This window comes from Trachypithecus francoisi, unplaced genomic scaffold (genome assembly GCF_009764315.1).
Source record: "Trachypithecus francoisi isolate TF-2019V2 unplaced genomic scaffold, Tfra_2.0 Lachesis_group2, whole genome shotgun sequence".
NCBI classification, from domain to species: Eukaryota; Metazoa; Chordata; class Mammalia; order Primates; family Cercopithecidae; genus Trachypithecus; species Trachypithecus francoisi.
The window spans coordinates 50,018,959-50,163,137 of NW_022681465.1; the positions used below are offsets into that span (position 1 = coordinate 50,018,959).

Here is a 144,179-nt window from a genome sequence, read left to right on the forward strand (position 1 = left end):
ATTCGACAATATGAATTTTACCTCACAGAAGGTAATGTGGCTATTACTACTGTAAGTTGCCTACTTTTAATATCAATGACCAGTCTTGAGCATTCTTATATAGCAGTATATATCGAGGTGAGCATGAAAATAGTGTATACATTGTTTGTTCTTTTCTTCATGGAGGCAGGGATGTTTTATTTTTACCCAAAGTTTAGGTTTCAACTTGCTTCTCTTGACTTCTACCCAAATAATAGAGCACTGTTAAAAGGTACATCATGCATGTATCTGTGCAGCATATAAAACAAGTTTTTGTTTCTGGTATAAGGAAGCCAGTTTTTAAGGAAAATAAAATAAACAATGAAGAAAAACAAAAGAAATTAACGAGGAATTTACCATGTATTATCACAATCTGTATCACTCCAGATCACCAAGCTGTTAATAATATAGAAGATGAGAACAGCTTTTTAAAAATAATGTAATCAATTAGATATTCTGATATTATCTCTAACATAAAATACCCAGAATTACTGAATTAAATAAAACAAAATCCTTTTACAGGCATAGCCAAACTCACAAGAAAAACTGAGGCATATCCCCAACAGCCACCCACCCTCCACCCAATCAATAAAAATGTAAGAAGTAAACCTAAGTGATAAACTGAAGCTAGTGTACAGCAAGCCTGGGTATATTTGACAATGTTCTTTACCAAGACACTAGTGTTTTCGTTGTTGTTTGTCTGGTTGGTTTTTTTTTTTTTTTTTTTGAGACAGAGTCTCGCTCTGTTGCCCAGCCTGGAGTGCAGTGGCCTAATCTCAGCTCCCTGCAAGCTCCGCCTCCCGGGTTCATGCCATTCTCTTGCCTCAGCCTCCTGAGTAGCTGGGACTACAGGTGCCTGTCACCACGCCTGGCTAATTTTTTGTATTTTTAGTAGAGACGGGGTTTTGGTTTCACCATGTTGGCCAGGATGGTCTTGATTTTTTGACCTCGTGATCTGCCCACTTTGGCCTCCCAAAGGCCTGGGATCACAGGCGTGAGCCACTGCACCCAGCAGACACTAGTGTTTTAATGGTTATTGTAGCACCAACAGACAAACCCTTGCCCTGAAACATATAAAGTAAGGATTTAAAATTGAGAGACCACCTCAGGCATAGATCCTTGAAAGGCTAACATTTTAATAAAATGTATACAGAAAAAAAAAAAAAAACTTACCTCTTTTAGCAACAGATCATAAATAATCCAACACATGAACAGTTTCGAATGCCTAACTTCCCCCAAATTACCCGCCATACTTAGAAAGGTGCAAATCGCTTTGAGACAAGAAGACCTCATTCAAAATTGAAGCTGCCACAGGGGAAAGGAGAGGTGGGGGCACGGTGAAATGTGTGATTCCACCTCAGTAAGCAAGGTTCTTGTGGTTCAGCCAAGCAAACTTCACTATTTAAAGTTTGCCCACTACTCTATATTGAGTGGCAAGAACATCTACTTCAGCCTTGAGTGGCCTTTAACGTGGCAGCCACAACCGTAATGCGTTTGACAGAGATGTAGACATGTGACATCTGGTTGACTCAGGCTTCACTCATAGGGGAGAAATTGTTTAAAGAAGTCAATTTCAACCTGAGACACTGGATGCCACATCGTTATGATAACACCTTTTCAGTTTTCACCCAGCTTTAATGTGAGATCTACAATTTTCCAAGGCAATGGAGCTCACCACAATAATTTATCAGGCATTCATCATATTACTTTCTCATTCTTTAACAAATTACGGCCTCTAGGTTGGCCATCTGTTTCTGTAAATAAAGTTTTATCAAAACACAGCCACGATCATCTGTGTATTGTCTGTGGCAGTTTTTGTATGACAGAGGCACTGTTAAATAGTTGTAATGGAAGCTATATATTCTAAAAGCCCAAAATATTTACTTTATTGCCCTTTCAAAAATATTTGCTGACCCTTGATCTAGCAGGTCACCTTCATTGTGTATTCATTGGCATTGTAAACTCAATCTAGACAATAAGAACTTGAAAACTAGTCAGTGCCTCTATCTGTGGTTTTCCACAGGAATTTTTCTATTTAAGGAAAATCTTTTCAGGAGAGCCCTCCTCATGGCAGTCAAAATCCATTGCAAAAATCTCAAAATGAACCTAATATTAGCATGATAGCCTGCAGAAGGAGTTGGGTTGTAAAATGGCCCAGATGTTTCCATTATTTTAACAAATGATACATTGTTTGTGCTCTCATCTCCCATGGACACCAGCTGAAGTTCTAATGATTCACCATGTTGCTAGCTGGAGCAGTCACAACTTTTATTCCTTTCATGCTCACTGTAGGTTCATGTCTTTGTAACGGTTGTCTGAAAGATGGCAGAAATTTTTGCCTGCCCAGATTGACAAGGACATTTGCACTGACATTGTCAATGCAACATTTGAGCAGCTGTCTTTCAACCTATTTCCAGGTATTGACCTGTACCTCTCTCCCAGATTCTGCTCATTATCATGTAATAAAGTAGAGGAACTTTTATTATCAAACTGACTATAAAATGTAGTGAAAATACCCTTTACCAATTTCCATGAACTTTCTTCAAATCGTGTTAATCAATCAGCCTATGAGATCATCATACTCTTTTTCTGAAAGCCACATTTCTTCAACCTCCCAGTCTTATTGCCAGAACTATCAAGAACTGAAAGTCCTGAGATTTTATACTACTTTCAAACCAAGAAGTTAGCCTGCCAGTTTCATGGATGCTGACAGAAGATACAGACTCCAAGATCAGAAGCAAAGGATTATACTATTCATAGCACAGCAAGCAGCAGCCTTCACCATGAAGACACGTTGAATATGACCCGCTCCTCTACAAAGAGGAAGGAGGAATGAGAGAATGTGCCTCATTCTTTTTTGTTTGTTTGTTTTTTGCTTTATCTCCCTTCACTTTTTTTTTTTTTATTTCACTTTCATGTTTACATCTGTGATGGTTAATACTGAATGTCAACTTGATTGGATTGAAGGATACAAAGTATTGATCCTGGGTTTGTCTGTGAGGGTGTTGCCAAAGGAGATTAGCATTTGAGTCAGTGGGCTGGCAAAGGCAGATCCACCCTTAATCTGGAGGCCACAATCTAATCAGCTGCCAGCGAATATAAAGCAGGCAGAAAAATGTGAAAAATAGAGACTGGCCTAGTCTCCCAGCTTATGTCTTTCTCTCATGCTGGATGCATCCTGCCCTCCAACATCGGACTCCAAGTTCTTCAGTTTTGGGATTCAGACTGGCTCTCCTTGCTCCTCAGCTTGCAGACAACCTACTGTGGGACCTTGTGATCATGTAAATTAATACTTAATAAACTCCCCTATACATATATATATATATATATATATATATACACACACACACACGCACACACACACACATTTCTCCTATTAATTCTATCTCTCTAGAGAACGCCAATATAAAATCTTTACCAAATTTCACCTTGGGTTATTGCATAGTGGTATTGACTGCACAGTCCATGCTTTATATAAGTTGGGGCACAGGAGGTGTCTAAAGTTATTGATGATCATGCAAAAACCTGGAGATGCCCTATATAAGGAAACTGAGGCAGAGAAATGTTAAGTAACTCTCACAACAGGTCATAAACGTCTGATGTGCTAGTATGCAGTCTCTTACCAGCTATGCTATATTGTTTCTCAAGACTAGTGGGACATTCTGTAAACCAGAGGGCTGCTCTTAGAAGGGGCACTGACTGGATCCTGACAGTCAAGCACATCTGAGCTGATCAACAGTATACCTTCTACTTGAGATAGAGTTTCTCTGGGTATGGGTGATCAAAAGATATAGACAGACATATTTTAAAATTGAGAGTATTGGAATCTGAGATGATTCAGACTGATGTGCTCTCCCTCCAGTTGATTTCTTCCCCCTGTGCTGTTAAGGGAGGAAGAGACACAAGTGCATGGCTAAAAATTTTCTTTTTTTGTTTTGTATCTTTTATTTTAAGTTCAGGCATAGTGTGCAGGTTTGTTACATAGTTTAAATGTGTGTCATGGGACTTGCTGTACAGATTATTTCATCATTCAGGTATTAAGCCTAGTGTTCATTAACTATTTTTCCTGATCTTCTCTCTCCTCCCCCATGCCTCCAATAGGCCACAGTGTGTGTATTGTTCCCCATCATATGTTCATGTGTCCTCATCATTTAGCTCCCGGTTAAAAGTGAAGACATGCAGTATTTGGTTTTCTGTTCCTGTGTTGATTTGCTAAGGATAATGGCCTCCTGCTCTATTCATGTTTTTGCAAAGAACATGATCTTGTTCTTTTTAATGGCTGCATAGTATTCCATGGTGTATATGTGCCACACTTTCTTTTTTTTTTTTTTTTTTGTTTTGTTTTGTTTTGTTTTGTTTTGTTTTTTTTTTAATTATACTTTAAGTTCTAGGGTACATGTGCATGACGTTTATATCATGTATAACTCCCCAATGCAATCCCTCCCTCCTCCCCCCTCCCCATGATAGGCCCCAGTGTGTGATGTTCCCCTTCCCGAGTCCAAGTGATCTCATTGTTCAGTTCCCACCTATGAGTGAGAACATGCGGTGTTTGGTTTTCTCTTCTTGTGATAGTTTGCTAAGAATGATGGATTCCAGCTGCATCCATGTCCCTACAAAGGACGCAAACTCATCCTTTTTTATGGCTGCATAGTATTCCATGGTGTATATGTGCCACATTTTCTTAATCCAGTCTGTCACAGATGGACATTTGGGTTGATTCCAAGTCTTTGCTATTGTGAATAGTGCCGCAATAAACATACGTGTGCATGTGTCTTTGTAGTAGAGTAATTTATAATCCTTTGGGTATATACCCAGTAGTGGGATGGCTGGGTCATATGGTACATCTAGTTCTAGATCCTTGAGGAATCGCCATACTGTTTTCCATAATGGTTGAACTAGTTTACAATCCCACCAACAGTGTAAAAGTGTTCCTATTTCTCCACATCCTCTCCAACACCTGTTGTTTCCTGACTTCTTAATGATTGCCATTCTAACTGGTGTGAGATGGTATCTCATTGTGGTTTTGATTTGCATTTCTCTGATGGCGAGTGATGATGAGCATTTTTTCATGTGTCTGTTGGCTGTATGGATGTCTTCTTTTGAGAAATGTCTGTATCAAAAAGTGGGCAAAGGATATGAACACACTTTCTTTATCCAACCTGTCATTGATGGGCATTCAGGCTGATTCCATGTCTTTTCTATTGTAAATAGTGCTGCCGTGAACATACGTGTGCATGTGTCTTTATAATAGATGACTCATATTCCTTTGGGTGTATACCCAGGGTGGGGATTGCTGGGTAGAATGATGTTTTTGTCTTTAGGTATTTAAGGAATCACCACACTGTCTTCCACAATGGTTGAGCTAACTTATACTTTCCCCAACTGTGTATAAGTATTTCTTTTTCTCTACAACCTCACCAGCATCGGTTATTTTTTTACTTTTTAAGAATAAGCAGAGAATGTGCCTCATTCTTAGGCTTCCCGGACTTTCTCTCTCAGCTTCCTATAGTCTGATCTCTCTTTTAGTCACATCTGTGTCATTTATAATATGCGAAGTGGTTAGGGATGTTTGTATAAAAAAAAAAAAGAAAAAAAAGTTTTATTTTTATAATCACCTCATTGCTTCTCGACTGTATTGCAAAAATTATTGTAGTGAGTCTGACACTGGAAAAATATTTATTTTAAATACAGAAAGTAAAAAATTTACCTTTTATTCAAGATGATGGACAAGTAAGTAAAATAATGCCTTTGTGATAAATTGAGACTATCTTTCTATAAGAAAAGCTAGAAAAGTAGAAGCATGTATCAAAGGGAAGATCTCATGTATTTTGGCAAAATATGCTAAAAAATTGGGGATTGATAATAAACACTAGAAAATTTGAACACAAATTATAGGCTCTATAATTTGAGACAAAACCCAGGTCTCACTAGGATGGTTACAAGGTGACGAAAGTTGCTAAAAATATGCCTTATTTTAATGTTTTCCTGGATCTTATTCCAATTTGGTATGTTTTAAAACAAAATTTTCAGACTGAGTTGCTTGTAAGCTCTGTTTTTATAAAAACATTAACTCAAATACACTTGAAACTTGAATGTAATCTGTATCTCTATATAGCCTACAATAGCAGACAAAGGCTGAAATTTGCACAAATTTTCTAATTTTCTTCAGTGTAAATCAAGAACAACAATCCTATCTATAACACGGACCAGGTAAGGATTGAGTATGAAGCAGAGTAAGACTGAATAGATGACAAATTTCATTATGAAAACAAAATTTGTGATTTTGAATATAAATGAATTGGAATATCACCAGAATTAATTGATTTTAGGGAAAATGTTTCCGAATTTACTGAAAGTATATCTATCAATTCTCCGCTTTTTTTGTACCAGAGATCTCTTATGCACCATTTCAGATTTTTATAGCCTTTTATAGCCCTACTGCTGCATCAGCCAGCCCTGCCTGAGCTCCAGCCAGATATAAGTAGGTTCCATGTATCAACAGCCTCTCCCAGGTACTACTTTATGACTCTTCTCTCAGACCAAGGAACTTCCTACTTGACAGAAACAAGAATGTGACTGGAACCCAGCATGTGTAACCTGAAAGTACGGGGAAGTGGATGTGGTGTGGCTAAAATGTTCGATCGGTGGGATGGGAGCCAGTGTATAAATGTTTTCCCTTTCTCCCTCAAGTGCTTGGACCTGTGTTATCTCAGAAAATCCTGTGGCCAACTCAATAACACATCCCTGCTTTACTCTCTTCTCTCTTATTCCTGACCCCTGAACTGCTCTAGGACTCCAGTAAAATATTCTTTACATGAGCCTTTGTCTCAAGTTTATTTTCTGACAAAGGAAGGAAGGCTGAGAAATTATCTTCAGTTTAGTACTAAGGAAATGAGTGAAAGTTAAATAATTTATATGTTGTGATTGTAATACCATTGATTTTCAGGTTTAAAGTAGTTTAGAGCACCTGTAGTCCCAGTTACTCGGAAGGCTGAGGCAGGAGAATGGCGTAAACCCGGGAGGCGGAGCTTGCAGTGAGCTGAGATCCGGCCACTGCACTCCAGCCTGGGCGACAGAGCGAGACTCCGTCTCAAAAAAAAAAAAAAAAAAAAAGTAATTTAGCAAGTCCGTGAATACAAAACAAACAAACAAATAAAAAAACCAGAGATGCCTAATAGTGCCAAGTCTGCTCTGGGCAACAGAGCAGTGTATCTGTTGGGCAGAAGAAAACGTATAGTCTACCGGATAACATATTAGAGCAGAAAGTGAGAGAAGTACTAGGTAACCCATAAGTAAAGATTAAAATAACTGGAACATAAATCAGATGTAAATATAGTGTAAGTAAGACAAAAAAGAAAAATTGACAACATAAAACTAATATTAGTGAGAAATACAAGGATCTGAAAATTTCACTTTATAAGAAGCAATATATGTTTCTGAAGAGGAACATAGAGTTCCAACTCAGTGGTTTAGTTGAGGAGAATCTTCTCTGGAAAAAAGAAAACTTAAATGCATAAAGGATCAGTTGTTAGGAGAAAAAGTGTCAATCTACGTAGTATGAAATAAATTAAAAAAAAAACCTTTATAATGTATTATTTGTACAACTAACATTAATGCCTAAATGTGTACAAAATAATAAAGGTGACGTGGGTGATACACAGTGACAGAAAATATTTTAGAAATCAGAATTTTTGAAATAGATCAGTTGTTACAGCCTATGCTTTCAGTACAACAAAAATAAAATTTTAGAAGTGTCAGAAAAAGATAAACTCTACAGGCTTTGGAGAGAGACATATCCTAATTTAAATTCCAGTTTTACCAATTACCCGCCATGTTCATGTGTAACGTGAATAAGCATTAAGATTTCTGTGCTTCAGTTTCATTCAACTGCAAAAGATTGATATGAAAAAACGATAAAATAAGCATGTAAAGAGCTTACTATACACCAAGTTGCCCATGGTAATAACCCCCCCCATAAAAGGTTGTTTTAATAGCATGTTTTCTGTTGCTAAGAGGCTTCATGAGACAGAAAAAAGAGCCAGTCTCTAACCTCAGACTTGGTTTCAAATGCTATTCTGACTTTTGTTAGCCGTAATGACTACATTAACTTCTGTGGAAAACATGCAATAACATTGGACTCAGATAACTGTGTGGCCAGGAACAAATCTAATTATCTTCTGACCTTCAATTTGAGATAAAGATTAAATGTGATAATTTATATGAATGTATGTTCACACATCATTTTTGAGTAATAACCGGTTTATTTCTTTCACATATTAACGTTTTTATAGGTTTATTTTTCATTTTAGTAGAGGCTTTAAAAAGGATTTCTGGGGTGGGGGTAAAAATCAGAATAATGAGCCTTACGATTCTACTAATATTACTTTAGATGTCAAAACTTGAATTTTCTATTTATTTTTATGAATGAGGAAAAGGTGTGAAAGTCTCTACTGAAAATCACAGAGATGGAAGAAAACTCAACTCATTTATTTTAAACTAATTAATTGTAATTAACAAATATAAATAAGAGCTAAGAATTATCACCTGGTTGTCAATGTGTGAAGTTGGAGCACACTGCGAAAACTGAAATTTATCATTTGGGATCGTATTTTTGAAGGAAAAGTTATATGTACAAGCAAAATTGTGCAAAATTGTATCTTATGCTTAACAATCTTACTATACAAATAAATAATTGAAATAAGATGGGTGGATCACAAGGTCAGGAGTTCAAGACCAGCCTGGCCAACATAGTGAAACTATATCTCTACTAAAAATACAAAAAATTGGCCATGCGTGGTGGCACATGACTGTAATCCCAGCTGCTTGGAAGGCTGAGGCAGGAGAATCACTTGAACCTGGAAGGCGGAGGTTGTGGTGAGCCGAGATCCCGCCATTGCACTCCAGCCTGGGAGACAGTGTGAGAATCTGTTTCAAAATAAATTAATAAATAAAAATTACTGTATTGAATTTCATTTGTATGAATTTTTAGAGATTTTTGTCAGATTCTTTACTTATATATCATTTATTTATATTTTGAAACCAGAAGACTCACTGTGTTGCGCACAGTGGCTGTTTAGAAGCTTTTTAATTTCCCTTAGGCCACATATCAAACTACTGACCTCTTAATTCTCAGCAAAAAATAAACACATTTTTGTTTTTAAAAAGCTGGCAGTATTTAAAGATGATTTCTATCAATTTTACAATTTTTCAACTCAATATATCTAAATCGATGTATTCTCTGTTGCTTGTATTTTTTAAAAGAGATAACTTTATTGTCATTTTTCTGACCAGAGAAGGAAGGAAACAAAATCATCAAAGGTTGCATTATTTTATCACTGTGAGTAAATGGGACTTCATGCCATTACAGGATTCTGGGAGAAACCTGTTAGCCCATGCTGTAGGAGTTAGCCCATGCTGTAGAAGGGAGGGCTAGGGTCCTTACCCATTAACTTCAGCCTGTCATTGGTAGAGCACAGTTCCCGGGTGGCATTAACTCCCTAGCAGTTCCCAGCCTCCTGGGAACATGTGAAGAGTGGTCCCCAGTGGCCCCTGAACACTTTTAGGCAAACAGATGCAGAACTGAGAGTTGCATATCAGGCTAGACATGCACAAAAAGTGGCTAAAGTTAAGAAGAAAGAAGCAGGAAACTGATATATGACATATATATCACACATATATTAATATATGTGTGTATGTGTATGTATGTGTAATATACATATGCACACACACATATATATTTCTCGTTAAAAAACGTTTAAAATATAAAGAAGGAAAGTAAAAATCAACACCATTTTACCGACTTCAGTTTGGTAAAATGAATTTTAAGGCACTTTAGGGTTTATAAAATTGTAAATATTGTGAACAAAAATGTTATATAACAAATTTTAAGCATTGCTTTCCAACCTGCTTTTGTTGCTACGTGTGTGTGGTGTTTTATAATTTTGATTTAGGTAAAGTTGGTCAATAGTGTTGCTCAAGTGTCCTATATACTTACCTATTTTTCTGTTCATTCTATTAATTATTAATAAAAAAATTTAAAATGTTTACAGATTTCTGGTAGATTTGTCCATTTCTGCAGTTAATCAGGTTTTAGTATGTATTTTGAAGCTCTGTGATTTGATGTATGAACATTTAGGATTGGTATTGCCTCTTGGTGGTTTAACCTCTATCATTTTAAAGTGACTCTCCTCTGTCTATACTCTTTGTTTCCAAGTCAACTTTGTCTAATATTAATCCAGACATTTCTGTTTTCTTTTGACCAATGTTAGAATGATGTTTTTTCCCATCTTTTCCCTTTTAATCTATCTGTGTGTTTGCATTTAAAGTGAACCTTTTATCCAGAGCATATAATTGGTTCTTATTTGTATCGAATCTGACAAGCTTGGAGTATTAATTGAGGTGTGTACACTCTTCACATTTAATAGGAGTGGTGATATAGCTGTGTTTGAATCTGCCAGTTTGCTATTTGTTTTCTCTTTTGACTCTTGATTCTTTGTTCTCTCTTTTTTTCATTTTCTCTCTTCTTTTAGGTTGCTTAATTATTTTTTATTATGACATCTCTTATGCTAGTTTATTATGTTTCTCTTTTTTCTGGATTTATTGTGATTTACTAGTTTTTACTCTTTATTCTGAATTTCAGTTTCCTACTAAATATCCTTATTATAGTCTAGCTTCAAGCAACATTGTTTGACTTCAGTTGTAGCAGTATACTTCCAATTAACTCTTGGGTTTGTGATATTTTCGTCATACATTTTATTTCTATATATTTTTATAGCATTGCATAATATTATCAATATATATTGTAATTTAGTCATAAATGATCAATTACCAATTTTAAGAGCTTTAATAATCAGAAAAGTCTTTCATATGTACTCAAGTATTTACCATTTTCCATAAATAAATCTTCATTTTTTTGTATTGGTTTTTTGTATTGATTTTTTGTATTGATATGGATTTCCCTCTGTTACCATTTTCCTTCTGCTAGGAAGATTTACTTTATTATTTTTTATAACAGCTCTTTCAGTAATGAATTCTTTAAGTTTTTTTGTTTGAATATATTTTCATTTTGTCTGTTTTTGAAGTTTTTTTCCCAGTTTCAGAAATCTAGATTAAAGCTTATTACTTTTTCAAATTATTTAAAGATATTTCTTCATTGTCTTTGGGCCTCAATTATTTCTGATAAGAATTATGCTGTTATTCTTTGTTCCTCCATCTTTTTCCTCTTCAGCTGCTTTTAGGATTATTTCTTTATCACTGGTTAAGCAATTTGACCAAGGTGTGTCTTGGTGTATAGTTCTGCTTAAACTTCTTATGCTTGGGGTTAATTTAGCTTCTTGGATCTATCAGTTTATTTATTTATTTTTAATGTTTCCTGCAATCCTCTCTCCGTGTTTGAAATTCTCCAACTGCGCCGAATTTAGGGCGTTGGAAGTTGTTTCACCATTCACTGTGGCTATCTTTATTTTTTAAATGTCTTTTCTCTCTAGGTTTTTTTCTTTAAATAGCTTTCTTGCTATGTATTCAGGTTTACCAATTATTTCTTCTGCGTGGTGTAATTTGCTATTAAAATAGAGTACATGTTTTACTGCAAATATTATGTTTGAAAATATCTAAAAGTTTGATTATTCCATATCTCCAGTTAACTTCCTAAGTCTTTCCATAACCTGTTTAGCCAGAAAAAAGTAGCTATAATAATGTCTTTATGTCCTTGTCTGAGATAAATAAGTACACATTTTTCTCACCTCTGTTGCCAAATTATAAAATCATTTCGACTTACTACTCCATTGTATCTTTTACCAAATTTTGGAAGTTTTGGTCAGTATTTTTTCAAGTATTTTTCTGAACCAATCTTTTAAATTTATTCTTCTAGGATTCTAATGGCACAAGTATTAGAACTTTTGATAATTCACCATCATAGATTTTGCAGTACAGTAGAGAAACAATGGGGTGATTATAAAAATAAAACCTTCCTTTGCAAACATCCCTACACCCATCATATTATAAAAGATTAAGAGGTGAATGAGAGAAAGATGAGATCAGAGAGAGCTGGGAAAGAATGTTCAGGAGTCATAACAATGAGACACACTGTCCTTTCTACATCCTTCTGGTTGGTGAATGGACCATATTCAATGTCTTTCCAGGGTGTGGTTATCTGTGTTTTGCTTTTGTTTTCCTCTCATGGGCTTGGAGGAAGCCTGAGAAGAAGCTTCTCTTGTCCCTGAAGAACATGAATATCTCATCGGCATGTGGGCCAAAAGCTCTGTAAGGGTGGGGTGTTGGTGTATATGTTCTTTCATTTTTTTTTTTAAAAAAGGCATGATTGCATGATTTGGAACTAGGCTCTGACTTCCTGCATCCTAGCAGGGTGCAAGAAGTCAGAACCTAGTTCCATCTGTGCTCAGAAATCAAACCAGGGATGTGCTGAAGCTGGCCCCTTACAGGCTTGGGATAGCTGATGGTTGAAAACAGGAGGTTTCAAGCATTGTTAGCTTGAAACTGAGGATATGCATGCCACAAAAAATTGGTAAGTGCTACAAAGAGTTTCTTTTTTTCTTTCTCTTTTTCTTTTTGTGAAAAGATTTACCAGTTCCAACTTGAACATGTGGACATTTGTATTGCAGAATGGAATTTCATTCAGACCAAAGCATGGGCATGTGCCCTCCCCTCCCCACCTCACACCCTCACACTTCTTTTTTTTTTTTTTTTTGAGATGAAGTCTTGCTCTGTCACCAGGCTGGATTGCAGTGGCGCAAACTCGACTCACTGCAACTTCCGCCTCCCGGGTTCAAGCGATGCTCCTACCTCAGCCTCCTGAGTAGCTGGGACTACAGGCACGTGCCACCACTCCCGGCTAATTTTTCTATTTTTGGTAGAGATGAGGTTTCACCATGTTGGCCAGGATGGTCTGAATCTCTTGACCTCATGATCTGCCCACCTAGCCCTCCCAAAGTGCTGGGATTACAGGCATGAGTCACCATGCCTGGCCTACCTCACACTTCTGAGAAGGAAAGTTGAACTGAAATGATCACACAAATTAAAATTTGATTGATTAACTGGATAATATTATATTATTATTTTATTTATGTATTTGGTTACTTATGGCTGACTGGAATGGGAGGCTCCAGAGCTAAGCCAAAATAGTCTAGTCTGAAAACATACTTTTTTGTCATCTCTGGATTTTGTGGAAAATTTTTGTAAGTGGAACATATCACACTGGTTACACTGTTTTCTATTAATTAGGAGAAGGTGACTGTTTACTTTTCATTGTCATTTCTGCTTTAACTACTTCAGTCTCTACTAATGACTCAACAGAAAACCAAAAACAACAAAAGAACAAAGTAACTCACCGACCTGGATGAAGACTCTGTGACGGTCTTTTTCTACTAACTGAAAGTAATTCCACTTTAATAACTTTCTCTAATTTTTCCATGTGTCTGATTATATCATCTTGTAACTACCAAATTTAGTCCCTATTAGCTGTCTTAAAACCTCCTGCTATTTTCACAGCTCAATTTGTGGTAAGTACTACTTTCTTAAAAAGACTCTGATTTTCAAAAGGCACTAGAAAGGAAGAAAACTACATTTAAAAAACAGATGAAGATATAATATTTCAATGAGAGACGGAAAATATCCTGTATCAGATAGTTGTTATATGGTAAGATTTATGTGAGAGAAACATGATATCCATTCACAACTTTATTGAGAAATTTGTGGAAATATATTACATTGATCTTCTCTAAATATCTCTTTTCAATTTGAGCATCTTTCGTCCTCTTTATTAATTTGTTTTTTGTTACCATTGGTAAAAAATAGTCATCATCCAGCTCATTTTTTAAAAGTCACAGAGACCTGAAAACATTTTTTTTCTAAATTAAGGTGTCAAAAGAAATGAAATATGGCCGGGCTGGGTGGCTTAAGCCTGTAATCCCAGCACTTTGGGAGGCCGAGGCGGGCGGATCACGAGGTCAGGAGATGGAGACCATCCTGGCTAACACGGTCAAACCCCGTCTTTACTAAAAAAATACAAAAAACTAGCTGGGCGAGGTGGTGGGCGCCTGTAGTCCCAGCTACTTGGGAGGCTGAGGCAGGAGAATGGCGTAAACCCGAGAGGCGGAGCTTGCAGTGAGCTGAGATCCGGCCACTGCACTCCAGCCTGGGCCACAGAGCGAGACTCCGTCTCAAAAAAAAAAAAAAAAAAAAAAGAAATGAAATATGACATAACAATATAGTCATCTATGAATATACAGAATATAAAATCCTGTAAAGTAATAATTATTTTTATCATGATTAATTGTGTTAAATAACACATGCTATCTCTATGACTCTAAAATAAGCTAAAGTAAATAATTGATAATGTGAAAATATTTTTATTTTAATCATAATAATACCGAGGGGGGAAGCAATCAAAATCTATAGGAAGCAGTTAGCCATCATTTACTTTTAGGTTATAATATTTAAAAAGGAATTATTCAGAGTGTAAAAATCTTAGCTTACATGAAATATAATGGCAACTTCTTTTTAATTATTAAACAAAAAATTTATTGAAAAATATGGAAGTATATGAGATATGTTTTAATTTAGAATATGTCAAATAAAAATGTCAGTCAAAATTTATGTGTTGTATAGATGCCATAATTGCCTTAAAAGTGATTCCCATTGACAACCATGAATAACATACCCGGCTCCGTATCATCTTTATTTGAACTATATTTTACATCAGTTAAATATCAATGGGATCTAGTTTTGCAATTGCAAGTACTGTATTAATGCACTCTTTCAAATAACTGCTATATAATTCTAAGATTGGAAATAGAGTTCAAGATTGACAAATTTTAAACAGTAGTATATTATCCACTTCATAAATGTAGGCACTGAAAGAACAACTATAATTCAACAAAAATAATACACATCTGGGTGAACTAGATTCTAGTGGTATTTCAATCTTACCAACTTTAAGACCTTTGAGTGTAAATGGATTTTAGTGTTCTCATTCGTAAGTCATCTAGCCATCCTTCAGCTGTTAAGAGTTTTTTAATTTATGCATACACATATTATTTAAGTAACTGTAGTGAGAAGCTAAATAATATGTCCTTAGTTATACAGGGATCACCAGCACAAATATATATATATATATAAATATTGGAGTAATGTAAATAAGTGGCCTTGATAATTTCCAAGCTTGTCTGTTATGTTGTATTGACGTAACTAGGCATGGCATGTGGTTTTACATATCACTTGAATTTCTGAGTTTCTGTTTTCTCATCTGGAAAATCTCACTTTGACTGTTAGTTTATCTCTAAAGTTCCTTCTAGTACACATGATTCCATTATTAATTCAGACAAAGAGAAAAATTATACATCTTTGCTGTAGTCTTATACTTTCGTCATAATTCCTTATTTCTGAGGAATATAACACAATGCCTCACACTTTTTAACATCATGGTATGCATAGAAAATAATTAAAAAAAATGGGAATATTATTAGGAACTTAGAATTTAAAATATTTTATTTTTGATTATATAATTATAGTAATGAAAATAAACTATAGTGAATTTAAGTCTAAATATTAATTTTATAAAATGTTTTACCTATATAAATTATATAAAACTTTCTTTTGAAAAGTTTTAGTTATCTTTTTTTTGTATTTTAAGGTGTAGGTCTGAAATACCTACACATAACTTCTTTTGTTTTTTTGTTTTTGTTTTTTGTTTTCTTTTATTTTTTAATTTTTTTTTTTTATTTTGGATAAAGAGAATGTGGCACATATACACAATGGAATATTATTCAGCCAGGAAAAAAGAATAGAATCCTGTTGTTTGCATTCCTCTGGATGAGAATCACAAGCACCAGGACCAGTTTATCATGACTTGCAGAGTTAGAGAGGAGCTCAAAGACTATGAAAGGCAAGTGGTGGATGTCGGACATCCAGTCATCCTCTTCGCCTATTTTATTTTATTTACTTATTGATTTTGAGAAAGGGTCTCGCTCTGTTGCCTGGGCTGGGATACAGTGGCATGATCTTGGCTTACTACAACCTCTGCCTCCCGGTCTCAAGGGGTCCTCTCACCTCAGCCTCGCAAGTAGCTGGGATTACAGGCATGCACCACCATGCCCAGCTAATTTTTCTGATTTCTGGTAGAGACAGGGTTTCACCATGTTGCCCAGGTCAGTCTGGAACTCCTGGGCTCAAGTGATCTACCCACCTTGGCTTCCCAAAGTGCTGGGATTGCAGGCGTGAGCCGCTGCACCCAGCCTAAAATTTTTTTTTCCTTTTTCTTTTATTTTTTCTTTTTTTTCTTTTTTTATTATACTTTAAGTTCTAGGGTACATGTGCATAACGTGCAGGTTTGTTACATATGTATACTTGTGCCATGTTGGTGTGCTGCACCCATCAACTCGTCAGCACCCCTCAATTCATCATTTATATCATGTATAACTCCCAATGCAATCCCTCCCCCCTCCCCCCTCCCCCCTCCCCATGATAGGCCCCGGTGTGTGATGTGGACTTCCCCTTCCCGAGTCCAAGTGATCTCATTGTTCAGTTCCCACCTATGAGTGAGAACATGCGGTGTTTGGTTTTCTGTTCTTGTGATAGTTTGCTAAGAATGATGGTTTCCAGCTGCATCCATGTCCCTACAAAGGACACAAAGTCATCCTTTTTTATGGCTGCATAGTATTCCATGGTGTATATGTGCCACATTTTCTTAATCCAGTCTGTCACTGATGGACATTGGGTTGATTCCAAGTCTTTGCTGTTGTGAATAGTGCCGCAATAAACATACGTGTGCATGTGTCTTTATAGCAGCATGATTTATAATCCTTTGGGTATATACCCAGTAGTGGGATGGCTGGGTCATATGGTACATCTAGTTCTAGATCCTTGAGGAATCCCAATACTGTTTTCCATAACAGTTGAACTAGTTTACAATCCCACCAACAGTGTAAAAGTGTTCCTATTTCTCCACATCCTCTCCAGCACCTGTTGTTGCCTGACTTTTTAATGATTGCCATTCTAACTGGTGTGAGATGGTATCTCATTGTGGTTTTGATTTGCATTTCTCTGATGGCCAGTGATGATGAGCATTTTTGCATGTGTCTGTTGGCTGTATGAATGTCTTCTTTTGAGAAATGTCTGTTCATATCCTTTGCCCACTTTTTGATGGGGTTGTTTGTTTTTTTCTTGTATATTTGTTTGAGTTCTTTGTAGGTTCTGGATATTAGCCCTTTGTCAGATGCATAGATTGCAAAAATTTTCTCCCGTTCTGTAGGTTGTCTGTTCACTCTGATGGTAGTTTCTTTTGCTGTGCAGAAGCTCTTTAGTTTAATCATATCCCATTTGTCAATTTTGGCTTTTGCTGCCGTTGCTTTTGGTGTTTTAGACATGAAGTCCTTGCCCATGCCTATGTCCTGAATGGTACTACCTAGGTTTTCTTCTAGGGTTTTTATGGTATTAGGTCTAACATTTAAGTCTCTAATCCATCTTGAATTAATTTTCGTTTAAGGAGTAAGGAAAGGATCCAGTTTCAGCTTTCTACTTATGGCTAGCCAATTTTCCCAGCACCATTTATTAAATAGGGAGTCCTTTCCCCATTTCTTGTTTCTCTCAGGTTTGTCAAAGATCAGATGGCTGCAGATGTGTGGTATTATTTCTGAGGACTCTGTTCTGTTCCATTGGTCTATATCTCTGTTGTGGTACCAGTACCATGCTGTTTTGGTTACTGTGGCCTTGTAGTATAGTTTGAAATCAGGTAGCGTGATGCCTCCAGCTTTGTTCTTTTGACTTAGAATTGTCTTGGCAATGCGGGCTCTTTTCTCGTTCCATATGAAGTTTAAAGCCGTTTCTTCCAGTTCTGTGAAGAAAGTCATTGGTAGCTTGATGGGGATGGCATTGAATCTATAAATCACCTTGGGCAGTATGGCCATTTTCACGATATTGATTCTTCCTATCCATGAGCATGGTATGTTCTTCCATTTGTTTGTGTCCTCTTTGATTTCACTGAGCAGTGGTTTGTAGTTCTCCTTGAAGAGGTCCTTTACATCCCTTGTAAGCTGGATTCCCAGGTATTTTATTCTCTTTGAAGCAATTGTGAATGGAAGTTCATTCCTGATTTGGCTCTCTGTTTATCTGTTACTGGTGTATAAGAATGCTTGTGATTTTTGCACATTAATTTTGTATCCTGAGACTTTGCTGAAGTTTCTTATCATCTTAAGGAGATTTTGGGCTGAGACAATGGGGTTTTCTAAATATACAATCATGTCATCTGCAAACAGGGACAATTTGACTTCTTCTTTTCCTAACTGGATACCATTGATTTCTTTCTCTTGCCTGATTGCCCTAGCCAGAACTTCCAACCCTATGTTGAATAGGAGTAGTGAGAGAGGGCATCTCTGTCTTGTGCCAGTTTTCAAAGGGAAATTTTCCCGTTTTTGCCCGTTCAGTATGATATTGGCTGTGGGTTTGTCATAAATAGCTCTTATTATTTTGAGATACATTCCATCAATACCGAATTTATTGAGCGTTTTTAGCATGAAGGGCTGTTGAATTTTGTCAAAAGCCTTTTCTGCATCTATTGAGATAATCATGTGGTTCTTGTCTTTGGTTCTGTTTCTATGCTGGATTACGTTTATTGATTTGCGAATATTGAACCAGCCTTGCATCCCAGGGATGAAGCCCACTTGATCATGGTGGATAAGCTTTTTGATGTGCTGCTGAATCCGGTTTGCCAGTATTTTATTGAGGATTTTTGCATCGATGTTCATCAGGGATATTGGTCTAAAATTTTCTTTTTTTGTTGTGTCTCTGCCAGGCTTTGGTATCAGGATGATGTTGGCCTCATAACCTACACACAACTTCTTATCAAGACTCAAGAGTCTTTTATTTTATATATACAGACAGGGATATATTTTATTATATATCTATATAAATATATATATATATAGAGAGAGAGAGTATCACTTTGTCATTCATGCTTGATTGCAATGGCATTGTTAAGTCAAGTTTAGTCTAAAGCTGCCTCCTTACATATTTTAAGTTTGGCCTAAAAGTTTCTCTGTACATCATGAACTATAGTCTAAATGGAAATATAAACAGATTGTAATCTACTCTTGTGTCAATCACTGAGTTTTGGCTTATCGGATGTGGCCAACTGTTACAACTGTGTTCAAATAAGGCAAACACGGAGCTATAACCAATCTGGCTGTTTCTGTACCTCACTTCCAGTTTCAGTATGTCACTCTCCTTTTTCTATTCACAAATCTTTCACCACATGGCTGTGCTTGAGTCCCTGAGCCTACTCTGGCTTGGGAAGTTGTACAATTCACAAATTGTTCTTTGCTCAATTAAACTCTTTTAAATTTAACTCAGTTGAAGTTTTTATTTTTATAGTGTGATTACAGCTCACTGCAGTCTTGAACTCCAAGGCTCAAGCAATCTTCCTGTCCCAGCCTCCTGAATGGTTGGGACTACAGGCATGCACCACCATGCCCAGTTAATTTAAAAAAAAAAAAAAGAGAGAGAGAGAGAAGAAGAAGAAAAAGAAAAAGTCTGTAGAAACGGGATCTTGCTGTGTTGCCCAGGTTGGTCTCAATCACTTGAACTCAAGCAATCATCTCACCTCAGCCTCCCAAAGTGTTGGGATTATAGGCATGAATCAAGAGGCCTGGCTAATAATTTCATTACTGTCTTGAGAGATAAGAACTTTATTCACATTCAGTAGTGACAAAATTGATTTTCCAACCACTCCAAATGTATACATTCATATTTTAAAATGAATTAGCTCTTCCTTTTATTTTATTGAGAAATATAGTGTTTAAATAGATGTGGTTTCTAGTAATACAAATGAAGTTCTACTGTTTTCAAACAAATTATTTCCAAATAATATACTTTATTTTATAATACAGACATATATTTTTTTCTTACAGCTACCTGAGTTCTCGAACACCAATAAATGAATACATAAATTGCAATGGACAAAATATTTGACATGTGGGAAAAGAGAAATGTGTGGCTATTGTCTGGAAATCTGTTTTTTTTTTTTTAATTTTGTTTTATTTTATTATTATTTTTTGAGATGGAGTCTCGCTCTGTTGCCCAGGCTGGAGTGCACTGGTGCAATCTCAACTCACTGCAACCTCTGCCTCCCGGGTTCATGCCATTCTCTGGCCTCGGCCTCCCAAGTAGCAGGGACTTCAGGCGCCCGCCACTACGCTCCACTAATTTTTTTATTTTTTTAGTAGAGACGGGGTTTCACCGTTTTAGACAGGATGGTCTCGATCTCCTGACCTCGTGATCCACCTGCCTCGGCCTCCCAAAGTGCTGGGATTATAGGCACGAGCCACAGTGCCCAGGCTGGAAATCTGTTTTCTAGACCTTCCTTAAACACACACACACACACACACACACACACACACACACACAGACACATTTAGCTATGTGTCATTCTCCTTAGGCATCAGAAGGACCCAGTCCTCTGGCAGCTTCTTGAGCTCTGTGAAAGCTAGCCTTTCAGATAGTCCTCCAGTGATCCTCCTGTAGTCACACCTTTATTTAATCCCACCCATTGAGGGTGGGGTGGACTTAGTGATTGGATTTTAATGAGTTGAATAAAGCAGAAAGAGTGCTATGTGACTTAGTGACTAGGTTAGACAAGGCAGCGTGGCATCACTCTCTGTCATGTGCACCCTCCCTCAAAACATTTGTTCAGAAGATGGCACTATCTATATAAGGAGAAACTGACAACCTCTTGCCTGCAGCTAGGTGATTTTTCCAGCCCTGGCTATCACCTTGACTGCAGACTTCCTGGGATACCTTAAACCAGAACATCTCAACTACGTTATTCTTGTATTCTTGACACTCAGAGCCTATGTTAGATAATAAATGTTTGCTACACTAAGCCACTACATTTTGAGGAACTTTAATATGCAGCAGTAGATAACCAATATAGGCTCCTTCTTCACAATAGACAGCAGCATATGCATTAACTCAACACCACCTAGGTATTAAAAAAATCTCTTTACACTCATCATACTAGGCCAGAGTAGGGGTGATTGGATGCATTACTTCATGCTCATCAGCTATGGCAGGACTAAGGAGCATGCTAATCCAAGCATCTTTGCACAGGCTGTACTCTAAGAAGCCTCAGACATGGCCAGTTGTGGCCAGAAACAACCAGACTTGAGCCTCAAGTCACCTTATGCACCATCTGGACGTTCTGAAGACTCAAGAGTCAATAGCATATAATTTGGAAAGCAATAAACAAAGATACACTGTTTACTGAGAATATATTTCTGTGTATACAAACTCCAGAATGTATTATAGAAAGGCCAGACTGTCCCTAAAGCAATGGTCCTTCAGCTTAGTTTTACAACCACATTAGAGAGCCTATAAAATACTAGATTTATTCTAAGGAAAAATTCACATGGGGACATATATATAACACATATTATTTGAAGGAGCTTGAACAACTACTAGAATCTACCCACAGATATATATATATACTATAGGTTAAAATTGTAGGCCATACATTAATTTGGAAAGAAATATGTATTATATTGCTATACACAACTGAAGTTTCCCTATGGACATCGATTCTTGTTGGCATGTTACTCAAAGTTAAGGACTCCTTTTTTTAAAATTTATAATAAACAGGAATTTATTGGCTCACAGTTCTGGAGGCTGGAAAGTCTGGGACTGTGGCAAAAGCACCTGGTGAGGGTCTTTTTGCTACATCCTCACAGAGTGGAAGGCAGATGGGTGTGAGCCATCATGACGTAAACACCTCCCATTAGGCTCCACATTTCAAAACTGTCACATTGGGAATTAAGTATAAAGTCTGCAGTTAAGGACTATTTTCATTTTACTTTCAAGTGGGAAGCAAAAGAAATTATTCAAACTGAGTTTTTGATTGAAATAAATGCATAAGATTTACAAGATGAACTGTTTTATGGGATCATGCAAAAATAAAAGTCATATACATACATTGAAAGATAATTACAGTCATAATATATTTCAGGTTACTAAGAATTCATATTGACATCTGATTTAACAGTATTCTTTTAATAAACAATCCTCTTGAGCTATTTATGTTTTTAATCAATATCTATGAGTACATGAATTTTAAAATGATGTTATTAGAAAAGCATATTTTATTTTTCAATGTTTGAATTTATTCTCTAAAATAATAATGCTTTTGTTGAAAGAATATGGCATACATACATATTAATTAAAATGAGGTATATCTGCATATCGGTATTTAATTTTCTGTTTGTGTCTAGAAATCATGAGTTTTGTTTGCTTTTTGCTTGTTTGGTTTTGCATTAGTAAATTATATTTGACCTATTAGTATTGTAAGTTTTGATTACATAAACATTATAAATACAAGATTATTATTATTTATCAAACATGTGTTTGATAATAAAACTATGTGTTTGATAAAAATATATGAACCAATTAAATTTACTTGATAATCTGGCATTATCATGTTGTGGCTCAAAGGTAAGTCAGAGTCTTATCTCAGCATCAGAGAGGATGTAGGGAAGAATTTGATATTCAACAAAATACAGCAGAAGTTGATGCAAGCAGTAAATACTCTAGTTGAGGCATAGTGTTATCATGGCCAGGCTAATCCAGTCACAGGTCAGTCTTCATTGTGTAGCACTATTCAGAATTAAAGCAGATAGTTATAGTATAGAGACAGTGTTTTCAAACTATAAAATATGCAATGGCAATCTGTGAGTGAATGATTACCATTAGTGTGACTGTTAAAATACATTTTTCATTTTCTGTTAGTACTTACATAGTATGCCTTTGGGAACTGAAAGTATCATGTCCCTAATCCTCACTCTATAAAATTTTCAACTAAGAAAAAGGATGGAATTAAGCTGAATAAGAATCTCATTTCAACCTTAAGTTGCTTAAGTATTAAGAAAGCATTTAGGACAAAGAACAACAGTAGAAAAAAAAATCCCTTGAATAACAAGATATACAAATAAAACTTGACAAGAGTGAGGTTGCAAATATTGGGTAACAGTATCTTAGACTAATTGTCAAACATAGTTCCCCTTGGGTAACAGTGAGTTTGGGCATGACCTTATGTGATTAAGAAGGTGCTGATATTTACCTAAACCATAAAATAATAAGGCCATGTTGAAAATCTTGAAGACAATACAGAAGACTTATAACAAAGGGTGGTATCTGAGCTGAGTTAAGGGTGATTAGGAAGTCATTATGGCCTTTGATGTAAAATAAGCTCTATGACAGAAATGGCATGACCTTGTCAACCAGCATATCTCAGCCCATAGTGTAAAGGGTGTGACACCTAGTAGGCCTCAACAAATATTGGCCTCATGAATATATAAATGTTATTTTTCCCTATGCTTATTTTTATATTTATTATTTTAAAAGTTTTGAATCTATCGATTCTCAATTTCTGTTTTGTTACTGAACAGATAGATTTTCTCATTGATTTTATAAGCTTTCAGGAAAGGGGCCCATGGAGAACATCAGGATTTCACCTCATTGCTTTCTGTTTTTATTACTGAGTACAGCCATCTGGGGCACTGGCATTTTTGGCTCTGCTGCTCCAATAGATGCATGTAAGGAATACAGTTCTGGGAAGTAGTACATAGGCAACACTGACTGGATCCTGAATTGGGATTTCCTTGTGGGGTAGCTGTAGGAATGGCAGCACTTCAAGGATTGATGTAGTAAACATGGCATTGTCCATTTATCTGACATTTCTGCTACCAGGCTATGTGTCTGGAGGGTGTCTGGAGGGTAGATACTTGCTGTCACAATACGGGTTGACTCCAAAACAGTTGAAAGGTTTTACTAGTTTAATCAAAGGCTCAGAAAATTTGTGAAATATGTAAAGTGAAGGGATCCTTCATATCATTACCTTAAGCAGGACTTAAAGAATAAGCTTCATCTATCATTAACCGTTTACTAATGTTAAGAGTTCTCCATTATTGAAACTTTGCCATTAGAATTTAGAGGTTCAGGCGCAAAATTATGGTAAAAGAACAAAAAGTAGTTTGAACGTTCTATAAAAATATTTGTGTCCCTTTCTACATTTTAATGTGCACATTTTTATTGTCATGTTATTGTCAATGCATTTGTATTCATTGTAATAGCACTAACCATAATAAATTCATTGGAAATTAATGTGGTCATCACACATACTTTCATAAGCATTCTATTGTAATTCACTGTTAATTTAATGTTTTATTCAAATGAAGCAAAACTGTTTAAAGTCATATAATAATGTCATTGTGTGGATTGTGGATAGGTAAAGTTTATAACAGTATGGATTTTCTCTAGAAAAAGTGTGATAACCTCAGGAAAAAAAGCATTTTTTTAGCTTCTCTAAAAACAGACTAATGACTATGACCCTAGGCGACTAACAGTTCTCTCAATGATATGCAGGGCTCACCACAGGGATTTGGCTCATTTATCCAGCAGAAGAATAGCATCAGGTTAAAATACAGCCTCATGGTGAAATATCTGTTAGTTACATATGGCCTTCTGATCTTATTTAATAGGTGTGCATTATATGAATTCACTGGTTATTCGCATTTACCACAATCCAAGTGATCGAAGTTCTTAAAACTTTATTTAAGCAAAAGAAAAGAACAAATATAGAAACCATTACTGTTTTGAAGTGAAGTTAATAATTTTTATCTAATGAAATATATATATCAATATCTATATATATATTGAGAGGACAGAAATAATTAGAAGAGCAAACTATTCAGAGGAAAGGAAGATAGTAAGTGTGATAAGTAAAAATAAAATGGCTTAAGTTAATAAATTTAGGAAATAGTATAGATGTATAAGTTGAGAGAAAGACAGAGATAGATTAGAAAAGAATCCAACTTACATGCAGAATATTTTGCATTCTGTCAGCTATGTGAGTGGGATACCTAGAAAGAAGGTAGAGTTTGGAGAGATCAAGTTAATTTTCCCGTAAAAACTGAATAACACATGAATCACTTCCAATTATTCAGGTGACAGAGCACTCACGTTATGATAATGCTAGCATGGTGACAAAAACATCACATGCAAATGAAAAAAAAAGTGTTTAGAAGCAGTGTTTCCTCTCTATGTCTATCAAGTAGAAGAACCCCTGATGGGAATGAGTGAAGCTTTGTGCAACCAAGAATGAAATGCAAGACAAGGCACTCCAAAGGTTTGGGAGGTACAGCACATCCCTACTGTTTTTCCCAATGTTTTATTCACATCCGGTGCCAATAAATCAGTAATTTGCATATCCATATGGTCTCACATATTCTACCCAGTAACAATGTAATAAAAGAATTTTAATTTGACTGTGGCAAAATGTTGAGAAAGTAAGCTTATGAGAATGTGTTGTAGCAGTGTAAAAGTTAAAAGTTGGTATAAAATAAGTCTACAAAATTCCCAAAGTTTAACATGAAACTAAATTGATGATCATATTAAATTCCATAAATAAATTTAAGGCTAACTAATAATCCAATAAACTCCCTGCTACGACTTTTTAATGAAGAGCCTCTAATGGTAGAAAGTGGGATATTTGAAGGCACACAGCCAAAAATATTTGTTAAAATGCATGGAATTTAATTAAAGGATCTAAAATTCATGCAAATCTTATCTCCATTGTACACATCCATATTAATTTTAAATTAGATTCTGGGGTAAAATTTTCTAGTCGCTGTTGATTAAAATTCTGATAAATGCACTTTGTTACTGAAAATTCAACCCACATAGTCGGGGTAATATGGTAAATCTTAAGAGCTTTAGTTCCTTTTACTATCCTGAAATGGTCAGCAAATCTATTTTTTAATGAAGAATGTGATCACATAGTCATAATATTACTAAAGTATATCACTGCAAATTTTAACCAAAGTAACTGTAATCATATTTTAAATGAAAGATATTATTCATTTCTCAAACTCTTATTTGACTTAATATATGTAAGTACCATTAAAACAATAATAATCTTGTCTTGAAGTTGTGACAGGTGAGTGACTAAAAATACCTGCTAAATGAACTAAATTATAAACTACAGTAATTTTTATATTATTAAAGAAAACTGTGGATTAACCTCCATTGCCATGCTTGGAACCTTTAATATGGTATTTTTCATTTCTCCATGAAGATGTTAAAGCTCAAACTTCAGCTTGAAAATCTTAGCCAAAACACTATCCCCATGCCCAGCAAAAAAAAGGCTGTGATTGGGGAGAGATGGAAACTTTCTAAGTTACATTCCATTGCACATAAAATTTGTATTTAAAATATGAGTATTAAAATATCAAAATCTGCATTTCTTTTCTAATTTACTATGTTTGTCTCATAGTCAATACATGGTAAAGAGTAACAACACAAGCATACCATTTGGAATGACGCCGAGCCATCAGTGGCTTCTGTGATTATTGCTTACATGCAAGCTACCTACTGCTTTGCCTAACATGGATTGACCCATGTCAAAGATAAACAAAACTGGGCAATAGATAAATCAGTAAAAACACATTTTATTTAGGAATACAGTAGGAATTTTATTCCTATTGTATTTTATTTATTTTACTCAGGAGCACAATAGGTAAGAGAATTCTGAACCAAACACAACTTCCCTGAAACAAGAGGTAGGGGTGTGCTAAGAGAAAGGTGCTGAGGGATGTTAAGTGGGGTTAGCCCATGTGACTAGGTCACTTGGATTTGTTTATTGACAGGTATCTAAGCGAAAAACAAACTTCTCCTATCTTTACAAAAGGAGTAGTGGTGCAGGTTGAAGTAAGGCCCTTATCGTCCCATAGCAACAGGGTACCTTGGATACTCCTTCAGGAAAAGGCAAAGCCAAATGATAACCAGGACAATTACACATGTCTAGCATGCTGTACTTTGCACTGGTCTATACAAAGATGACCTAGAAAGAAGAATGAAATCCACCCTCCAAACAATGAGCTCAGGCACTCTAGTATTAGCCTGAAGGAAGCAGCTCATTATCTAATCGTCTTCTCAGAGTGCTCACATTTTCTTATTTGGCACAAAGGTCCATTCTGTGCTATCCCTGTGTCCTAGTGATGACCAATACAATGGATTCAACAAATGCCCAGCAGGTACTGACAACATGTCATTAGCCCGGCATGCACTCAGAGTGTAAAAGTAGTACAGGATCTGAAGCCATCAGGTAACTCATACTCTAATTTAAATATTGATATATGTGAAGACAACTATGTTATAAGTGTACAGAGGAAAAAAAGGAGAAAATCTGATATTTTGGGCCCTTTAAGTTTTTATAGAAAGTGAATATATTTTTTCATAACTGGCATGTCCTGTTTACATAATTATTCTTTATTTTTCTTTTCAATGTACTTTTCTTATTATTTTTGCTACAATCATATTTATTTTATGTTTGGTTTTATGGAACTAAAAATGATATTATAATGGCTATAAAGGCTGATGATTATGAAAATAGTAATTGAACATTTAGATTATTATTAACGTTTACAGTACAGAAAGAATTTCATATTCATTATTTCAGCCAAGGCTTACAAGCACTCTGCAATAATGAGTGTAATTATTATTGGCAAATTCATTTATATATGAATAATTACTCTTGTTAAAATTGACTGATGTAAATAAGGAGTTTGAGAACCTCAGTTCTTTAATATGCAACACTTAGAGCTGATGAACTTTTAAATAATAAGTTAAATAGAATCTATGTAGTGTTTTCTCATACCAGTATAAGCCATGAAGTAACCATGGATGACTAAACTAGAAACATAATGTGTGAAATTTTTTTCTTTTAGAAAAAACCTTTAGAGAAAAGAAAAATGAGCATAATTTGATTGCTATATTTCCTTATTCTGTTCTCAGTTATACAACATTTTTCTACAGAGTTTAAATGGCATAATTTGTAATTTTAATGAGAAGATTGAAATAAAGCTCTAGGATAATGGTGATGCATTAAAAAAATCAGCATTATATCCTTTAACTCTCTAAGCTGACATCTAGTCACAGGCTGATTTATGTTTATGTACAATACAATAATCTGTGTATAGCCCCTGATAAAACTCATTTTGGTAATTTTTTCCCACTTTCTGATTCCCAAGGAATGAATTACTCGTACTTAAAAAATAAAAACCATTTGTAGATAGCCTATATAACAGTTACAGTGGAAATTTCATTCAGAAGGGCTGTCAGGAGAACAGCTGACAAGCTTATTTCTCAACATCTCCACTTTGAAAATAGCTTTCTATACCCTTGTTCACATTTTAAATGGAATTTTTTCTCAGACTCATCTCTGAAAGAGACAAGCACTTACTGAACTATTAGTGTATACTGCACTTAGTCAAAGGCCAAAAGCACTGTGTTCAGTATTTTTGCCTCCACACAAATCATTATTAAATACAAACTTCACTGATCAGTCTTGTCACATATTTCAAATGCATAATTCTGATCTTAACTTGTTCAATTAAACCAGATACAATTATAAAATTATAACACTATTATTTAGAGGTTAAACAATTCAAGAAAACAATGAATCACAAGGTGTTTGTTCATTTATTTATATATATTTATACATAAATATGTATTTTTATTTATATATTGTATATTTATTATTTATATTATATATAAGATATATAATATAGATATAGTTATATATATACACACATATTTGTGTGCATTTCTATATATACACTACATATACACATATACGTGGTGTGTTTACATATATAATATTTCCAAAACCAACAGTTGAATTCTCTTTGCAAAACAGGTATGCCCATATCTCAAGTTATTGTTTCACACAAAGACATCTGGTAAAATTTCTTTCAGAAAAAACATTCGCTTCATTCTGATTTAAGCATTGACAACTAACAGTATTGTCATAGACATTTTTTATCCTCACATAACCCAAATAAATAGTTAAACTAATGCTTCTTTGATGTGTACTCTGACACTTAAATGACATTTGAGCATCTGACTATCCTAGTGGAAACTCAAACAGCGACAGTGTTTGCTAACTGACTGTTACCTTCTGCCTTCCAACAATAAACACATTGTTATGCCATTGACCCATAGTAAACAAAAATATAAGTAATAGTAGAAGAAAATAAAATGTAACACCTTCCTGTCACTATGCTATCATAATCACGTCAAAGGCAAACGCATACACTTTTCAAATGTGTCCTATAAGATGTTAATGCACATGTCCACCACTATGCTTGCTAGTACCGGTGCCACCTCAAAAGGCATTCGTCATATTACCAATTCTTTTAGGAGACATTTCCTAAATAACAGAAAGGTTGTTATCCTGCATTATTATTTTTGCTGGTTAGGTTAGCAATAATCTCTGAAAATGGAATGAAGAAGATGATGTATTAGTTCATTCCCACACTACTATAAAAAACTCCTTGAAACTGGGTAATTTGGGAAGAAAAGAGGTTTAATTGACTCACAGTTCACAATTTATACAGGAAGCATGGTTGGGAGGCCTTAGGAAACTTACAATCATTGTGGAAGGCGAAGGGGAAGAAAGTACATCTTACCATGGAAGAGCAGGGGAGAGAGTGAAGGGGGAAGAGCTACAGACTTTTAAACAAGCAGGTACCTTGAGAACTCACTCACTATCATAAGAACAGCAAGGGAGAAATTTTCAGCCCCATGATCCAGTCACTTCCCACCAGGTCTCTCCCGCAACATTGGAAATTACAATTTGAAATGAGGTTTGGATGGAGACACAGAACCAAACCACATCAGATGTTTTCTTCCAAGTATAAAATTTTAACTGAGTTGAACGCACACAAGATAAATAAGCACTCCTTCTATTTTTCTCTCAAAATGTTGACCACTTATTATATTTGGTCAAAAATTTAAGTGTTTATCCCAACAAATATACACATTAGGTAATTACCAAATACACAGCTTGCTGGGCTCCAAATGTACCTATGAATGTATAGCTGAGCCTCAAAAAGATAGAAAGGACTATTCTCTCCAACTCCATGAAAGATACTACCTAGACAGGTAAGGGTAAAGCTTGATCAGTCTTTAGCAGTCCCGCATTTTCAAATCCTGTGTCAAAGACTTTATAAAGTTGGAGATGATCAATGTGCAAAGAGTAATTGCTGTCTAAAAGCTTGCAAATCTGCATAGATGATGGGAAAAGCAACTAATGTCCATTTAAAACCTATACTTCACTAGATTCTTCCCTAGCATTATCTTTTTTAATTTGCACAAGTTAAAAGTAAGGAAACTGGGATTCCCACAGGAAATGCAGGTAGTAGATGCTGGATATGAACTCAAAGTTATGTTTCCTAACTTTAAAATCATAAATTCTTGGAGCAGTACTAACAAAATGAAAAGTTGTCCAAGTGGCTAATATAACACGAAGATTTTAATATGTAATGGTATGATTCATTCTACTCCATTAGAGTAAATGGTTTGAGAGCAAAGCAGTGGGTGATAGGACATTGGATGTTTGGGGTAACTTGTCTATCTGTTGGCCTTTAAATATGTTTTCTTTCTTCATAGATATATATGAAAAATACTTAATTTAATTTTATATTTAACTTAATTCAATTAAAAATATTTATTAAATATACAATTATTAACCCTGGTTGAGATTACCTAAATTATAATCTCTGGAATCAAGGCCTTAATTTACATTAAAGGGAAATTTATATTACAGAAAAATAAAAAACAAAACAAAAAATATTAGTGATTGAGTAGGAAGAATTATACTATATGTCATTTAAAATGTGACATAACCAAGTGATTAGAATGATAATGGAGTAAGTGGTGAAAATAATCAGGTCCTAATTACCCAAAATGCCTTGAAGTTGAATTATAAACTCTGTGTAATCTATCCATGAGGTCATGTGTGTTTGACTCTAATTTGACTGTAAGAATGGAAAATATATTTTGAGAGTTTCTACTCTCATACACATCGCACTTGCTCTCAGATCCCCAAAGGTGATAGTGATAGGGAAGATGCAATCAAACATGAAGAATTTATTCCAAGACTTGATATCCTTTCCGAAGCAATTTTGGTGAACCATTGTAAACTGCAGAAGAGATCTATTTTTTTTTTTCTTTTCTTCTGTGAGCAATTATACCACAATAACCAGCCTTTTCTATTTCCTCACATCTGAAATACTTTCCTTCTTTTTCTTTAGTGTTTAGCACAGTCCTATTCATTCATTGTCTTTAGTAAACATCCAGCCTGTGTCAGACACTGTGGGTAGAAAAGCAAAGAAAATGGAATCTTAGCTTCAGGAAGTATACAGATTAGTACATAAAAATGCTATTTTAAAATCAACAGTGTTGTTAATGCTATGACAGAAATCAAGATAAAGTAAAGTGAAAAGTTTAAGGAGGAAGCCCTTAATTCTGTAAGTGCGGCCTCAAAAAGCATCAATCTTTGCAATAGCAAAGACTTGGAATCAACCCAAATGTCCATCTGTGACAGACTGGATTAAGAAAATGTGGCACATATACACCATGGAATACTATGCAGCCATAAAAAAGGATGAGTTTGCGTCCTTTGTAGGGACATGGATGCAGCTGGAATCCATCATTCTTAGCAAACTATCACAAGAAGAGAAAACCAAACACCGCATGTTCTCACTCATAGGTGGGAACTGAACAATGAGATCACTTGGACTCGGGAAGGGGAACATCACACACTGGGGCCTATCATGGGGAGGGGGGAGGAGGGTGGGATTGCATTGGGGAGTTATACATGATATAAACGTCATGCACATGTACCCTAGAACTTAAAGTATATTAAAAAAAAATAATAATAAAAATAAAAAAATAAAAAAAATAAAAAAATAAAAAAAAGAAACTAGGGAAGAAGTATGAGAGGGAGACTTTCTTCTATGTATTTTTTAAATACATGTTAAAATTTCTGAACCACGTGATTGTATTATCTAGTTTAAAAATTAAAGTTATAGCACTGTAAAATGCAAATTTTAAAAATCTACCATTAATGTTTCAACTTTAAACATAAGTTATTAATAAAAAGAACTATCCCTAGTTCAAAAAAAAAAAAAAAAAAGCATCAATCACAGAAGACATATGCTGTTGCTCAACATTGAAATTTGAGAGGTGCTTTATGTAAAAATAGGAATGTTGGGATATTCTTGCCTAATAGAATAGTGTGAAAAATCACAAGGCTATACAACAAAATGATTCAAAAATTGAGAAGACATGTTTTAAGACTAGGGTGTGACTTGCATTGGGCATTGAGGGTGGTAGAGGTAGAGATAAAATGTGTAGCAAGCGTAAACAAAAGGAAAAGGAATCTGGAGAAAAGAGACCTTATATCAGTAAACAGTCTGAGAACCCAGGAGATCTAGCCTTGGGTGTAAAATGAAGGCGCCTTCCAAAGAACAAAGGGAGAGTTCAGGTTCTATGGCAAATGTTACTGGCCAGGTTCTCAATCAGGTCTGTTATGCAAATGAAGGATTCAAACTTGCTTATTTCCAAGTAGTTGATACATTGAAGCCCAAGTTGATGAAAGCAGGTGAAGTCTGATTGATTGGTTTGGGTGAGCTCTAATTGGCTAGTTCAGGTGATCTCTGAAATCCTCAAAGTTGAACAGAGGTGTTTTCAGGGAACTTAGAGCTTATGTGACCTCTATTCAGAAAATGGCTGCTTAGCTCTATTTTAAATTTAGATCTATTTGACCACTTGGGATCCATCTTGAAAGATTGACTGGTTTAAGCTCACATTTGTTCACACAAGATATGTACTGAAAGGGATAAGTATACATATGAGTTGCTGAATTATATAGTGTACTAAAGAATTGGTACTTAATCTTAAAGAAATGGGGAGCAAAGATAGAATTTATGAGTAGATTTTGGTGTTAAGGCAGTGAGGACACTTACAATATTCCAAATGATGACAAACATGCACTGCCAGTAGCAGTAATGATATTGAGAAGCAGTATCTCCAAAATCTTTCTTTGCTGAAGTGATTATTCAGTTTACAATGATATTTGCCTTAGGTTTTAAGAAGCCACTCTAATTTTTTGTTATTTATCTCTTATGAATCTCTTCTCAATTGAATTTTTACGGAATAAAACTTGACCAATTTATTTATTGCCCAATGTATTTTTTAAATTTTTCATCATATGTTACTTTTTTATTCAGCATATAAAGAAATATCAATATTAATTTTTGCTAGCCCAGTCTTTTAAAATTAATTATCATCCTTCACAAGGACATATTTTGTGGTATCTTATCTTGAAAAAAATGAAAATCAAATACAATGTAAGTTTAAATCAAAATGTCAGTTGTTTTACTTCACCCTGAGTCAACAATTAAACAAGATCAACAGTGAACAGCAATGAGTTGTTGAGGTGGTAGCTTGACTACCCGCAATGGTTGACATTATCAAAATCATAACCCTTCTAACCTGTTAGAACTCAGACAGAGGGCCAAGGTCAATGAAACATGTCTCCACTAGGCTTCTCTTACATTTACTTAATACATGTTGTTAAGGAATCTTTGAAATTCCTTAAAGGATTTGGGTAGACATCTTTATTCTGATGAGAAGTAAACAAATACATCTAATAATTATTTTTACCTTCAAGGTAAACATTAAATATTTGTTGAATGAATTTTAGCAAGTTAGTTGCTAAACAAATAGTTTAAAAATTATGCATAGAATAGAAAATAAAAAAAGAATGTTGATATTCCAGAGAAGTAATATTCCCTTGGATGTTATAATTTATTTTCTGTGGAGTTTAATAGTGATCACTAACTTTCTAACTGTTGATGAGAGTATTGCTTTTACATTTATTTTTGAACACTTGGTTCATTTTATAGCTAATTTTGCATAATTGCATTAAAAGCTATAGTTTTGAAACTGAGTCAATTTATAACTAATTGTTAAAACTCTCAATTCTCCCTTAGGATAATAAAAGGAATTTTACTGTGACATAAAGTTATTTAATAAGCTAATAAACGTGAGAAAGAGAGCAAGATATAAGAACCATATTACTTGAAAATTCTTTGTTACATATATTTATCCTGTATAATTACCACTTGGGGTAGTTAATATTGTTTTGTGTTCATTTGTGTTTTCAATAGAAAGAGGCTATTATTCTCTTACTAGAATGTGTTTTCTGCCTATGGCAGTCAATCAAAGAAAGATTTAAGGAAAAGTACTTATAGAAACAATACTTTGTGATTATTTGCATTTATATGCAGTTTAAAATAATTTTTAAGTATTTTTGCATTACTCTCATATATTGACAGTAGCAGAGCAAATATATTAGATATATTTTGAAGAGAAAACTTTGGCTTACGGATTGCATGCCATTCAGAACATATCAAATACTGAATCTCTCTAAAATCTTCATTTTGAAGATATGAATATAGAATATATTTTCAGAGACTAAACCATATTATACTCTGATTAATATGAAACATTTAAGAAGTATCTGGAAAAGTGAAGTAACTTTCTGTTAAATTGTGGGAAGATTATTTTCTTTTACCATCCTGCACATCTTTGCTCTGCACTTTCTTGTACAATAGCCTCTGGACTGAGATTTATTCTACTGTTTCAGTAAAACAAACAACATAACAGAGCATTCAGATAATAAAAGATCATCAATTCTTTTTGGAACATACCTTTTTATTTTTATTTAGTATTTCAGGTAATACCACCAACATTTGAAAATTGTATGATTCTTTTATCATGTATGTATTAAACCACCTAAGAAAATGTACAGATGTTCGTGTGTCACCCTTTGCTTTCACACTGATTGAATTTTTCGTATTCCTATATACAGGTGTACTGTTCAGCTTGTTAGTTTGGAGATTACCCCAATAATTTTGTAAACTGTGCTTCATCTCAGATTCAGGTAGACAGTAATTTAGTTAAATAAGTCTATTAAAACATTACTGTATCAAATTGTTTAAGGTTATTTTATGATACAGCACTTGGTAATTTTATTTTATGGAAATACTTCATAAAACTTCCAAAAAATCAAGTATACAATTTCTCTAGCTATTGCCTTTGTTGCATGTGTTTGCTGTCTGTCTGTTTTGATTGAGATGTGTAATGAATAATTGTGCACATAATCCCCACAATTATTTTCAATCTCACCCAAAGATATACTCAGTTCCCATAAAAAAGCCATACCTTCACCTAGTACTTAATGTTCCATCTTACATATAGATCACTAATTAATTTGTTGAAATAATACAAATCTCAGACCATTTTGTTTTACCATTACTATGCACTTCGTTGTTTTTACTATATACTCAGTACTTTCTTTAGTACTATTCCATCAAAAGAAGCTGTAAAGACATTGGATTTGAGTTTGAATAGTTATGCATTACTAAATTACCGTTTTGAGACTTGATTTAATGAAATTTATATGTTGTTTCAGGAAAGATATTGAGTGTGTAAATAAAATATAGGAAATTATTTCTTTGACTCTTTTCTGAGTCATGTTAGAAGTCTATGGAAAGATTAAATTATAGATATTTTAATTTTCCTCCATTGCTTTCTGTATATTTCAGCACTTTCAGGATGATATACATGTGAAATGAATAATTCAATTCCCATTTCATCCTTTTCCATCAACTTGGAATATAGTTTTGGCCAATTAATAAACATTAAAAGATCAAAAAAAAAAAAACCACACACTCACACACAGCTGTATTCTTATCCTTAATACATGTTTCTTCTCACTGGAAAAAGAAACAAATAAGCTAAATTGCAGTGTTGGGTCATGAATAAATTCATGCTCTTCAATTAGATCAGAAAACATTATGAGGTTGGGTGAGTTGTTACCTCTCGCCTGTAATCTCAGCACTTTGGGAGGCTCAAAAGGGAGAGTCATTTGAGGTCAGAAGTTGAAGACCATTTGGGGCAACATAATGAGACCCTCTCTTTACACACACCCACAAATATTTGGGCATGGTGTTGTGCGCTTATAGTCCCAGTTACTCGGGAGACTGAGGTGGGAGGATCACTTGAGCTCATGAGTTTGAGGTTACAGTGAGCTATGATCACACCACCGCACTCCAGCTTGGAATAAAGAGTGAGAACTCGTCTCTGAAAAAATAAAATGAAATAAAAAGAAAGTGGGATGATTAAGATAGGGTGCATTCTCATTTTAGGAATGTGCTAAAGCAAGTAAAATTAGAGCATTTTAAATATATGCTTGAACAATGTTTTCTTTTTTTCCTCAGACTTGGGGACAATTAAATTGAAATGCTTCTAAATAGACACATAATACATTCTATGATTCAAGACAAAAAGTTTCAACTCCATCTTTTCTGTTTGGAAATAGCTGTCCTCCTAACTAATGCTCAGAATAGACGTGTCATGTTTTTCCAAGCACTTCCTTATGTTGGCCAATTTCTTTGCTGCTGAAGAAGTACACATATGACAGAAATGGGAACATATAAGGGCATTTGGAGTTCAGAAAATATCAAAGAACTCAAAAATGTGCTTGTTCTTTTTATTTAATTTTGATAGCTGTCCTCATTTCAAAGTAAGTTGTATCTATATATCTCTGTTTCTGTGCTCTTGCTATCACAAATGTTATTTGGCAAGGGTTTTCTTATCCATACAAGTTTTCTGAATATGGTTATGTGGCTCTCGAATGTTTTATATGAATCAGAGAATTGTTGTTTCCATGGACTGATAAACTAAAAGTAAAAAACTATCATGTAAGATAAATTTGCATCCCACAAGTTTGCTTCTAGTGAGACAAGTTTATCCAATGAAACAAAAATCAGTGCTGACCATAGCTAACTTTCAGTTCAGGAAGTCACCTTTGGATTCAAACATGTTTATAATATTTATGCAAACATAAGGATATTTAAAAGGTTTAGACTAAGAGACTAATTTCCCAAATGTTGGTTTGTTCATTTTATTCCTGCCCTTTCATAAGTGGGTCTATCTTTCAATTTGGAAATAATATCCAGTATTGATGGTCATTTTATTTTTGAATTTTCAGCATAAGCTAATCTATATTTTACAGTGATTTAAAATAGATTAGGAACATTTTAGTGAATATTCACATATTATTTTAAATAATATTTTAAATTATTTGTAAATAATGTTCATTAATAAATAATGTCTTCTTTAAAAAAAAATACTGTTACCTGTATTTAAGCAATTTGTGTGTGTGTGTGTGTGTGTGTGTGTGTGTGTGTGTGTGTGTATGAGAAGGGGACTTAAGACACTGCCGAGGATGCCCTAAGATGTTTTCCCCACCACCCCTCCCAGAGAGAGAAGCTCTCATTCTGTTGCCGAGGCTTAATGTGGGATCATGGCTCACTGCAATCTTGAACTCCTGGGTTTAAGCCATCCTCCTACTTCATGCTCCCCAGTAGCTGGGACTATATGCTCCTATCATAACACCTGACTCCAAGATGCTCTTAATACTACCCTCAGTTGGACTAAACTTTAGAGGGGCTTCTTTCTAACTCTTGACACTGACCTTACTTTTCTTTGAACATTTACTTTAAAAACAACAACAACAACAAAAGTATAAATTCTTTCTCAGCCATTTCAGATGCATGTAAACCTATTCAAAAACCTCTTCTCCATTTTACAATACAGGAATGTTTTTCTCAAAGACCTTGGAGTCATCCTTTTAAAAAGTAATTACAAAAAGATAACAGTTTTATCTCCTAGTTTTCTAGATGGGTGAAAGCCTAACATCCGTGGACACTGTGCTCCAAAATTATAAAGCCACCTCCTATCAAAAAGATACAAGAGGCTGGGTGTGGTGGCTTACACCTGTAATCCCAGCATTTTGGGAGACTGAGGCGGGCAGATCATCTGAGGTCAACAGTTCAAGACCAGCCTGGCCAACGTGGTGAAATGCCGTTTCTACTGAAAAACAAACAAACAAACAAAAAATTAGCTGCGTGTAGTGTCAGGCACCTATAATTCCATCTAGTGAGGGGGCTGAGGCAGCAAAAGCATTTGAACCAGGGAGGCAGAGGTTGCAATGAGCCGAGACCACTCCATTGCACTCCAGCTTGGGCAAAAAGAGTAAAACTCCATCACCCCCACCCAAAAAGAAAAACAAAGATACAAGAAAGTTTACTATTTTTTTTGAAAGGATACTCTTAATAGGTTGTTAAAATAACAATGATGAAATTGAATTAATAATTAATAATCCTCCAAAATGGGAAGCACCAGGCCCAGCTGTGTTCACTGATGAATTCTACTAAACACTGAAGGAATAAATTACACCAGCTATTTGAAATCTCTTTCAGAAGACAGAAGCAGAGGAAATACTTTCTAGCTCATTCTACGAAGCTAGCTTTTCCTTAATATCAAAGTCAGACAAGGATATTAAAACAAACAAAAGATACATATCACATATGTCTTATAAACATAGATGCAACAAAATCAATAAAATATTAGCAAATAATATCAATGATGTATAAAAATAATTATAAATTTAAATTATGACCAGTGGGATTAATTCCAGGTGTGCAAGGCTAATTCACCATTTAAAAATCCATGAATATAATTCATCACATCAATAGTCTAAAGAGAAAAATAATATAATCATATCAATGGATGCAGAAAAAGCATTTGAAAAAATCCAACATTCATTACTGAAAACTTAGTAAACTAAGAATGATCCTCACTATGATAAAGAATGTCTATAGAAAACCTACAGTTTTAATGATTAAAAACTGATGCTTTCTCATTAAGATAATAAACAAGGAAATGATATCTCCTCTCACCACTTCTCAACATTGTGCTGGAAATTCTAGCCAATGCTGCAAGACTAAAAAATAAAAATACAAGCTAAAACATGCAAATATTAAGAAGGAAAAAAATAAAATTGTCATTGTTCATAAATCACATGATTGTCCAAATAGAAAATCTAAGAAGAATCAATAAAAATCTCCTAGAACTAATAAATGATTACAACAAAAAGGCCAGATAGAAGGTTAATATGCTACAGCCAATTTATTCCTGTATACTGTCAATGAACAAGTAAACTTTAAAATAAAAAAAACCCACAATACTATTTACATTAGCACACTCAGAAATGAAATAATTAGGCATAAATCTGATAAAAAGTATATGATATACATAAGGAAAATTACAAAATACTGTCAAAAAAAACCAAAGAATACTTAAATAAATAAGAGATATTCCATGTTCATGAATAGGGAACTTCAATATAGTCAAGATATCAGTTCTTTCTAATTTGATCTAAAGACTCCACAGAATCCCAATAAAAATGCCAGTAAGTTATTTTGTAGATATTGACAAGCTGATTCTAAATGTTATACGGAAAGGCAAAAGACCCAGAATATACAGCACGATGTTGAAGGGGCAAAACAAAGTTGGAGGACTTATACTAAGCAATTTCAAGATGTACTATAGAGCTACAGTAATTAAAACATTGGTATTGGTGAAAGAACAGACAAACCAGGAGAACAGAGAACCCAGAAATAAACTTACATAAGTACAATCAATTGATCTTTTACATAAGAGCAAAAGCAATACACTAGAAAAAGATAATCTTTTCAACAAATGGTGATGAAACAACTGGAAATTCAAATGCAAAAAAAAAAAAAAGAAGTTTAGACACAGATCTCACAATCTTTATCAGTTTAACTCAAAATGGATCATAGACTTAAATGTTAAATGCAAAATTATCAAATTTTTTGATGATGCCATAGTAGAAAATCTAGATGACTTTAAGTTTGGCTATGGTTTGATACAACATCAACAGTACAATATAATTGATAAGCTGAAATTCATCAAAATGAAAAGTTCTTGCTCTGCAAAAGACACTGTTCAAGAAAATGGAAAGACAAGCCACAAACTGGGAAAAATATTTGCAAAAGACATATCTGATAAATGATGACCAACCAGAATATACAAATAACTCTTAAATCTCAACAACTAGAAAATTAACAATCTGTTTTTAAAAGGGGCCAAAAACTTTAACAGACACCTTATCCAAGAGGTAACTAAGCATGAGAAAGCATACAACACCTTAAATGTCATCAGAGAAATGCAAATGATAACAAGATACCACTACACTCCTATAAGAATGGTCAAAATCCAGAACACTGATGACCAAATGCTGATGAGAATATGGAGCAACAGGAACTCTCATTTATTTCTGGTGGGAATGCAGTGTGTTACAGTCACTATGGAATACAGTCTGAGAGCTTCTCACAAAACTAAACTTACTCTTACAAGAGTCACATTCCTTGGTATTTACCCAAATGAACTTAAAATCCATATAAAAATCTGTACATGAATGTTCCAAGTAGCTTGATTTATCATTGCCAAAACTTGAAAGCAACTAACATATCCTTCAGTAAGTGAATGAATGAACTCTTGCACATCCAGACAATTGAATATTTTTCAGTGCTGAAGAGAAATGAGCTATCAAGCCATGAGAAGACATGGAGGAATCTTAAGTGAATATTACTAAGTGAACAAGGTCAATGTGAAAAGGATATATACTATATGATTCCAACTATATTAAGTTGTGGAAAAGGCAAAAGTATAGAGATAGTAAGAAGAGCTCTGATTTCCAAGGGTTTAGGGGATTAAGGGATGAATAGGTGAAAAAAGGGGGACTTTTATTCTAGCAGGGAAAGTATTCTCTATGATACCATAAAGCAGATATATGTAATTATACATTTATCAAAATTCATACAAAACCAAAAGTTAAGCTTAATATAATCTATAACCTCTGGGTGATTAAAAAAATGTAACTAACAAAGCTACAATTTTAAGCATTCTATATCTTCATTGTAGAAAATGTGCAAAATATTCGATTTTTAAAAATATATATAGTTATTGCATTTTGTAGTCATTTTTAGGTTTAAATTACTCCTATAAGAAACTGTAGATCAGGAAATATGGTGGATGTTTAATAGTATCATTAGATAATTAGAAGTATGGATGTGGTTAGTCTTTATGTATTAAGAGTTGTATGCTGTAGTGGGCTGAATGTTGGTCTCAAAATAGATATGCCCATGTTCCAATCTCCAGAACCAGTGAATGGTAAAATAGTAAATGTTAACTTATATAGCAAAACTTATGTGGTAAATAAATTAAGGACTCTGAGAGGAAGAGTTTATCTTGAATTATCTATAGGGACACTAATCCAATGACAAGTAAGAATGAGGCCAAGGGAGGTTTGACAGATTTAATAGGAGACCATGTGACCATGGAGGCAGAGATTGGAGTGATGTGTCCACAAGTCAAGGAATGCTGACAGTCACCATCAAAGGGAGTAAGGTTCTGCTGACATCTTGGTTTTAAACTTCTGGCCTCCAGAATTATAGGGGAAAAAATTATGTTGTTTTAAGTCTTTACATTTGTGGTAATATGTTACAGTGGCCACAAGAAACCAAACCAATGTAATGATCTTTTTCTAGAGTAACATATAACACAGTAAATGTCCATGTTATTCCTCTGTGAATCTTTTTAAGTCTAAATGGAGAAAAATAATAATTGTTGAGTTCATTAGTCTGCTAGGGCTGCCATAACCAAGTACCCAAAACTGGGTGGCGTAAAACAACTGAAGCTTATTTTATCAGAGTTCTGAAGACTAGAAGTCTGGAATCAAGGTGTCAATAGGACCATGCACTCCCTTAGGGCTCTAGTTTCTGTATTTGGCAAACTTTAGAGTTCCTTGGCTTGTAGTTACATCACTCCAGCATCTTCCTCTGTGTTCTCTCTCTTCATATGAGTTTTTGTGTCCAAATTTCCCTTCTAATAAGGACACCAGTTATACTGAATTCAGGACCATTCTAATGGCCTTATCTTAACTTGATTATATCTGTGAAGTCCCTATTTCCAAATAAGGTCACATTCACAGTTACTAGGAGTTAAGATGTCAACATATTATTTGGAGAGTGTATTAGTCCATTTTCACATTGCTGATAAAGACATATCTGAGACTGGACAATTTACAAAAAACAGAGGTTAATTGGACCATGTGTCTGGGGAGACCTCACAGTCATGGCAGAAAGTGAAAGGCAAGGAGGAGCAAGTTACATCTTACAGGGATGGCGGCAGGAAAAGAGAGAGCCTACATAGGGAAACTCCACTTTTAAAACCATCAGATCTCATGAGACCCCCCTCACCACCATGAGAAGAGCACGGGAAAGATCCACCCACATATTCAATCATCACTGGGTCTCTTCCACAACACGCAGAAATCATGAGAGCCACAGGATGAAATTTGGGTGGGGTTACAGAACCAAACCACATTATCCTGCCCTGGCCCCTTCCAAATCTCATGTCTTCATATTCAAAGCCAATCATGCCTTCCCAACATTCCCCCAATATCTCGTTTCAGCATTAACCAAAAAGTCCACAGTCCAAAGTCTCATCTGAGACAAGGCAAGTACCTTCCACCTATGAGCCTCCAAAATCAAAAGCAAGTAAGTTACTTCCTAGATACAATGGGGGTACAAGCATTGGGTAAATACAGCCATTTCAAATGGGAGAAATTGGCCAAAACAAAGGGGCTGCAGGCTCCACGCAAGTCCACAATCCAATGGGGCAGTCAAATCTTAAAGCTCCAAAATGATCTGCTTTGACTCCATGTCTCACATCCAGGTCAGACTTATGCAAGAGGTGGGTCCCCATGGCCTTAGACAGCTCCAACCATGTGGCTTTGCAAGGTATAACCCCCATCCTGGCTACTTTCTCAGGCTGGCATTGAGAGTCTGAAGCTTTTCCAGGTGCATGGTGCAAGCTGTGGGTGGATCTACCATTCTGCGGTCTAGTGGATGGTGGCCCTCTACTCACAGCTGCACTAGGCAGTGCTCCACTAGCCCCAGTGGGGACTCTGTGTGGAGCTCTGACCCCACATTTCCTTCTGCACTACCCTAGCAGAAGTTCTCCAGGAAGACCCTGCCCCTGCAGGAAACTTCTGCCTGGGAATATATATCTTCTGAAATCTAGGTGGAGGTTCCAATACCCCAATTCTTGACTTCTGTGCACTCTCAGACTCAATACCACGTGGAAGCTGCCAAGGCTTGGGGCTTGTACCCTCTGATGCCATTACCCAGGCTCTACATTGGCCCCTTTCAGCCACAGCTGAAGCAGCTAACATGCAGGGCACCAAGTCCCTAGGTTGCACACAGCATGGGGACCCTGGGCCTGGCTACTTTTTATTCCTATGCCTCCAGGCCTGTAATAGAATGAGGTGCTGTGAAGATCTCTGACATGCCCTGGAGACATTTTCCCCACTGCCTTGGGGATTAACATTAGGCTCCTCCTTACTTAAGCTAATTTCTGCGGCAGGCTTGAATTTCTCCTCAGAAAATGGATTTTTCTTTTCTATTGCATTGTCAGGCTGCAAATTTTCTAAACTTTTATGCTCTGCTTCCCTTATAAAAATGAATGCTTTTAACAGCACCCAAGTCACTTCTTAAATGCTTTGCCGCTTAGAAATGTCTTCTGCCAGATACCCTAAACCTGAATTATCTCTCTGAAGTCCAAAGTTCCACAGTTTTCTAGGGCAGGGGCAAAATGCTGCCAGTCTTTTTGCTAAAACATGAGAAGAGTCACCTTTTCTCCAGTTCCCAAAAAGTTCCTCATCTCCATCTGAGATCACCTCAGCCTGGATTTCATTATTCATATCATTATCAGTATTCTGGTCAAAGCCATTCAACAAGTCTCTAGGAAGTTCCAAACTTTCCCACCTTTTCCTGTCTTCTTCTGAGCCCTCCAAACTGTTCCAACCTCTGCCTGTTACCCAGTTCCAAAGTAGCTTCCATATTTTGGGGAATCTTTTCAGCAGCACTCCACTCTACTGTTACCAATTTACTGAATCAGCCCATTTTCATGCTGCGCTAAATATTTACCTGAGACTGGGCAATTTATAAAAGAAAGCGGTTTATTGGACTTCAGTTCCACGTGGCCGAGGAGGCCTTACAATCATGACGGAAGGTGAAAGGCAAGGAGGAGCAAGTCTCATCTTACATGGATGGCAGCAGGCAAAGAGAGAGCCTGCACAGGGAAACTCCCATTTTTAAAACCATGAGATATCCTGAGACCCACTCACCATCACAAGAACAGCACGGGAAAGACCCACCCCATGATTCAATAATCTCCCACCAGGTCCCTCCCATAACATGTGGGAATCATGGGAGCCACAAGATGAAATTTGGGTGGGGACGGGGAGCCAAACCACACCAGGGAGAAAAGAATTCAACTTATAACAGTGCATACCTGCATTTTGCTACAGGTTTAAAACAGGAGCATGACTTCCCTTCTCAAAAATTTTCTTTTCATGAGAATTGAATATGTATAATTTCATACAAATGAAATGCCAGATGTACGCATAAAGAGAAAAGACATCAAATTAGTTTTTGGAGAATGATTTTTTCATAAAAAAAGATTTGAGGAGATCATTTAGTTGTATATATTTATATTATAAATTATTATAACAATGTCCCAGAGAGGTTATGTGGCATGCCTTGAAAGTGACTCCACAGACAAATAGTACACACTGAATACTGCAGTAACTAGAGTATTTATATACCTTATGAGACTTTGTTATACACTAGCAACAATTGTAGTTATTGCTCAATTGTGCAGAGGTGTTTTGAATTACTTTATTCTTTCAAATACAGTGTCCAGTTTTTAACATTTAAAAGTGAATTTCAATCATAAAAAGATTGAGAAATACTATAGAAAGTTCTTCAATAATAAAGTGATATTTATCTCTGCATTTTATCAAATTTTGTGTACCAGCTGTGGAACCATAATTTATATTTCGAATTGTATTTGTTAATTTGAATATTTTTAAAGCATATATATAGAAAGAGAATAGTGAATATGGAAACACCCAATATATAGATTAAATATTTGCCTAATACTTTATCAATAATTTAAAATGCCAAGAAAAAATAATAAAATATAATTCTGGCATAAAAAATCAAAATAATTTATGATAAGTTATAATGTTAATCTTATACTTTTCTCTCTAAAATCAGATGAAGGAATGTTTGGCACTTTGGCAGATTACAAATCAACAGGCATAGGACCTTGGTCTTTGTGTTAATTTCACTTATGATAGGCCAGTAAAGAATGGTTTAAGTGGGATTGCTAGTAAGTTCCAGGTTTTCTGAGTTAAAATAGTTCCTGAACAGTTTTTGCAAATATCTCAAATTATAAAAGTGGTTACTATTTCTCATGAATACTGTATATGTGAAAGCAACCAGCATTAAAACCTACTAGAAATAAGCCTTAAACGTTTGTTTCCTGATTGCAAAACCTAAGTGTTAACAGAACCCTAAATCCTGAAACCATACTACAGAAATTAAGGATAAATTTTTAAAATACATTGAAAAATGCAAAAATATAATTCAAGATAGATCTTAGTAAGGATAAAAAATGCTTAGATGAATTTACACATCTCATTTTTATATCAAATAATTATAGGTGCATTATGTATTTTGAAGTATTTTGATAAGATGTTCACTGAGGGTTTGGAGCTTTTGGAAACACTGCATGAAGTAGCTGAGATATGAATAATGAAAGAAAGAACAACTGTCCAGATTTTAAAGAGCTAGTCATGTCTTCAAAGAAGGAAATTAAGGCAAGATATACCATTTCTAAAATAAGCGAACACTGGGGCTCTAAAAAATTATTATTAATCAACTTTAATGAGATTTAGTTTACATGAAATGAAATGCACCCATTTAAGTCTTTATTTTTATCAGTATATAAATATATATAATATATGTAAAATATGTATTGTGTGCGTGTGTGTGTATATGTGTGTGTGTGTGTGTGTGTATATATATAGAGAGAGAGCACCAGAAAGTAAACAGGTACTTAAATATAAGGCTCAAAATTTTTTTTTTTTTTTTTTTCTTCTTTTTTTTTTTTTTTGAGGCGGAGTCTCGCTGTGTCGCCCAGGCTGGAGTGCAGTGGCCGGATCTCAGCTCAGTGCAAGCTCTGCCTCCCGGGTTTACGCCATTCTCCTGTAAGGCTCAAAATTTTTAAGGACATGCTTTAGAAATAAAAGAATGAAGATTTATAAAGTCAAAATTATGGGTTATGTCAAATGGAGACCGGAGCCAACCAGAAAGAGCTCTTTATGGATAAATCTAGAACAATTTGAACAACAAAATAAATAACGTATTATATTATATTCCAACACTTAAGTATCCCTACATTTATACTTATATACAAATGATTGAATAAATGTATGAAGAGAGGAAGAGAAACATACTTCTCCAGAAAAATTGCATTTAATAAATGTATATAATGTATATTACTTACATAAATGTAAATAAATAAATATATATAATAAATATATATATTTGTGTAACCATGACCAAATTAGAATGTGAAATATCTCCATCACTGATAAAAGACCTTTAGTGATCTTTCCCAGTCAATTTCTCCCTCCCCAGTCCCAGAAAACCACTGCTTTACTTCTCTCAATATAGATTAGATTTGTCATTTCTAGGGTTTCCTATAAATGAAATCATACTGTTTGTAGCCTTCCTTTCTGGCTTCATTTGCTTAATATAACGTTTTTGAGATTCATCCACATTGCTGCATTGATTAGCATATCCTCAGTCAGCCCACTCTGAAAGGCAAGGAGCTAACTAAGATCTGCCAGGAGGTGGGAAGTGCCTACATATATTAAATGCAATTTTTCTGGAAAAGTATGTTTTTTTTTTTCCTCTATTCCTATATTTACTCAATCATTTGTATATAAGTATAAACTTAGGGATACTTACGTGTTGGAATGTAATACTACATTATTTATTTTGTTGCTCAAATTGTTCTAGATTTTTCCATAAGGAGTTCTTTCAGGTTGGCTCCCATCTCCATTTGACATACCTCATATTTTTGATTTTGTAAATCTTCATTCTTTTATTTCTAAAGGCATTTCCTTAACAATTTTGAGCCTTATATTTAAGTAATTAGTTTCTGGTGTTCTAGGTTTATTTTATAATATTTTGCCTGTCACTGTCCTAGTATCAGCCATTTCTTCAAGGGAGCCTAGTTTCTTTTACTGAACATTGAGTATGTACCTTGCTACAGGGGTTTCATTGTTCTTAGGTTCTTTCAGGAGATAAAGCTAGGTAATATATGTACTTATATTAACATACGTGTGCATACATATTTATAATTGTTTCTAGATTTATCCATCTGAATATGAATATAGCTAATTATGAATCCACACTGGTATCTCTGATAGTAATTCAGTATCCCACAGGCTTCTAGTCTTTCTTGCTTGCCTGTTTATTTATTTATTTATTTATTTTTGAGATGGAGTCTCGCTCTATTGCCCAGACTGGAGTGCAGTGGTGCAATCTCGGCTCACTGCAACCTCTGCCTCCCAGGTTCAAGTGATTCTCCTGTCTCAGCCTCCCAAGTAGCTAGGACTACAGGCACACGCCACCATGCCAGGCTAATTTCTTTTGTATTTTAGTAGAAACGGAGTTTCACCATGTTGCCCAGGCTGGTCTCGAACTCCTAAGCTCAGTCAATTCACCCTCCTCGGCCTCCCAAAGTGCTAGGATTACAGGCATGAGCCACCGTACCTGGCCTGCTTTCTTCTTTTTAACTTCTTTCTTTCAGAGAGAAGCTTGGCTCTCAGCATCCACTGTCTATATTCGTTCAACCCCAATATATGTTTAAAGCAGTTTCAGAAGTTTATTAACCAATAATATGATAAATAGTGTTGCCAGTTAGGGTACCGTGTTTGTGTACAGTTTCTTTTACATTTAGTATTAAATCTCTAACCAAAGCACCATTTTCCAAAGTTATTTAGGTCAGTGTTTCCCCACTCCTTTTAGTTCTGATATAGCATATATTTATAATACAGTTAGATGAATTTGCCACAGTTTACATTTCTTCCTGGGACCTCCTGACATGTTGGTTGCTTTCTTTTAGCATCCACTAAAGTTCACTCTTTATGATTTGCATTTCTATGGGTTTTCCCAAACACAGAAAGTCATGTATTCACTCCCCAATATCACATAGAATAATTCCTTTACCATAAAATTTTCCCAGTACATGTCATTTGTAATCAATCACTTTCCCTTTCCTTAATTTCTGGAAATCATTAACCTTTTTCATCTCTGTAGTATTGGCTTTCCCAGAATGCCACTTAATTTCATTTTCTTGTAGAAATATCATTGACTTCGTCACTGACCTTGTGTCCTGTGACTGTATTATACTTTGTTTCTGTGAATTTTTGGGTAAATTCCTTAGGATTTTCTATGTATGTGATCATTTTGTCTGAGAATAAAGGTTTACTTCTTTATTCCCAATAAGTACTTTAATTTTGTATTCTTACCTTATTGCACATTGTACATTCAGGAAAATCTTGAACATAAGTGTTAAGTAAGCACATCAGTACGTGAATCCCAAGTCTTAGGGGAAAATATTCAGGTTTTTACCACTAAGTGTAATGTTAGTGATAAGTATTTCATGGATGCTCATCAGTTTGAGGAAGTTCTTTTGTATTCCTAGTTTGCAGAGAGATCTGTATCATGAATTTTCATTGAATAAGACTACTGTGGCTGGGGGCAGTCACCCCAAGTATTTTGCATGATGGAGGTGGGCAGATCACTTGAGGTCAGGAGTTCGAAACCAGCCTGGCCAACACAGTGAAATCTTGTATCAACTAAAAGTACAAAAATTAGCTGGGTGTGGTGGTAATGCCTGTAATCTCAGCTACTTGGGTGACTGAGGCATGAAAACTGCTTGAATCCGGTAGGTGGAGTTTGTAGTGAACCAAGATTGCCTGGGTGACAGAGAGATACAATGTTTCAAACAAAGGAAAAAAAAAAAAAAAAAGACTATTGTGCTAAAGAGAAAAATAAAGTGTGTTTTTGCTTAAAAGTTATTTTTAATTGGAGAAGTTTTTTTGTGTTTGTGTCCAAAGGTCATACATAAAATGTGCATTTGTTTCCAGAAGATCAGATTTTATTTTCCAAACACAATGTTTCACTAAAAGAAACAGTGTTTTTTAAACAAACAGTTTATTTCAAGCCTGGGGAAGAAAATACAAAGTGAGTACATGGAACATTTTGTCAGGACATAAAGCAAGAAAGCTTTCAAAGGTTAATATTATTTCAGCATTAAAGGACTCAGGGGCCAACTTCAAAAGGTTTCCACTAGCTAATTTGGAAAAATGGAGCAGCAGTAAGATATTTGAAATATACCACAACACATAAAATATATTTAGTTCATAAGATAATACTGGTAAAAATTGTTGACTGTCTTGGGGTATTTATCAGGAAACGAACTTATTTTGAAAACTTGAAAAAAAAGACACAAACTAACAACAATAAAAACACTTTTTTGCCTTTCCTCTAGTAATTACATGTGAATAAAATCAAAAAGTTAAAGATGGGAAGTTTCGTCTTTCAGAGTTATTGCTGCTGAATGTAGTAGAAAAAAATAGAATTTGAATATTACCACTTTGCAAGTTACTAAATAATAAAATAATGAATCTAGGCAATGAATATCAATCACTGCTAACACCAAAAAAAATGAGAAAAATCATTTAATGTGTATTCTTCTATAGCACTTGTAAAGTTATTTAAAAAAAAAAAAGAACCAAAATATAGTGAAGCCTTTATATAAAACAACCAGTTTACAGAAAATTTGAGGGAGACTGAAACTCTGTAATATAATCACTGTACTGATACCATTAGCAAGATTCAGAATTTAAGAAACTACAGGATAAAACAACTTGTCTCTTTAACAAACACATTGCAAAAAAAATTAAGATAGAGAAAGCAAAATTATTGATTTATAAAAATTGTAAGGAAATATATGTATGTGAAACTCAGGGGTATTTGAACACCAGTGGATGCAGGATTTTTGTGACCCCTTCATCAGGCTTGCAATAGGGGTGCCATGTTTACTTGGCCTGCCATACTCAGCCCCTTACAGTAGGGAGCACGTGAGGTGAGCGAGTGAGGCTGGCCGCGCCACGAGGGGCCTGCAGTAGTGCCCAGGTGGGACTGCCTACAACCCCAAAGCCCCAGAGGGTGGGTTACAGTGGTCTCTTAGCACTGCTGTCCATAGACAGCAGTGTATTATCAGCTCAGTTGCCCCTTGCCTTGTCCTGTAGGGAAGCTGCCCTCTGCCTGTGAGGGCAAGGGGCCAGTGTGACAGCTTTTTTTGGGTAACCCCATTGGTGGGTCCTGAACTTTTGTTCGGCACACAAGAAGAATGAGGTTGCACAGACACTTGAATGATGGTGAAATTGGAGAATCTTATTTAGAGATGGAAATGGCTGTTAGTGGAGAGGGGAGCTGGAGAGGGGACAGGACAGGCAGGTCGACTTCCCCCTAAGTCCAGCCATCTCTTCCTCAAAGTCTGGCTGTCTTCCCTGCAGTCAAGTCACCTCTCTCCAGTCAAGCCACCTCTCTCTCTAACTACTGAGTCTGTGTCTTTATACAGATAGGATGAGGGCAGGCCATAGGTAGTTTTGGAAAAGGCAACATTTGATTGGCAAAAAGATATTATTCAGAAATAACCAATTGGGAGAGAGTGGGCAAACAGGAACAGAAGTTCTCACTTTGGGCCATGTGTTTCAGGCTTTTTGGCTTGAAGGTGGGGTCTCACCAGGGACTTACTCCTGTCTGTGTGGGATTTATCTGCCTCCTTCTTCTAACAAAATGAGATATTTCATGCTAGTAAACTTTCATTGTATTTCTTTTCTTTTTGTTGTGATGTTGTGATAATATTGTGGTTATATTTGAAAAGTGAGTCTTAAACTCTTAGAGAGTGGCCACAAATAGATAATTGTTGGTTCGTTATACTATTTTTTACATTTTTGTAAGAATTTCATTAATAAAAATAAACATTTTGGGAGGTCGAGGTGGGTGGATCACCCGAGGTCAGGAGTTCTAGACCAGCCTAGCCAACATAGTGAAACCCCGTCTCCACAACAAATACAAAAATTAGCTGGGTGTGGTTGTGCATGCCTGTAATCCCAGCTACTCGGGTGGCAGAGACTGAAGAATTACTTAAACCTAGGAGGCGGAGGTTGCAGTGAGCTGAGATCATGCCACTGCCCTCCAGCCTGGGTGACAAAGCGAGACTCCATCTCAAAAAAAAAAAAAAAGAAAATACATAAATAAAAATAAAATTATATGACATTAATTTGTGTGTAATGTATGTATGTATACACATACAAATATGTAGATATAATTTGTATATCTCCATATAAAGAGGAAGGAGCTAAAGGAGCTGAACTATGATTCATTCATGACTTTATATGGAGGGACTCTCAACAAAGTAAAAGGAAGACAGATAACCAAGTATAATGTTTATGTCAATCAGATCTCTGGAAAAACAAACTGCTAATATTTGCTCAGAGAAAGATATCTTATCTGCAGAGGACCATTTGCAGTATATACTTGTCATAAGGTAGGGAGAACAGGGAGAACAATTTTCTTGGTTTGCCCAGGAATGATTTTGTCTTAGCACTGAAAATTCAGTGTCACAGCATATCCCCCACTGGGATTCAAAATGTACCCATTTCCAGGTATGAATGCAGTGGTGTGGAGGTGTGTGGGGAGGTAGGAGGTGGAGTCGAGAGAATACAAAAAGAATACAGTAGCCAGCCCCCAAAAAAGAGCTGAAAGTAACATATTTTCAGTGTTAAATGGATAAGGCATGGATTTTCCATCTTCCACAGTTACTGTTGCTGTTTTATTCCATAAAAGGTAATGCTGGGAAGGTAATTTGTGCCTTGTAATAATGGATCATCCATTGTTGCATCACTATAAGTAATGAGACTTAAGTGCACAATTTAAGTGCGTTATAATCCTTAGTGTTAACAGTCCTTTGACATTGCCTGCACATAAAATGTTATGCTATCAATGTAGTGATACTTTCACAATTTGAATATTGTGATCGTGATCATGTTTTATAAAAGTTCAAATAATGAAAATGAGAACCATTAAAATGCCAATGCCAACATGATCCAGACATCACTATAAATGCAGGCTAAATAGATCTGTTATTTTACTGATAGATGGAAGGTCATATGCAACTGAATTTGTGAAATAAAAAATCATGACAGAGTATATTGCAAAATATGCAGAAAGGAATCTGGGATTGAACATGGTGAAGAAGTGGATATGGAAGTATATGTTTATACTGACCCTCACGTTCTAGGATGAGACATATGTATTTTTAAATCAAGCAAAGGTTTTTGTCTCCCATATAAGGCTCAGTCTCAAACAACGCCAGCTGAGTTAATGTGTGTGTACCGCATGAGCAAATAAACATTATCATATAGTTTCCTTGATTACTTCATGAATCTGGGTAAAGCAACATTTCCTGATTCAAAGGTTGCACCTGAGTATAAAGAAAGGGGGTATTTGATAAGAAGTGTATTTGCCTTCTACAAATACAGTTGATGTATCAGACATTATTAACAATTATGCTTTCTACAATATATCTACTAATGTGTCAAATCAGAGCAACAATAAAACTCCCCTTACATATTTTGGTTTGAAAAATAGAGTTTTATATAAACTATTTCTAAAAGATTTTAATAAAGCTGCAGAAAACATAAAACAAAAAATCACTGACATCTTGGCCAATATAAACTAGACTTTGTTCAACAACATGTATATTTGATAGAAAGTAAAAATACAAATTTTGGCACATTTAGTTTAACTATAGAGTTAAGAAATAAAGAGAAAAGATCTTATATACTAAATATCCTCTAAACTTTATAGCCTTCACTCCTAAAAAGGGGTGTGATTTGTGTACCTGTGAGAGTAAGGATGTCATAATGATAATTTTGGGGGACATTTTGGTTTCCTAAAAACTTGAGGAATCATTTATTGAGACTTTTTACATTATAAAAATGGAAGAAGATAAACTTCTAGATGTGTGTCTACAAGACTACTATCACTGCGGCCATTGATAGAATAAATATTACAATACTGACCTAATATGAAATCATGTTTTCAAAGTACAGAACAAGAAGAATGTTATCCTTTAATTTGAAAATGCATTGAGAATAAGAATGGAGAAAAAGGATTACAGTAAGATAAACAATTTATATGCTATTTCTCAAAAACTATTTGATGATTTTTGAAGCAGCCATAAGGAAGCAGTCTAAAAAAGATGAATTGATTTCACCTGAGTGTTTGATGTTGGTGTAGGTTACAACAAAACCCAGGCAGTAGAAATGAAATAATTCTTGTTTTTAGAAATAAGATTGCTTTTGAACACACACACACACACACAAACACGTCACGAGCCAGCAAACTTAAGACTTTCTAAACTTCTTTATTAAAATTGTAACTTATTTGGAATCCAGGTTCAATTCAAGAGTTCAAATTACCTCTCTTTTTCTAAACAAATTTCACCAAAAAATAGAAGCTTAGCTTATGAAAACATTCAATATGCTTCACAGTGTTTAAAAGTGATGGGCATTTTAGACATGAATAGCACATACAATGAATAGACACAAAGAACATGACAAACAGCCAGTCTACCAAAACAAACCTGTGATATAGGTCAGATATAATGTGAATAAAAATTTTTAGAGTAGTGAAAAAGGATTCCTACAAGCCTAACTGCTCTTGCTAGTAGGCAAAATCCTAAGTAGTTCATTCTCAAACGAATTTGTTGCAAGACTATTTAACTTGAAGTCATTACATTGGACCGACACCAGAAATCAGTGTACTCTTAGCTTGATAAGAGCAGAGCTACAAGTCAAAATAAATTTTCTGTTCGACTGAATTGAAATTTAACACTACATACAAGTAAAAAAGAATGTTCTAAATGCTTCAGTCAATTTAGAGAAGTATTATTGGAAAAAGGAAAAATAAAACATAGTCAACCTTGCCATGGGTTATAAAGAAATATGTCATTGTTACTCATTATTAAATATATATAATTATTTATTATATAAGAAATTTTTATCTGACATGGTTGTCTGAGTTGCCTAAGTTGATCACACTAGGTACAAAATTTTAATTAGTACAAAATTACTATTTTACTAATAGTAAAATAAACCAGAATCTATCAATTTGTGAGTCAAAGCTCCTTGAAAAATGTTGGATAAGTTCTTTAACTCTGTAAGATAAAAAATATAAATGTTTTATAAGAGAAACTCTTCTTGCTATGTGAGATAACCTATAAACATCACTTATATATCTCTTCTATTATTCCAGAGGAACCCACTCCAAACAGGAAGGAAGAATCTGGGAGCTTTCCTTTTATTGTCAGAACTCTCCCTCCTTTCCCTGTGTTGCTTGATTTCCTGTATCTTTGAAGTTATTAATAAATCTTTAAAATGCATACAATCTCTAATTTGCATGGGCTTTACTATGAAGTCATTCATGTTAGTTCAACTATTATATATTAATTACAAGAGGGTAAATTTAATGTAATAATTTTTGCATCTGACAAGTGAAGTGTCAACGTAACTTAGCCATCCTGAACTTTGTCAATTTAACCTGTGAGCCTCAGCGAATCCTAAATGTAAGATAAAAATAATAATATTATTAACTAAACAAATTTGGTGTGATGTTTAAAGTAATGAAAAGAACACAGAGACTAAAACATAATAATGACAGTGGCAAGAGGCAGCCAAATGCCTAGGCAGATAGGGACGGGCTCCCGGTGAAATTCCACCTCCAAGCCAAAGACAGTTTAAAACCTGAAAGCCAAGCTACAAGTTAAATTCTCGGACCAGATTGAGAACCTGTCCTCCCATTTGGTGCACTTTTCTCTGATTGGTCCCCACCCTTCACCTATTTTTACACATACCTACCCTTTTCTAATTGTTTTTTCTACACTGTCGAGCCTACCTTTGAGTGCTGTCTTTGCTTTAAGGTTTTTTGCTTATTCACAAACCAGTCAGCACACACTCCCCATTCAGAGTCCATAAAAGGTCCCTGACCCAGCCACACAGGGAACTTTCCCACCCTCGGGTAGGGGAACCACCTGCCACATTCTCTTTCCACTGAGGTCTGTTTTGTTGTTCAATAAAATTCTTCTCTGCCCCTCTCATCCTTCAATGTCCAGCGTATCTTTATTTTCCCTGGGGATAGTACAAAAGCTCTGGAATCTCCGAATGCAGGTACAAGCTATTACACAGGTGAGCTGGGGCATGTCAGTGTGGCTGAGCAAGGCCTGGCCAAGGCATCACCAGCAGGGGGTCCCCGGTTTGCAAAGTGCCCAAGAAGAAAAATCCTCCATCAATAGCAAATTTGGATATTTGCTTATGTTAATTAGACTGGACTGCAATGTGCAAATGCAAAATTTTATTCACAAAATATTTCTAGTATTTGTTCCAAAATATTTCTTCCTTCTGCTCAGATTGTGAGGTTGTACTTCTCTATCCCATTTCAAGTCTAATGTTGCCGTGTGACTTGAATACATAGATAACATAGTGGTTTAGATGACATAAATAGAAAGTGGTGTTTAGGAATGGTGAAAGGGAGTGGTGATTCACCAGTCTCCTGACTTTATCCCTCAAGGTTACAGTGGTCATGGTAGTATTTGGGGATATTAACTCTTACTTTACTGAGTTGCTGAGTGACAAAGCTGAACAAAAATCCCTGACAGCCAGCACTGGGCATGTACTATGAGAGGAAATCAAAGTTTTGTTCTGTTAAACCATTGAGATTCAGGATTTGTTCTTATAGAAATACCTAGGCTAAAGTGTTTGGCTCAGAAGAAAAGAAATGATATTTGAAAGGAAACTGTAAAAAAAGCCTTTGGCAGTAGTTCTGTTATATTTTGAAGAAGTCCTAATACGATGATACTTCAAAAAGAGGCTAATTTAAGAAATATTTCAAAATACAACAGCAAACTAAAATCTGCTGAGGGGATAAGAATCTAAAAGCGTCAAAGAAACTACTAAAATAATATAAAGTGATAAGTGATGAAGCGCTTAAACAAAGGCAGTGATTAGGTAGAATTTTTAGGTAGTAGGTAATTTATATTTAGAACATAGTGTCATCATTTAGACTCAATAAAGCAGTAAAAATTAAAAGAGGCAGACAAAGAACAATTTATCCAGGTCAGGCACTTGAAAGATGCCCAAAGTTGGAAAATCTAACTCATAAAAGAGAAAAAGATTTATTAAAGGAAATAGCAAAATAGTATATGAAAATATAAATATGTATTTTATTTCCTCATATAGTTGTAATTATATTTTAATCTTTTGAGTATCAATTCAATTTTCAAATAAGTGAATCAATCATATGCAAAGAACAAATTCTGTACTATGTGCCATTTATGTCACTTAGTAAAATACAAAACTAGAGAAAAATTTTGCGACATATTAAGCACTTAAATTTTACCTTTTTATTCTTAAAATTTTGTAATCCTATAATTACATTTTTGAAAAATAAAACCAAAAATATGTAATTTGTATTAAAGGCATATTAACATTTTAAATTTATGATCTCAATCATTTCCAGTTGTGATGGAAAGTTCATATTGATTATACTTAATTTTTCAGTATGCATCAATAATCACTCTTTACAATAAATAAAACCTGGAAAGAGATTATATCTGAGGCTTTTGGTATAATAGATTATTAAATATTGGACAACAGAGAGGACATCCAACCCTTTTTTAAATAAAATTTATAATAAATTGGAAAGGAAAAAGAACGTACTTAACAGAAATATTCACATATTTATAAGGCAACTTAGAAAACAGAAAACAACAATGATTAATTAAGGGTAGTTAGTTGCAAAGGGAAGATTGCATAAATAAGCAGAGTTAACTGAGACATTTGCTCAGAAAATAATTTGGATTGGATTTTCCACAATTTTTTTAAAAATTGTATAATCTACGTGGAAATATCAGAAAATTCCTCCAGGGTCTCTGGCTTTAACAGTAACATAAAGCATTTGTCACAATACTCCTTTCCAATAATTCATTGACTACTCTTGTTTTTCTTTTTTCCTCTTACAAGACTCCAAACCTTGAGGGCATGGTTCATCATGAGAGTTGCATATTAGCTGAACTAAAGCAACTAATGAAGCTGACTGGAAGAACTGTTTTGACTGTCAAAGACAGACAAAATTGTCTTACTGTGGAAACTCTCCAAAATAAACCAACTGGAACCAAATGTTTGGATGACATTTGTATAGAGAAAGTGATATAAGCCATTAAGTTACTACTGCCCGGTTTGAGTTCCCTGGCTGATTATTATAAATCATTTCTCTTTTACTCATGTATAAATGGTTTCCAAAAGGAAAATAATATATTGAAAATGGCATTGATATTCGAAAATAGCTTGCTATGATAGCCAAAGTCTTTTAATCTGCTTAGGTAGTTTGCCTCCGGAATGAGGAAAGAGGGTAAATTCCTTAAACATTTTTCATTTAATACGGAAAGAATAAAATTAGTAGCAAATGGATGGCAAAAGTGACAACAAAGAAAGTAATCTTAGACAAGCGTATAATCGTTCTCAATACATTATTTTATAGCAGCATTGGCAGTTGCGATATGCTACATTTATGGAGCAGTAATTTAAGTCTCAAAAGGAACTAAAGTACTTTGCAAATTTAAATGCGTTTCTTCAGGGACCACTCTAACCACCACAAAAATAGCTGTTGCATTTCACCCCTAGGTAGTTACAAATTAAAGTGCAAAATAATTTTAAATGTTAGTTAAAGGATGGAGAAAAACACTGAAAGTAATAGTTGTTGCATGGAGAAGTTAAGTAGGCAGAACATAGTCAGCTGAAAGTTAGATAATTTAGCCAGGGCTCTAGGATGGCAATCCATGTATGTCTTCATTAAATGTAAAATGTATTACACTTTATGTGCTCAATGGATAAGACTTCTGGATTTCAGATAAAGCTTTCCAATTCATTTAGCTCCTTAGGCACTGATGAAACAGAAATGGCCAAAAAGAGGCTGATTGTGCATTATAATCTAGTGGTGAAAAATAATATATATTTCATTTAAAAAGTAAGTTTTAATATATGTCATGTTGTGGAAACCAGTTAGATGGCAACTAACTATTTTATTTTTTACTTGTTAACCCATCCGTCCATTCATTCACTAATTTTTACAAATACTTTTAAGGGGTCTTCCATATGCCTAACCTAGGCGGCAAGGCAATGTAGTGGTGAAAGTGGATGTGGTCTCACTTTCTGGTTTTAAGGACCTTAAATAATTGAGGACGAGACTGTAGGAATCATTTTAACCCCCAGGATAATTTAATACAATAAACATCTAAGGTTCAGCTCATAGATGGTCAGGACATGACAGATGTGAGGCTATATTCGATTTTACTTTGGATAGCACTATGTCCCTAACACTGTTACCCCAGGAAAAGCCTGTTTCTTCACAAAAATACATACCTACCTATTAATTTCTGCTGTAAGAAACAACCTTCTAAATTCTAGAATAGTGTTTTGTTTCATGAAATGTTTAATGTAAATACACAGAAGGTAAATGTCCTGGGAATAGCACTCACAGCCTTAGGACGACTCAAAGTAACACAGAGTGGAGGAAAAGGAACAGATTCGAAAGTCGTAGGTGATACTAGAAAGCATAGATTTTTCTGCTGACCAACTTATTCTAAATAAAAGTCATGATATAAAATTAAACATTGGGTAGCCACATTGTTCTGTTCTGTGAGTTTTTAACTGAGTGAGATAAATGAAGACATAACCCTGTGAATATCTGGCTCCCAACGCTCCCTGATTCAGAATCATGTTTATAAATTTAGGGTACAATACAGGTAGGATCTTTTTAAAGAATAAGAAGGCAAAGAATATTTCCTGTGGTTTCTTTGCAAAGTGTTATTGTCTTTATATTTTATTGAACTCTGCATAATGTGGTTTTTAGAGCTTAAAGAGCTCTATTTATAATTTTACAGTTTTCATATCTTGAAAATACATCTTTAAGGGTTAATCCTTTAACCCTCTTTTGGATTCTTATGTGTGCCACTGGGCTGAAAATCCTACAGGAAATGTTTACCCTTGTTCTTGACCACAGAATACTGATGCAGCTATAAGCAAGCTCACCTCTAAGCAAGGCACTAAGGTAGCCTCTCTACTTCACCACAGTTCATGGGGTCTCCAAGAGAAAGGTGTACCAAAACTTCCCCAGGTATGTGTATATGTGCTGTTCTCATCCTTTAGCACAAGCAGGGAAGAGAAAACATTTTAGCATGTTCACCAACTTAAAGTATACTATGGTCTGCTATCTTGTTTTATGAATGCTTTATTGTCAATTTTGAAAATACTGATTTGTTGTTTGATTAATAAATGAAATGCATTTTATTCTTGTTTATCCTGATGGACTTCAGTCTCCTCTCCTCCTTCTTTTGATCCTGGATGTTTTCTGCACATCTGAGCAAGTTGAGAGTGCATATATAAAATCCACATAGATTGATGGGATTTCATAGATTTCCCTCATAATAAATATAAGAATTACTAAGAACATCATGAGGGGAGCAAATGAGTGCTAGGCACTTAGGCATTGCAAAGGAATTTTTCTTATAAACTAACTTGCTAACATTAACTGTCCAAAAAGACAAAAAGGAAAAAAAAAAAAAAAAAAGAATTCCTGCTGCAATACCTGACTCTTCTAAAATAAAGCAGAAATCTTAAAATAAAAGAACAAAGATTTCTCAAAATGGCTGCCAGGTGAAACCTAGTTAAGAAATATACTTAGCCTTATACTATTCTACTGCTTACAACTAAAACAAAGACATTGATTAGCATAAATAAAATGAGAAAGAAAGGTACTACTAGTTTCTAGGTATTGTTTAGCTTCCCAAGACAAGTACAGATTGAAATCTTAGATTCTCATTCTGTATTGCTAGTCTTCAGCTTTCAGTATCTTTAAAGGCAATTCAAAAAATTGCAGTGGTTTGCTTATTGTTGTTGCTTCTGCGATTGTTATTTTATCTATTGCTTTTATTTGACTGGGGTGACAGTCCTTATTAAGTTCTTGGGTTTTTAAGATTTTATTTGAACTTCATTTTACTGAGACTATATCCAGAGGATGCCATTTATCTCTTTTGTGCCTAAGTATTCTTACTGTGAAGAAAAAAAGATTGGGTACTTATAAAATTCTGTGGTGAGGTAAAACGTTCTATAAAAGTGCATCTCAAGAGAATTCCTTATATGATATTTGATATGGAGTCTGTTTTTTCTTCTCTGTATAACACCTTATGACTACTATATATTTTCAAGCAAACTTGTTTAACTTTTGAAAAGCAGATGAAATATGAATGCTTTTACAAATTTAAGTTACAGATTGTAATCAGAACACCAAGTTTATAGCAGGTCACTATTATTTCTAACTTTTAACATAATTTTATTTCTTTTTTAAAAAATAAAAATAGTAGCTTTAAAAATTCAGTTTAATTTTTAGTTCAAGATGGTGGCCTGAAAAATTATACTTAAATTTGTTTCCACCATAAAACTCGACTTAAATTACAGTAAATATTTAGTGGAATAGGTAAAATTCATAAAAACACGGAGAATATTTTAAGCTGCCTGAATAGTTTTTTCCCCCACAAAATCTCTAGATAATATGAAGAAGATGGGATAGAGGAAGCAAATAAACCACACTGGAGAAAACTGCAGACCAGCAGAGCAAAAGAGGCACAAGAAAAATTGCCACTAGTCGTAAAACTAATTCTACTCAAGCTTCTCAAGTATAACTTTATAATATTTGTGAAAAAAATAAAATTAGAAGATAAAAAATATAAAACTTTATTTCCCAAAATAAGCTCCATAAAGGTCAAGGCAATTTTGAAAGCAGTAATACCAGCTTTTTAGTCTATCCCTAAAGAACTTTAACCCCATCAATGAATTTAAACATATAAATGCCATCTTTTTACATTATAAACTGAAGAAAAATGGTTACCCATTACATATATATTTTTTTTAATTTGGAAAGAAGATATGCTAGATAAAGTCAAATCAGGACTGTAAAGTGTATGACTAATAATTTCCCATCCAAATTCTCACTAAATTACTCGTTTCATGAGAGAAATGAGCAAGAGCATTATCAAGGTGGAGAAGGACTCTCTGTTGAAGCTTTTCCATGTGTTTTTTCTGCTAAAGCTAACTTTCTTAAAACATTCTCATAATAAATAGATGTTACTGTTCTTCAGTCCTCCAGAAAATCAACAAGCAAAATGCTTTGCGCATCGCATATAACTGTTGCCATCATCTTTGCAATGGACCAGTCTGCTTTTGCATTAACTAGACCACTTCCTCCTCTTGGTAGCCATTGTTTTGATTGTGCTTTGTCTTCAGTATCATACTGGAAAAGCCATGTTTCACCTTCTATTATAAATTCTTTGAAGAAATTCTTCAGGCTCTTGATCTCAGATGTTTAAAATTTCCAGTGAAAGCTCTGCTTTTGTCTGCAGCTGATCTGGGTTGCAGTGGTTTTGGCACCCATCAAATAGACGATTTTCCCAAGTTAAATTTTTCAGTCAGAATTGTGTAAGTTGAACCTACTGAAATGTCTGTGGTGTTGGCTATTGTTTACGCTGTTTGGTGTTTCGTTTTTGAGACAGAGCCTTGCGCTGTCACCCAGGCTGAAGTGCAGCGGCTCAATCATAGCTCTCTGCAGCCTTGACTGCTGCTTCACTGCAGTGATTCTCTCCACTCAGCCTCCGGAGTAGCTGAGACCACAGGCAAGCACCACAAGGACCAGCTAATTTTGTTTTTAAATCTTTTGTAGAGATGGGGTACCCCTACATTGCCGAGACTGGCGTTTGTGCTGTTAGTAATTGCTTTCTCCTCAATTAGGACATGAACAAGGTTAATTTTTTTTCTCACAAGTTGATGTGGCTGACCTGTCATTGAGGACTTCAGTTTCAACATTGTCTGGCGCCTTCTTACAAGTTATCGGTTAGTTATCCATTATTAAACTGCTGATTTTTTGGCGGCATTGACCTATAAACATTTTGTAAACCATCCATGATTTCACCATTCTTCCACAAAAGTTTCACCATAAGTTTGATATTAGTTCTTGCTTTAATTTTTGTGGAATCTATGTTGCTCTGCTAGGGAATCTTTTCAAACGGGTATCTTATTCTGCTTAGTGCCTCAGATTAGATCTTGTTCAGACAAGTTATAACAAATTAGTACCAGTTCATTTTGGTGTAAAAAATTTTAAAATCCATGCATAGCTTTTTCATAATATAAATTTTCATGAACTTTTTAGAGACACTTCATATATTTAGAGTTAGCAGATACATAGAATTTTGTACTACAGAATCACTGATGGAGTGTGATTTTTTTCCCTTCTTACTGAAAATAAAATTTTTTTTAAAGAAGTAAAAAAGTCTCCTAGGAAGTGGAGTAGGCCTCTAAATATAAATGTTGACAATTGAAAGTAAATCTCATCTTATTTTGGTTTTGGAGAAAATGACAGTATATTGCAACCTGCCCAGCTAAGCATTCAAGTAAAAATTTTTCTAAATATGTACAAATAACTTTTTTTTTTTTTTTTTTTTTTGAGACGGAGTCTCACTCTGTCGCCCAGGCTGGAGTGCAGTGGCCGGATCTCAGCTCACTACAAGCTCCGCCTCCCGGGTTTACTCTATTCTCCTGCCTCAGCCTCCCGAGTAGCTGGGACTACAGGGTCCCGCCACCTCGCCTGGCTAGTGTTTTGTACTTTTTAGTAGAGATGGGGTTTCACCATCTTAGCCAGGATGGTCTCGATCTCCTGACCTCGTGATCCGCCCGTCTCGGCTTCTCAAAGTGCTGGGATTACAGGCTTGAGCCACCGTGCCCGGTGTACAAATAACTTCTAAGCAGATCTTTCATTCCAGGCATAAGACTACTGAGAAAGTAACTAGAATATGGATAAAATTACTTTCATTAAGTATCCTTAGTGTATAATTAGAGATAGAAATTAAAAAAGGAACAGTAAAGAAAAATAAAACAATAAGATAGAAGACATGAGATGAACAAATAGAACAAATAATACTAGAGAAAAAGGAATACTTTGGGACATATAATATTATATTTTAAATTCTTATCAATATTCTTAGGGAGATCAGAGAACACAAAATATCTTTAGAGCAAAATCACATTGCTACTCACAGGCAAAAGTGTCAGAGAACAAAAAAGATTTCTGGAAATTACAAATATTTTATACAACACTTCCAACTTCTGCTCCGGGAATATAGAGAGCTAAAAGGAGCGTCACTTTCACTTTTCTAATGTAATATTAACTTAAAATTCATTTTTTTTTCCAAACCCATGGGAAAACAAAGCAAAGACCTAACCTCCAATCTAAGGAAAGACAGACACCTACAGAGAGAGAAGAAGTGAGTTCACATACTTAGCTAAGGTAGATATACCATAGACTTGTAAGAACTCAACTAGAATAGTTGGTGAGTTGCTTTAGGCCAAATGTGTTAGACTTTAAGCCAAGTGTGAAGTTGCTTTAAGCCAAGTGTGGAGTCCCCGAAAGTTCACAGAATTTGGGAAAGTCGCTATTATTTGAAAGGTATTTTCTGAACAAATCCATCTAGGCCTTCACAGATAACATCAAAATGTCCAATATCATGTAGATCTGAGAAGAGGAAGCAGCACCTTTGTGGGCAGGGCAAGAAACTCCACCTAGATCCTGTAGCTTTAGCTTTCTAATATTTCCCCTATATAATTTGTAAAGGGAGGATCAATAAACACTGTCACCCTTAGGTTTAAAACTCATTATATCTATGGGAATGAAACAGAAAAACAAGCAAACAAACAAACAAACACTTTCTGGGAGATTGTCAGGAATAGGCACTGGACCCAGAAAGACAGCTTGGGAAGGGCAAAGAGAACAGATGATGCCTCAGCCTAAGATTTAGGTATGTAAAACTTGCCTATAACTGAGGCTTATTCAGAGTAACAAGGAATGCTCAATCCCCACTGACCCTTCCACCATTAAACAGCCAAGGATTGAATGGAAAGTAACAGTAGAAAATTGCTAAGAGTAATAGGTAAAGAAAGGCATGCCAAGAGGCTTTCTCTGAGGCATAGCACAAAGGGAGGACTTTAAAAAAGCCTAGCAGGCACTGCTCTGGAAAACTAACCCCGTTCCTAAACACAAGTTATCCTACCGAAATTTAAAGAGCGTAACTATGGCAACAGTAACCTCAAATCTAGCTCAGCTCCCCAACCAATAAAAGGCAGTATCAGATTGGGTAAAAATCCAAGAACCAAATACATGCTGCCTATAAGAATCCTACTTTAAATATAAGGAGAAACAACGAATAACATAAATGAAAAAGGAAGGAGAAAGATGTATAATACAATCATTAACAAATAAAGATGACACTTTATTTTAAAGTATCATCTTTAAAGATGACTGCTAAAGTACTTTTCATTTCAAATAACATTCAGGGGTAAAGGACATAATATTTCCAAGATAATATAATGAAATGTAAATGTAACTAAATACAGAACTCTCCCCACCACAATAAAAAAGGTAGATGTGAAAAAGAAATAGAAAAGTCCAATTATATTTAAGGAGTTCAATACTTCTAAGTAATTGATAGGGCAGTTTCAGTGAAAAAAAAAAAAATACAACAACAGAAAAACAAAAACAACAAAAACACAGGCTAAAATAGACCATAATAGCACTAGACCATAACAGTCAACTAGAGCTGACTTTTGCAGAACATTTCACTTAACAAAGGTAGAATAAGCTTTCTTTTTAGGTATATATGAAACATTCACCAATACTGACTTTATTCTGGGCTATAAAAAAGAGATCATCAAATTTATAATATTATAAATCAAACAAACAATGTGCTTTGAACATAAGAGAATTAAAGTAAAAGGCAATAAAAGAAAGATATACATTTTTATGACTATAGCTTTGTACTATAATTTTAAATCAGGAAGTGTGATGCCTCCAACTTGTTTTTTTCTTTTTTAGAATTGCTTTGGCTAGTTAGGGTCTTTTGTGTTGCTTACAAATGTTAGTATTGCTTATTTCTGTTTCTGTGAAAAATGTCATTGAAATTTGGAGAGTAGACTGTGTTGAATCTGTATATTGATTTGGGTAATATGGGTATTTTAACAATATAAATTGTTTTCATGCATGAGCATGTAATATCTTTTTTATTTATTCCATCCTCTGCAATTTCTTTCATAAATGTTTTACGGTTTTCAGTGTACAGGTCTTTTACTACTTTGACTAAATTCATCCTAAAGTATTTTATTTTATTTTATTTTTGGATGCTATCATAAGTAAGATTGTTTTCTTCATTTCTTTTGTAGCTAGGTTGTTATTTCTGTATAAGAATACTGTAGATGTTTGTATTTTTTTTAATCTTACAACTTTACTGAATTAATTTCAACAGTTCTTTTTGGTGGAGGCTTTTGTGTTTTCTACATATAGGATCATGAAATCAATAAATAGAGGTAATTGTACTTCTTTTTTTTTCCAATGTAAATACCATTTGTGTGTGTATGCATGTATTTATGTATGTATGTATATAGGTATGTTCAATTACTTTTGATCATATTTCCAGTACTATGATGAATAGAAGTGATGAGAGTGGGTATCCTTGCCTTGTATCAAATCTTGGATAACAAGCTTTCAGTTTCTCACTATTAATTATGATGTTACCTGAGAGTTTTTCATAAATGACTTTTATATGTTGAGAAACTTTCCTTCTGTATATAAACTCTTGAGAGCTTTTATTGAGAAAAGTTATTGAACTTTGCCGAATGTTTTCCTGTGTCAGTTGGGATGATTATGTGTGTTTGTCTTTCAGTTAGTTAATGTAATTACTACATTCATTGATCTGCATGTGTTAAGCCTGACAACACATGCAAATACATGTGCAAATCCATGTGTTATTACTCCATCATGATGTATAATCTTTCTGACACACTGTTGAATTCAATTTGCAAGCTATAGTAATCAGAACAGTATGATACTGGCATTAAAACAGATAGATACAACAGTGGAACAGAGTCTAGAGCCCCATAACAAATCCAAACAAATCTGATATGGTGAATTAATTTTTGATAAGCATACCAAGAATAAGTAATGGGGAAATGAAAGTGTATTCAATAAATAGTACTGGAAAAACTGAAGTTCCACACGCAAAAGAATAAAGTTGGGCCCTTACCTAATATTGTGCATAAAAATCATCTCAAAATGGAAAAATATCTAAATGGAATACCTGAAACCATAAAACTCCTAGAAGAAAACATGGGAAGAAATCTCCTTGACATTGGCCTTGGTAGTCATTTCTTGGATATTACACCAAAAGCGTAGGCTACAAAAGCAAAAATAAATGGGACTACATTAAATTAACAATTGTCTGCATAACAAAGAAGATGACTTCCAAATCAGACAGACAGACACTCTTCTGTCTGTCTGTTTTAAGCAACAAAATGAACAGATAACCTAAGGATCTGGAAAAAATATTTGCAAACCATGTATCTCATAAGGATTTATCAATCAAAATTATAAAGAACTCATACAACTCAAAAATAAGAATACATACTATTATATATAAAACAAACTATTTTACTAGTTAATTTCTTAGTTTTGATAATTGTCATAACGTAATGAAAGACTAACCCTCAGAAGTAAAAACTGGGTAAAAGGTAGGGTGGAACTACGTATTATTTTTGAAACTCTTCTCTAAGTCTAAAATTGTTTTAAAAATATTTAATTAAAATTTTTAACTTTTAAAGTTTTGTAAGGTAACATTGATAAAATGGTCTGAATCTGATGCAAAAGTCAATTAGGTAGAAAATATCATAGAAAATTGATTGATGTAAAGTTCAATCCAAGTATGTGCAACTATTAAAGTGAAAACATACAAAGTGGAGGGAGAAAATATGAAGAAAATATTAGAAACAAATTATTCAGAAAAAAACATGTGTCATCACGTTAAATGTGTTGTGTTGACTAAATACCTCACAGAAAACACGTAAACATTCCCACCCCCTTTTTTCTGCATTTCATTATTTATTTAGATGTTTAGGCTCTCACAGTAGGTTTTATTATTATTATTATTATTATTATTATTATTATACTTTAAGTTCTAGGGTACATGTGCATAGCGTGCAGGTTTGTTACATATGTATACTTGTGCCATGTTGGTGTGCTGCACCCATCAACTCATCATTTACATCAGGTATAAGTCCCAATGCAGTCCCTCCCCCCTCCTGCCTCCCCGTGATAGGCCCTGGTGTGTGATGTTCCCCTTCCCGAGTCCAACTGATCTCATTGTTCAGTTCCCACCTATGAGTGAGAACATGCGGTGTTTGGTTTTCTGTTTTTGTGATAGTTTGCTGAGAATGATGGTTTCCAGCTGCATCCATGTCCCTACAAAGGATGCAAACTCATCCTTTTTTATGGCTGCATAGTATTCCATGGTGTATATGTGCCACATTTTCTTGATCCAGTCTGTCACTGATGGACATTTGGGTTGATTCCAAGTCTTTGCTATTGTGAATAGTGCCACAATAAACATACATGTGCATGTGTCTTTATAGCAGCATGATTTATGATCCTTTGGGTATATACCCAGTAATGGGATGGCTGGGTCATATGGTACATCTAGTTCTAGATTCTTGAGGAATCGCCATACTGTTTTCCATAACAGTTGAACTAGTTTACAATCCCACCAACAGTGTAAAAGTGTTCCTATTTCTCCACATCCTCTCCAACACCTGTTGTTTCCTGACTTTTTAATGATTGCCATTCTAACTGGTGTGAGATGGTATCTCATTGTGGTTTTGATTTGCATTTCTCTGATGGCAAGTGATGATGAGCATTTTTTCATGTGTCTGCTGGCTGTATGCATGTCTTCTTTTGAGAAATGTCTGTTCATATCCTTTGCCCACTTTTTGATGGGGTTGTTTGTTTTTATCTTGTAAATTTGTTTGAGTTCTTTGTAGGTTCTGGATATTAGCCTTTTGTCAGATGAGTAGATTGCAAAAATTTTCTCCCATTCTGTAGGTTGCCTGTTGACTCTGATGGTAGTTTCTTTTGCTGTGCAGAAGCTCTTTAGTTTAATTAGATCCCATTTGTCAATTTTGGCTTTTGCCGCCATTGCTTTTGGTGTTTTAGACATAAAGTCCTTGCCCATGCCTATGTCCTGAATGGTACTACCTAGGTTTTCTTCTAGGGTTTTTATGGTATGAGGTCTAACATTTAAGTCTCTAATCCATCTTGAATTAATTTTCGTTTAAGGAGTAAGGACAGGATCCAGTTTCAGCTTTCTACTTATGGCTAGCCAATTTTCCCAGCACCATTTCTTAAATAGGGAATCCTTTCCCCATTTCTTGTTTCTCTCAGGTTTGTCAAAGATCAGATGGCTGTAGCTGTGTGGTATTATTTCTGAGGACTCTGTTCTGTTCCATTAATCTATATCTCTGTTTTGGTACCAATACCATGCTGTTTTGGTTACTGTAGCCTTGTAGTATAGTTTGAAGTCAGGTAGCGTGATGCCTTCAAGTTTGTTCTTTTGACTTAGGATTGTCTTGGCAATGCGGGCTCTTTTTTGGTTCCATATGAACTTTAAAGCAGTTTTTTTCCAATTCTGTGAAGAAAGTCATTGGTAGCTTGATGGGGATGGCATTGAATCTATAAATGACCTTGGGCAGTATGGCCATTTTCACGATATTGATTCTTCCTATCCATGAGCATGGAATGTTCTTCCATTTGTTTGTGTCCTCTTTTTTTCACTGAGCAGTGGTTTGTAGTTCTCCTTAAAGAGGTCCTTTACATCCCTTGTAAGTTGAATTCCTAGGTATTATATTCTCTTTGAAGCAATTGCGAATGGAAGATCATTCCTGATTTGGCTCTCTGTTTGTCTGTTACTGGTGTATAAGAATGCTTGTGATTTTTGCACATTAATTTTGTATCCTGAGACTTTGCTGAAGTTGCTGATCAGCTTAAGGAGATTTTCGGCTGAGACAATGGGGTTTTCAAAATATATATTCATGTCATCTGCAAACAGGGACAATTTGACTTCTTTTCCTAACCGAATGCCCTTGATTTCTTTCTCTTGCCTGATTGCCCTAGCCAGAACTTCCAACACTATGTTGAATAGGAGTGGTGAGAGAGCGCATCCCTGTCTTGTGCCAGTTTTCAAAGGGAATTTTTCCAGTTCTTCTAGTTTTTGCCCATTCAGTATGATATTGGCTGTGGGTTTGTCATAAATAGCTCTTATTATTTTGAGGTACGTTCCATCAATACCGAATTTATTGAGCCTTTTTAGCATGAGGGCTGTTGAATTCTGTCAACGGCCTTTTCCGAATCTATTGAGATGATCATGTGGTTCTTGTCTTTGGTTCTGTTTATATGCTGGATTACGTTTATTGATTTGCGAATGTTGAACCAGCCTTGCATCCCAGGGATGAAGCCCACTTGATCATGGTGGATAAGCTTTTTGATGTGCTGCTGAATCCGGTTTGCCAGTATTTTATTGAGGATATTTGCATCGATGTTCATCAGGGATATTGGTCTAAAATTCTCTTTTTTTGTTGTGTCTCTGCCAGGCTTTGGTATCAGGATGATGTTGGCCTCATAAAATGAATTAGGGATGATTCCGTCTTCTTCTATTGATTGGAATAGTTTCAGAAGGAATGGTACCAGCTCCTCCTTGTACCTCTGGTAGAATTCAGCTGTGAATCCATCTGGTCCTGGACTTTTTTGGTGGGTAGGCTATTAATTATTGCCTCAATTTTGGAGCCTGTTATTGGTCTATTCAGGGATTCAACTTCTTCCTGGTTTAGTCTTGGAAGAGTCTAAGTGTCCAGGAAATTATCCATTTCTTCTAGATTTTCTAGTTGATTTGCGTAGAGGTGTTTATAGTATTCTCTGATGGTAGTTTGTATTTCCGTGGGGTCGGTGGTGATATCCCCTTTATCATTTTTTATTGCATCTATTTGATTCTTCTCTCTTTTCTTCTTTATTAATCTTCCTAGTGGTCTGTCAATTTTGTTGATCTTTTCAAAAAACCAACTCCTGGATTCATTGATTTTTTGGAGGGTTTTTTGTGTCTCTATCTCCTTCAGTTCTGCTCTGATCTTAGTTATTTCTTGCCTTCTGCTAGCTTTTGAATGTGTTTGCTCTTGCCTCTCTAGTTCTTTTAATTGTGATGTTAGAGTGTCAATTTTAGATCTTTCCAGCTTTCTCTTCTGGGCATTTAGTGCTATAAATTTCCCTCTACACACTGCTTTAAATGTGTCCCAGAGATTCTGGTATGTTGTATCTTTGTTCTCATTGGTTTCAAAGAACATCTTTATTTCTGCCTTCATTTCGTTATGTACCCAGTAGTGATTCAGGAGCAGGTTATTCAGTTTCCATGTAGGTGAGCGGTTTTGATTGAATTTCTTAGTCCTGAGCTCTAGTTTGATTGCACTGTAGTCTGAGAGACAGTTTGTTATAATTTCTGTTCTTGTACATTTGCTGAGGAGTGCTTTACTTCCAATTATGTGGTCAATTTTGGAATAAGTGTGATGTGGTGGTGAGAACAATGTATATTCTGTTGATTTGGGGTGGAGAGTTCTATAGATGTCTATTAGGTCTGCTTGCTGCAGAGATGAGTTCAATTCCTGAATATCCTTGTTAACTTTCTGTCTCGTTGATCTGTCTAATGTTGACAGTGGGGTGTTGAAGTCTCCCATTATTATTGTATGGGAATCTAAGTCTCTTTGTAAGTCTCTAAGGACTTGCTTTATGAATCTGGGTGCTCCTGTATTGTGCATATATATTTAGGATAGTTAGCTCTTCCTGTTGAATTGATCCCTGTACCATTATGTAATGTCCTTCTTTGTCTCTTTTGTTCTTTGATGGTTTAAAGTCTGTTTTATCAGAGACTAGGATTGCATCCCCTGCTTTTTTTTGTTCTCCATTTGCTTGGTAGATCTTTCTCCATCCCTTTATTTTGAGCCTATGTATGTCTCTGCATGTGAGATGGGTCTCCTGAATATAGCAGACTGATGGGTCTTGACTCTTTATCCAGTTTGCCAGTCTGTGTCTTTTAATTGGAGCATTTAGTCCATTTACATTTAAGGTTAATATTGTTATGTGTGAACTTGATCCTGCCATTATGATATTAACTGGTTATTTTGCTCGTTAGTTGATGCAGTTTCTTCCTAGCTTCGATGGTCTTTACATTTTGGCATGTTTTTGCAATGGCTGGTACCGGTCGTTCCTTTCCATGTTTAGTGCTTTCTTCAGGGTCTCTTGTAAGGCAGGCCTGGTGGTGACAAAATCTCTAAGCATTTGTTTATCTGTAAAGGATTTTATTTCTCCTTCGCTGATGAAGCTTAGTTTGGCTGGATATGAAATTCTGGGTTGAAAATTCTTTTCTTTAAGAACGTTGAATATTGGCCCCCACTCTCCTCTGGCTTGTAGAGTTTCTGCCGAGAGATCTGCTGTTAATTTGATGGGCTTCCCTTTGTGGGTAACCCGACCTTTCTCTCTGGCTGCACTTAAGATTTTTTCCTTCATTTCAACTTTGGTGAATCTGGCAATAATGTGTCTTGGAGTTGCTCTTCTCGAGGAGTATCTTTGTGGCGTTCTCTGTATTTCCTGAATTTGAATGTTGGCCTTCCCTACTAGTTTGGGGAAGTTCTCCTGGATGATATCCTGAAGAGTGTTTTCCAAGTTGGTTCCATTTTCCCCCTCACTTTCAGGCACCCCAATCAGACGTAGATTTGGTCTTTTTACATAATCCCATACTTCTTGCAGGCTTTGTTCATTTCTTTTTCTTCTTTTTTCTTTTGGTTTCTCTTCTCGCTTCTTTTCATTCCTTTGATCCTCAATCGCTGATACTCTTTCTTCCAGTTGATCGAGTCGGTTACTGAAGCTTGTACACTTGTCTCGTATTTCTCGTGTCATGGTTTTCAACTCTGTCATTTCGTTTATGGCCTTCTCTGCGTTAATTATTCCAGTTATAAATTCTTCCACTCTTTTTTCAAGATTTTTAGTTTCTTTGCGCTGGGTACGTAATTCCTCCTTTAGCTCTGAGAAGTTTGATGGACTGAAGCCTTCTCTCATCTCGTCAAAGTCATTCTCCGTCCAGCTTTGATCCATTGCTGGCGATGAGCTTCACTCCTTTGCAGGGGGAGATGCACTCTTATTTTTTGAATTTCCAGCTTTTCTGCCCTGCTTCTTCCCCATCTTTGTGGTTTTATCTGCCTCTGGTCTTTGATGATGGTGAGTTACTGATGGAGTTTTGGTGTAGGTGTCCTTCCTGTTTGATAGTTTTCCTTCTAACAGTCAGGACCCTCAGCTGTAGGTCTGTTGGAGATTGCTTGAGGTCCACTCCAGACCCTGTTTGCCTGAGTATCAGTAGCAGAGGCTGCAGAAGATAGAATATTGCTGAACAACGAGTGTACCTGTCTGATTCTTACTTTGGAAACTTCCTCTCAGGGGTGTATTCCACCATGTCAGGTGTGGGGTGTCAGTCTGCCCCTAGTGGGGGATGTCTCCCAGTTAGGCTCCTCAGGGGTCAGGGACCCACTTGAGCAGGTAGTCTGTCTGTTCTCAGATCTCAACCTCCATGTTGGGAGATCCACTGGTCTTTTCAAAGCTGTCATACAGAGTCATTTGCATCTGCAGAGGGTTCTGCTGCTTTTTTGTTGTTGTTGTTGTTGTTAAGCTGTGCCCTGTCCCCAGAGGTGGAGTCTACAGAGACAGGCAGGCTTCCTTGAGCTGCTGTGTGCTCCACCCAGTTCGATCTTCCCAGGGCTTTGTTTACCTACTTAAGCCTCAGCAATGGTGGGCGCCCCTCCCCCAGCCTCACTGCTGCCTTGCGGTTAGTTCGCAGACTGCTGTGCTAGCAATGAGGGAGACTCCGTGGGCATGGGACCCTCCCAGCCAGGTGTGGGATATAGTCTCCTGGTGTGCCCGTTTGCTTAAAGCGCAGTATTGGGGTGGGAGTTACCCGATTTTCCAGGTGTTGTGTGTCTCAGTTTCCCTGGTTAGGAAAAGGGATTCCCTTCCCCCTTGCGCTTCCCAGGTGAGGCCATGCCTCGCCCTGCTTCAGCTCTTGCTGGTTGGGCTGCAACGGCTGATCAGCACCGATTGTCCGGCACTCCCTAGTGAGATGAACCCAGTACCTCAGTGGAAAATGCAGAAATCACCGGTCTTCTGTGTTGCTCACGCTGGGAGTTGGAGACTGGAGCTGTTCCTATTCGGCCATCTTGCTCCGCCCCACCCCCCCAGTAGGTTTTTAAAGCTGGTACACACTGACAAATTATTTCTCCCACAGAACTACAAAACATAGCCCCAGACAGTATAAATATATAGTTGACCTAATACTAATGCACATCACCATTTATCAATTACATAATAAAACAAATTATCAGGTATCCAAATATTAAGTTACATAGCTCAAAAGACAAATAAAATATTAGGTATTTGCTCAATTTATTAGCAGAAACCCACTTTTTAAATTTTTTTGCAGGAGAAGTCAAGAAGAAAAGGGAAAAACATTACAATTCAAACAAAAGTAAGTTGGTAAACAACTTCTGATGAGTATGGAAAAAAAATTACAAGAATTTCAAAAATTTTATGAATAAGAATTGTTTTGGTTACTATAACAAAACAATTCTACCTTTAAAAAAATTTGCTAAGCTAAAGAGCATATTCTACATGTTCTGCACAAGAAAAAGACAATATTTTGCTAAAAATAATTAATAGCCCTCTCCCATTCTGTTCTCCAGCCCTCCCTGTTAAGTTGTATCTCAGAGTGCAAACATTACATTAACTCTAAGTCTGTTTTTTCTGAAGACATTAAATGCATACTTCTGTATAATATAGATTTTCAAAATGGAGGTTTTTACATAACAGCACAAAGTAAGATTTATAGATACATGTTAAGTAATCACTGTAAGACTTGCTAAAAAACATCAGTGTTTAAGTAAACCTGATGTCGGGGGGGTGTAAACATGAAGTGAGCAAGCAAATAACCATGTAGGCCCTACTTTCAGTGTTTGAAAAGATTAAAGGAATAAACCACATTAAGGCCTAGAGTGTTCATAGTTCCTGGGATTTTAGTTCTGTATGATACTAAAAATATGCAATTACTGTGCTGGGTATTTTGGCACCTAATCTTCTTAAATTTCTTGTATGTTGTTAAGATTCTGGCATGGGAATAGATTTAAACAAGACATAGCTCAACAATGCACGATTTCAGGAAAGGTCAACTGGTATAAATGACAAGCACACTTTAAATACTGACAGTCAGAAATCTTTTGCCAAGTGTCCAAATAGGTTGATTCTAACCCAAACATAGAGATTGCCAGATCTGTCTAGCATGTGTCCTGGTAAAACTGCCTTTCAATACTCCTACAGAAGATTCATTAGACATATTCACTGAGCCAACACATTGTCTAATATGTATAACAAATTAGGTCGTCTCAAGTTCCACTTCCAAAGCATTAGCATGAGGCACCCCAGTTTTACTGAATGAAACAGTAGTTTCTATGACCTTTGGAGTCTTTGAAGAGCAGCTATATTTTAGGACGATACTTCTCCAACTACAAAAGTTTCTTGCTGTTAAATGCTTCATGCTGGTTTTGTCTCATAAATTATACTATATCTTCATATTTCATTCCACTTTCAATTAATGCTAAGGAACAAGTACTGGAGCTCTCTGAAGGCCTGCAACACAATGAATAGCAATACAACAACCAGGCTCTTCACAAAACTTAATTTTTACACTACTTAGCCAGTCATCAACCATCTAGCTGGATAGTGGTGCACCATCATTAAAAGGCCAATCGAGATCATGGATACGTTCTTTCTCCACAAGAGTAGTGTCGTAAGTTGCTTCACATGCTCTCACTATTGTAGTAACTCCATAATTCTTAAGTTCCTCTATAAATTTGTTCAAGGTCACATTGGTTGGAGTGTGTATAATAAGAAATCTCATGTTCTTGTGTGTGATTTCCACAGGAGCTGGGCAGTTCACTCAAATCATGTTAATTTAGTTAAATAAAGAAAACATTCAATAGGTTTATGAAAGAATTTAAAAATTGAGTACAGAAATGATGCAAAGAAAGTGAAGGCTACTTCAATATACTCCACTTGAAATTTTCAGTGCTTTCAATATGAAGTTGTAAGTAATAATAAATGAAATGAACCGCCTTAACAAGAAGCAGTAGTTCTTCAATCCTGTAATACTGAGGCAACAGAAAGGAAGGGCACTGAGGTTTACCCCATCTAGGTGATAACTCTTGTAAAATGCTCTGCGAGTCTCAGTTTAACACTTCCGTGTCCAGGATAACCATTCTTATGGGGCGTTCCCTACAGTTCACTTGTCTGCATAGAGTTGGCTGTGTGCCTGGTAGTAATCTCTGCCTGCCCTTCAGAAACTCCATCCATGTGTGACCGAGAACACCACAGAACTGAGGAATATGTTTACTCATTGAAGATTGTGGCCTAATCATACAGCCGGTCCTCACAGGCCACAGCGGCGGCGGTGGTTGCTGGGCAGTTGGGGGGAGGGGGTAGTGGTGGTCGCAGGGCGGTGGGCGCCCCAAATTCCTTCTTTTAAAATCATAAGTAATAAGTTTTCGAATCACTATGGACAAAAAGAAGGTTGCATATGAACGTCAGATTTCTTGAGAACAATATTGGATGATATGTAATGAAACAATGCAGAAATATCTCCAGAATCTTGACTGTAATAACTTTGAACCCACAGTCATAAACTATCAAAGCTAAAACCAAAGGAAATAAAAAATATATTTATAGATAGACAAAGTATAGTGTTAGTGACCATATCTGTTATTTGTAGAAAACAGAAAAAAACTTGAACATATGCTCTAGCAAAATGAGAAAGGAATTCTAAAAAGATGAATAATGGAAAACAGGAGCTTCCGTTGAAAAAAATAATCCAAGAACAAATGGGCAAGCCCCTTTAGAAAGCAATCAGTAATATGTAAAACATTTTTTTAGTACTATGATAAATAATCTGGATAATGTCATCAGTAGTGTGAGAAAATTTTGTGCTGCTTCTGCCAAGTAGGAAAAGGTCAAAGTAATCAGAATTTTTTTTTTTTAAAAGAGCTGCACAAAACGTTGTGATCCAAATGAACTAAAATGCAAATGCAACATGAGTTTTAGTGCAATAAAATGTAATATATTTAACTTAAAAATAGATTACTCTTTTTAAAATGTTGCAGTTTCTGTGTGAAAATTAGACCTTCTTCTTTATGCTTATGCTTTCTTCCCTATGCACTGTTATGTTCTGTAATAAAAAAAAACTTACATTAACAATATAAATGCTCTTTGTTTTTCATTTTAGAATCAAAATATTGCAAAACACAGACATTTTAAATTTTATTGGAGTAGGAACTGTAAATTTGATAAACCTTATCAATGGATTTTAGTTGTCTGAGTATCTGAAGTTAGAAGTCGAATTGGGGAGAATTTGGGTAGCTAAAAGTAGGGATATTAGCGTTTATTTGTTTGTTTGTTTATTTTTCATCTTATGAAGCCTGAGATCCAGTCTGTCTGTCTTTATTTAGAGAAATAAGAAATACAGATTTAAGCATATCACTTAAAATTAGAGGATAAATGTATGAAAAACAAAAAATAATTTAATAAAAGGTTTGAAAAAATAAAAGAAGTCTCACAAGGCAGAATTTCTTATCTTTCACAAGAAGTAAATAGAAATAGTCTAAAGTTGATAAATCAAGCAGAAAAAATAAAACTTATTTTTTAGAATTTCATTGAAAATTCCCATAATTGAAATACAAAGCGTTGAATGTTGTTAAATCAGAAGAGTGATACAGAAACCGGGTAGGAGTGATATGAATTTCGAGTTAATTCTGTGGTGTACCCGTTTGAATTTTTTTCTTTTTTAAAAACATAGATTTAATTCAAATTTTTTTAGGGTGAGTTTTCCTTGGAAAATATATTATTTCTGTTAAATATGCCACTTATTTTAACTCAGAGCTATGATTTTGTTTAAAAATAATATTGACAAAAATGACTGCAGAACATGTGAATAGTGGTATATAAATATAAGAAACTATATATAGGGATATAAAAAAGGCTAGAGGATATGTATACTTAAAAATTTGAACATATTCTGGGGCAAACTCTTGTTTTTCATCACAATGATAATTAGACTACTGGATTAAAAATATTTTTGCAATTATTTTGCTATTGACTTGGCTATCATAACAAAAATAAATTAATTTATAATAATAACAAGCAATGATGTTAATTGTAATTTTTACCAGTATTATAAAATAAATGGAAAAGAACATGTTGGATTTGTTCATTTTTAAATTATTTGCTTAAAATTCAACATCTTTTCCAATCGCACAAATTAAACAATTGAAATTCAATGCGGAGTAAAGAAAACCAACTGAGAAAAAAAAATCAATTTGATAATGTCACAGTTTTCTTTATTATACTTGTAAGGCTCAATAAGACAAATCTTGAGTTCACTTAACAAAATTGAGTACACATGTACAAGTATGATTTTTATACATTAAATATGTAAAAACTTGCTCATGACATAGTGCAATGTATTTCATTTTCATTTCTTCTCAGTTCTCTGCATGACGCCCAATCACAATGAATTAAGGACAAGCCAATCAACACTGAACCAAACAACAGTAAGATACAAACAGATGTTTTATGGAGTTATTTTGTTTCTAAATATTCTTTACTGAGTACTCATGAAAAAGCAGATAGCAAACTGTACCTATTAAGACCTATAAACTATCAGTAAAGTATGTTACAGTGAAGTAAATTGCTGTGCTTCTCAAATAATCCCTTGTCACTCCCCAAATGACAAAGAATTATTATATATCTGTGATGTATAACATAATATACACACAATTAGATTCACATTTTTGTTTATACAATTAATGCTTATTCAGAACCTACTAAATAACAGATTCTGTACAAGTTGATGACTATATATTAGTGACTACAGCAACTCTGTAGGTGAAAATACAAACACGTGATAATCAATTTTAATAGATATTATGAAGAAAACAAATCTTGTGCTGAAATGTTTAATAGTAAGGACAAGTGTCTAGATTGCTAGCCAGGTAAGGCTTTCCTAAGGATATGATTCTTACTTCAAATCATGAAAGATGGAATCTATCTAGTCATATAAAAATGAGATGATGCAAATGAGTGGAAAATGAATTGTAGGCAAAGTGTCAACATATGACAAAGCTCTGCAGTGGGAGGTATGTTGGCATCTTTGGTGAAGTAAAAGTAAGTTGAGTCCAAAAAGAAAACAGTTTTGTATATTTAGGCAAAATATATGAACCGTTATATAAAGTATGTGTTTTCTATAGCTTGTATGTATATGTATGTGTGTATGTGTCTACATAATAAATATTGAGTGTTTCTATTAAGATTTTCTCACATTTGGAATTCAAAGTTTACTTATTCTTACCTTGAATATGCACAATTGCACTACAATTTCTCTTTCTCTTTTCTATTGATAGAATATATGTTATTATTGTTACCGCCATTTATTTTATAGCAATAGAAATAGAAGAAACCTTTAATTTGAATCAAACACATTTTAAATTTGCTCTATTTGTCATTGTTAGGACTTACATATGTTTACAGAGCAATTACTTGGTGCCTAATACTTTGCACAGTGCTATTATTTAAAAATATAAGTGTAACCCAGAAGAACCTTTAGGAGCTAGAACAAATGGGTGGGTGAAATAACAAAAATGGTAGACTGACTAGTGCTGTAGGTGTTAACTATTGTCAAGTGGATGCAGGATTTTAAAAAACATAAAAGCAATGTCTGCTGGGAACTTTTGTATAGTCAAGACAAGTGTCTCCTGAGTAAGTCAAGGGAGATTGTTTTCAAGTCCATATCATCCTACCTATTATAATTAGAGGACATGATTTTGTAAAAAAAGTAAATAAATTAAATCCCAAACTAGAAAATGGCAGCACTTATTATCTGGTTGTGGTCATGTTATGATTTGGCCTGGGTCATAAACAATGGTCTCCTTTGCTGCCTTAATTATTTTCTTGTTTATGTGAAAGTTTTCTAACTCACACAATATGTTTCAGAGAGTGGAAATTTGATTTGATATTCTTACAAAGCAAACTTTGGTGCTAGCTTTGGGGAAAAAAACGACCGAGAGCTTGGAAATAAAACAAATTTGCATAATGCTATAAAATAGAATCATTCGTATTATGGATATGACTTTTTAAAGTACAAACATCATTAACAACGTTTCTTGGAACTATATAATATCACGAAAGTTACATGTGTATTTAAAGCCCATAAGCAAAAAAAGTAAAATTTTTAAAATAGTTTTTTAAAATATATTCTGGAAAGGGTTATTTTTTAATAATTAATGTACAAAATCTAACTTTAATTATGGAACACTTTCCATTTTAACTTTTCACAGTAACTTTTTTTTTTTTTTCTTTTGAGATGGGAGTCTCACTCTGTCGCCCAGGCTGGAGTGCAGTGGCACTATCTCAGCTCACTGCAAGTTCCACCTCCCAGGTTCATGATATTCTCCTGCCTCAGCCTCCTGAGTAGCTGGGACTATAGGTGCCTGCCACCACACCCGGCTAATTTTTTGTATTTTTAGTAGAAATGGGATTTCACCACGTTAGCCAGGATGGTCTCGATATCCTCACCTCGTGATCCACCCACCTCGGTCTCCCAAAATGCTGGGATTACAGGCATGAGCCACTGCACCGGACCAGTAAATTTTGAGGAAGGCTCTAATGAAACAAATCTGTTTATAAAGAACTAGATTCCTGCTGTCTGGGCAAGGCATCTCTGGAAAAAAAAAAAAAAAAAAAGGCAGCAACCGATAAAACACCCATCTCCTGGGGACAGAGCACCTGGGGAAAGGAGCAGCTGAGGGCGGAACTTCAGCAGACTTAAACGTCCCTGCCTGACAGCTTTGAAGAGAGCAGAAGATCGCCCAGCACAGCATCCGAGTTCTGATAAGGGACAGACTGCTTCCTCATATGGGTCCTTGACCTACGTGTACCCTGACTGGGAGACAACTCCGTGTAGGGGCCGACAGACACTTCATACAGGAGAGCTCTGGCTGACATCTGGTGGGTGCCCCCTCTGGGAGGAAGCTTCCAGAGAAAGAACAGCAGCAATCTTTGCTGTTGTGCAGACTCTGCTGGTGATACCCGAGCAAACAGGGTCTGGAATGGACCTCCAGCAAACTCCAGCAGACATGCAGCAGAGTGGCCTTCTAGAAGGAAAACTAACAAACAGAAAGGAATAGTATCAACATGAACAAAAAGGACACCCACTCAGGGACGCTATCAGAAGTTCACCAACATCAAAGACCAAAGGTAGACAAATCCACAAAGATGGGGAGAAACCAGCTCAAGAAGGCTGAAAATTCCAAAAACCAGAATGCCTCTTCTCCTCCGAAGGATCACAACTCCTCACCAGCAAGGCAACAAAACTGGATGCAGAATGAGTTTGACGAATTGACAGAAGTAGGCTTCAGAAGGTGGGTAATAACAAATTCCTCTGAGCTAAAGGAGCATGTTCTAACAGAATGCAAAGAAGCTAAAACCTTGAAAAAAGGTTAGACAAATTGCTAACTAGAATAACCAGTTTAGAGAAGAACATAAATGACCCGATGGAGCTGAAAAACACAGCACAAGAACTTTGTGAAGCATACACAAGTATCAATAGCCGAATCGATCAAGCAGAAGAAAGGATATCAGATATTGAAGATCAACTCAATAAAATAAAGTGAGAAGACAAGAATAAAGGAAAAAGAGTGAAAAGAAACAAACAAACCTCCAAGAAACATGGGACTATGTGAAAAGACCAAATCTATGTTTGATTGGTGTACCTGAAAGTGACAGAGAGAAAGGAACAGAATTGGAAAACACTCATCAGGATATTATCCAGGAGAACTTCCCCAACTTAGCAAGGCAGGCCAACATTCAAATTCAGGAAATACAGAGAACACCACAAAGATACTCATTGAGAAGAGCAACTCCAAAACATAATTGTCAGGTTTGCCAAGGTTGAAATGAAGGAAAAAATGTTAAGAGTAGCCAGAGAGAAAGGTCAGGTTACCCATAAAGGGAGGCCCATCAGATCAACAGCAGATCTCTCGGCAGAAACCCTACAAGCCAGAAGAGAGTGGGGGCCAGTATTTGACATTCTTAATAGAAAGAATTTTCAACCCAGATTTTCATATCCAGCCAAACTAAGTTTCATAAGTGAAGGACAAATCCTTTACAGATAAGCAAATGCTCAGAGATTTTGTCCCCACCAGGCCTGCCTTACAAGAGCTCCTGAAGGAAGCACTAAACATGGAAAGGAACAACCTGTACAATCCACTACAAAAACATATCAAATTGTAAAGAGCAAAGACGCTATGAAGAAACAGCATCAACTAATGGGAAAAATAACCAGCTAACATCGTAATGACAGGATCAAATTCACACATAACAATATTAACCTTAAATGTAAATGGTGAAGTACCCCAATTAAAAGACACAGACTGACAAATTGGATAAAAAGTCAAGACTGGTCAGTGTGCTGTATTCAGGAGACCCATCTCACATGCAAAGACACACATAGGCTCAAAATAAACTGATGGAGGAAGATTTACCAAGCAAAGGGAAAGCAAATGCAAAGCAGGGGTTGCAACCCTGGTTCTCTGATAAAACAAACTTTAAAGCAACAAAGATCAGAAAAGACAAAGAAGGGCATTTACATAATGGTAAAGAGACCAATTCAACAAGAAGAGCTAACTATCGTAAATATATATGCACCCAATACAGGAGCACTCAGATTCATAACGCAAGTTCTTAGAGACCTCCAAAGATATGTGGACTCCTGCAAAATAATAGTGGGAGACTTTAACACCCCACTGTCAATATTAGACAGATCAACAAGACAGACAATTAACAAGGATATCCAAGATTTGAACTCAGCTCTAGACCAAGCAGACCTAATAGACATCTACAGAACTCTCTACCCCAAATAAACAGAATATACCTTCTTCTCAGCACCACACTGCAATTATGCTAAAATTGACCACATAATTGGAAGTAAAACACTCCTCAGCAAATGCAAAAGAATGGAAATCATAACAAACTGTCTCTCAGACCACAGTGCATTCAAATTAGAACTCAGGATTAAGAAACTCACTCAAAACTGCACAACTACATGGAAACTGAACAACCTGCTCCTGAATGACTACAGGGTAAATAATGAAATGAAGGCAGGAATAAATATGTTCTTTGAAATCAATGAAAAAAAACAACATACTAGAATCTCTGGGACACATGTAAACCAATGTGTAGAGGGAAATTTATAGCACTAAATGCCCACAAGAGAAAGCAGGAAAGATCTAAAATCGACACCCTAACATCACAATTAAAAGAACTAGAGAAGCAAGAGCAAACAAATTCAAAAGCTAGTGGAAGACAAGAAATAACCTAGATCAGAGAAGAACAGAAGAAGATAGAGACATGAGAAACCCTTCAAAAAAATCAATGAATCCAGGAGCTGTTTTTTTGAAAGGATCAACAAAACAGATAGACCGCTAACCAGACTAATAAAGAAGAAAAGAGAGAAGAATCAAATAGATGCAATAAAAAATAATATCACCATCAATGCCACAGAAATACAAACTACCTTCAGAGAATGCTATAAACATTTCTACACAAATAAACTAGAAAATCTAGAAGAAATTGATAAATTCCTGGACACATACACTCGCCCAAGACTAAACCAGGAAGAAGTCGAATCCCTGAATAGACCAATAACAAGTTCTGAAATTGAGGAATTAATTAATAACCTACCAACCAAAAAAAGTCCAGGACCAGACAGATTCACAGCCAAATTCTACCAGAAGTACAAAGAGGATCTGGTAACATTCCTTCTGAAACTATTCCAAACTATAGAGAAAGAGGGAATCCTCCCTAACTCATTTTATGGGGCCAGAATCATCCTGATACCAAAATCTGTCAGAGAAACGCCCCCAAAAAAAAAAAAAATTAGGCCAATATCCATGGTGAACATCAGTGCAAAAATCCTCAATAAAATACTGGCAAACTGAATCCAGCAGCACATCAAAAATCTTCTCCACCATGATCAAGTCAGCTTCATCTCTGGGATGCAAGGCTGGTCCAACATATACAAATCAATAAACATAATCCATCACATAAATAAAACCAATGACAAAAACCATATGATTATCTCAATATGCAGAAAAAGTCTTTGACAAAATTCAACAGCCCTTCATGCTAAAAACTCTCAATAAACTAGGTATTCATGTAACATATCTCAAAATAATAAGAGCTATTTATGACAAACCCACAACCAATATCATACTGAATGGGCAAAAACTGGAAGCATTCCCTTTGAAAACCAGCACAAGACAAGGATGCCCTCTCTCATCACTCCTATTCAACATAGTATTGGAAGTCCTGGCCAGGGCAATTGGGCAAGTAAAAGAAATAAAGGGTATTCAATTAGGAAAAGAGGAAGGCAAATTGTCTCTGTTTGCAGATGACATGAATATATATTTAGAAAACCCCATTGTCTCAGCCCAAAATCTCCTTAAGCTGATAAGCAATTTCAGCAAAGTCTCAGGATCCAAAATAAATGTGCAAAAATCACAAGCATTCCTATACACCAGTAACAGACAGAGAGCCAAATCATGAGTGAATTTCCATTCATAAATGATACAAAGAGAATAAAATACCTAGGAATCCAACTTACAAGGGATTATCTCAAGCTATCTGTATGTGGAGAACCTCTTTCAGCAGAACTATAAACCCAGCACTTTGGGAGGCCGAGGCGGGCGGATCACAAGGTCAGGAGATCGAGACCATGGTGAAACCCCGTCTCTACCAAAAATACAAAAAATTAGCCGGGCGCGGTGGCGGGCGCCTGTAGTCCCAGCTACTCAGGAGGCTGAGGCAGGAGAATGGCGTGAACCCGGGAGGCGGAGCTTGCAGTGAGCCGAGATCGCGCCACTGCACTCCAGCCTGGGCGACAGAGCCAGACTCTGCCTCAAAAAAAAAAAAAAAAAAAAGAACTATAAACCACTGCTCAATGAAATAAAAGAGGACACAAATAAATGGAAAAATATTCCATGCTCATGGATATGAAGAATCAATACCATGAAAATGGCCATACTGCCCAAAGTAATTTGTAGATTCAATGCTATTCCCATCAAGCTAATACCAACTTTCTTCACAGAATTAGAAAACAAAAACAAAAACAAAAACTACTTTAAATTTCATATGGAACCAAACAAGAGCCCACATAGTCAAGAAAATCCTAAGCAAAAAGAACAAACCTGGAGGCACCATACTACTTGACTTCAAACTGTACCACAAGGCTACAGGAACCAAAACAGCATGGTACTGATACCAAAACAGATATATAGACCAACAGAATAGAACAGAAGTCTCAGAAATAACACCAAGCATCTACAATCATCTGATCTTTGACAAACCTGACAAACAGGCAATGGGGAAAACATTCCTTATGTAATAAATGGTGTTGGGAAAACTGGCTGGTCATATGCAGAAAGCTGAAACTGGATCCCTTCCTTACACCTTATGCAAAAATTAACTCAAGATGGATTAAAGACTTAAACATAAGACCTAAAACCCATAAAAACACTAAAAGAAAACCTAGGCAATACCATTCAGGACATAGACATGGGCAAAGACTTCATGACCAAAATACCAAAAGCAATGGCAACAAAAGCCAAAATAGACAAATGAGGCCTAATTAAATTAAAGAGTTTCTGCACAGCAAAAGAAACTATTATCAGAGTGAACAGGCAACCTACAGAATGCGAGAAAATTTTGCCATCTATCCATCTGACAAAGAGCTAATATCCAGAATCTACAAAGAACTTAAACAAATTTACAAGAAAGAAAAAACAAACAACCCCATCAAAAACTGGGTATGAACAGACAATTCTAAAAGAAGGTATTTATGCAGCCAACATACATATGAAAAAAAGCTCATCATCACTGGTCATTAGAGAATTGCAAACCAAAACCACAATGAGAAACCATCTCATGCGAGTTAGAATGGTGATCATTAAAAAGTCAGGAAACAACAGATACTGGAGAGGATGTGGAGAAATAGGAATGCTTTTACACTGTTGGTGGGAGTGTAAATTAGTTCAACCATTGTGGAAGACAGTGTGGCGATTCCTCAAGCCTCTACAATTAGAAACACCATGTGACCCAGCAATCCCATTACTGGGTATATACCCAAAGGATTAGAAATCATTCTACTATAAAGACACATGCATACGTATGTTTCTTGAGGCCCTGTTCACAGTAGAAAAGACCTGGAACCAACCTAAATGCCCATCAGTGATAGACTGGATAAAGGAAATGTGTCACATATACACCATGGAATGCTATGCAGCCATAAAAAAGGATGAATTCCTGTCCTTTACAGGGACATGGATGAAGCTGGAAACCATAATTCTCAGCAAAATGACACAAGAAGAGAAAACCAAACACCGCATGTTCTCACTCATAAATGGGAGTTGAATAATGAGGACACATGGACCCAGGGAGGGGAGCATCACACACTGGGGCCTATAGGGGTGGGGGCTGTGGGAGGGATAGCATTAGAAGATATACCTAATGTAGTCAATGGGTTGATGGGTGCAGCACACCACCATGGCATGTGTACACCTATGTAACAAACCTCATTCTGCCTATGGCCCCCAGAACTTGAAGTACATATATATATCTATAAAGAAATAGCATAGGATTATGAAAAAAAAAAACTAAAAGATTAACCATATACATCTTCTGGATCACATGTTTGATAAATAACTTTGATGTTTTTCATGTGTTTGTGTTTCACCATGGATATGTTTTTCAACTTTTCCATTACACTGATTTCCAAAAACAGGTATAGATTCTACTAATGGAATCAAACTAGAAAATCAAAAGTGAATAGTGAGATAACCTTTATATGAATCTTCCCTTGATCTCTGTTTTCTTATTATTGTTTTGAAAGCCATCAAGTGGTAAATGTTTTGAAAAATCTGTGTTTGATATTCGTGGCAATTTTATATATAGAGTTCATTTTCTATTACCAAATCTGTAATGTGTGCTTTTCAGAAGGTCTAGTATTACTCAATCTAGATAACAGAATTTTGAATGCAATATGAACAGAGAATATAAAGGGCAACATTTTCCTTCTAATCATCTAGGACTGAAAATGGTAGTATACTTTGTATGCAAAATCAAAAATATTTATAATTAAAACCTGCTATTACTCTCCATCACCTGAACATATTTCCAGTTTTAAAGCTGGAAAATTATTGGTATGATAGATATTGAGAAGAGAAGTAATCTTAGAAGCTACATTTTGTAATTCATTCATTCTTCAACTAGTGAAACAGAACCAGAGAAATGTAGTGTTTTTCTCATTACTACATAACTGAATCATCAAGGCTACTAGAATGAGATTCAATCCATTGGCTTTTATTATTGTCTTACCCTTTTTCCAGTCTTCAACTTTTGCCCAACACAGACTGGTCATTTCTCATGGGTTATCAAGGCTTGCCTTTTGTGTATGTATCAGCAACATAAGTTTTCCCATAAACTGGTTATAAGAAACATTTATAACCTACTGTTGAAGAGTTTAATGGTAACTATAGCTAATAGCTTTTACGGTCACTTAAATAAAGTATAGGCTGAAAAAATATCTTCAGACTTAGATAAAGATTTACAATGCAATGATTGAAAAATCCACACTTGCTCCAGTCATCAATTCTGACTTCTAATGCACTTGTGTATGTCACGAGGAGTCTTGATTTATGCTGGCCACACAAAGGAACTTGGTTAATAAGAAGCCAGCTAATTCTCAAGAAAGTATATTTTCTCAGGTGTAATTTACTGTCTCATATATGCATGGAAAATAGACTGTAACATTATACTTCAACATCTATTGGTTACTACAGAGTATGCAGATAAAGATTAGAAACTTACTTTATAAAGCACACAGAGACACTGTTGTGCATGGTACAGAAATACTGGGAAATCATAAATGCATTGAAATCATCTGGCCTATTGTGATTGAATTTGAGGTGAAGTATTTTTTAGGAGAAAACACGTGTTGGAATGTAAGATTAAAAAAGGCTTCAGAGTATAAAAGGCTTCTTTGCTGAAGTTATCAACATGTAATGTAAGAGGATCTTTAGAGATCAGTAAAATACAAGTACAGTCCACAGATGGAGATAATGTAAAAGGAAAGGAGGCTTAAAATCTTCTATCAAGTTTAGAAAAACGTTGACAATAATGTCCACATAAAGGTATGTTTTGATAAGATCAATGGTAGCTCAGGAGTTTATGCTTGCTGAATCAGTGTTGAATTGAGTAGAAAGGGTCAGATGTCAATGGTGCCTACTGAAAACCTGACAACTTTGAGAAAATAGAATAAAAATTAAAGTATAAACAGTAAAGAAGTCATGAGTACTAGAGATATTTTGAAGAAAATTCAATAATACTTTCTGACCAACTCAATAAAGAGAATGAAGAAACTTTAAATTGATACTCTTTCTTTAAAAATCCCAAATGTTTTTACTCATCATAAAGCTGGTTTTTCCTATTATGACCCTATCAACAATATTTTTTCTCCTTTTTCCCCAATGAATTAGTTCATTACGGATTTTAAGCCAATATATGTCTAACCACTCTTCTCATTAATCTAACCTGTCTCCATAGCCTACACAGGCAGTTCTCAAATTTGTAATCCATCTATCTATATAAGGTCGACTTTTTGCTTTCTCTGTGACAATATTCAGTCCCTGAACACAGCTGGACAAAAACACATAATTTTTCAGCTAAGAACCAATACTTATTTGCAGTTTCAGATGACATTCAGTGATTCACTACCGCATTCAGATCCTTCCGAGTAGTCTAGGTCAGCAAACTGTTTCATGCAGCCAATTTTGCATGCTCCCTGCACACTCACTGGTAGCAGCTTTGTTTTGTTTCTTCCCATGAACATGGACACACGCAAATGGACACGCTCCAATAAATCAAGGCCATCGTCTTGGAACTTTTCTGTTTTTTCGGCCAAACCAAATTTTCTGCATCCATACTCCTGCTTTCCTTTCTTTTGTTAGGAAAGTTATGTGAAACAAATATATCTATGTGGAAAGCCCTTATGGTTCTCCTTTTTCTGGGTATTTTGCTTCAGTCAGTAATTACCATGAGTTCTGCTTATTCTCACATTATAATTTTTCTCTGTGTCCTTAAATATGGATATTATTAATGCCATTGCATATGAATCGTTTGTTAAAATATTCCTTACCTTTCCAAGTTTAATATTTATGTATTGCCTTTCCATGCCACTCTTGGTATTCACCTTGGTTTTCTCCTCTCCTCTCTGTATTGAAATTATCTTACCTAAATTAGCTCACTTATGTTCATAATTTCCTCTCAATAGTTAAGACTTGATAATGCAAATTATATAATTATGCCAAACTTCTCTCCATGTTTTCAGAAAATTATAGTCAGTTGATAACTAAAAATCCCAGTTGCCTCCAACTTAACCATCATATGCAGAATTTAAATTACCTGTCTCATACCCTTGGTACAACAGCCAGAATGCTCCTATATTCTCTGTAGCAGTAACTACCATAGACATCATGTCAGTGACATCACTCTCTACTAAGTTACTTCAGTAGAGTGTAACCTATTTGAATTTCCTTTCATTATCTCTCATATCCAATTTATGCCCATGTTTTGATGACATCATAACCTAAATGTTTTATATTTCTTCATTCTGACCCTGATTCTTCCATTCATTCTCTCTCTATCTCTAACCCCTCGCTCTGTGTTTCTTACCTGTTGTCCAGAACTTGGAACTTTCCTCCAATTAATGTGTTATAAGTGTTTAGTGAGATTTTTTTCCTTCCAAATCTAAATCTGGTTGCACAGTTCTGCTGTTTACAAACCTTCAGTGCTTCCCCATTTTCTTCAGAATGTTGGTAAAACCCTAAAGCAGAAATACTTCGAGTTCTTCTCTACCTACTTTCAGCTTCATCTCATGCCTGTCATACCAATGTGAATCTAAAGGTCCTATTTGACAGTTTCCTTTGAAAATGTACAGGTGTCCAAATCAACCCACCTTGGGAAGGACTTTTGATTCATGGAATCATTCTGTTTCTGAGTAAAAACATATATATTATCATGATTTCCTCAAATTACTGACGTATTGGTTAATGTATGACCTACCTACACTGAAAAAGATGATGATTTATTTCTGAATCATGAGGTTTTACTGATTGTTTCCAGCTTAGATATTTTAGCCTGCATGTTGCAATCTATAGCTAATGTTTGTAACTTCTGTATTGTACCATAAATAAAAAAGGACAACTAGAGTACAAGGAGCCCTCCTCTCTTCTAATCTCCACTGTAAAGAGCTTCCCAATTTGTAACAGACTGTGGGACACTCTCACCTTTGTTGGTATGTCTTCTTAGGTTAATCCTCACATTTGCCTTCCAATAAACCTTTATCAAATTATTTATGCCTCAAAAGCCTTAATTCCAATTGATACTCACAAGCAGTTCTTCAAAAATAGCCCAATGCTTTCTTAAGCCTCTTATTTCTTAAATATCCATCCTATTTTCCAGAGCAATTGATTCCACTATCTCTGTCCTATTCTTACCTTCCCAAACGGCACTCCTTTCTCAAAAACAAATCAACCAACCAACCAACAAAAAGCCAAAATCAGCTTTCCAGGTTTTTTAAATTAGGTGTCTCTCTTCTGGTCTCTGATTTTATATTTTAATCATTATTTTCTGTGTTCCATACTTATTTGACCCCAGAAACCATACCTTAGTTATCCCTCATTTCACAAACTTGGTATATTTATGATGTTATTGACACCCAGAATGACTTCATTGAATAAATCAATCACAAAGTGGCTATTCAGTAAGACTGAGATAACTAGAAAGGTAGCTACACTGGAAAGATAGAGAAAGAGAAGGAAAAAAGTAGTTCTGAAAGCAAGAAAATAGTAACTGTTTTGGAAAAACTTCAGCATACCCTCAATCACCAACTTTAAAAGGAAAAAAATAGTAAAAAAAGAGATTTTACACAGTTATCAATCCTATTGTATATTTTAATGCAAATTTCCACTTGATTGGAAATGATATGAATATAAGTGATTTTTATAAAGCATAATGTGATTGGTCTTTGTTCACGTGGCAAATTACTAGGCATATTTAAAAGATGGTCATCTAGTGAAACAAAGTTCCAAAATTATTATTTTCCTTTACTTGTTTTACATTAATCTACTAAAATTCTTATCAATCTATTTGTTGTTTGGAACTGTGTATTTCAAGTAGGTAATATTTGCTTTCTTGTTTCATTTAAAAAATATTGTATCTGAAATTTTTTCACTAAACTGCCTGATAAGAGATAATTGAAAATAAAGGTATTTAGAGTTAAATAGTTAAATTGATTCGCAAAGGGCTCTATTGACTATTGTCTGGAGTTTAACAACTCTGAGTACCAACCTTTCCAAAATTGCAAATAAACAAAATTAGTCTTTATTAATGTGTTATCTTATATAGACAAAATTTTCCTGGATTATTAACTTCTTTTAGATACTATACAATGCAACAGAGTAGAAAACCATAGGAGATTATATTTGGAAGACATTCCAAATATATTTTCCTTCATTTCTTATATTTTTGAAGATATTTTAAGACCATTTATTTTCTGTAAGCATAAACGTATTATGTACATTAGAACTGTGTAAGGTGCAAAATAATAAAAACCATTTCTATGTCACCCTTTCACTTATTCATTCAATATTTATCTAGTTCCTACTTTATGTTAGATATTATTCTAGGCATGAGATATTCATTAATAAGTAAAAAACAACAACAAACAAAACAAAGCAAATAAACAAAACCCCAAATCTTTCATGGAGTTATACAGTTCAATATTTGCGAAAATGAATTTTCTTACATAATGTTAACAGCATACCTCTGGAAAAGGAGTATTAGCTTATATGCAGATAGCAAGTGAAAGCTTACTGTGTAATTTTATTATTGCAATACTTTAAACAGGTTGTATACAGAACCCAAATTTGATTCTTGATTCTCTATCATTTGTAAGTACCCTTATTTTTAATATCTAGATGATGTAGAGCAACAAATACATTCTTATTACTTATGACAGTTTTTTAAATATTTGAAAACAAAACTATTATTATATTCTGTTTATCTGTAACCAATGGTGTATAATCTGATTTTGAATCACTCTTTTTATCAAAGTAATACAGTAACAAAATTACATAGTGAGAATTTCATCAACACTGCTTTAATTTAAATGCAGAATTTAAATGTATTTCTCTGACATTTCTGTCATTCATCTTATTTAGTATGACAGTCTGTCAAAAGTATTTTGAACCATGGTTGTTTAATTTAACAAATTAGTCTTTTCCTTCTTTATTCCTATGAAACAGAAGCCCAAGAATAGTTGTGTTCCTTATGGTTTAAAATCTTACTCTAGATAGCAAAAGGCATAGTCCTACAGGCTCCTGCTCACTTCTTTAGCTGATAGACTCCTACTTCTCCTTAAATACCCTGTTAAAATACCATAATTTTTGTTCATTTTTTTTTGTTTTGTACCTCCTTACTATTTTTGGGGACATCTATAAATACACACACACATGCACACACACACACACACACACATGCATATACATATTATACCTTTGGTTTTATTTTTTCTTCAATGCTGTATTTCACATGTAATGTCAAAATAATAATTAAGCCACCTCTTGTCTGATTGTGACAAATTCCAAATTATTAAAAGACTGACTATAGTTTGAATGCTTTCCCAAAACAGTTTTTTTTTACATTATTTATTCTTTATCACATATTTACTCTTCTATTCAAAAGCTGTAAATTTTAGAAAGAAATGTATTTTATTCTGTTGCTATTGGCACGGGAGCCAAAATTAAACCATAAAACTAGTAGGTAGATTTCAAGTTATTGCCAGCTTCAATCTTTGAAATTCCCAGCAAGTAAGCATATGGCACTGATATTATCTAACTCAGAGAGTAATTTTCTGATTGATAAATAGGTTATTTTGCTTCTAGCTGAGAGGAAAATAATATCAAGCTAGAAGTTTGATGATTACAGTAAAAAAATTTTTAATTAAAATTTGTGTCATCCAGATGTGTGTTGTTTTAGTTACCACTCAAAGAAGGAAGTGGGGTCCAGTGTAATACTAATTGCTGCATGCATGTTTATGCACATGTCATTGACCCCGCCTCTGGTGCAGCTGTTTGCTTTCAGAGATTGAGTACACCTGTCTTTGCTTTGTGTTCAGTCTATGACTAGCTTGGAGATGAGATGAATGAACATACATATGCAGACAGAAGATGAATTTCATCTTATTCTCTGCTATAGATGAATTATTTTGTGTGGCAGAGAATTTTTTCACACATGTTCAATAAAGAAAAGTAATATTCCCACATATCTATAAAGAACCTAGCTATATTCTACTTTGCCAAAGACTATGACAATCTATATTCCCACTATATTAGTGGCACCTTGTATTCAGATCATTATATTTTTGTGAATTGGTTTTCAATTAATATTGTGTCATTAAAATATCTTGAATTCAAATTTCATTTGGATTCTGGTAAATAGCTAGAACAATGTTTGTAAGGGAGGTATTTAGAAGATGAGCGACATGTTCAAACAGAAGAAAATTGGCAAAATAATATCTAAAAGTAAGAAGACATAGCAAGAAACAAAAGGAAAACTGAAGATGCTCAAAATAAATAGGGCGACTCACATTAGTGGCTGGGAAGAAAGTGGCCAAGTATAGTGGGTTGTGTCATAAAGGGGACATGCCATAGAAAGAAGTGAGAAACATACTGTAATATAAATGATTGCTCTTATGGGGTAAAAAACATACTGATCAAATAGGAAGAAAAGGCAAGGGACTACAGTGTTCAATATTCAGGTGGTAGGCACAGTAGCAGCCCAAACTTCACTGTTTTACAATATGACCATTTAACAAGCTTGCACATGTATCACCTGAATCTATTTTTAAATGCATGTTTTTTCCGGTAAATCAGAAAGGAATGTTGACTTTATTATTTAGGAAAGGGAGAAAATGATCACTAAGATTTGTTAGTGTACCCAAAATGAAGATACATAAATTGACAGAATATAAAATACATTACATGATTTGGTATTAATATTGTACCCTCCATATAACTGAATTTTTGAAATAAGTAGGTACAAATTGAAATTTCAGCTAACTCATTGGTTATTATGTTTCTCTCTAAAATGCCTTTGAACTAAAATGACTAGTACTATAACCTCATTTATGATTTAATAATGAGCAAATTGGTTGTTGTCATGGAAAGAGAATACTAAACAAAAAGTAATTATAATACAATTATCCTTTCTTCAATTTCTTCTTTTCTAAATCTACAACTTTAAAATCTCCTTACCGTGAATCCATGCTACTTCTCCCACTCTATGCATACAAAAATTCTGCCTATTGTGAAGATTTTCAAATCCCAGGAGGAATTATTCAGCTCAATGTCAGACATGCAGAGTTAAATCCCCATCAATGAGAAGCCACAAAAAATAACACTCTCTTTGGGACACTGCATAAATGAATTTGACTGTATGTTCTAGTACAGCAGTCACTCAGAGTAGTGGAAAATAATTACGTACTATTTCCTCCAAAGAATAAGGTTATTAGCACATTGTGGTCCCTTAGAAATTTATTTTTGTTCTCTTACCTATATTATACACTGCTCTGCTATAACCTACAAAATTGAAAATGATATATAAAGTTACCAAAAATAAATAATAACATTTTGTTCGGTGGTGGTGGCTCAAGTCTGTAATCCCAGCACTTTGGGAGGTAGAGGCGGCTGGATCACACAAGGTCAGGAGTCTGAGACCAGGCTGACTAATGTGGCAAAATCCCGTCTCTACTAAAAGTATAAAAATTGGCCAGGTGTGGTGGTGCGAGCTTATAGTCCCAGATACTCGGGAGACTGAGGCAGGAGAATCGCTTGAACCTAGGAGGCAAAGATTGCAGTGAAAGAAGATCGTGCTACTGCACTCCAGCCTGGGCAAGAATCCATCTCAAAAAAAAAAAAAAAAAAAAAAGATTTCAATGACAACACTTTTCCTTTTTATACTTTTATGCAAATTAATAGTGTTAGCAAAGTCAACTAAGTGACAATTTGCCAAATTATTAAACACTAATCAAAAAATGGAAATAACAGATCATCACCATAAATCTGACAAAATTCAATTTTCATCTTCAAATTAAAAACACTCAAGTGCTTTTTTTCTTCTTATTGGTTGCCTTAATTGTAGTGCTCAAGAAAACCTACACTATGACAGTAAAATGAAAATGAATATAGTATTTATCTTTATTTTACTTTATTTTATTATTTTTGATGAAACATGATTTATTAGAATAGTTAATGAAAATGAAGTGCAGGTTTTGTATTTCAGATAAAGGCAGTGTTTTCAGGAGATGTGTGTACTTAAAGGCAAATAAGGTAAAAAGAATGGAAAGTTCAAGAAAAAAACATTTTACTCCAATACCAATGTCGTAAATTCATGATGCTTCCTTATAAATGTGCCTCAGATTTACCCTTTCTTTTCTCTTGCAATCTCACACTGAGGTTAAACAACAACCTCTTTAAAAGACTTCTATGCCTTGACACCTATCTTCTAAATTATTTTTGCTATTAATTCAGATTAATATATCTGAAGTAATACTTTTATATCTATTATGTTAAAAATATCTGTCTGTCGGAGGTACTTCTTTTACTATTCTTAGTTTAATGCTATGAAATCTCACAAAATGTTTGTATTCTTCTAAACCAAACTTACCTTTTATTACTCATCAGGACAAATGCATTATTATAGCTTTATGCATCTCTTTTCCCCATTCACTTACTACTGTGTTTTCTTTTCTTTTCTTTTCTTTTCTTTTCTTTTCTTTTCTTTTCTTTTCTTTTCTTTTCTTTTTTCAGGCAATTTTCCCAGCATGGATAAATTGTGACTCCCTTATTTCCCCATCTTTATTTTCTATTAAGTCTTTATTATCCACTGTGATACCTGCAGATATCTTATCTCTGAGATACTATTATCTGTGAAAGACAAATTTCAATACTACTCTATGGAATACAGCACCGTGCTGCTTTACCTTTTTGTCCTCCTCCTTCTCTTCTTCACAGTGCTTCCTATCTCCCTTCTTTCTTTTTCTTTTTCCTCTTTCCTTCCTTCTCTTTCTCCCTCCTTCCCTTCCTTTCTTCTTTGCTTCTATCATTTTTTTCCTTTCTCTCAAAATGTGGTATACTACAGGAACTCAACTGCATTCTGGTCCAACAGGGGAAATTATCTCCAGGATAAGATTTGTTTATGTACATTATGCTTCTCTGAGAGAAATGTGAATGTATGTTGTTTTAGGCAGAGGTTTGCAAGACTATGGGAATAACACTGGAGTGTATTATCACCAGTGTAGTATCTGTGGCTTATTGAAGATGTCTGTAAACTCTTTGACACCATACCCTTCAAGAGGTGGGGATTATTTTCCTCTATGTTGTTTCAAATGAAAGGATGTCATTATTTTTCATGACTGAATAGCGCTCCTTTGTGTGTATGTACCACATTTTCTTTATGCATTTGTCTGTTAATGGACATTTAGATTGCTTCCAAATCTTGGCTAGTGCTGCAATACATGGGAGTGCGGATGGCTCTTCAATATACTGATTTCCTTTCTTTTGGGCATATACCTAGCAGTTGGTTAGCTGGATCATATGGTAGTTCTATGTTTAGTTTTGTGAGGAACCTCCAAACTGTTCCCCATAGTGGTTGTACTCATTTACTTTCTTGAATTCAGTCTGGCCCATAATAGCTATGACCAAAGAATGTGATGCAAATAACACTCTGCCCATTTAGACCCTGAAGACTGGCAGTTTCCACCTGGAAGACTCAAAGTCTAAAATCACCAAGAGAGTCTGACTACCCTGCATGAAAGACTTCTTGGAGATACCCTAAGATACATGGAAAGGGAGAAAGGACTAGGTGATACCAGCCTTGCACTTCCCTGCCGGGATGGCAGGCACAGAATGATTGTTTATTCTTTAGAGAATCTTAGACACGAAGCTGAATACCACACGGTGACCCCAGTCAATGCCTCACAAATCAGATAAATTGACAAACTAAGCTGTAAGTTCTGCTCACAAAAGCAGGTGACAAAATAAAATGTTTGTTTGTTAAAGCAACTAAATTTCGGATAGTTTGTTACATAGTCATAGATAACCAGAAAATTAGATAAGACCAACAGAAAGCCAATTTTGTCAGGGAGATTGACCTTAGAACTATAATGTTACGATGTGATTGTGATATGATTAACAGACTGGCACAGAAGTATAATGGATGTGTTCCTGAAAAAATATGGTAGGATCTTTGAGCAAACTGATGCAAAGAAAGCACAGTGGTGGAGCCTGGAGCCTTTGCAATTCAGAATATCATTTTTTAAATTATTTAATTACTAATTTTGTGGTGTTTACATAATTTAGCTGAAGAAAATTGAACATACTGGCTCATGCTAAAATAATCCAATATCTTTACATTAAACGTATTCCCCTCTTGAATCATATGGAAATAGTACTGGCCTTTTTTTCTAAACTCTTGGGTTCTTGAAAATTTTAGGGTGATCTCAAGAAAAATACTTATTCTTCCTTGATCATCTAACTTGTAGGTACTAGAATCAGTTTTAACTTAGAAACTAAATTAGCTAGGGCTTTATTATAACAAGGTGATATTTCCATTGTAGGCATATTATACAAGTTTATCTTCTATGTAAAATATATATATGGAAATATTTTGTAGCATTCACTGTCTATTATTTATATATCAGTTTATTTACCTCTCTATCTATCTGCTATATTATTTTAGTCTTTCTCCTTCTGAATACATTCATAAAAGTTATTTCTTACAGACAATCTAGACCATCAGTCTTTACTTAAACCTTGGAAGATTATTTCACCAAATGATACAAGGGAGTAAAAACTGGCCCAAGAAGAGTGGGTTGGTTATAATTTCAATTTTTTGTCAAAGTCGTATTTTTTTTTCATGGTATGAATTACCATAGGCTTAACCTTAGTGTTTTGAAAATCTAAATCCTCTTTTGTGCTATGTTGAATGACATTCTTATAAAAAATCTCTCTTGGTTTATATTTTTTTGTTTTTGTCAAAATGTTTTTAGGATATATTTTATTTACAGGATTAATTTTATTTTCTTCATAAGTTTTTTGGACTTTCCTCTTATAATATGAAGTCAAAATATGTCCAGTTTTAGAGGACAGAATTATTTGAATTTAGATTTTTGTCCTACCTTTAAAGAGAAACAAAGTTCATAAACCTTAGCCTGATTGATGATATCCTGTATAAATTTCTGCCAGTAACCCCTCCCTATGTCTTTCTTCTCTTCTGTTTGCCCCTGAAATGCTATATGTTTTTTCCACTTATAAATCTTGGTTCATGATATTATTTATCATTGCTTAAAATGATCCATCTCTTCTTTTTCACATGTTGAAGATGCTTAAAATATATTTGTAAATTGAATGACTTTTCTGATTTCTCTTTATATGAAAGGACAAATTATCCTCCTGACAAACTGGACACTGAACAAAACACCAACATTAGTTTTGCCTCATGTATTGTAACAAAATTCTATCATAAGATTTTACTCTTGAGGAAAAAACTATATAGCTGTTAACTCTTATCACTTCAACAATATTCATTTGTAATGCTTTTGATTCTCACATTGGAGTTTTGTATTTATGTCTTACATAACTTAATAACCACTAATCACTACAATATAAGACTTCTTCTCTGACCTTTGTAATCTGAAGAACAAGTATATTGTTCAAATGTTTAACTGTTCATATCATTGTATTTATAATAATGAAAATAATAGATAAAATTGAATGAATATGCAAGTATTGTGTTAAACTTTGGTTTGATTAAGTTTTCTAACTTTTATATTAGTTACATGAGGTAATGAGTATTTTTATTAAATTTATTCATTACAACTAGAGTAAATGATTTGTCATTCTATCACGAAAATACATTCTAATGAATAAAAAGCTATCATCCTTCTGTTTTTTGTTAAAGATGTCTTTAATTGCTCATGGACAAGTTTTCATCTAATACCTCTGATAGAAGATTCTGTAGTAAATTTAGTTGGGAGACTCAAACATATTTAGTTTTAGAAATTCTGTTCTAATCTTTTGGTTATTGCTAACAATTCTGTTCCATTGGGCATTATACTGTGACATTATATTTCTGGAGCATCAGATCCTACCAAACTGACATTAAAATAAAAAATAAAAAAAAAGAAAATACAGGCTACTATACTTTTCTCTGCATTTTTTTCTGAGGAATTTCTAGCTTATTTCCAACATATTGTATATAAACTAAGTAACGATGATAATTAAGAGATATTTTAATAGATTGTGATAACTTAAATTTCAAACCTTAAAATTTTAGTAATAATGTTACAATTTATTTTCTGAATACCCTGTTAGGCACATTATCAAGTGGTTTGCATACATTATTTCGTTGAATAGATTGTGGAAATGTATAAATTCGACACCTGTAATTAAAATTATTCTCACATTATAGCTAAGTAAACTGAAGATCAGAAGTCTCGAGTAAAGATTGAAAGTAATACCACCAGAGACAAAGAGAATTGCTATTAAAATACAGGCCCAAGTTTGGATTCCACTCACTAATTATGCTTTGTTTTGAGAAATGTATATTTTCTATTATGTCTTACTAATTATTGCGAATTGTTGATTATTCCCTGTGTGATGTTTTAACTTATTTCTTAAAAGCAACTAATCTATTAAAATAATGTTAAATCCAATTTTATTATTTTTATGAAGTATCTAATATGCTTAATGCTATACTTTTTAAAAAGTGAGACTTGAAAGACAAAATATCAATTCTTAATTATGTTGGAGAAAAGATTTAAAAAATAGCATTTCAGTTATTCAATAAATATTCATGAGACTTCTACAATGTGCTAGACCCAGTAAGTATTGTGAATGAACCAGAGAAAGCCATACTTTCATGGAGCTGACATGCTAAACTATACAGAAACAAATCGAGTAAATAACAAATTTTAAAAAATTAATATTTCTAAAGTAGCATATGCTATAAAGAAAATAAACCTGATATATGACTGAACGTGAATGAGAAAAACAAATGCATATTTTAGACAGGATGATTTAGAGAAGTGCTTTTTGGAATTATGACATTTGATGTAAAATCTGAATTACTGTGAGTCACCCCATGCATATATCTGGGAGAGCAAGTGTAATTAACCTAAATTTGAAGAAGGTTTGAATTGTTAAAAGGGCAGAGGGAAAAAAGTTTCGTGTTTTTGTCATAGAGCAATAAGGGAGCTCCCTTATTGCTCAAAAGAGCAATTGAGATTCCTTAATCTCAAAAGAGATGAGATTAACAAGACAAGGGCTAGTTCACACAGAACTCTATAGATCCTGGTAAGGAATTTGAATTTTATTTGAAAAATGGCTCTATGTGACTGAAGGAAGTGTTTTTCCCTAGTGAGTAATATGATTTATTTTCTAAGAGATTAAATGAGGAAGCAGAGAAGTCAATAGGTGGCTATTTAATAAGAGCTTGGATTAAGGTGGTAGGAGAGAAAGAGAAATGATCAGGTTTAGAATTAGTTCTGAAGTAATGATGATGGGACTTTCTGATGTATCAAATCAGTTTGTAAATGATGTGAAAATTATGATTTTGGTTTGTAAATGCAATATATCAAAGTGTTGTATTTTGAGTTGGGAAAAATTGGGAGAAGAACAGTTTATAGTTGGAGATTAGAATCACTGGTTTGATTTGGTTGAGTGTGAGATGATTATTAGAAATTTATGTGCATAAAACAAGTAGGCAATTTGATATATAAAAGTAGATCATGAAGAAATGCTTTAACAAAATATATATTTTAAAAACAATAAGCTTGTAGTAATAGTCAAAGAGTTGGATGAGGCTGCTGGAGATAACACAGCCAAAAAAGTGTAAAATTATAAGCTCTCGGGTGATTTACAATTGGAAAGTCAAGCTGAGAACGAAGAATCAGCCAAAAGGATTAAAAAGAAGCAATCAGTGAGGCAGAAGAAATACGAGAAAAGGAAAGAAAAAGTTAGAAGACAAGGAAAAATCAATGTTTCTAGAAGTGTGTCAAAGTTTTTGAGAGATGGAAGAAGAAAATTGACTTTGGCAAGGAGGAGGCTTGGTCATTTGATAAAAGCATTGTAAATTGGGTAGGTGAAAATAGAAATTTCACTAAAATGAGTTCAGGGAAATTGGAAGGTTAGAGAGTAAATAAAGATAGTATAGAAATTTTGGGGAATTCTATTAAATAAAGCAGACAAATCAGACTATATCTAAATACGGCTGTATCTAAAAGAATTTGGATCATGGAAACACTTTTTTTTATTATTATACTTTAAGTTCCAGGGTACATGTGCACAACGTGCAGGTTTGTTACATAGGTATACATGTGCCATGTTGGTTTGCTACACCCATCAACTTGTCATTTATATTAGGAATTTCTCCTAATGCTATACCTTCCTCAGCCCCCCAGCCCACAACAGGCTCCAGTGTGTGATGTTCCCTGCCCTGAAACCATGTCTTCTTGTTGTTCAAATCCCACCTATGAGTGAGAACATGCGGTGTTTGGTTTTCTGTCCTTGTGATAGTTTGCTTAGAATGATGGTTTCCAACTTCATCCATGTCCCTGCAAAGGATGTGAACTCATCCTTTTTTATGGCTGTATAGCATTTCATGGTGTATGTGTGCCACATTTCTTAATCCAGTCTATCATTGATGGACATTTGGGTTGGTTCCAAGTCTTTGCTATTGTGAATAGTGCCGTAGTAAACATACATGTGCATATATCTTTATAGTAGCATGATTTGTAATCCTTTGGGTATATACCCAGTAATGGGATCACTGAGTCAAATGATATTTCTAGTTCTAGATCCTGGAGGAATAACCACACTGTCTTCCACAATGTTTGAACTAAGTTACACTCTCACAAACAGTGTAAAAGTGTTCCTATTGCTCCACTTCCTCTCCAACATCTGTTGTTTCCTGAATTTTTTGTCATCACCATTGTAACTGGTGTGAGAAAGTATCTCATTGTGATTTTGATTTGCATTTCTCTGATGACCAGTGATGATGAGCATTTTTTCATATGACTGATGGCTGCATAAATGTCTTATTTTGAGAAGTGATTGTGATTTTGCACATTGATTTTATATCCTGAGACTTTGCTGAAGTTGCTTATCAGCTTAAGGAGATTTCGGACTGAGATGATGGGGTTTTCTAAATATACAATCATGTTATCTGCAAACAGATATATTTTGACTTCCTCTTTTCCTAATTGAATATCCTTTATTTCTTTCTCTTGCCTGATTGTCCTAGCCAGAACTTCCAACACTATATTGAATAGGAGTGGTGAGAGAGGGCATCCTTGTCTTGTGCCGGTTTTCAAAGGAAATGCTTCCAGTATTTACCCATTCAGTATGCTATTGGCTGTGGGTTTGTCATAAAAAGCTCTTATTATTTTGAGATACATTCCATCTATACCAAGTTTATCAACAGTATATGAAGGACTGTTGAATTTTGTTGAACATATTTCTGAATGTTTTGAGATGATCATGTGGTTTTTGTCGTTGGTTCTGTTTATGTGATGGATTACATTTATTTATTTGTCTATGTTGAACCAGCCTTGCATCCCAGAGATGAAGCCAAGTTGATCGTGGTGGATAAGATTTTTGATGTGCTGCTGGATTCAGTTTGCCAGTATTTTATTGAGGATTTTTGCTTCGATGTTGATTAGGGATATTGGCCTAGAATTCTCTTTTTTGTTGTTGTTGTTGTGTCTCTGCCAGGCTTTGCTATCAGGATGATGCTAACCTCATAAAATGAGTTAAGGAGGCTACCCTCTTTTTCTATTGATTGAAATAGTTTCAGAAGAAATGGTACCAGTTCCTCTCTGTACCTCTGGTAGAATTCAGCTGTTAATTCATCCGGTCCTGGGTCTTTTTTGGTTGGTAAGCTATTAATTATTGCCTCAATGGAAACACTTTTTTCTAAGATAGTAGTGGATTATAGAACATAAATGTGATCACTCCTTTCTTTACTATAATATAAGCTCTATAAAAGCAAGATTATATTTGTCTGTTCAGTGTTACTCCATTAGTAAGCTCAGTTTTCTTGAAAACAATATATTATAAATAAACATTTCTTAGAGTGTCTGGTAAACGAATGATTGAACTCATACATGTTTCCTTGCTTAGAATACTTTCCTTCTATTTCAACTATTAGTGGGGTTGAGTTTTTTGTGTATGTGAGTACATTCTGAGCAAAAAACAAAAACAAACAAACAAAACCTGAGGAAAAACTAAAAATTTTACTAGTTGCAAAAAACACAAAAATTTTAGCAAAGCCTGAACTAGTCTCAGAAGTAAAAGAGTGCCATCTCCGCAATAATCTACTAGTAGGACAGATCATCTCTGTGTAGTGTGGGAGGGAGCTACATAATGGTGTGAACACCAGAAAGTTGGAAGAATTGGGAGCCACTATGATGTCTATTTCATTACTACAGCTAAAAGTTTATCTGTATGCTAATTGCTAAAAAAGGTGTTTTTTTTTTTTTTTTTTTTTTTTTTGCATTTTATGTACTATCTCTTTTCTCATTGAGCTTGCATGATAGAAATTAGTCACTTAAAATGTATTAGTGTGGAAAAATCATAAGCTGTCCATTGATTAGGAAAAAAAACAAAAACAAAAAAAAAACAAAAAAACTGTGGTAGCTATCTGATGCCCTCAGAGCCAAGATATTTTTACGTTTAAATGAATATCAGAAACAAAGTTCTTGTATGCTATCATTTGATATGAAAACATTTACTGTGCTTACCCGAAATTGATTCTACTTGATGCTGACTATAAAATCATACAAAAATCAACAAACACAGAAGCAACACCAAGAGACCAAATAGGAGTAATTATTGCCATCCTCCAAGGGCTTTTTTCCTCTTCTCAGAGGTGAAGGAAATAACTAAGAGAAGTGCAGGAACCAACACAAGAGGCCACATGTTCCAGTGGCCTCTTGACAAGACTTTTCTTTCTGCCTTCATCCCATCCTCTCCTGTTTTTACCCAGCCCCATTCACACTTACAGACTCACGAAACCAAACCAAACCAAATCAAAACAAAACAAAACAAAAATCAATCTTCTCGTGATCCATTTAGAATCCTTACATTGGTGGATGTTGTTTTCTCCCATAACCTGTCCTGAGAAGTACCTCTCCTCCAGCAATACTTTGTAAATTGCTCCCCTAATCTCATCAATATGGAATGTCAGCTTACAACACATCTTATTCTTGCCACAGTGGAAGGAATCTTTTAGACATCTCTGTTTGTAGCATATTTCTTTCAAAAGGAAGTGTTACGAAATAATCTTTAGGTCTTATTTTTTAAATCTAAATATTTTTATTATATTTGCTGATTTCAGAACATACAAATTTTAGCCACATTATCTTGATGAGAACTGCATTCCAATTTCTAAATATCAGACTTGCAAACTTTCCATCACAACTCAGTCATTAATTGAGAATATTTTTGCAATATAATTGGTCACACAACTTATATGTAAAATTTAATATGATAAAAACATGAATTTTAAATATTGGAGTAATATTTAGCATAGTGCTTTGTGAAAGAAAATCTATTGAAGTTAAAAATATTTTGGGAGTGGAATAACATGTACATAAGATAATCAGCTTACTCAAAATCCTTATTTCTATTCGTATATATATGTATACTTTGTAGAGAGAAATGTTCATGACTTTTCTCACATCTGTTGACACTGAATTAAGGTTTCAAGAATACCAGGGTACAGCTTTTGACATTTTCAGTTATTTTGCAATATATAAATTTTGAGTTATCCATGAAAACATAAGTCCATTTGTTAATGCTTAAAGTTACAAATCTTATCCTAACCTATCTCTGATATGTCTGTAAGTTTTATTGAAACTAAAATTTTTTAAAATCTAAAAATTATTGTACATAATCAAACTCAAGTCTAGAGAGTTTCTTTTAATAATAGCAATTTAAACGAATGTTGCCTCCCTCCAAACATGTTCTCCATTTTATATTTGTGTTTTTGAATTAAGATTATTATAGATTATTCTAATTTTCATGTTTTTAAGTTCATACATTGAAAGAAAAATCTTTCTTATTTTACGTAACATAATTATGTGATAGAATGTTCCAGTTTCTTGCATCTGTCTCAGAAGACATACAAAACAATAGAGAGTATCATATTTCCCTTTGACTGATGGATTTTTGACTTTCAATTTCCCTGAGAAGCAGCTGAGATATTCCAATGAGCTGATCAGGGAAGCTTGTCATTTCAGTAATTCTCTAGAGACTGTCATGGACAGCAGACTCAAAAACAGGTTTACAATTAATGAAGCAGAAGGCAATTGTAAGGAAGAACCTGAGGAGCCCCTTCAGTAGCTGTCATGGACAAAGAATTCATATTGGATTGATTAGCCTGAGTCTCATTCAGCTAGAAGAAGATTATGTAGTGAGATTGTGAGACAGTATTTGAAATGCTCATGCCTGTAAACTCCAGAGGGATACTGCTTATCTACATGTTCCACTCTTTAAAGCTAGTCTCTAAGGAAAAGAAAGTCATCTTAATTTCATATCTAGTACTTTATACAGTCCTCTATTTCATTAGAAAAGCCTGATGTCACATCATTCAAAACAATTTCTTCAAAGTCATTACATTCTCTAGGCATCTTTTCTTTCTCTAAGTTGGCCATTCATTCCGAGAAAATACTTAAAAGGGAGAATTAGCAACCTCTTCCAATCACTATGTAAAAGTGTTCTTGAATCAAATTGATATTATTGTAATATTGACATTGAATCTCTTTCATCAAATGTAAAGATGCATATAGTGAATATGAATTGAAAATCTTCCACAATTAAAGTATCATTGATTCATTCATTAATAAAACTACACTGAGCATTTCCTGAGCACTGGGGAGACTACACAAAACAAGGTAAATCTACTCATTTATTTTATTATGCTTGGAGTCTAATAAATAATATACCAAAAAGTTAACACAAAGTTATAAGTCTCTTTTCACACAGCTATAATGAATTACCCAAGACTAGGTAATTTATAAAGGAACGAGGTTTGATTAACTCACAGTTCCCCATGGCTGAGGAAGCCTCAGGAAATTTAGAATCATGGTGGAAAGTGAAGGGGAAGCAGGAACCTTCTTCACAAGGCAGCAGGAGGATAAGAGAATGTGTAGAGGAAATGTCAAACACTCATAAAACCATCAGGTCTTGTGGCAACTCATTCACTACCACAAGAACAGCATGGGGGTAACTCACTCCATGATCCTATCACCTCCCTCGCTCTACACATAGGGAATTACAATTTGAGATGAAATTTGGCTGGGTGCACAGAGCCAAACCATATCTAAAAATGACACACAGTTGAAAAAAAAACAATTGTAGACTCCTGGTTTCCAGTCTGTCATGGAGGAAGCTTGGAAGTCATCACTTCCATTTTGTGGTAAGAAAAAAATCTGAATGAACTGAAAATTAACACCTCTTCTTAGGTCAACCAGAGAATTATGATGGTCAGACCAACTGGTACCCCAAAGTTTGAGAGCTAAACAGGAGGAGACAGAGAATCCCAAATTTCTGGAGCAGGAACCCAAAAGCAGAAACCACCCTGGGAGCCAGTAACAGGGTAAAGTAAATGAAAACTCATTGACAAATTGTTGGGATGGGCATATAGAAGGAGAGGAGAGAAAGAAAGAGATAATTTGCAATACTAATGTCTGAGGATTTTCCAGCATTAATGATAGACACAAAACAGCAGACAAAAGTAAGATAAAAATTTAAACGTTATGACTAAGCATATTACACTCAAACTGCAGAAAATCTAAGGGAAAATCTTGAAATAAATGAGAGAGGAAAATATTAAATCAGGGAAAACCACATCTGTAGAGAAGCAATGATTAGAATGACATCAGGTTTCTCTTTAGGAACCATGTAAGCAAGAAGAAGATAGTGGAATGAAATACTTAAAGTTTTAAAAGAAAAAAATATTAATCTAGATATCTCTATACAGAGAAATTGTCTTTCAAAAATGTGGAGAAAATAAAGACTTGCTCAAACAAACAAAAATTGAGAGAATCCATTGCCAGTAGACTTGTCTTGCCAGACATTTTAAAAGAAGTTATTCAGAAAGTGAGAAGATGAGATAGATGAAAAACTCAGATATACCTAATGAAAAGAAGAGTGATAAAGAGGAAATAAATAAAAGTAAAATAAAATATTTTATTTTTCCTATTCTTAATTTATATAGGAAAATGTTCAAAATAATAATAGCAACAATGTATTCAGTGATTACAACTTATGGATAAATGAAATAAATCATAGCAATGTTATAGGAATTGGAAAAGGGGAATTGAAAATACTCTGTTGTTAGGTATTGACCCTACCCATGGCATATTATAGTGTTATTTAAAGGTTAACTTGGATTAGTTGTAAATATATATACATATGTATATATATGTATAACAAGCCTAAGATCAACACCTAAAAATATTATGAAGAATTATAATTGACATCTTGAGAAGAAAATTTAAAATCATATAAAATACTCAATTAAATCCAAAGAAGTCAACAAGAGAGCAGGATATTAAATAAAAGAACAACATGGGAGGGAGACTGAGACACAAGAATTGTTTGAACCCAGGAGACAGAGGTTGCAGTGAACCAATATTGCACCACTGCACTCCGGCCTGTGTGACAAAATGAGACTGTATCAAAAAAAGAAAAAAAGACATAACAACAACAAATTAGGACAACAAAGACATGAAAATAATAAATACAATAGATATTAACCTAAATATATGAATAACTCCTTTAGCATCAATAGTGTAAATATACCTATGGAAGACGGAGACAAAGTAGATAAAACACCAAGACTCAACTATATGTTTTCCAAAAGAAGCCTATTTTAATATTAAGATATGGATATATGAAAATCAATGGAATAGAGACAGACATATCATGCTAACACTACATGAAATGAAAAAGCTGAAATAGCTCTATTAATTTTAGATAAAATAGACTTCAGAGCATGGAAATTATCAAAAATAAAGTGGGTCCTTACATAATCATAATGAAGTCAATTGTATAAGAAGACAAAACAATCTTTAATGAGTATGTGCTTAATGATAGTGTAAAAATATTTTGGCAAAAATATGAAAATACAAAAAGAAATGAACAGATGCACCAGTAAAGTTGGAGACCCCAAAACCCCCCTATCAATAATTGACAGGTACTACAGGGAGAAAAATCAGTAAATAAATAGTTGAATTGAACAAAATCACCAATCAACTGTATATTCAGTAGAATTAAATAAAACACTTCATCCAACGACAGCAAAATACACATTGTTGTTAAGCTCACATCAAACATTCATCAAGATAGATCATATTCTGGGGAACAAAATTAACAAATATAAAATAATGTATATCATATAAAGTAAGCTCATAGGTCACAAAAACTATGTATATTTGAAAAGTTTAAAGATCAGTGTTACTGGAGAACAACAGGTGGAAGGAATAAGAATGAGGTGAGGCTATAGAACATAACAGAGCTGGATCAGTAGGGTCTTGCAGGCCATGTTAAAACATCAAGTACAAGCAAAAGTCATTGAAGAACTCTTACGGGGTACTGACAAATTTTATTTTACATTTGAGGATATCACTGTGTTTAGAGATTTGAGAAAGACACAGAGGAAGGCAGATAATCAGTTAGTTACTTGCATTTTAGAGATGGAATTGAGTGAGAGTTGAAAGTAGGAAACATCAAAGATTTCTGCTTGGTACTAGAATTTTTCTTAAAGCTGTTTTATTGGGTTGGTATATCATAGGGTAAGCTAATACTTATTTAGTATGTCATATAGTAAAGACATTTCTTAGTTGTTATACTAGTATTTCAACAATGATATTTATTTTTATTTTAATTTATGCATTAGGAAGATACATATTAGAAGTTAAGCAATTTGCCTAATATCACTCACAAAGTGTCAGTTTGGCCTTTAACATGCATCACTGTCTTAGTTCCTTTCGTGTCCCTATAACAGAATAATCAAGACTATACAGGAAAGAGGTTTAGTTTCTGGTGGCTGGAAAGTTCAAGGTTGGGCATCTGCAACCTTGGGCATCTGTTGAGGGCTTCAGGGTGCGACAACTCAAAACAGAAAGCAGAAGGGGAGCTGTCCTATGCAAAGATGTCATGTGGCAAGATAAGTAGAGGTGGGGAGATGTCAAACTTTTTTTTTTTTCCCCCAACAATCAGCTCTTGCAGGAACTAAAAGAATAAGAACTCGGCCGGGCGCGGTGGCTCAAGCCTGTAATCCCAGCACTTTGGGAGGCCGAGACAGGCGGATCACGAGGTCAGGAGATCGAGACCATCCTGGCTAACATGGTGAAACCCCGTCTCTACTAAAAAAAATACAAAAAACTAGCCAGGCGAGGTGGCGGGCGCCTGTAGTCCCAGCTACTCGGGAGGCTGAGGCGGGAGAATGGCCTAAACCCGGGAGGCGGAGCTTGCAGTGAGCTGAGATCCGGCCACTGCACTCCAGCCTGGGCGACAGAGCGAGACTCCGTCTCAAAAAAAAAAAAAAAAGAATAAGAACTCACTCGCCCTTTAGGGAGGCCATTAATCTATTCATGAGGGATCTGTCCCCATGACCCAAACATCTCCCACCATACCCTATCTGCCAATGTTGGCCACATTGGAGATCAAATTTCAAATGAAGTTTGGAGAGGACAAACATCCAAACCATAGTAATCACACTGCCCCACCAGCTTTTGAAGCTTGGTGGGGTACAGCTAGAAAGTCATATGAGTCCTTCCCACTTTCAGCAATAGAACACCCCATAGCCTCCTCAGCATCAGTATCAGGAAATTCCTCCTAAGGACCTTGCTTACATGCAAAGCACTTTCAACTAATTTATCTCTCTCTGACTCATCTAATAAAATCTCCTGAAGAAGTGAGGACATTGACTAAAAAAGAAATGCTGGAAAACAGTATGGCAATTCCTCAAGGATCTAGAACTAGATATACCATATGACCCAGCCATCCCACTACTGGGTATATACCCAAAGGACTATAAATCACGCTGCTATAAAGACACATGCACACGTATGTTTATTGCGGCACTATTCACAATAGCAAAGACTTGGAATCAACCCAAATGTCCATCAGTGACAGACTGGATTAAGAAAATGTGGCACATACACACCATGGAATACTATGCAGCCATAAAAAAGGATGAGTTTGCGTCCTTTGTAGGGACATGGATGCAGCTGGAAACCATCATTCTTAGCAACAGAAAACCAAACACCGCATGTTCTCACTCATAGGTGGGAACTGAACAATGAGATCACTTGGACTCTGGAAGGGGAACATCACACACCGGGGCCTATCATGGGGAGGGGGGAGGGGGGAGGGATTGCATTGGGACTTATACCTGATGTAAATGACGAGTTGATGGGTGCTGACGAGTTGGTGGGTGCAGCACACCAACATGGCACAAGTATACATATGTAACAAACCTGCACGTTATGCACATGTACTGTAGAACTTAAAGTATAATAAAAAAATTAAAAAATAAAATAAAATAAAATAAAAAAAGAAATGCTAATGTCAACTCAGTAACTTGTACTTTGGGACTTGAATCAGAAACTACCCCCAAAGCAAAAAAGAATTTCTTTACAAAATGAATTAAAAAAGAATTGTTTTACAAAACAAAATTAAAAATAAAACAGTAATAAAAGGAAAGGGGATGTTGCTCATCTAATTGATGTTAGAGAAACGGGAAAATCTACAAAAAGAAATTAGTTAAAATTACAATAATTTTCTTTATTCTAATAGTATTACTTGTTATTTTAATAATATAATTATATGATGAAATACATTTTATTTTGTCTTTACTTTCCTAAAGTACAGCCAAATTGGTTGCGACAATATTAATAGTTCTGGAGCAAATTCACACTGGCAGACAAAATAATTATAAGATATTTTATATTTTCTAATAAATTTCCATATATAAATGTACCTAATGTCCGAATGTAAAATCATACAATCATATTTGGTTCTGAAAAGAAAATGGTTGTTCATCATTCTTAGCAAACTATCACAAGAAGAGAAAACCAAACACCGCATGTTCTCACTCATAGGTGGGAACTGAACAATGAGATCACTTGGACTAGGGAAGGGGAACATCACACACGGGGGCCTATCATGGGGAGGGGGGAGGGGGGAGGGACTGCATTGGGGAGTTATACATGATATAAATGATGAATTGATGGGTGCTGACGAGTTGATGGGTGCAGCACACCAACATGGCACAAATATACATATATAACAAACCTGCACGTTATGCACATGTACCCTAGAACTTAAAGTATAATAAAAAAATAAAAATAAAAAATAAATAAATAAATAAATTGTCTAAAAACAAACTATCTAGAAAATATAGCTGGGAATAAGGAATAAATGGAGAAAACTTACTCTTTATCCTCAAATATTATTTTATTAAAAAATTAATTAAAAAAAGAAAATGGTTGTTACTATTTGAAAGTAGTAAAATCTTATCTTTTGTTTTGTATATCCCTTTCTTTCTTTTCCTCTCCGAAAAGTTATATGACAGTTAGAGCATCATCACTGTCAATTAAAATTAATTTGACTTTCAGAATGTCATTTTACTTTTTGAGATAAGTGGAGACACTCAATTTCTGGATTACGGCTGTGAATTTTCTTGTAATTATCATTCATGTCTGATTTTAATTAGAACATTCCGGCATTACAAAGTCTGATCTTGAGGAGACAGCGTAGAGTGGTGAGAAAAGTTTGATGTTTGAAATCAGATAAAACTTAGTTTGAATTCTCGCTGCAACTTTTTTGGTTGAATTCTTAGTTTGACAAAACTACTTCGTCTCTCAGTCTCAATGTTCTTACCATCAATCTGTCTTTTGCTGCCAGTATTAAAATAATTTTACATTCAAATTACTTAGAACAATTCCTGGCACATAATAAGTTCCATGTTTTGAGTCAATGTTATTCCAGGAGGAATTAATCTTTAAAGAAAAAGAAAAAAATATTAAAAATGCCTAATTTTTCATTTATGTCTAATGTCCAATTCCTATTATTTCAATAAATTTCTGTTTTAACATAAATGATGAATACAAAGTCATGTGGTTTTTCAAATTTATTCACAAAGCTAGTTTGGTAATAAGAATTTTCCAGGTCTCATTTATCCTCTCTTTATGTCTGTATGTGAATCTCATTTATTATCTTCTTCTAGCTTTTATATTGTTATCTCCTATCAATCCTTATCTCTTATATACTATTTTACTATAATTCAGACATATCAGAGCTAGGTTATTTTAAGTAAGTTAAGACAGCATTCAAGATATCACATGATTTGGTTTACAACTCATTTACTGAATTAGAAACTTCACTTTGCTTTCCAACTATTTCAACTAAATGTAACCAATTAACAAGGTTTCCCAAAAATGTAAATAATAGGGAAGTAGCCTAGATCCAATTTGCCGAATATATTAAATCCAATGGTCACACATACAAAAAATACATATAGCTAAGTGTGGCAGGCTACTATAGAAAATTTAGCAGGGTTTTAATGACAGTGCAGTAAAAATCAGGAGCACAAAAAGAGTTTAAATTACACTTTACGTTTACAAACAGGAATTTTAATCTTGTATAAGGAACAATTTTAAGAACTTCTACAAGTGTGCACCACTGGAATTGTTTTCAAAAGAAAACATTGCTACTTGCTGTCACAGAGGCATTTATTTTAATGAAAAATCTAGCCCAGTGTTTATTGGGCAGGAAGTCTGAACCCTATTGTCTGGGGTCACATACTGACTCCACCACTTCCTTACTACTTGGAAACTTGGACTGATTCCTTAATATGTCTGCAAGTATCTTATTTATTTATTTATGTATTTATTTATTTATTTACTTTAATCTTTTTTCTTGTTTTATTTTATCTGAATGTCCCAAATAGCAGCTATTTCATGACTATTTTCTTTTTTTAAATTTAATTTTATTATTATTATACTTTAAGTTCTAGGGTACATGTGCATAACGTGCAGGTTTGTTACATATGTATACTTGTGCCATGTTGGTGTGTTGCACCCATCAACTCGTGAGCATCCATCAATTCGTCATTTACATCAGGTATAACTCCCAATGCAATCCCTCCCCCCTCCCCCCTCCCCATGATAGGCCCTGGTGTGTGATGTTCCCCTTCCTGAGTCCAAGTGATCTCATTGTTCAGTTCCTACCTATGAGTGAGAACATGCGGTGTTTGGTTTTCTGTTCTTGCCATAGTTTGCTGAGAATGATGGTTTCCAGCTGCATCCACGTCCCTACAAAGGACACAAACTCATCCTTTTTTTATGGCTGCATAGTATTCCATGGTGTATAAGTGCCACATTTTCTTAATCCAGTCTGTCACTGATGGACATTTGGGTTGATTCCAAGTCTTTGCTATTGTGAATAGTGCCGCAATAAACATACGTGTGCATGTGTCTTTATAGCAGCATGATTTATAATCCTTTGGGTAGATACCCAGTAATGGGATGGCTGGGTCATATGGTACTTCTAGTTCTAGATCCTTGAGGAATTGCCATACTGTTTTTCATAATGGTTGAACTAGTTTACAATCCCACCAACAGTGTAAAAGTGTTTCCATTTCTCCACATCCTCTCCAGCACCTGTTGTTTCCTGACTTCTTAATGATTGCCATTCTAACTGGTGTGAGATGATATCTCATTGTGGTTTTGATTTGCATTTCTCTGATGGCCAGTGATGATGAGCATTTTATCATGTGTCTGTTGGCTGTATGAATGTCTTCTTTTGAGAAATGTCTGTTCATATCCTTTCCCCACTTTTTGATGGGGTTGTTTGTTTTTTTCTTGTAAATTTGTTTGAGTTCTTTGTAGGTTCTGGATATTAGCCCTTTGTCAGATGAGTAGATTGCAAAAATTTTCTCCCATTCTGTGGGTTGCCTGTTCACTCTGATGGTAGTTTCTTTTGCTGTGCAGAAGCTCTTTAGTTTAATTAAATCCCATTTGTCAATTTTGGCTTTTGCTGCCGTTGCTTTTGGTGTTTTAGACATGAAGTCTTTACCCACGCCTATGTCCTGAATGGTACTACGTAGGTTTTCATCTAGGGTTTTTATGGTATTAGGTCTAACATTTAAGTGTCTAATCCATCTTGAATTAATTTTCGTATAAGGAATAAGGAAAGGATCTAGTTTCAGCTTTCTACTTATCGCTAGCCAATTTTCCCAGCACCATTTCTTAAATAGGGAATCCTTTCCCCATTTCTTGTTTTTGTCAGGTTTGTCAAATATCAGATGGCTGTAGATGTGTGGTATTATTTCTGAGGACTCTGTTCTGTTCCATTGGTTGATATCTCTGTTTTGGTACTAGAACCTTGCTGTTTTGGTTACTGTAGACTTGTAGTATAGTTTGAAGTCAGGTAGCATGATGCCTCCAGCTTTATTCTTTTGACTTAGGATTGTCTTGGCAATGCGGGGTCTTTTTTGGTTCCATATGAACTTTAAAGCAGTTTTTTCCAATTCTGTGAAGAAACTCATTGGTAGCTTGATGGGGTGGCATTGAATCTATAAATTACCTTGGGCAGTATGGCCATTTTCACGATATTAATTCTTCCTATCCATGAGCATGGTATGTTCTTCCATTTGTTTGTGTCCTCTTTGATTTCACTGAGCAGTGGTTTGTAGTTCTCCTTGAAGAGGTCCTTTACATCCCTCGTAAGTTGGAATCCTAGGTATTTTATTCTCTTTGAAGCAATTGTGAATGGAAGCTCATTCCTGATTTGGCTCTCTGCTTGTCTGTTACTGGTGTATAAGAAAGCTTGTGATTTTTGCACATTAATTTTGTATCCTAAAACTTTGCTGAAATTTCTTATCAGCTTAAGGAGATTTTGGGCTGAGACAATGGGGTTTGCTAAATATACAATCATGTCATCTGCAAACAGGGACAATTTGACTTCTTCTTTTCCTAACTGGATACCCTTGATTTCTTTCTCTTGCCTGATTGCCCTAGCCAGAACTTCCAACACTATGTTGAATAGGAGTGGTGAGAGAGGGCATCCTGTCTTGTGCCAGTTTTCAAAGAGAATTTTTCCAGTTTTTGCCTTCAGGATGATATTGGCTGTGGGTGTCATAAATAGCTCGTATTATTTTGAGATATGTTTCATCAATACCGAATTTATTGAGCGATTTTAGCATGAAGGGCTGTTGAATTTTGTCAAAGGCCTTTTCTGCATCTATTGAGATAATCATGTGTTTTTTGTCTTTGGTTCTGTTTATATGCTGGATTACGTTTATTGATTTGTGTATGTTGAACCATGCTTGCATCCCAGGGATGAAGCCCACTTGATCATGGTGGAAGATTTTTGATGTGCTGCTGGATCCGGTTTGCCAGTATTTTATTGAGGAATTTTTCATCGATGTTCATCAGGGATATTGGTTTAAAATTCTCCTTTTTTGTTGTGTTTCTGTCAGGGTTTGGTATCAGAATGATGTTGGCCTCATAAAATGAGTTAGGGAGGAGTCCCTCTTTTTCTATTGATTGGAATAGTTTCAGAAGGAATGGTACCAGCTCCTCCTTGTACCTGGTAGAATCAGCTGTGAACCATCTGGTCCTAGACTTCTTTTGGTCAGTAGGCTATTAATTATTGCTCAATTTCAGAGCCTGCTGTTGGTCTATTCAGGGATTCGGTTCTCCTGGTTAGTCTTGGAGAGTGTAAGTGTCCAAGAAATTATCCTTCTCTAGATTTCTAGTTGTTTGCATAGAGTTGTTTATAATATCTCTGATGTTAGTTGTATTTCTGTGGGGTCGGTGGTGATATCCTCTTATCATTTTTATTGCATCTATTTGATCTTCTCTGTTTTTCTTCTGTATTAGTCTTCCTAGCAGTCTATCATTTGTTGATCTTTTCAAAAAACCAACTCCGGATCATTGATTTTTTGGAGGGTTTTTGTATCTCTATTCCTTCAGTTCTGCTTGATCTTAGTGTTTCTTACTTTCTTCTAGCTTGAAGGGTTTGCTCATTGTTCTCTAGTTCTTTTTTTTTTTTTTTTTTTTTATTTTTTATTTTTTATTTTTTATTTATTTTTATTATACTTAAGTTCTAGGGTACATGTGCAGACGTTTAATCATGTATAACTCCCCATGCAATCCCTCCCTCCTCCCCCTCCCCATGATAGGCCCAGTGTGTGATGTTCCCCTTCCCGAGTCCAAGTGATCTCATGTTCAGTTCCCACCTATGAGTGAGAACATGCGGTGTTTGGTTTCTCTTCTTGTGATAGTTTGCTAAGAATGATGGTTTCCAGCTGCATCCATGTCCTACAAAGGACGCAAACTCATCCTTTTTTATGGCTGCATAGTATTCCATGGTGTATATGTGCCACATTTCTTAATCCAGTCTGTCACAGATGGACATTTGGGTTGATTCCAAGTCTTTGCTATTGTGAATAGTGCCGCAATAAACATACGTGTGCATGTGTCTTTGTAGTAGAGTAATTTATAATCCTTTGGGTATATACCCAGTAGTGGGATGGCTGGGTCATATGGTACATCTAGTTCTAGATCCTTGAGGAATCGCCATACTGTTTTCCATAATGGTTGAACTAGTTTACAATCCCACCACAGTGTAAAAGTGTTCCTATTTCTCCACATCCTCTCCAACACCTGTTGTTCCTGACTTCTTAATGATTGCCATTCTAACTGGTGTGAGATGGTATCTCATTGTGGTTTGATTTGCATTTCTCTGATGGCGAGTGATGATGAGCATTTTTTCATGTGTCTGTTGGCTGTATGGATGTCTTCTTTTGAGAAATGTCTGTTCATATCCTTTCCCACTTTTTGATGGGGTTGTTTGTTTTTTTCTTGTATATTTGTTGAGTTCTTTGTAGATTCTGGATATTAGCCCTTTGTCAGATGAGTAGGTTGCAAAAATTTTTTCCCATTCTGTAGGTTGCCTGTTCACTCTGATGGTAGTTTCTTTAGCTGTGCAAAAGCTCTTTAGTTTAATTAGATCCCATGTGTCAATTTTTGCTTTTGCTGCCGTTGCTTTTGGTGTTTTAGACATGAAGTCCTTGCCCATGCCTATGTCCTGAATGGTACTACCTAGATTTTCTTCTAGGGTTTTTATGGTATTAGGTCTAACATTTAAGTCTCTAATCCATCTTGAATTAATTTTCGTATAAGGGGTAAGGAAAGGATCCAGTTTCAGCTTTCTACTTATGGCTAGCCAATTTTCCCAGCACCATTTATTAAATAGGGAATCCTTTCCCCATTTCTTGTTTCTCTCAGGTTTGTCAAAGATCAGATGGCTGTAGATGTGTGGTATTATTTCTGAGGACTCTGTTCTGTTCCATTGGTCTATATCTCTGTTGTGGTACCAGTACCATGCTGTTTGGTTACTGTAGCCTTGTAGTATAGTTTGAAGTCAGGTAGCGTGATGCCTCCAGCTTTGTCCTTTTGACTTAGGATTGTCTTGGCAATGCGGGCTCTTTTTGGTTCCATATGAACTTTAAAGCAGTTTTTCCAATTCTGTGAAGAAAGTCATTGGTAGCTTGATGGGGATGGCATTGAATCTATAAATCACCTTGGGCAGTATGGCCATTTTCACGATATTGATTCTTCCTATCCATGAGCATGGTATGTTCTTCCATTTGTTTGTGTCCTCTTTGATTTCACTGAGCAGTGGTTTGTAGTTCTCCTGAAGAGGTCCTTTACATCCCTTGTAAGCTGGATTCCTAGGTATTTTATTCTCTTTGAAGCAATTGTGAATGGAAGTTCATTTCTGATTTGGCTCTCTGCTTGTCTGTTACTGGTGTATAAGAATGCTTGTGATTTTTGCACATTAATTTTGTATCCTGAGACTTGCTGAAGTTGCTTATCAGCTTAAGGAGATTTTGGGCTGAGACGATGGGGTTTTCTAAATATACAATCATGTCATCTGCAAACAGGGACAATTGACTTCTTCTTTTCCTAACTGAATACCTTGATTTCTTTCTCTTGCCTGATTGCCCTAGCCAGAACTTCCAACACTATGTTGAATAGGAGTGGTGAGAGAGGGCATCCCTGTCTTGTGCCAGTTTTCAAAGGGAATTTTTCCAGTTTTTGCCCATTCAGTATGATATTAGCTGTGGGTTTGTCATAAATAGCTCTTATTATTTTGAGGTACGTTCCATCAATACCAATTTATTGAGCGTTTTTAGCATAAAGGGCTGTTGAATTTTGTCAAAAGCCTTTTCTGCATCTATTGAGATAATCATGTGGTTCTTGTCTTTGGTTCTGTTTATATGCTGGATTATGTTTATTGATTTGCGAATGTTGAACCAGCCTTGCATCCCAGGGATGAAGCCCACTTGATCATGGTGGATAAGCTTTTTGATGTGCTGCTGAATCCGGTTTGCCAGTATTTTATTGAGGATTTTTGCATCGATGTTCATCAGGGATATTGGTCTAAAATTCTCTTTTTGTTGTGTCTCTGCCAGGCTTTGGTATCAGGATGATGTTGGCCTCATAAAGAGTTAGGGAGGATTCCCTCTTTTTCTATTGATTGGAATAGTTTCAGAAGGAATGGTACCAGCTCTTCCTTGTACCTCTGGTAGAATTCAGCTGTGAATCCATCTGGTCCTGGACTTTTTTGGTGGGTAGGCTATAATTGTTGCCTCAATTTCAGAGCCTGCTATTGGTCTATTCAGGGATTCAACTTCTTCCTGGTTTAGTCTTGGGAGAGTGTAAGTGTCCAGGAAATTATCCATTTCTTCTAGATTTCTAGTTGATTTGCGTAGAGGCATTTATAGTATTCTCTGATGGTTGTTTGTATTTCTGTGGGGTCGGTGGTGATATCCCCTTATCATTTTTATTGCGTCTATTGATTCCTCTCTCTTTTCTTCTTTATTAGTCTTGCTAGCGGTCTGTCAATTTTGTTGATCTTTTCAAAAAACCAACTCCTGGATTCATTGATTTTTTGGAGGGTTTTTTGGTCTCTATCTCCTTCAGTTCTGCTCTGATCTTAGTTATTTCTTGCCTCTGCTAGCTTTTGAATGTGTTTGCTCTTGCCTCTCTAGTTCTTTTAATTGTGATGTTAGAGTGTCAATTTTAGATCTTTCCAGCTTTCTCTTGTGGGCATTTAGTGCTATAAATTTCCCTCTACACACTGCTTTAAATGTGTCCCAGAGATTCTGGTATGTTGTATCTTTGTTTCATTGGTTTCAAAGAACATCTTTATTTCTGCTTTCATTTCGTTATGTACCCAGTAGTCATTCAGGAGCAGGTTGTTCAGTTTCCATGTAGTTGAGCGGTTTGGATTGAGTTTCTTAGTCCTGAGTTCTAGTTTGATTGCACTGTGGTCTGAGAGACAGTTTGTTATAATTTCTGTTCTTGTACATTTGCTGAGGAGTGCTTTACTTCCAATTATGTGGTCAATTTTGGAATAAGTGCGATGTGGTGCTGAGAAGAATGTATATTCTGTTGATTTGGGGTGGAGAGTTCTATAGATGTCTATTAGGTCCGCTTGGTGCAGAGATGAGTTCAATTCCTGGATATCCTTGTTAACTTTCTGTCTCGTTGATCTGTCTAATGTTGACAGTGGAGTGTTGAAGTCTCCCATTATTATTGTATGGGAGTCTAAGTCTCTTTGTAGGTCTCTAAGGACTTGCTTTATGAATCTGGGTGCTCTGTATTGGGTGCATATATATTTAGGAGAGTTAGCTCTTCCTGTTGAATTGATCCTTTACCATTATGTAATGGCCTTCTTTGTCTCTTTTGATCTTTGATGGTTTAAAGTCTGTTTTATCAGAGACTAGGATTGCAACCCCTGCTTTTTTTTGTTCTCCATTTGCTTGGTAGATCTTCCCATCCCTTTATTTTGAGCCTATGTATGTCTCTGCATGTGAGATGGGTCTCCTGAATACAGCAGACTGATGGGTCTTGACTCTTTATCCAGTTTGCCAGTCTGTGTCTTTTAATTGGAGCATTTAGTCCATGACATTAAGGTTAATATTGTTATGTGTGAACTTGATCCTGTCATTATGATATTAATGGTTATTTTGCTCGTTAGTTGATGCAGTTTCTTCCTAGCCTCGATGGTCTTTACATTTTGGCATGTTTTTGCAATGGCTGGTACCGGTTGTTCCTTTCCATGTTTAGGGCTTCCTTCAGGGTCTCTTGTAAGGCAGGCCTGGTGGTGACAAAATCTCTAAGCATTTGCTTATCTGTAAAGGATTTATTTCTCCTTCACTGATGAACTTAGTTTGGCTGGATATGAAATTCTGGGTTGAAAATTCTTTTCTTTAAGAACGTTGAATATTGGCCCCACTCTCTTCTGGCTTGTAGAGTTTCTGCCGAGAGGTCTGCTGTTATTCTGATGGGCTTCCCTTTGTGGGTAACCGACCTTTCTCTCTGGCTGCCCTAAGATTTTTTCCTTCATTTCAACTTTGGTGAATCTGGCAATTATGTGTCTTGGAGTTGCTCTTCTGGAGGAGTATCTTTGTGGCGTTCTCTGTATTTCCTGAATTTGAATGTTGGCCTGCCCTACTAGGTTGGGGAAGTTCTCCTGGATGATATCCTGAAGAGTGTTTTCCAACTTGGTTCCATTTTCCCCCTCACTTTCAGGCACCCCAATCAGACGTAGATTTGGTCTTTTTACATAATCCCATACTTCTTGCAGGCTTTGTTCATTTCTTTTTCTTCTTTTTCTTTTGTTTCTCTTCTCGCTTCATTTCATTCATTTGATCCTCAATCGCTGATACTCTCTTCCAGTTGATCGAGTCGGTTACTGAAGCTTGTGCATTTGTCACGTATTTCTCGTGTCATGGTTTTCATCTCTGTCATTTCGTTTATGATCTTCTCTGCATTAATTAGTCTAGCTGTCAATTCTTCCACTTTTTTTTCAAGATTTTTAGTTTCTTTGCGCTGGGTACGTAATTCCTCCTTTAGCTCTGAGAGGTTGATGGACTGAAGCCTTCTTCTCTCATCTCGTCAAAGTCATTCTCTGACCAGCTTTGATCCGTTGCTGGCGATGGCTGCGCTCGCTTTGCAGGGGGAGATGCGCTCTTATTTTTTGAATTTCCAGCTTTCTGCCCTGCTTCTTCCCCATCTTTGTGGTTTTATCTGTCTCTGGTCTTTGATGATGGTGACGTACTGATGGGGTTTTGGTATAGGTGTCCTTCCTGTTTGATAGTTTTCCGTCTGACAGTCAGAAGGACTGCTGTTGGTCTGTTGGAGATTGCTTGAGGTCCACTCCAGACCCTGTTTGCCTGGGTATCAGCAGCAGAGGTTGCAGAAGATAGAATATTGCTGAACAGCGAGTGTACCTGTCTGATTCTTCTTTGGAAGTTTCCTCTCAGGGGTGACGCCACCCTGTGAGGTGTGGGGTATCAGACTGCCCCTAGTGGGGGATGTCTCCCAGCTAGGCTACTCAGGGGTCAGGGACCCACCTGAGCAGGCAGTCTGTCCGTTCTCAGATCTCAACCTCCGCGTTAGGAGATCCACGGCTCTCCCCAAAGCTGTCAGACAGAGTCGTTCGCGTCTGCAGCGGCCCCCGCTCTTTCCCCTAAGGACTGCAGCTGTGCGCTGTCCGCAGAGGTGGAGTCTACAGAGACAGGCAGGCTTCCTTGAGCTGCTGTGAGCTCCACCCAGTTCGAGCTTCCCAGCGGCTTTGTTTACCTACTTAAGCCTCAGCAATGGCGGGGCCCCTCCCCCAGCCTCGCTGCTGCCTTGCGGATAGATCGCCGCAGACGGCTGTGTTAGCAGTGAGGGAGGCTCCGTGGGCGTGGAACCCTCCCGGCCAGGTGTGGGATATGTTCTCCTGGTGTGCCTGTTTCCTTAAAGCGCAGTATTGGGGTGGGAGTTACCCGATTTTCCAGGTGTTGTGTGTCTCAGTTCCCCTGGCTAGGGAAAGGGATTTCCTTCCCCCTTGCGCTTCCAGGTGAGGCGATGCCTCGCCCTGCTTCAGCTCACGCTGGTCAGGCTGCCGCAGCTGACTAGCACCGATTGTCCGGCACTCCCTAGAGAGATGACCCCAGTACCTCAGTTGAAAATGCAGAAATCACCGGTCTTCTGTGTCGCTCGCGCTGGGAGTTGGAGACTGGAGCTGTTCCTATTCGGCCATCTTGCTCCGCCTGACTCTAGTTCTTTTAATTGTGATGTTAGAGTTCCATTTTAATCTTTCACAGCTTCTCTTGTGGAATTGTGCATAAATTTCCCTTTCTACACACTGCTTTAAAGGTCCCAGAGATTCTGGTATGTTGTATCTTTGTTCTCATGGTTTCAAAGAACATCTTATTCTGCCTTCATTTCGTTATGTACCCAGTAGTCATTCGGAGCAGGGTGTTCAGTTGCCATGTAGTTGAGCGGTTTTGATTGAGTTTCTTAGTCTTGAGTTCTAGTTTGATTGCACTGTAGTCCGAGAGACAGTTTGTTATGATTTCTGTTCTTGTATAGTTGCTGAGGAGTGCTTTACTTCCAATTATATGGTCAATTTTGGAATAAGTGTGATGTGGTGCTGACAAGAATGTATATTCTGTTGATTTGGGGTGGAGAGTTCTGTAGATGTCTATTAAGTCTGCTTGCTGCAGAGATGAGTTCAATTCCTGGATATCATTGTTAACTTTCTGTCTCGTTGGTCTGTCTAATGTTGACAGTGGGATGTTGAAGTCTCCCATTATTATTGTATGGGAGTCTAAGTCTCTTTGTAAGTTTCTAAGGACTTGCTTTATGAATCTGGGTGCTCCTGTATTGGGTGCATATATATTTAGGATATTTAGCTCTTCCTGTTGAATTGATCCCTGTACCATTATGTAATGGCCTTCTTTGTCTCTTTTGATCTTTGATGGTTTAAGGTCTGATTTATCAGAGACTAGGATGGCAACCCCTGCTTTTTTTTGTTCTCCATTTGCTTGGTAGATCTTCCTCCATCCCTTTATTTTGAGCCTATGGATGTCTCTGCATGTGAGATGGGTCTCCTGAATACAGCAGACTGATGGGTCTTGACTCTTTATCCAGTTTGCCAATCTGTGTCTTTTAATTGGACCATTTAGTCCATTTACATTTAAGGTTAATATTGTTATGTGTGACCTTGATCCAGCCATTATGATATTAACTGATTATTTTGCTCGTTAGATGATGCAGTTTCTTCCTAGCCTCGATAGTCTTTACATTTTGGCATGTTTTTGCAATGGCTGGTACCGGTTGTTCCTTTCCATGTTTAGTGCTTCCTTCAGGGTCTCTTGTAAGTCAGGCCTGGTGGTGACAAAATCTCTAAGCATTTGCTTATCTGTAAAGGATTTTATTTCTCCTTCACTTATGAAACTTAGTTTGGCTGGGTATGAAATTCTGGGTTGAAAATTCTTTTCTTTAAGAATGTTGAATATTGGCCCCCACTCTCTTCTGGCTTGTAGAGTTTCTGCTGAGAGACCTGGTGTTAGTCTGATGGGCTTCCCTTTGTGGGTAACCCGACCTTTCTCTCTGGCTGCCCTTAAGAATTTTTCCTTCATTTCAACTTTGATGAATCTGGCAATTATGTGTCTTGGAGTTGCTCTTCTCGAGGAGTATCTTTGTGGCATTCTCTGTATTTCCTGAATTTGAATGTTGGCCTTCCCTACTAGGTTGGGGAAGTTCTCCTGGATGATATCCTGAAGAGTGTTTTCCAACACTCTTCAGGTTCCATTTTCCCCCTCACTTTCAGGCACCCCAATCAGACGTAGATTTGGTCTTTTTACATAATCCCATACTTCTTGCAGGCTTTGTTCATTTCTTTTTCTTCTTTTTTCTTTTGGTTTCTCTTCTCACTTCATTTCATTCATTTGATCCTCAATCACTGATACTCTTTCTTCCAGTTGGTCGAGTCGGTTACTGAAGCTTGTGCATTTGTCACGTATTTCTCGTGTCATGGTTTTCATCTCTGTCATTTCCTTTATGGCCTTCTCTGCATTAATTAGTCTAGTTATCAATTCTTCCACTCTTTTTTCAAGATTTTTAGTTTCTTTGCACTGGGTACGTAATTCCTACTTTAGCTCTAAGAAGTTTGATGGACTGAAGCCTTCTTCTCTCATCTCGTTAAAGTCATTCTCCGTCCAGCTTTGATCCATCGCTGGCGATGAGCTGCGTTACTTTGGATGGGGAGATGTGCTCTTAGTTTTTGAATTTCCAGCTTTTCTGCCCTGCTTTCCCCCCATCTTTGTGGTTTCATCTGCCTCTGGTCTTTGATGATGGTGACGTACTGATGGGGTTTTGGTGTGGGTGTCCTTCCTGTTTGTTAGTTTTCCTTCTAACAGTCAGGACTCTCAGCTGTAGGTCTGTTGGAGATTGCTTGAGGTCCACTCAAGACGCCGTTTGCCTGGGTGTCAGCAGCAGAGGCTGCAGAAGATAGAATATTGCTGAACAGCGAGTGTACCTGTTGGATTCTTGCTTTGGAAGCTTCCTCTCAGGGGTGTACTCCACCGTGTGAGGTGTGGGGTGTTAGTTTGCCCCTAGTGGGGGATGTCTCCCATTTAGGCTCCTCAGGGATCAGGGACCCACTTGAGCAGGCAATCTGTCCCTTCTCAGATCTCAACCTCCGTGTGGGGAGATCCACTGCTCTCTTCAAAGCTGTCAGACAGAGTTGTTTGCGTCTGCAGAGGTTTCTGCTGCTTTTTTTTTGGTTGTTGTTGTTGATGTTTTTGTTTAGCTGTGCCCTGTCCCCAGAGGTGGAGTCTACAGAGACAGGCAGGCCTCTTTGAGCTGCTGTGAGCTCCACCCAGTTTGAGCTTCCCAGTGGCTTTGTTTACCTACTTAAGCCTCAGCAATGTCGGGCGCCTCTCCCCCAGCCTCACTGCTGTCTTGCCGTTAGATTGCAGACTGCTGTGCTAGCAATGAGGGAGAATCCGTGGGCGTAGGACCCTCCCAGCCAGGTGTGGGATATAATCTCCTGGTGTGCCAGTTTGCTAAGGCCCTTGGTAAAGCGCAGTATTGGGGTGGGAGTTACCCGATTTTCCAGGTGTTGTGTGTCTCAGTTCCCCTGGCTAGGAAAAGGGATTCCCTTCCCCCTTGCGCTTCCCAGGTGAGGCGATGCCTCGCCCTGCTTCAGTTCCAGCTGGTCAGGCTGCAGCAGCTGACCAGCACCGATTGTCCGGCACTCCCTAGTGAGATGTTGAAAATGCAGAAATCCCCTGTCTTCTGTGTCGCTGGCGCTGGGAGCTGGAGACTGGAGCTGTTCTTATTTGGCCATCTAGCTCCCTATTGGAGTCTCTGTCTCTCGTACAGACTGGAGTGCAGTGGCACGATCTTGGCTCGTGGCAAGCTCCGTCTCCCGGGTTCAAGCCGTTCTCCTTCCTCAGCCTCCCAAGTAGCTGGTACTACAGGTGCCCGCCCTCACGCCTGGATAATTTTTTGTATTTTTAGTAGAGACAGGGTTTCACCATTCACAGGATGGTCTCAGTCTCCTGACCTTGTGATCTGCCCGCCTCATCCTCCCAAAGTGCTGGGATTATGGGGTGAGCCACCGTGCCCAGGCATATATCTGCAATTATCAATGTTGGATAAAAAGTTATCTATCTTAAAGAGTACTTATAAGTACTAAGTAAGCATAAAAAACAAATCATAATAGAACTTCTAGCATGCGTAAGTTTTCAGCATATGTTGTCTGCTCTTCAGGACAAATATACCCTCTTATATAATATCAATTATGAAGCACACTAATTTTTAAATTACATTTATGTTATTCTTAATAAGTAGAGATAAGAATAAATTGTTTTTAATTTCTGAATTAAAACAGCTTAATACTTATTTATATTTTACGTTTTCTGAGATCAAATTTAATTTTTGTCTTTAAAATCATTCTCTGAATTTGTATATTTATGTTATTATGTTTATCTGGTTTAGCTTCTGATGAATAATAATTTTTAACAAAATTTATAGTTGAGAGGAAAGAAGTAATATATAAGTTAGAAAATTAATTATTCCCTAATCAAAAAAAGGACTTTCAGATTTATTCAGTTGTATATTTCAATTATATCTGTCCTCAAAATAAAGTACAAAGAACTTGAAAATCCTTACACAAGAAAATAAAGGAGATATTTATCACATTGTCTCATCAAGGAGATTTCTAACACTTTTTTTTTCCTAATTGTTCGTTACTGATATTATTATTTCAAAATAGCAATGTTTGCAAATTTTTAGAACATGACAGGGAATGTTCATAGTATAAAGCTGTGTTTCTGAAAATAATCCTCAGAGTATAACATTGTAGGTAAAGTGAGTCACAGACATAGTGAGGTACATCAGTCTAACTATGCAATCATCAAGTAACATATGTCATATTTGCCACACGCTAGAAGACATTCATTTGCATTATTAAACATGAAACACAGCTTTTCTTGCTTTTAAATTTTGTTTCTCTTTCCTCTTTACTGTTTCTTTATTCCCACTCTGTATTCTTATCCTATTCTTTGAAATTTAGGCTGGTGCTTCCTTTGTCACAGTGAGTCAATTCACTGGAAAGTAGAAAAAGAAAACTTTAACATGGTGACTTCTAAATATTATATTATAAAAATGGCCATATTGTTTATCCCTTGAGTAGTCAAGGATTTCACCTTGACTATTCCTTCAAGGGTGACAGAACTCCAAGGCGAAACTATGCACTTTGTCAGACAGAAAGTCCCATCTACTTAAATATGATACAGTATGTGGAATTTGCAGTTGATACTACCAGAATTTACAGTTAATACTACCGTATTTTCCAATATACCATTTTCTAGTATATTGGAAAATTGAATCTGCAAATTATTTTTACTAGAAACAAAGCCAGCTTTGTATAGAGTAATTATTTAGTTTGAAAATAAAATCATCAAAATTTAAAAGCTAATAAATGTTAAGATGTTATTTGTTATATAATTTTATGTAAATCTGAAAATATATGAAGCAGTTAGGTTGCTTTTAGCGAGTTGTAATTAAATACTAAATGAGGTATAGATTTCTTTATAACTCAATATAAATACCAATTTATCTTTTAATTACTACAAGTTATCTCAGTTACCAGGCAAATGCAGCTTCCCTTGATAAATAACTATCAGCTTCAGTAAATATGTGATTCTTTAATTCACTTGTAACAAATAAAAGAAATTTTTTCCATTTGAATTGATTAACAATGGTGAGAGCGAACCATGCCTTTGAAAATTCCATCTTGTATGTAGTGTAGCAGGTCCTTGTAAATAGTTATCATTATCTGGAAAAAATTTGCTATATTAAAAATGTGCCCATTCAGTATGATATTGGCTGTGGGTTTGTCATGAATAGCTCTTATTATTTTGAGATACGTTCCATCAATATCGAATTTATTGAGAGTTTTTAGCATGAAGCGCTGTTGAATTTTGTCGAAGGCCTTTTCTGCATCTATTGAGATAGTCATGTGGTTTTTGTCTTTGGTTCTGTTTATATACTGGATTACGTTTATTGATTTGTGTATGTTGAACCATGCTTGCATCCCAGGGATGAAGCCCACTTAATCATGGTGGATAAGCTTTTTGATGTGCTGCTGGATTCGATTTGCCAGTATTTTATTGAGGATTTTTGCATCGATGTTCATCAGGGATATTGGTCTAAAATTCTCTTTTTTTGTTGTGTCTCTGTCAGGCTTCGGTATCAGGATGATGTTGGCCTCGTAAAATGAATTAGGGAGGATTCCCTCTTTTTCTAATGATTGGAATAGTTTCAGAAGGAATGGTACCAACTCCTCCTTGTACCTCTGGTGGAATTTGGCTGTGAATCAGTCTGGTCCTGGAATTTTTTTGGTTGGTAGGCTATTAATTATTGCCTCAATTTCAGAGCCTGCTATTGGTCTATTCAGGGACTGAACTTCTTCCTGGTTTAGTCTTGGAAGAGTGTAAGTGTCCAGGAAATTATCCATTTCTTCTAGGTTTTCTAGTTTATTTGCATAGAGGTGTTTATAGTATTCTCTGATGGTAGTTTGTATTTTTGTGGGGCCGGTGGTAATATCCTCTTTATCATTTTATTTATTGCATCAATATCATACTGCATGGGCAAAAACTGGAAGCATTCCCTTTGAAAATTGGCACAAGACAGGGATGCCCTCTTTCACCACTCCTATTCAACATAGTGTTGGAAGTTCTGACTAGGGCAATCAGGCAAGAGAAAGAAATAAAGAGTATTCAGTTAGGAAAAGAAAAAGTAAAATTGTCCCTGTTTGCAGATGACATGATTGTATATTTAGAAAACCCCATTGTCTCAGCCCAAAATCTCCTTAAGCTAATAAGCAACTTCAGCAAAGTCTCAGGATCCAAAATCAATGTGCAAAAATCACAAGCATTCTAATACACCAATAACAGACAAACAGAGAGCCAAATCATGGATGAACTCCCATTCACAATTGCTTCAAAGAGAATAAAATACCTAGGAATCCAACTTACGAGGGATGTAAAGGACCTCTTCAAGGAGAACTACAAACCACTGCTCAGTGAATAAAAGAGGACACAAACAAATGGAAGAACATTCCATGCTTATGGATAGGAAGACTCAATATTATGAAAATGGCCATACTGCCCAAGGTAATTTATGGATTCATTGCCATCCCCATTAAGCTACCAATGGCATTCTTCACAGAAGTGGGAAAAAAAAAAAAAACTGCTTCAAAGTTCATAGAAACCAAAAAAGACCCCACATTGCCAAGACAATCCTAAGTCAAAAGAATAAAGCTGGAGGCATCACGCTACCTGACCTGACCTCAAACTACACTACGAGGCTACAGTAACCAAAACAGCAGGGTACTGGTACCAAAACAGAGATATAGACCAATGGAACAGAACAGAGCCCTCAGAAATCATACCACACATCTGCAACCATCTGATCTTTGACAAACATGACAAAAGCAAGAAATGGGGAAAGGATTCCCTATTTAAGAAATGGTGCTGGGAAAATTGGCTAGCCATAAGTAGAAAGCTGAAACTAGATCCTTTCCTTACTCCTTATACGAAAATTAATTCAAGATGGGTTAGAGACTTAAATGTTAGATCTAAAACCACAAAAATCCTAGAAAAAAACCTAGGTAATACCATTCAGGACATAGGCATGGGCAAGGACTTCATGGCTAAAACACCAAAAGCAATGGCAACAAAAGCCAAAATTGACAAATGGGATCTCATTAAACTGAAAAGCTTCTGTACATAAAAGAAACTACCATCAGAGTGAACAGGCAACCTACAGAATGGGAGAAAATTTTTGCCATCTACTCATCTGACAAAGGGCTAATATTCAGAACCTATAAAGAACTTAATCAAATTTATCAAAAAAACAAACAAACAACCCCACCAAAAATTGGGCAAAGGATATGAAGAGACACTTCTCAAAAGAATACATTCATACAGCCAACAGACACATGCAAAAATGCTCATCATCACTGACCATCAGAGAAATGCAAATCAAAACCACAATGAGATACCATCTCACACCAGTTAGAATGGCAATCATTAAAAAATCAGGAAACAACAGGTGCTGGAGAAGACGTGGAGAAATAGGAACACTTTTACACTGTTGGTGGGACTCTAAACTAGTTCAACCATTGTGGAAAACAGTGTGGCAATTCCTCAAGGATCTAGAACTAGAAATACCATTTGACCCAGCCATCCCAATACTGGGATATACCCAAAGGATTATAAGTCATCCTGCTATAAAGACACATGCACACGTATGTTTATTGCGGCACTATTCACAATAGCAAAGACTTGGAATCCACCCAAATGTCCATCTGTGACAGACTGGATTAAGAAAATGTGGCACATATACATCATGGAATACTATGCAGCCATAAAAAAGGATGAGTTCCTGTGCTTTGTAGGGACATGGATGCAGCTGGAAACCATCATTCTCAGCAAACTATCGCAAGAACAGAAAACCAAATACCACATGTTCTCACTCATAGGTGGGAATTGAACAATGAGATCACTCGGACACAGGAAGGGGATCATTACACACCGGGTCCTACTGTGGGGTGGGGGGAAGGGGGAAGGATGGTATTAGAAGATATACCTAATGTAAATGACGAGTTAATGGGTGCAGCACACCAACATGGCACATGTATACATATGTAACAAACCTGCATGTTGTGTGCATGTGCCCTAGAACTTAAAGTATAATTTTAAAAAATGGTGCATGAATTTAATTGTTAAAGTTGAGAACAGCTTTCATCTAAGTCAAATATTCTATCCCTTGAACACATCAATAAATATGCCAAAATTCATCAGTGTTATAACTGACTTTAGGAAGAACACATTGACATAGATCTAATTTATTGCTTTACTAAGAGTGTCAGCTTTACTATAGACTGTTTGCTTTAACAGGAATGAATTTTTTGTTTTGTTTCTTCCACTTCAGAAGAAGTGTGTTAACTTTAAAGTTAGCAGAAGATGATTGGAGACGGTACTCCAAAAAACTCCTAATTATATAACTTCACTTGGTATCATTTTATTATTTTAGGTTTTTTCATATAAAAGTAATACTTAATAAAAGTGACTTCTAATAATTGGTATATAAACATGTATTTAATTGCATTTTATGATAATTGAGCAGAAAACAGTGATGCATTAATTGAGGGTTTAAGATCTATTTTCTTCTCATGGAGATTAGACTGTATCAGTTCTCCTGGGAAGGTGATCCTGAAAGCTGAGAGCTGAGAAATAAAAAGATGTTTGCTTAGCTGTAATCTTATTTAGGCCTTCTGAAACAGCATTTTTAATCATTTAATTTCCCCAAAAACACCGAGTATGAATCAGACTCTATATTTATTTGCAAGGTAGCATAGAAAATTGAGTTAATTATAAGTAAATTTAGAAAGAAAACAAAAGGTCTTTTCTATTCCAGCTACCTAAATATTTGTTTTTAAAATGTGTGTGGGATGCATATGTGTGTGCATGTGTGTGTGTGTGTGTGTGTGTGTGTGTGTGTGTGTATGTGTTGGTCTTAAACAAACATCTTTGTTACTTAAATTTGCAAAAGAAATGTCCTAACTCATATGTAACCTAAGTAATACAGTCAAATTATTATACTCAATATACAAATATTGTGTTGACTAAATGTGTATATTATTACATTTATACATGTGAATAAAATAAATCAGAGTTTTGCAGTCTGCTCCCTTATAGATCATGAATACCTAGAACATTTATTCACATTATATTTGTAAATGTATTTTTAGACTTCTTAAAACACATTTGACCTTTTAAAATCTTTTTTAATTTTCTTTACTTCCCTCTATAGAAAGACTTAACGAGAAGACTTTTCTCTTTGAATCATATTTTGTTTGAGATAGGCGTAGTGTTATCGTTTCTAATTTAATTTATGCAAATTTTCAAGCTGTGCATCTTGAAAATTTACATATTTATACTCTACTAATATATTTTCCAATGATAACCACATCGATATTTTAGATATTTTAAGAAATAAATGTAATTGAGTGTATTATTTATAGTGTTTATGCTCAATAGTACTCTATTTTGACAACAATTAATTTCCTTGAATCTAAGATCCATTTAATAAAAGAGATTACCAGAGAAGTACAGATACTTCTAATAATATTATGCTCAAAGCATTAAACTAATGAAAAGCAACCACTCAGATAGCAGCTTGACTTCTGAATAAAATACATTAATCAAATTTGTGTTTCTAGAGTGAGACAGAAACTCGAATAGCATATAGTACTTGGAGCTCTCTGATTCTAAATCTTTCTTCAGTATGAGATTCTTCTCACTGAGAGATAATGTCTTCTTCATGAATATTTAAATCGTCTTCAATGCATATGTCTTTATTTAAATTCTATAGAATTATAAATATCATATATTTGTTACATTTTATAAGCAATATATATAAAGTTGTTTTATACTTAGGGAATAGTCTATAACAATTTCCTTAGCAAAAATTTAAATTCTACCTAATAAACTTTATAATAAGAATCTAAAATTGATTAAATAATTTCAAACATTACCTGGTATTGAAAAAGAAAACTTTGATCCACAGTTCAAAGCCATATTAATTTTTTTGTGGGCAGGAAGGGGAGAGAGAAGTAGATTTGTATTTGTATTGCAGGTTATAGTGATTAAGTAGTTAATCCTGTGACTGTTATATTTAGTTCAGTTCTCTAATGCAACATTAAGTAAGCACTTACTTTGTAGAAGCAATATGCTAAATGTTAACAAAACATGATAATCAAATATAGCCACTGCATTTATTGTTTTGCCATAAAATCAAACACCTAAACAATAAATAATTAATTATTTAATATATCTATAGTTTATAGAAAGTACAATAGAAACATAAAAAGAGATATGCATTTGTTTTGCATTGATGGGCTAGAAAGATTTCAAGGAAAGTTACAAAGTGAAAGTTTTAATTTTGGATCATAAGGAATAAACTTTTTTTTTTTTTTTTTTTTTTTTGAGGCAGAGTCACCCTCTGTCGCCCAGGCTGGAGTGCAGTGGCGCGATCTCTGCTCACTGCAAGCTCCGCCTCCCGGGTTCACACCATTCTCCTGCCTCAGCCTCCCCAGTAGCTGGGACTACAGGCGCCCACCACCACGCCCGGCTAATTTTTTGTATTTTTAGTAGAGATGGGGTTTCATCGTGTTAGCCAGGATGGTCTGGATCTGCTGACCTTGTGATCTGCCTGCCTCAGCCTTCCAAAGTGCTGGGATTACAGGCGTGAACAACCGCTCCCAGCCAGAATACAGATAATTTTTACGATGTTGAAAACAACAATGTCGGCAATGATGGTGGTAGGCTGGAGGAGATAATTCCACAATAAAAAAGTGGCCATGAGATGAAGTGTTGTTGTGATGTAAAAAGTTTATGAATATGGGAATGGCAGGGTGCAGTGTTTTCCGACGAAAAATCTCTTGACATAGGAAAGGATATAAGGAAGTAGAAGGGCATGAAAACCGTCAGATAATCTAAGGGCCTATTACAAGACCTTCTATCTCCATAAATTCCACACCCTAAACATTTTTAGAAAGTAACCATAGTTCTATATCTACCAATATAGCTGAGAAAATTATCTAGAATTATTCTCTTTTTTCAAAATGTTATACTAATCTAAAACTAATCTAAATGTTATTATGTGCATCCTAACAGGTAACATTGTTAACTAAGAACACTTTTTATGAAAAAGAGTGATTTCTTCACTGATTATGCCTGGACAAAAAATACCTATATAAATTATTAGTATTTTAAAATAATATAATGTGATAATGTATTTGGTTACTAATAAATTTTCTACTCAAAATGTTAGAGCAGATTTAAAAAGTCTACTTGCAGATCTTGCAGTTTTATATTATAGTGCTTTAAGGAATTATGGAGTGGAAGATATATTTTAGAAAAATGTATAAATTATTAGAATCCAAATTTATTGAATATGATTAAATCCAGCTGATACCCAAAGACCTTTTATCTTAATGAACTTAGGTAATAATGTCTTCTATGTAAAAGAAAAGGTTGAACTAATTTTCACAAAAAAATGAGTATGAAAATAATTAAGAGCCAATTTTTTAACATTCATCTTTTGTTGTTGTTTTCTAATGGAATTATAGAAAACCATAACCATCGTGACTCTTGGATATATTGTATAACAAGTTATGTATTATGGCATACATTAGGAAGAATTTCGCAAACTATTTTATGCCAATTGATTTGAAAATTAAAAGGAAGGCTGTATGACTCATTTTCAATGGAAGAAAAGGACCCAGGGATTTTTGATTCACCCTTTTTCCATCCACAGCAAAATTATATATAACATAATATAAAGATACATTCGTGGATATGCTATGCAATGTAGAAAAGCAAAGTGTTAGCCCGTAAGGATAGCTGGTGAATGCCAAAAGTGAAGTCAATGACTGATTTATCTTGTTCTACTGGAAAGACAATTACTTTAAGAAAAATATCTTTAAAATACCTGTGATCTCATTTAAAAGAATAACATTAGGCACAATTCCTGGAACTATGGTAGCCATATAAATTATTCCTATTCTTCACAGTTTACAATCAATATCAATTGATAAGGCATGCTGTGGTCAAAGGTAATCTTTCTCCTTCTCTCTTTCTATATATATTTATATGAATACATATAAGAATGTATATGAATATATGTACACACATACCAGCATATCAGCACATCAGCTAAGATTATACATATGCATAATTGAGTTGTGTTTTGTTTTTCTAAGAGGTGTTTATCTTTCTTTTTTTTTTTTTTGAGACGGAGTCTCGCTCTGTCGCCCGGGCTGGAGTGCAGTGGCCGGATCTCAGCTCACTGCAAGCTCCGCCTCCCGGGTTTACACCATCCTCCTGCCTCAGCTTCCCGAGTAGCTGGGACTACAGGCGCCCGCCACCTCGCCCGGCTAGATTTTTGTATTTTTTAGTAGAGACGGGGTTTCACCGTGTTAGCCAGGATGGTCTCGATCTCCTGACCTCGTGATCCGCCCGTCTCGGCCTCCCAAAGTGCTGGGATTACAGGCTTGAGCCACCGCGCCCGGCCTATCTTTCTTATCTTTAAGAATTTTTAAAACATTTTCTCTTAGGCAATGTTTTTTTCTTCTTTAAGTAATGTCATAGATGAATAACCCACTTACCAAATTCTGTCTACCATTTTACTGAAATTTATAATATTAGAGTCAAATCAATAGTAACTAGATTTATGCACTTTGTTGGCAAATTTTATTTCATTTTTGCTTCTCTTTCTATGTTGAGAACAAAATTGAAGACCATAATTCTTTAAAAATTCTTATTACTTTATTTCATTTTCTGGTTTGCTACTATGCTTTTTTTTTTTTTTTTGCTTTGTACTTACTCTTACATGTTGCTCCTATATTGGCAATTGTCAAAGATTCTTTTTTCTTTCACCTTTACTTTTCTTCAAGTAATTTTGCACTAAGGAACTTGCTACCCTTTCTTCAAACTGTTCTAAGAATCTATACATTCTTTAGTGCCCCATAGATCCCTCTAGAGTCATCTGAGGTTACATGAAACAGTTTATAAAATATACATTATCATAAATGGAAACAACAAAAGTAATATCTCAAACTGTTTAATATTAGAGGAAAAAAAACTAACCCACAGAGGAAAATAGTTTAGTTTGGTGTTTATAAACCGTGGCCAGAAGTTCATAAAGACAATAGGGCATAGGCATCAAAAAAGAGCATTAACAACCAGCTGTGTTATCAGCAGAAATAGTGAAAATGTGGAGTTGTACACAGCACAGTCAGCAATTCCTACACAAGACCACAGGTGGGCGAGTTTGGGAAATACAGCGTAGGGGTGGCCATAGTACATAGGAAATGTACATAGGAAATGATTGTACATTTGTCCCCTGAGGTTCTAAACCCACTACCAGAGAGACTTTTGATTACTGTGGAGATCTGGACCAATTCTGGCCTGGGAGACAAATGAGGATAAGGGACAGCACATGTGAACCTCAGGGACTGGTGGAGTGGGCTGGCAGTGGTGGCACTTGGGACACACTTAGGGTGATGACTACTACCTACCAGAAGAGAAATAATTTAATAGAATTATTTTTGGTGAGGAAAAGAGCAAGACAACAAAAAAATATTGCTGCAGGTCCACCCATATTGTTCTACTGTTTTTCCCCTTAATAATTATTCATCGAAATAATTCCTTATAGACCAATATTGCATCTTGTATTACAAGTCCAGGTATGGAACCACTGCTATTTATTTTTACACCAAATACTTTGTCTTCTTTCTCTAAAGATGACCTTCTTTTTATCCTTCAACTCATTATGAGCCAATTGGGTATTTTTTGTCTTTGTTCCTTCTATTTCTAGCAATTAAAAACAGAATTCATCACATAATCTGTAACCAAATCTTATTTCTTCCATTTCTAGTATTTAAAGAGAAAATTTGTCACAGAATCTATATCAGAGCTAAATTGCATGACTCCATTTGTAAACATATCATTAAGGTAGGAATTACAGGGCTAAAGGTATGTTTTAGGAAAATATCTAAATTCTGGATGATAACTGGATAGTCTAAAATATTGTACCCTTTAGGTAAGGCCCTCTTGATCATTCCTCCAACCCCACTCATTGACTTTGACCTGTAAAGTGTCAAGAACTTACTGTTCCACGATGGAGCGAAGGTGGGACGAGAGAGTGAAATCTTTAGAAAAGTTGCCTCCTTACGAGCTTCAATATTTTAGAGAAAGAGAAGACTATCAAAAGAAACCTACCCTTGTGACCACAGGATTTGTATTTAATTTTTACCACAATCTCCTACTTCTTCTGAGATACAGAGGCATCTTAAGAGGAGCTGAATGTATTATCAGGAATTGGCTTGAACTGGATCTGGCATATTTGTGGTTTTCTCTATTCTGCAAAAGGTGTGGACTCGTGGTGCTCACTCAGAGTACCCATCGACCATGTCTTCTCTTCTATTCTGATTGTCAACTCCCCCAACACTTAAGTGGAAATATCTTCACCAACAAACAAACTCCCTAGAATGTATAGGAAAAAAAGATACTTGCTGATTTTAAAGATATATCATATGGTATTTAAAGTGCTTTCTTATAATTTATGTTCACAATGGCTGTTACTCTTCACAAAATTACCTATAGTGTATAATGACTTATAATGAAATTATAATTACTGATTGAACAATAAAATTATAGGTTGGCACCTGATGTATATAATAAATTGCTACATTGGGACAATATATTTTGTTTTGATCTTTTTAAAAGTCAAGTACAGAAAAAATATAACTACCTTGTGATGTGTACTCATTCTTCTATATTATAAACTTTATTAAGTACCTATTACATGTGAGACACAGCAATGAGTGGTGGAAATGCAAACTTAATTAGTACAGGAGTTTATCTTCTATTGATAGACAAAAAGTAATAATATGGTTTGATATATATTATTGAAAATTATCTAGAAGTTAACACAGAAGGGCAAAGGCCAGAGCAAATATTGAATAGAATGAGTCACCAAGGACATAATGTAACAGTTGGGCCCTAGAAACTTGGGATGTCATAAACTAGAGGAATGAGAAAGGGCACATCAGGGAGTATGAACACAGTAACCACATTAAGACACAAAAGAACATGGCAGGCCTGTGTACCAATGACTCAGTTGCTATACGAGGAGCATGTTATTTTAAAAAATCAAAACTGAAAAATGAAAATGCAGTACTGCCTTAAAACTAATTCCAATTCTGATCTTTAAAGACACTATGTGGCCACATTAAACAAACAAACACATATAGGCAGGAGTCAGTCCCATGACAAGTGGAAAATTCTACAGAAATGACAGTGGAGGTGAAGGGAAAGGTCAAGATTTAGGAAATGTTTATAATAAAGAAATAATGGGACTTCATGTGTGAAGAGTACTGATGAAAAGCAAGGGGTAGTTAGCTCCAAGCTGGATTGCTTTGTCTGGGTAAGTGGTAATGTCTAATTGAGTTAGGAAATATAGGATGAAAATCAAGTGCATACATTTTGAGAAGACTAAATGATCATCAGAATTTCTTGAAAATAACTACAAAGGTTTTTTTCTAGTTAAAATCAGACAAAAGACAAAAATTAAGGGGTAGAAAATTCAAAAAAAATGTAAAAGGTAGTATTGCACGTGCTGTGATTGAGATCTTAGGAAGAGATGCATCTTGATTTGGTATTCACCAGAAACCAGATGCAGAATCAAAAGCACTGGGGCAATAGTCTTTCTGGGAAGTGATCCCAGGAAGTACTGGTGAGATGCCAGGGATATTGAGACGAGGAGGGAGGAAAGGCCAATAAATTGTATGCTGTTAAACTCACTGCTATAAACAAGGGGGTCTTGATCAGCAGAGAACTGCCTTGAAAAATTGTGCACCCTTCAGAGGGAAGGCTGAGCATTTCTTTACAGACAATCATCTTCCCATTGGATGAGGGTTGACTCTCAGTGAGTTAATCTCTACTCCATTACTTCTTGACTGAACTTCAACCCTGAGGCAGAAAGGCAGGGAGACACTTGACAGAAGATTGAGGTAGGAGTCAGAGTACATGAAATTAAACATCAGCTCCTAATAAACCTAAAATTTTCAAGGTGACCATGATAAATATTTGAAAATATCTCAAAATTGATTAGTAGGGATATTTCAACTACTATGGATGTCAATAACTTTTTGTACATTAATTTATTTGTAAACCGAATGAGGTGTTTTAGCTTATTATCATCAGTTAGTTTTCCAAAGTATTCTACTGTCAATTCATTTTTTTTTTCTTTTTTGTAGAGGCTCTGATATAGAATTGTCAATTTATCCTATTAATATGTATATATTTCATGTTTTCCTTATAAAATTCTCACATTTTTTATTCATTCTGGGAAACTTCTTTGACAATATCTGCCTGATTTTTGCAACTACCATATTCACTCTGTAACTTGATTCACCTATTTACTTAATGTTTAATTATTACAGTTTTTAAAATTCAGTATGTGTAAATACAAACTAGTTCCTCTTTACAACTGTGAAGTCTTGTTCTCTATACCAATCATCCTTTCCTATTTATTTGAAAATATGTATGATGATTAATTTTCTGTTTTAAAGATTTTATTAATTCTTTTATTCTTTTTGTTATTCTGATTTGTGATGTCTATCTTTATGATGTTCACATTTCTTGCTATTTCGTTTTCTTTTGTGTGGGAGAATCAGCTACTCGTTTAAGAATTTTTACTTGGGTTGGCAGATGAAATCCCCTGTCCTCTTTTCCTCTTAATTAGTTGGTATCTATGTGTGTATTGAGGAAAAACAAAATATCCTCGAAAAGCCTAGTGTGGTATTCTGAGCTGAAGAAAAACTTGGGTTTCACATAATCTGGCAATTCTCTCCCTCAAAGAATCTCTCTGTATGACCTTTCAGAGCAATGCTATTTATGTAAAGCTTACTCTCTAAGGTTGCAACGATTCACTTCACAGAGTGAAATAAAAAGTGGAGGTGAGATGGGACCTGATTATTTACATTCACCCCTTGTTTTCTGTTTCCCATCCCAGCCTGACTTTTGTTATGTCTTAGATTATCTTGTTTTCTCTAACTGCAGATACATTGATTCCAAGCCAGGGCTCCTAGATTGTTTTGATTTTGTTTTTGCTTTGTAGTGCCCTTGGGGCTGGAAATGATCTTCCTGGGAAAATGTAAGAGAAGGAAAAGGTACAAGTTACATTTAAAATGTTCCACACCCTGTCTCTGGCATCTGCCTTATTTCAGTTACGGCTGCCATTCCACCGCCCCAGACATCAGACCTACCCACTATATATCACTTTAGTAAGATATTTCTCACAGGAATGAAGGGAAGTTCAGGGATACATCAACTTTCCTCTTCTTTCTGTTGAATCTCTTAAGCTGTTACATCTACTTAAAACGTACTGAATTATGATAGATGAGAGTAGTTATGACTTTTATCCAGTCATCATTAAATTATAGAAAAAGATTCCAATGCTGTTTTTCAAATACATGGTCCATGACAGTTGATTCTTGTTCTTCTCTGTCATCAGTAATTTATTTTAGGTTCTTAAAAAAAGTCGAAATCAATTGAACATAGATTCTTTTTTTGTTTGTTTGTTTCTTTTATTTGAGACAAGGTCTCACTCTGTTGCTCAGGCTGAGTGCAGTGGTGGAATCTTGGCTCGTGATTGCAGCCTCGACTTCCTGGGCTTAAATGAATCTCCCACCTCAGCCTCCCAAGTAGATGGAACTACAGGTGTGTGTCACCATGCCCAGCTAATTTTTGTAGAAATGAGGTTTCCTCAAGCTGGTCTCAAACGCCTGGTCTCAAGTGATCTGCCAGCTTCAGCCTCCCAAAGTGCTGGGATTACAGGGATGAGTCACCGTGCCTGGTCAAACGTAGATTCCTAAAAGGTCTAGAAAGTTCATCTGTTCAGTAGAAGATCATTTTCCTTTACCTGAAGAGTTCATTTACTTTGATGGCCTATCCTCCGAAACTTGCACGTTGTTGATTACAAAATTTCTGTGAAAGTAAATAATTCATTGGATGAAACTTATACTATATCCTTTATTTTTCAAGAGTGTGAATGTTGGATCAAATAATCTCATAGAAAATATTTATTATTATATTTTAAATATGCTCTGATATCAGATATTTTTCTGTATTACTTCTTTATTGGCAATAGAATTAACAAAGATAAAAGCAACCTACATTTATTTTCTATTTGCTCAGGAGGTAAATAGACTTTTTATTCATCACAAGTGCTTGCTGTCTTTCAAAGGCTTGGGCTCTTCAGGGTTAAGGCAGAATGAAATTACAATGGAAGAGTGACTACTTTAATTTTTATTTTTCTATTATGTTAAATATATGACAAAAACCCTGGGAAATTGTACAGATACAAAGGAAAAGGTAGAGGTAAAAAAAGTCAAAGTGAGAAAACTATTTTTTTTCTTTGCTTACCTCTCATCTCTAGTCAATTATGTGGATAAATAGGAAGAATTAGTAAAATTCCCTCTCCAGAGGAAGGCAGCTGAATCTTAAAATTTTAATCAAGTCAGAAGCCTTCCCTTGAGTAATGAAGGGAGCCATGCAGAAGATTATGCAGCCTCTTTAATTGGCATAATAACCTACTTACTTCTACTCCTTCCATTCGATGTGGATCTGTGGATCAGTAAAGGACCAAATGCTATATTTCCTGCATTATAATGGAGCCACTACAATTGAGGGAGTGTTTCCTTCCTCAAAATGAGCTTCCTATACTATCCCTGAAAATGATTCCCTATTTTTTTAAGAGTGACTTGCATTTAATGTAAGAGGCTTAAAAGACTTATAATTGAATCATTCCCAACGGTAGAAAATTTGCTGGAAACTAGACCATGAGAATATTTTCTTCATGTCAACTTTAGGACCTGGAACACTTCTCTCCTCCTGTTATTTTGAGATGCTTTAAGTCCATCTAATTCTTTTAGACTTATAAAAGTTTCCCAATATACCAAATTTCATATTAGCAAGGGATGTTAAAAATCTATGTGTTTGTGCCCATTGATGATACCTACTTCCCTCTTTACTGCTACATCATAATGACAAAGCTGAACCTGCTCTTTCCTTAGATACCTAGAGTTGGGGAGGAAGGACCCCACAGAGAGTTTTGATTTGTCTCTGTTTGGTAGGTCTAACTTCTCCATACCCTCACTGGCCCAAGGCACATGAGCAGAAGGGGCTTGATCTTCTCCATACCCTCACTGGCCCAAGTCTCATGAGCAGAAGGGATTACTATTGCGGAAGAGAGGGTACAAGTCTCTGAAGTGTGATGAAGGGATCATAAACAGTGCAGTTACATATATTTAGTTCAAGGAAAAAAAAAACCACTTTGAAATACTTATATAATTGTTTTTAAATGTCAAGATTTGTATTAACGCTTGGGAAAAAAAATCACGTTTTTGTTTAAAGTTAACTCTGTGTCAAAACAACTGTATCATTTAATGTGTTCTGCAGATTGCTTATCCTGAGGATCCTTGAGTTCCAGAAAGTTAATTTTATTATTATAGATCTTTTACCAATTCACTGTGACTCAGAGTGACTCCCCAGTTGCATAGCTGAAGTCTTTTATTTGCCTTTATTTTCATGTATAAGTATGTTTTGTGCTAATGGTGCCCCATGATACACAAAATAAATTATATCATACTTTGAATATAAAGAAACACCCTTATCTTAAATCTAATAGATAGATTTAGCTATGCAACTATATATCCTTCCTACTGTGGCCCTGGTAAATAGACCAAGACGTGCAGCTATATATCATTCCTACTTTGGTCCTTTAATTTATTTGAGTATATCAGTATAGTTATTTAAAATGTTTACATAAAGCTCATATTTTTAAAACAAAGATATCCAACATAGTTTTTTTTTTAAATTTTCACAAATAAATATGTTTTTCCCAGCAGGTTGTTTTAAAATGTTTTATCTCTTAAGTCAATAGTAGTATTAATGGCATCGTTTTGCATGCATAACGTTGAAACTTAACTTTTCTAGTTATGAAACTGTTACTTAGTGAATTGAAACACACAAGTATAAGGAGAATAAATTTGTGATCCAGAGCACCTGGAACGTTTGGGAACTCTTGAAGCATGCTAGTCAGCCTATTATAAACTTGCGAGGAAAAACGTACTTAAGATTGTCATATACATTTCAATCCTGTTTGCCACAACACCTTTTCCTACCAAGCAATTTAAAATGAAATTATGTTTATTTTTCTTAAATTCAAATGCATTCAATTGAATAATTTTGTAGCACTTTGGTTAGTAGAATCATACAAATGTGTTCACTGAATGGAAAGTAAAAGTAATTAAACAATGAAATAGGATAGCAAAGAAAGTAGTGTTCAATCATCTTTTCTCAAGGTCTTTGTAACAAAGAGCCCCAGATTCTAGGATGTTTTAAATATGCTTGAAACATGTGTAAATTTTTAACAAACAATTGCTGGTTAACATAAAGACATGCTTTAGGTATTTGTCTTAATGCTCTCCCTCCCTTACCCCCAATCCCCTGACAGGCTGAAGTGTGTGATGTTCCCCTCCCTGTGTCCCTGTGTTCTCATTGTTCAGCTCTCACTTATGAGTGAGAACACGTGGCGTTTGATTTTCTGTTCCTGTGTTAGTTTGTTAAGGATGATGGCTTCCAGTTTCATTCATGTCCCTGCAAGGCACATGATCTCTTTCTTTTTTTCCAGCTGCATAATATTCCATGGTGTATATGTGCCACATTTTCTTGATTCAGTCTATCTCTGATGGGTATTTCCAAGTCTTTGCTATTGTAAATAGTTCTCCAATAAATATATGTGTGCATGTGTCTTTATAGAAAAATAATTTATAATCCATTGAGTATATACCCAGTAATGGAATTGCTGGATCGAACGGTATTTCTGGCTCTAGATCCTTGAGCAATCGCCACACTGCCTTCCACAATGTTTGAACTAATTTACACTCTGACCAACAGTGTAAATGCGTTCTTATTTATTTACAGACTTGCCTTCATCAATTGTTTCCAGACTTTTTCATAATCACCATTCTGACTGGCATGAGATAGTATCTCATTGGGGTTTTGATTTACATTTCTCTAATGATCAGGGATGATGATATTTTTTCATGTTTATTGTCCACATAAATGTCTTCTTTTGAGATATGTCTGTTCATATCCTTTTCCCACTTTTTGATGAGATTGTTTGTTTTTTTCTTTTAAATTTGTTTAAGTTCCTTGTAGATTCTTGATATTGGACCTGTGTCAGATGATTAGATTGCAAAAATGTTCTCCTATTTGGTACGTTGCCTGTTCACTGTGATGATAGTTTCTTTTGCTGTGCAGAAGTGCTTTCATTTAATTAGATCCCATTTATCAATTTTGACTTTTGTTGCCATTGCTTTTGGTGTTCAGTCATGAAGTCTTTGCCCATGCCTATGTCCTGAATGGTATTGCTTAGGTTTTCTTCTAGGGTTTTTATGGTTTTGGATTTCACATTTAAGGCTTTAATCCATCTTGAATTAATTTTTGTATAAAGTGTAAGGAAGGGGTCCAGTTTCAGTTTTCTGCATATGGCTAACCATTTTTCCCAACACCATTTATTAAATAGGGAATCATTTTCCCATTGCTTGTTTTTGTCAAATTTGTCAAAGATCAGATAGTTACATATGTGTGCTGTCATTTCTGAGACCTCTGTTCTGTTCCATTGGTCTATATATCTGTTTTGGTACCAGAACCATGTTATTTTGGTTACTATAGCTTTATAGTATAGTTTGAAGTCAGGTAGTGTGAAGCCTCCAGCTTTGTCTTTTTGGCTTAGGATTTTCTTGGCTCTATGGACTTTTTGGTTCCATATGAAATTTAAAGTAATTTTTCTTAGTTCTGCATGGAAAGTCAATGGTAGCTTGGTGGGGATAGCATTAAATCTATAAATTACTTTGGGCGCTATGGTCATTTTCACAATATTGATTCTTCCCTCCCATGAGCATGAGCATGGGATGTTTTTTCATTTGTTTGTGTCCTCTATTATTTCCTTGAGCGGTAGTTTGTGGTTCTCCTTGAAGATGTCTTTCACGCCCCTTGTAAGTTGTATTTCTAGGTATTTTATTCTCTTTATAGAAATTGTGAATGGGAGCTCATTCATGATTTGGCTCTCTGTCTGTTATTGGTGTATAGAAATATTTGTGATTTTTGCACATTGAGTTTGTATCCTGAGACTTTGCTGAAGTTGCTTATCAGCTAAAGGAGTTTTGGGGCTGACACAATGGGGTTTTCTAAATGTAGAATCAAGTCATCTGCAAACAGAGACAATTTGACTTCCTCTCTTCCTATTTGAATATCTTTCATTTCTTTCTTGTGCCCGATTGTCCTGGCCAGAGCTGACTTGTTTATTACCATACATTCTACCTTCATGACCCTGAGTATTAACAAATGTTTGTAACTGATGAGATTGGCAGAAAATATCATAAACTGCAGGCACTTAAAAATTATTTATACTCTGCAAAAATCTTAAAAAATGATAGCACAACCTGACAGAGCATTACGAGGTAAGACAATTACTAATGAATATTTCTCATGAATACAGATGCAAAATCTTTAACAAACAAGTGAATACTATATCAACATATAAAAAAGTATAATTTTTTATGACAGTATTTTTTTGTCCCAAACATTACAAGTTGCTTTAACATTTGAAAACCATTGAGTATAATTTCCAGTATTAGAAGAGAAAATAAATTATCATCCCAGTAGATCATTATCTATTTATGATAAAAATTCTAAGTAAACAGAGTGGAAAGAAATGCCCTCAACTTTTTTAAGGGCATCCACCACCACTCAGAAACAAACACACACACACACAAATTATTCAAGTAAGATCATACTTAATGATGAACAATTGAATGTGCACCTCTAATATAAGGACCAGGGCAAAGATGT

General features: G+C 35.4%; 1 long non-coding RNA gene and 1 pseudogene across 1 annotated transcript; one reads left to right on the forward strand and one right to left on the reverse strand.

Annotated features, from left to right (window-relative positions):
* The first annotated feature begins 12,391 nt into the window (after window positions 1-12,391).
* On the forward strand, window positions 12,392-54,219 carry LOC117064438. The gene is made up of 3 exons (XR_004429456.1): window positions 12,392-12,541; window positions 13,330-13,410; window positions 54,174-54,219. It is a non-coding gene; the product is annotated as an uncharacterized LOC117064438 (long non-coding RNA).
* Window positions 54,220-74,398: 20,179 nt separating this feature from the next.
* LOC117064436 lies at window positions 74,399-74,919 on the reverse strand (annotated as a pseudogene).
* Window positions 74,920-144,179: the final 69,260 nt, after the last annotated feature.